The sequence below is a fragment of the Suillus paluster genome (genome assembly GCF_016628075.1).
Source record: "Suillus paluster strain FC165 chromosome Unknown EDB91scaffold_92, whole genome shotgun sequence".
NCBI classification, from domain to species: Eukaryota; Fungi; Basidiomycota; class Agaricomycetes; order Boletales; family Suillaceae; genus Suillus; species Suillus paluster.
Genome location: NW_024537652.1, coordinates 64,253 through 167,836, shown reverse-complemented (window position 1 = coordinate 167,836; position 103,584 = coordinate 64,253). Strand labels below are relative to the sequence as shown.

Below are 103,584 nucleotides of genomic sequence, written 5' to 3'. Positions count from 1 at the left end.
TAGCTATTGCAACTGGTTGTAACTTACCCTCTTGGGTATGTTGCACATGGTCGCAACTACCCAATATGGTAGTTGCGCATGGATGCAACTACCTAATATGGTAGTTGCGCACGCTTACTATGGTTGCGCACGGTCGCAACTTCCTGATATGGTAGTTGCGCACGGTCGCAATCACCACTTTCAAATAATAAGCCGTCGACAGCTTATTTCACTCCTACTTTCCATCATCAATCAGTATAAGCAACATGTTGCGACCAGGTTGCGCATGAGTTGCGCACGGTCACAACTACCCCTTTGGGTGTTGCGCACGGTCGCAACTACCCGATATGGTAGTTGCGACCGGTAGTATGCCCCATACTACTCGGATTAGATTATTAGATCGATTTTTTCAGCCTTCATATGACTTGCCTGGCTTTAACTTGGAAGCTTTCTGAATGTTATTCAACCATACAAACACGATGGTCATGCCAGATTTGTCTCTAAAAATCACGTTCCAGAGTTGACTGCCACCCCTGTCATGATGCCCTATCCAAAGGTCGATTTACTAGCCCACGATATGTCATATTTGTTATTAGCTAGGACTCATTCTCGAGGTTATTTAACCTTTTGAATCAATTGGTGATATCAGTTTTGTCCCTAACATTCATGTTCCAAAGTTGAGTGCCACCCCTGTCATGGTGCCCTACTCAAAGATCGATTTTTTCAGCTTTCATATTCCTTGCCTGGCTTCAACAAGGAATCTTTATGAAAGTTATTAGACAATATAAACACGATGGTCATGCCAGATTTGTCTCTAAAAATCATATTCCACAGTTGACCACCCCTGTCATGCTGCTCTACCCAAAGATCAAATTACTAGCCCGTGATATGATACATTTGTTATTAACTAGGACTCATTATCGAGGTTATTGAACCATATTAAATGATTGGTGATACCAGTTTGGTCTCTAAAGATCATGTTCCAGGGTTGAGTACCACCCCTGTCATGGTGCCCTACCCAAAGATCGATTTACTAGCCCATGATATGTCACATTTGTTATTAGCTAGGACTCATTCTAGAGGTTATTGAACCATATCAATCGATTGGTGATACCAGTTTGGTCCCTAAAGATCATGTTCCAGAGTTGACTACCACCCCTGTCATGGTGCCCTATCCAAAGATCGATTTACTAGCGCACGATATGTCACATTTGTTATTAGCCAGGACTCATTCTCGAGGTTATTGAACCCTATAAATCGATTGGTGATATCAGTTTTGTCTCTAACAATCATGTTTCAAAGTTGAGTAAACCGCTCCTATCATGCTGCCCTACCCACAGATTGACCTACTAGCCCTTCATATGATACATCTGTCATTTACTAGGACTCATTATTGATATTATTGAACCATATTAATGCATTGGAGATGCCAGTTTGGTCTCTAAAGATCATGTTCCACAGTTGACCACCCCTGTCATGGTGCCCTATCCAAAGATCGATTCACTAGCCCTTGATATAACACATTTGTCATTAACTAGGACTCATGATCGAGGTGATTGAACCCTATGAATGCATTGGTGATACTATTTTTGTCTCTGACAATCATGTTCCAAAGTTGAGTACCAGCCCTATCATGATGCCCTATCCAAAGATCGATTTTTTCAGCCTTCACATGACTTGCCTGGCTTTCACTAGGAATCTTTCTGAATGTTATCAAACCATATAAACACGATGGTCATGCCAGATTTGTGTCTAAAAATCATATTCCACAGTTGGCCACCCCTGTCATAGTGCCCTACCCAATGATCGATTTTTTTAGCCTTCACATGACTTGCCTAGCTTTCACTAGGAACCTTTCTGAATGTTATCAAACCATATAAACAAGATGGTCATGCCAGATTTGTCTCTAAAAATCATATTCCACAGTTGACCACCCCTGTCATGGTGCCCTATCCCAAGATCGATTTTTTCAGCCTTCACATGACTTGCCTGGCTTTCACTAGGAACCTTTCTGAATGTTATTAAACCATACAAACACGATGGTCATGCCAGATTTGTCTCTAAAGATCATGTTCCACAGTTGACCACCCCTGTCATGGTGCCCCACCCAAAGATCGATTTTTTCAGCCCTCATATGACTTGCCTGGCTTTAGATAGGATTGATTCTAGAGGTTATTGGACCATATGAACACGATGGTCGAGCCAGACTTCGCTCTAAAAATCATGTTTCAAAGTTGACCACCCCTGCCATGCTGCCCCACCCAAAGATTGATTTTTTCAGCCTTCATATGACTTGCCTGGCTTTAGCTAGGATTCATTCTAGAGGTTATTTGACCATATGAACACGATGGTCGAGCCAGATTTCGCTCTAAAAATCATGTTCCAAAGTTGACCACCCCTGTCATGCTGCCCCACCCAAAGATCGATTTTTCTAGCCTTCATGTGACTTGCCTGTCCTTCAGAACTATTTTTCCTGGGGGTTCTTGAGCCCTCTGAACACGATGGTCATGCCAGATTTCCCTGGAAAAATCATATTCCTGAGATATACAAGGTCCTCCTCCCCCCCTGATCACCTTTATGTCACTATTCCGATATTGCACCTCAATAACGATATTGAAAACAATGTAACTGAGGTTATTGAGGCCTAGGAATCGATTGGTGATGGTCCCAGAGCATCCAGAGGTCGACAATGATGTGATATGTCAGGTGGGCTGAAAAGTCAGTATTTTGACAATATCTCCACAACCCAACCGCCGTTTTCTTTCATTGTTGGCTCATATCATTCCTAGAAGTGCCCTCCAAGATATGTACCAGCCCACAAGAAGGAATTTTTTTTCAAGTTTGAAATGTATTTCTGAAATGACCATATAAATGCTGGTTCGGAGGGGAGAACATCGCCGGACACATACCTTGGGGCTCGACCGGCGCATGAAGCGCGGTACCGATGGCTAATTGTATTGCGGGAGCAGGAGCAGAGTTCTGAGTCGTTTTCCGTAGGGTATCGAGGATGGAAGGCAGGACGTCCTGGGCGACGATATCACGAAGGAGCGGGACCAAGTTATCCTGGAGGTAAGTCTTTAATGCTGCGGCGGTGCTGGTCGAGACGGCCTCAGAAATGGCGGATATGTCGAGGGAAGAGGATCCACCGTGATTAGGGGATGATGCAGATGGCCTGTTCAACCTTCTCTGTCGAATGGGTTGCTGGGGCTCACCAGGACCGAGGCCGCAGAAGAGCTGCCATTCCTCGGACAGCAAGCGATGCTTCTCCATGACGTTGTTGGTGAGTTGAGGGATGGCTCCGTGGAGGTTGCCATAATGGATGTGGTCGATTTGGGTGGAGTGGTCCGCGCTCTCGGCCAGCAGGTCATCAGCGAGAGAGAAAGCATGGTTGAGAGAGATGAATTCCCTAGCCATGGCTATGGCGCCATGTCTGAAGTCACGTACGCCCCAGGCACACTGGAATTGCTCTCGGTTTACCTGCAAGAATATGGAATACCATTGGTCCGGGTTTATTCTACGACCGTCGTCCATCACGAGGAAGCTGGGATGAGGTGAGAATGCAGGGGGGACGAGAGGACGAGAAGAAAACGTACGTATTGTATTCATGATGGGCGGTGGCGCCGTATGCGACGTATGCGAGGAGAGATTCTGCATGCCTCAAGCCTCCTGCGAGGAACTCGACCATCCATCGTGCCAATTTTGAATGGACGAATGCAGGAGTGCAAGAATCTCTGTCGGAAATGTGGGAGGTCTTGCTGTAGCCAGACAAGATGATGAGTTCCTGACCCTGAAGGAAGATGTTTCGGTGTCGGTCGGCATTGGCGATTTGGTGTTGCAAAAATTGGACGCCTCTGGTGGATATCTGGGATGTGATGTAGAGAAGATGATAGAGGGGCTTCCATATGTCGCCGGTACGGCGAAGGATGTCTTTTACTGCGGGTATATCCCAGGCGAGACGGCCGTCCCGATCGAGCATGGCCAAGCGATGGATGTCGACGAGATGGAAGAAAAGCTGGAGCTTGAGGGGATCGAATTGGACGTCGTTGACGAAGGAATGGCCGCGGATGGAGTTGGTCATGTCATCTGCGACATGGTCAGGGAGGCCATGCATCATGATGCGACCGCGGGTGAGGAGGAGGTACCTGTCCTCGATCTGGTCGAGGAGAGATTGAATGCCATGACGAAATCTGGAGAGGTACAAGGTCTCTCGTCCGACGATTATCCACTGATAGTCTGGGTCGAAGAAGACCCTGGGCTCGCGTTGCTGGTTCCAAGCCAAGGAGGAGGCGTATTGCTGAAACTCAAAAAGCATATTAAAGGTGGTGGGGCGTCCGAGGGCCAAGACCTCGCGGTGAACGGCTATGACTCGTCTAAAATAGGAGGGATGAGAAGAGGATGAGGTAGGAGGAGAGGGAGAGGACTGACTCGAATTGAGGAACGAGAGAGTGCTTCTGGTACCAGAGAGCATGGACGATGCAAGCGTTGTTGACGAAGTACTTTAATTTTGCGAGGTCCGGGGCAAGGTCAGTGGACTCGTAGAAATTGGCGTCGCGGCGGAGAGCCTTGAACCATATGAAGCGCTGGATGACGTTGGCCCAGGTCTGTTCTGGATGAACGCTGGCGGCATCGATCAAAGACCATAAAAACTCATGCAACTTCTTCATGGGATCGCCATCGGGGCCCAAGTCGGGGACGGGAGGGGGGTCAGGGCGATTTATGGTGGAGGCGAAGGCGTGGAGGGCCTGTGTCTGGTTGGGGTGGAGGCCGAAGGAGAAGTTGGAAGGGTTGTGTTGGGAGAGATAAAGCCTGAGGATGGCGCGCAAAAACTGGAGGAGGAGATCGCTATATAGAGTATTTTTCTTTGAGACGGGACGCCAGTAATCTCTGGAGGGAGGGGATTACAAAGAGGAGGAGAAAGGAGGGGAGGGAAGAACTTACGAATCCTTTGTGACGTTGTCGCCATGCAAGATGAGTTTGCAGATGGTGAAACTGTGGGGGTTACCTTCGAGGAGGTCCGGAGCGATGGCGAAGTAAGCTTTTACGAGGGAGTCCAAGGCGACGAAAAAACCAAGAAATTCATCTTCTGTGTGGCGAGCCTTGAGGGCGTCCAAAAATTTGACGTCGGATCTGTTTGAACGGACGTCGGGCATGAAGCGATCCCAGGCCATGACTTTAATGAGGGACCTTCGCTCCTCGTCAGGGAGGGGAGAGGAGGGGACGAGGAGAAGATCGAGGGAAGGAAGGAAGGAATGGGAAAGGGCGTCTCTGATGGTGATGGGCTGGTGAGAAGGGGGGGGCTGGAGGACGACGAAGTAGACGCGGCCGACGGACTCGAAGAGCTGTTGAACGAGAGCATGGTCGTAGGTCATGGCGTTGGAGGATGCTTTGTGGACGAGCCTTCCATGGTTTATCATGGTGGTGATGGTGCAAGCAGCGTAATGGCAATCGAGGGACTGAGTGCAGAGGAAGCCTGGGCGGGGAGGGGCGATAAGCTGGACGGGAGGGCCGGCGTGAGCGGGGATGTTAACTTCTTCTTGGCGACGATAGACGTTGTATTGGAGGACGAATTGGTCGAGGGATTGGAGCTGAATTTTGTCGAGGGATTGGTTATGGTGAGCCTTGCGGTGACCAGAGACCATGGCAGCGGTGAGAGACTTTTTGCAGGCGATACAGATGAAAATGTTGAGGGCCGTGTGGAAAGAGAGGCCGAGCTGATCCAAAAGGGGGGTGGAGAGAAGATAATCTTGGCCAGGATTAAGGACGACGCGAGAGATAGCTTGAGGGAACGAAGGGTAAGGGAGTAGATATATGGAGGAGAGAGAGAAAGACGGACTGGGATCGAGTTGAAATTCATCGAGGGACGGCTGGAGAGAGGGGGGAGGAAGAGGGAGGGGGGCTTGAGGAAGAACTGGAAGAGAATATGAGAGGGATGAGAAAAGGATAGAGAAGAAGATGGAAAGAGAAAGGAGGGAGGATGAAGTAGATATATGAAAGGGGGGATGGAGAGAAAAAAGGGGAACGCACGAGGTTGAAGTTGGGGAGGAGAGGCGAGGAGTTGAGGGGGAGATAGATGATCTGGAAAGGAGGAAGGAAGATAAGAGAAAGAGATAAAGGGAGAGAAGGAGAGACGGACTAGTTTTCAAGTGGGTCTTGAAGGCGGACCTCCTGTTGAAGGTACCTGGGCAGGCAGGAACAGGACAGCAGATGGAGCCATCTGGGGCACGAGAGATGCGATACTGAATGCCAGAAATGGTGACGAGACCAGGTTGGGAGGTGTGCTCCCAATTGCGTCTTGAATTGGCATTATCTAAGGACATGAGTATGAAGGAGATGAGTAGGATGGAAGAGCAAAAAGCAGGGGGGGATGAAATAGCAGAATTTAAGTGGCGAGAGAGGCGAAGAAGTCAGGGATGGGATAGGCGAAGATTAGCGGCGGATGAAGGGCGACGGAGATGAAAGGCTGGGCACCGGAGTAACCAAATGGACGAAGGCTAACGGAGATGAAAGGCTAGGGGCCGAAGTGAGGAAAAGGACGAAAGGTGAGGGAGATTTGAAAGGCTGGGCAGGTAGTGGAGCAGCTACGCCCTGGTAGCACTTATTTTACATGAGACGGGGGAGAGCGGTTCACATAGTTGTATTGTTATAGATAGGGGTTGAGATTGAGAAAGTAGACTAGGTATGGGCTCTGGTGCGAGATGAGTAGCGAATGGAGATGAAGATGAAGAGGAAGTATTTTAGAGTATTAGTAGGGAAGGATTGAGTAAGAGATGAGAGGAGGAGTGCGAAGAGGATGGTTGAGATGTTGTTATGATAGGATTGTAGTGGAAGAAGGGAAAGATGAAGTGAGGAGGTGGAGTTGAGGGACGAGCGAGATGGAGTATTTTGCGGTGTTTGAGAGATCGGTGGATATGATGGAGTGTAAAGGATAGGGAGAGATAGATTAGGGGGGACTAGGAAAAATTAAGGAATGCCCAACCTTGTTGACGATTCATCTCTACACTCACCATATGCTCCTGATGCTCATTCTGGCCTAGTCAATCACTCAAAATTGTATATATACAATCATATTGTACACTGATTCCCCGGTCCAAGTACAACCGATGCCTCTCAGAAAGTGTCTTTTTCTAAGAACCTGTGTTTGTGTCATCAATTAGCACGTCTCAAAGCTATGATGTTTTGTTCACATTTTCCTGTTGAACTGATAGTCAACCTTACATGAGGGACGAGTGAGATAGAGTATTTTGCAGTGTTTGAGAGATCGGTGGATATGATGGAGTGTAAAGGATAGGGAGAGATAGATTAGGGGGGACGAGGAAAAATTAAGGAATACCTAACCTTTTGTTCGTCCTTTGCTCTTAGTGATGATTTTCCTAACCTTTCCTCTTAGTCATGCTTCCTTTCCTTTGCTCTTAGTCATGATTCCTTCCCTTCGTACCTTCTTTCCTTTCCTCTTAGTCATGATTCCTTCCCTTCGTACCTTCTTTCCTTTCCTTTATGTCACCATTCCTTTCCTTTGTGTCATCTTTCCTTTCCTTTGTGTCATCTTTCCTTGTTCTTGGCATTAAGTCTAACCATTTTAGACATAGTTCTTCCTCTGTAACCAAGTATGTAATGCTTCTTTCCTTCTGTAACCGATTATATAATTTCCTCTTTCCCTCTCTAACCATATTAGGACTTTCCTCGAAGGAAAAATCTATGCCCCCATAATTTTTCAACTCAAATAGATAGCCCTTGATATGTCACATTTGTCATTAACTAGGACTCATGATCGAGGTTATTGAACCCTATGAATGCATTGGTGATACTATTTTTGTCTCTGACAATCATGTTCCAAAGTTGAGTACCAGCCCTATCATGATGCCTTATCCAAAGATCGATTTTTTCAGCCTTCACATGACTTGCCTGGCTTTCACTAGGAATCTTTCTGAATGTTATCAAACCATATAAACACGATGGTCATGCCAGATTTGTGTCTAAAAATCATATTCCACAGTTGGCCACCCCTGTCATAGTGCCCTACCCAATGATCGATTTTTTTAGCCTTCACATGACTTGCCTAGCTTTCACTAGGAACCTTTCTGAATGTTATCAAACCATATAAACAAGATGGTCATGCCAGATTTGTCTCTAAAAATCATATTCCACAGTTGACCACCCCTGTCATGGTGCCCTATCCCAAGATCGATTTTTTCAGCCTTCACATGACTTGCCTGGCTTTCACTAGGAACCTTTCTGAATGTTATTAAACCATACAAACACGATGGTCATGCCAGATTTGTCTCTAAAGATCATGTTCCACAGTTGACCACCCCTGTCATGGTGCCCCACCCAAAGATCGATTTTTTCAGCCCTCATATGACTTGCCTGGCTTTAGATAGGATTGATTCTAGAGGTTATTGGACCATATGAACACGATGGTCGAGCCAGACTTCGCTCTAAAAATCATGTTTCAAAGTTGACCACCCCTGCCATGCTGCCCCACCCAAAGATTGATTTTTTCAGCCTTCATATGACTTGCCTGGCTTTAGCTAGGATTCATTCTAGAGGTTATTTGACCATATGAACACGATGGTCGAGCCAGATTTCGCTCTAAAAATCATGTTCCAAAGTTGACCACCCCTGTCATGCTGCCCCACCCAAAGATCGATTTTTCTAGCCTTCATGTGACTTGCCTGTCCTTCAGAACTATTTTTCCTGGGGGTTCTTGAGCCCTCTGAACACGATGGTCATGCCAGATTTCCCTGGAAAAATCATATTCCTGAGATATACAAGGTCCTCCTCCCCCCCTGATCACCTTTATGTCACTATTCCGATATTGCACCTCAATAACGATATTGAAAACAATGTAACTGAGGTTATTGAGGCCTAGGAATCGATTGGTGATGGTCCCAGAGCATCCAGAGGTCGACAATGATGTGATATGTCAGGTGGGCTGAAAAGTCAGTATTTTGACAATATCTCCACAACCCAACCGCCGTTTTCTTTCATTGTTGGCTCATATCATTCCTAGAAGTGCCCTCCAAGATATGTACCAGCCCACAAGAAGGAATTTTTTTTCAAGTTTGAAATGTATTTCTGAAATGACCATATAAATTACCGCTTCCGCTAAACTTGGATTGGTAATTTCCTTGAATACATTCGCCAAGCATTCATTAATTGTATGTTACAAGGTCATGGGCATCGCTGATGGCCTGAAATATCGTTCGTCAATTTTTATCATGCTGTTATCTTGATTATTGACGCCTATCCAGTTCACTCGCAGAATGTCGTTCACGGAGATCTTCATCCTGTATGTACGGTTGTCTCACTGTGGATGTTGCACTCACTTGTAAGCCTTAGGGAAATGTGCTCATAGATAGTTTAGGGAATCCACGACTCATAGATTTCGGTCTCGCAACGGTCACGGGGGACGCAGAATTGCAGTGGTCTACGACGACCGCGAACCGCAGCTTGGATGCTCGATGGCGTGCGCCTGAAGTTATCGGAGTCCATGGTGACCGTGAAAGGCCGACTTTCAAGAGCGATATCTATTCGTTTGGTGGTGTCATGTTCTTTGTGCGACCTCTGTGTTTTTCTACAGTTCTACCCTGATCTTTCTTCTCTCAGATCATCTCGGGGAATATGCCATGGAAAGAGAAGAACTCATTTCAAATCCCCATTGCGCTATTCAATAAAGACATACATGCGCGTCCCGACAATATCCTTGACTATCACTGGAACTTGATTCAAAGGTGTTGGTCTTGGAACCCGGGGGATCGCCCAGGGGCAGCGGAAGTCATTGGAGAGGAAGTAGCTCTCACTTTCTCTGATCAAACGAGGTGCGCTCCTGCACAGTACATCTCCCGCTGCACCGCCTGTCGCTGACTCCTGACTCATACGTCACCTCACGTAGGCTTGATGCTGACTTGTTTTTGTACGACATGTACAATGATGATCTGTCATCCATGTTTTCTTCTGTGCTCTTCTTTCCCGAAGGACGTAAGTCGATACATGCCATTTGTCTATGGTCAAGCTGAAGAGGTTCCCAGGCGAATCTTCAAATCTTATATTATCATTACCAGAGGATGTGAGCACCGAGGGCTTTTACCTTGGGGAACTTGAGACATCCCTTTTAGGCGGTACAACTCAGCAATCGCAAAACTTAGGGTACCTACGTGACCCTGAGCCGTTTGGATCATTTCCTCATGAGTCTCTTCACGTGATCCCACCTCCCCCACCACCACAGACGATACCACAGAATGCCGCTGACAACAGACAATTTATATCTCTATTTACATCGTCGTCATCGTCATCGTCCCCCTCATCCTACTTCACAGCGCTTTCCAGCCCCACTGGTCGTGATTCCCCGCAATCTCCGTGGTATCATGTTGCCTCCCCGTCTTTTGAGGGCAAATTGTCTCCCATGATTGCCCCTTCAGGTCTTTCGCGTCGAGAAAGCTCAGCTTCTCTCCGACATCACCATTCCCCAAGCGACTCCACATTTTTTTGGCATGCACCTTACCCCCCGGCGCACATTCGCGCACGTTCGAGGTCTAGCACGACTCGTCCTGCCGCCGTTCAAGCAATGCTTGAAGCCAACCAACGGCGTCGACGCCACGATGCCACCCACCGGTGCGATGAGTGTGGGCAGACCTTCACAGCTATATTTAATTTGAAGCGTAAGTAATGTCCGCCAAATCCCCTTTGCGCTGTCGCTAAGATGAATGCAATAGGTCATATGCAGTCTCACAATGGTGTGAGACCATTCGTCTGCCGCATTCCTGGCTGTGAGAATGCATTTTTTAATCAGAGTGACTGCAGACGCCACGAGAAAAGCAGGAAGCGTCACAAGGGTCTTCCCCATACCTTTCCCGACGACTTGCCTTGATCTTGGTATCATGTCACAATCCCTTCACTCGGGTCTGCAAGACATCTCAGTCATTGTACACGTCACCCGGGAACCGGACATTCCCTCATGCCTTCTTCTTTCTTGGACATTCCTGCACGCAGGCCACAACACGCTCCATCTTGTCCTGTTTCATTCACCTACTCATGTCAATCTTCAAACTCGATAATGGACATACCTAGCATAGAGACAATTGATCCTTCATATCCTATTTTCTATTGCCCTTTACTCTATTTTCACTTGCTCTAGTCTCTGACTGCAACAAACTTATCACGACTGTGCCATGATCGCTGTATTGATGCACCTCTGAGTAAGATGTAAACAATTTGAAATCCCACTGCGCATGGAACTATCCTCCTCGACTAAGCATGTATATATGTAATGTAACATCGACAGAAATCAAAGGGAAGAATGTAAAAGACCTGTTGACGAGCATGCGTATGTACTACTACATCGTACAATGAGATGATGCAAATGAAGTGGGGGTACAATGTGTGAACAGATTCTAAGCGCGACCGAAAAGAACACCCTATATTCTAATCAATATCAGATGCAGATGGGGGGAAAGCAACCGTCCCAACACCAGAACAACTCAATGATCAATCCAGCGGCACCAAAAAACTCGCCAACGCCCAGCCAACCTCTCCTCTCCCTCCATCAGCAAGCTCCCGCACAAGCAACAAACAATCCTCCCCATCATCTACATAAAGCGGTAAATCCGGATGAGTGCTCGGATGTCCATACTCCCTAAGTACATCAAACGTGTCTCCAGACCTTAACTCGAAGAACGGTAGACCGCGATACGACACTCCCTGAGGTGGTATACACATGTGTATCGCAGCGCACTGGTAGAGCGCGCGCAGCCCTTGCAAGTCGGTGGTGCGTCGAGTGGGGGTTTGTGGTGAATGAGTGCGGGTTGGCGTTGTGGGCATTGGGTATGCGGGTAATGCGCTATCTGTGGTGTGATAACTCGGCGCCAGCACGCTCGGAGCTCCAATGCTCTTGACAGAACTCGAGCGCCTCCTGTGTGACGGTCGGAATGTATCTGTGATCTTACTCTTTAAGCTTGATCGTCTCTGCGGGCCACGACCCCGGTCTCTATCTCTATCTATTTCTTCCTGCTCCTCGTCGAAGGTGCCGAACGACGACGGGCTTGGTGGGGGATCGATGCCGAAGGGTATAATGTTGTGCATAGGCCCAGGCATACTCTTCATCCGTGTGGGCTTGAGGCGCGGTGGAGAGACGCCGCTGCGAGACTGCGATGGGGGCTGTGGAGCAAAAGGCACAGGGGGCACATCCTCGATGCCCCTCCCAGGACCAGGACCGGGGCTATTCCTAAACGACTTGCCCGACTTTCCGGATTTCCCAGAACGCAGAGATTCATCAGAAGGTTTGCGTAGAATAGGACCAGTAGGGACATTATTTGTGCTCCCACTGCGTCGTCGACCAGAAATATCATAAGAGTTGGAGTGTGAGTGTGACGGGCGGTACGAGGAAGAAGATGATTGTGAGCTGCGGTGGTCGTAGGAGCTCTGGGAACTGCGAGGATCGTAAGAAGTTTGCGAGCTGCGGGGATCGTAAGAACCCTGTGAGCTGCGAGGGTCATGTAATCGGGGGTCGTATGTTCCAGAACCAGATGAAAGGCGCTCCCTCTCCCGCCCAGACTTCGGTTCTTCCCTCCTAGGCCGGCCCTCGTACGATTCCCTGGCAGCATATCGAGCATCGTAGGATCCCTGATGCTGATGGTGCTTTTGACGCGTTGGCGATGGCTGCGAATCGAGAGCGCTAAGCGTAGCAGCAACGTTTGCCGATCTTGCGCCTGGCTGTGATGCCCGTTGCGGCTGCGGTTGTTGCTGTTGACCATACTGCGCAACGTATTGCTGCGGATTCACAGCACGCGGCCGCTCGATCTTCCTAGGGTGACTGACAACCGCCAAGGTCCCAAGCACGCCCAACACATCACCCCATCGTTCGCGCCAGACGCGTACCGTCTCGCCTCCGCTCCCTGGTCGGTCCACATGGCCTATAATGTCTCTTGATACACCTGCATCTTCAGCCCTTCCAAGGCCCTCCCCCTCTACCCGCAGCGCATCCCACAGCTCTCCCCACCGCTCACCCACAACTCCCCAGAATGCTTCCATCCCTCTTGCTAGGTCTAGCACCACCCCGTCGATGCCGCGTTCCAGGAGCCTCACATACACAGGCAACTCCAGCGCAAGCTGCCCACGCAGTGCGACATAGCTCTGGCTTGCTTGTAGCAGCGTCTCAGGCGGACGATGCTTGCGCGTTATTGGGAGGTGCAGAAGGTGTAGATGTAGCGGTTGCAGAGCGTGCAGTGCGCTGAGGAGCTTAAGTGGTGCGACGGAGGTGTTTTTAAGAGATTGGAGGGATGGGAGGATGTGTGTGTGAAGTTCATGCTCGAGTTCCTGTGTGAGTTCGACGAGACCCGTACATAGTGCGAGGAACGCGTCGAAGGCTTCGCTTTGACCAGTCCCTGTGAGGTCTGGTGTACTAGCGTGAGATGTTGAAGTGGGATTGGAACTGGAAGTGTTGAGCTCAGGGCTCACGGTGACGCCAATAACGCCTGCGAACGCCCATCCCCACTTGACAAGTGCACCGAATAGTGCATGCAGAGTCCGAGCGTATGCTACTGCATCCCGAGCGAGATGAGAGAGGGTAGTGATGTGCGACTTGAGCTTGCTTTCGAGGGCAGCGACGAGGGCCGCTTCAGCGTGTTCAGGGTCAGGCTCTGTTTCTGGAAGGTAGTTGCCTTTCTGTTTCGTGGGTGCTTTTCCGGACGTTGCGAGGGGCTTTGGAGTGCGGAGAGAACGCATGCGTGAGACGGCGCCTACCTTGGGGATGCCGACACCCCCTGTTGTAGCGCCATCTTTTGCATGTCCAGACTCGAGGACCTCTCTAACGACTTCTACCCGTCTTCGTCCTTCGTTCACAGCACGAGCTACTTCTTCGACTTTCTGTTTAGCCTCTCTGAGTTTCTCCAGTCCTTCAGTCCCCTCCCTCAGTTTCCCCGAGGTATCACCCGTGCTCTCTGAAGTGACTACCACGAGCGGGTCTGGGGTAGCGTTGATCACAGCGCCCAATAATAACCCGTACTTGAGTAGTCTCTGCACGGGTTTGATTAGCAAACTGGGTAGGTCCCAAGCATGGGTGTGTGCCTCGACCAGTTCTTTGCTCTCCTTGAGCCACCGCGAGAATTGGGGGGTGAGCTGCGGAGGGGCGCTTAGGGCGTCGAGGTGTGCGAGTGCGCGAGGGTGTGCGGTGATGTAGGTCGTGTAAGGGGGTGCGAGGAGGGGGATCTGGGAAACGTTAGTGATCGCGCCAAATATGTCATTCGAGACAAAAAGGGACTCACCACCTCCAGAAAAACCTCGCCCACACCCTTGCCTTCTTCGACGACTCTCTCGAGCTTGGAGACGACCATTTCGGATAGAACAGCAAGGTCGGAAAGGTTACGAAAAATGATGCGTATGTCGGTGATAGACAGTGGAGGTTCACATATCGGGCGTGGAAGCTGTGTTAGAGGCTTGGAGGAATCAAGTGGAGAAACTACGAAAATGCGGTCAGTAAGTGAACGACGAACAGAGTATCAGAAGTACCTATTGGCGTTAGTGTAGGCACAGTCAGTTGGAGAGAAGGGACGTTGAGCTGTATCGTAGGTGGGCAATGCCCCGAGGTGGATGCGTCGGATGTAGAGATTGTGCTGACTGTGCGTGAAGACGAGGACGAGCGTGTGCCTGAGCTAGACTTTGTAGAATCGGAACCCGAACTGGATGTGTTAGAACCGGGATTTGATATTTCTGATCCTGAGACTGGTCGTGCTTTGGAGAAAGCGAATGGTGGAGGATGACCTGGAATGAAAGGTGTATTAGAATAGGAGAATAAAGTAAGAACAAAAAGCAAGTCACCAGACGCCAACCTCATATACACATCCCTGATGAGAGCGAGGTCATTCGCATAGGCACGTTCTGAGGTAAGCAGCTCGAGGAGAGCATGTCGACGTTTCGTGATTGCGGGAGTGGGTGGAGAGGGCGCCATCACCGGATCTTCCTGATGATTCTCCACAACTACATGAACCCGATCCTCTGAGACCTCAAGACGGTTGTCGGTACGTGTTCGTGATTTCATGGGTAGGGAGAGGGGTAGAGTAGAAGGTGGGAGTGGGAGATCCTTGTCTTGAGGGAAACGGGGAGAAGGTATAAGAGTATGTATTGATTCCACGGTAGGAGTATGACCGGCGTTAGTTGTATCGGTGGTATCAGAGTCGACGTAAACGGTATAAGCAGCGTCGGGACCGGTGTTGAGGGGAGTAGGGAGGTTATCACTAACGAGGCTCTCTGTTTCCCTTTCTCTATCAAAGTCGTCTTCAAATTCGTCAACGACACCAAGAACGGATTGAAGATCGGGTGTAGAGCCAAGAGCTTCAAGAAGTTGTGAAAGAGATGAAAAACTATGAGTACGAAGTACGGGAACCATCTCTGCAGACTCTGGCGCTAGTTGGAGTATTGGCAACATTCCTGGCTTGGTAGAAGGCGCTGCGATCCAATCTAGTGGCCGTGAAGATGGAAGATGTGATATCGATGATTCTAGATCTACTTCTAGCTTTCTTGATCGTCCAAGTTCTTCTACTAGACTGGGTCGAGGTCGTGATCTTGGTGGTACGGTGTCGACTTGTCCAGACCAACGTTGCGGCTATAATGAGGAGGTCGGTCTACTTTCACCTGAGTAGCACTAGTAATTTGATTGGTTCCGTTCCCGTTGCGTCCCCTCGCCTCGAGGCTCAAATACTCCGAGTCTCCGACTCTGTTTGAACTTGCAATGTCCGTCATCTGATTTCTCGCTCATACAGCAAAAAGACCTTGAGGCAGTTATAGTTTCGTGACACTTCCCCGCGCGTTAAGTATAGGCCTTGATCCCTCTGATATCTTCTAGTACTTCTTCGTGCCCACGAATCGCAGCCTAATCACAACTATCACATCACCGTTAGTACTATCAACCTCGACGCAAACCCACAAACTGACTCAGGCGCTTCACTTGCCTATCTCGGCCTGTCTTCCTCGTGTACTTCCTGTGGTTTCCTTGCCGATATATCCTGTCTTCGTGCGTGCCAGAACCTGCTAAAAAGAACAAACGAGATGCTGGTCAGTTTTTTCAACTTCCCTACCGCTTCCTTTACACCATTGCCAGCTCACCATTTGAAACTACCTTGGTGACCCAAAATTAACCGAGTCCGCGAGTCGCTTCTTGTGGTTAAACAGGATGGCACCGTATCAGATTAGGTTTCAAACTCCGGTTAGCCATGGTTTGGCACCGCCTGGTTGATACACGACATTGGCCATGGCCCATCATGGAAAGGCCTCCATGCTCTTACCTGCCTCTTCATGACATGGCGATGTGTTCAGGTGTACCGCAATTGTAGCAGTTACAGGTATGCACCTCGCTGCTCTGCGGGTTGTTCAAATGAATGCGTTGTATACATGCGCATCATAGGTGAAATACAGCTTGTGATGTTAAAGTACGTAGACATCAATATCGGAATCTTTGCCATACGCGGCCGGTTTGGTCGAGCGAGGCATTCTAGCTTTGTTGATTAACTTGGAATCCCTAACTCGGCTCGGACCAGCGTTCTTGAACCACTTCCTTGTTGTATCAGAAAGTTCTATTCTTACTGTTATATCTTGGCCTTGAGGGTGTGAGGAGTCAACGTCAATCTAGGGACGTACTGCAATGGCATGGAGATTCACGTCGCACGGCGGTCAATTCATATTCCGGCTGGGCTTTTTGACGAACATACGCTTACGATCTTGAGTCCTCCAAAACATCTCCAGCAGAGCCGCTGTGTTGCGCCACTCCATGGCGAATCATCTCCGGTTCGCAGTGTTAAATTGCGAGGAGTAGTATTAGCTGTGGCGCAGCTGTCGAGATTCTACCGGCATCCCGTCCACCCCAATAGACATATTTATCACGTGCGAGGCCTGCACCGGAAAACTGGCTCGGCCTAGTGGAAGACATTCGACACGTTCCTAGGAGAAGTTGGTCGGGGTTTTCCTGCGTTCCGCTACACGGTTACGAAGACTCCATGATTCACCGCTGCTAGTAGCATTGCCGGACTTGATAGGCTCGTTGTCTTATCGCAGAGTATTCATCGCGTTTGATTGAACTGTCATGTCGTAAGATTTGAAGTTCTTGGCCAGAAGAAAGTGCGTTCCCTCTGAGTAAGAGTTTCAACCTTAGGATCATACCCATCATTGCCAGGCTCCTAGCATACAATTCAGAAGTGAAAGATGTTTGGCGCCTCGTTCTCTACGAAATTTGCAGACCCCTACAATTGCGCAGAAAAAGTTGCGAGGGTTCTTGTTGTTAGATAGGGTGTGCGCGGTCTACTGAGGAAGTCGGTGTGTATACCATGGGCGTGTTTGACATTGTGAAAGCTGAACTGCCTATCGGAACGACCACAGGTCCACCAGTGCACGAGGGACAGCCCAACTCCATGACAAACGTTGAAGTGAATCCAAGACAGACCATCGAGTGAGTTGCCGGAGACTGATGATAAGCAAGGGGGCGTTGAGCAGTGCGAGCTACTAAGCGCATTGAGTTCAACGATTGGAAACGCCGGGCCTTCGTGTCTGCGAATCTGAAAATTAAGGTCTGCGTGGTTTGTACCGTGCTCCTAGTAGTGTCTAGGCGTACTCGTTCTCTAAAACTTTGCGCACCTCTCGAAAAATTTCGCAGAAAAAGGTGCGAGAGTTCTCATCTTCGATACGATGTTTGTGGGTTGCTGGGGAAGTCGGGTGTGTGTACCGCGGGCAAAGGGAAGTCGCTGACTTAGAGAGCGTTCGATATTTGATGTGTTTGAGGTGAACTGCTTGTCGACGACTAATCCAAGCAAAGCCACCGAGCCAGCTGTCGAAGACGATAAACAGGGGGGAAATTTTAGCAGAGTGGGCCCATCAAGTGCTTTGAGTCGGCCAGTCTGACCTGGATTTCTTTGTGTCTGCAAATTTTGAAAACAAGGGTCTACGTGATTTGTACCGTGCTCCCAGTATATAGTCCAGGCGTAAGTTGGGACACGTTCCCTACAAAATTTGCGCACCTCTCGACAATTGCGCAGAAAAAGCTGCGAGTGTTCTTATTTTCAGCACGATACTTGTGGGCTATTGGGGAAGTGAGAGCGTTTGATATTTGACGTGTTTGACATTGTGAAAGCTGAACTACTTACCGACGACCACAGGTCCACGTACACGGAGTTTTCGGAAAGCGATGAGATGCAGGGAAGGGGGGCGTTTAGCAGAGCGTGCCACTCAGTTTAGTGGAAGACATTCGGAGGTTGTGCAGAGTGTTCCTGTGTTAATACCACCATGCTACACGGGTACGAAGACTCCGTGGTTCGCCGCCGCTAGTAGCATCTATGGGCTTGATAGGCTTGAGTCCGCGCCAATAATCATCGTTCTTCCCCTGATCGCGGGGTGTCCTGTGTTCAGCATACGGCGAGATGGTTCATCGCATTTGATTGATCTGTTAATTTGAAGTCCATGCCTAGAAGAAACTGCCCTTTGTAGCGCATGAGCACCAGGAACCCATGCATGCGTCAGCAGGATGTTCCCTCTGAGTAAGATTTCCAGCCTTAGGATCATCCCCATCATTCCTGCCTCGAGTACCGTACTCCTATTATACAGTCTGGACGTAAGTTTGGCGCCTCGTTCTCTACGAAATTTGCGCACCTCACGACAATTGCACAGAAAACACTGCGAGTATTCTTATATTCAACGGCGTTTGCAGTCTGCTGAGGAAGTCGGGTATGTGTACCATGGGCAGAGTCAGTAACTTGAGGGCCTTTAATGTTTGACGTGTTTGACGTTGTGAAAGCTGAACTGTGTGTCGACGACGACAAGTCCACGTGCACGGAGTTGTCCGAGACCGATGATAAGCAGGGAGGGGGGCATTTAGCAGAGCGTGCTAAGTGCATTGAGTCATACAATTAATTGGAAAGGCCAGGCCTTCGGGTCTGCGAAATCTGAAACAAGGGTCTACGTGGTTTCCCACCTACATTGAAGGGTAGAAGCTTCAATTCAGCGGTAAAAGACATGAGGCTGAGCACCTTACCATGTGCTTGCGGTTTTCCGCGGGTTTTTCGTGATGCGCAGGGTGGTGAAGAGTCTGGTTGACGAAAGCTGTCGACCGATCCAAAATTGAAAAATCCCTGAAGGCTAATCTGCAGGAAAAGGGGTTCCGGGGTTCTGCAAACGCCTGATAATTGTGTCGCCACTCCCCGCCGCATGCCCTGAATTTTTTTCACGCGGCAGGAGTGTTGCTCGATAAATAAACCCAAATTCCCTAGGGTGCATCGTGCGTATCCCTGTCAGGCTCCCAGGCTAAACGCCAGCACGATGCAAGGCATAATCTTTTTCGCCCGTTCCAATTACCACACTGAGAAGCATGGCACCAAAGCTTACCTGGCAGACTGCTGTGCTACCGAACCGTTTGAATTACCATAAAAATCCTTCAGACGTCAAATCGGATGTCGCACGATGCGAAGTTCAGAAGCACACACAGACGGAGATACAACAGATCACGGCAAGGCAACCACATGCGGATGCTGTGCTAGCCGCCGCCGTCTTCTTGAGCGAAACGTCTTGATTACTGGAACAACCTGACCGTTTTTTTCGGTGTGCAATTTGCGGAAGGAAAATGCCAAGAGTACCTTTGAAAACCGAGGTTGGGGGACAATAGGGTGATCGGGCGCACTTGCTTAGATCATGGCATGAGACTCCAGATCCACGGTAACAGTCAATGATTAGGGTCCTCAGTCAATCCTGGGCAGTACGATATGTCAAGTGCGGCAACAACAACAACAACAACTAGAATACGATGAGATAGCAGTCAGTTAATCCTCCAGGCTCCCATAATAAGTCCGAAACAATACTATGCGAGAGATGTCAAGACAGCCGGCGGCCGACTGCATTCAGATAAAAACTTTGTATGCCCAACGTTAACGGCGCATCTATGAGCGCGTGAACTGTGCAGAAGTTCAGCCCCGTAACTTGCCGACGCTCACACCCTAGTAGCTTCGGTGCTATTCCTTGATGGTCAACGCCGAGACAAACGCGGAGTACCGACGGGAGCGGCTCCCCTGGAGAAGGACGAAGTGCCGCGGGCATTGCTGAACTAGCAGCATCCCATGTAATTGGGTAGGTGCAACCTTGGTGCTAGACCCATGTCAAACCGGCCGTTCCCGGTGCCCAGAGAAGGACGCGGAAGAGTTTGGAGTGGACGTGTAGGGGGACCTGGTGTAAGACCGTTGAGATAAGACCGAGGGCGCGACAATCGTTCCAGCTCCAGGACCTGAGCCAGTCAATCTAAAACCTGCGCGGGTGCCAGCAGTGCGCGTATCTGTAGGGATCCATCCTCGTGACTAACCGGTGGGCGCCATGGTAGACTAGACACCGTTGGTCACGGATGAGTTTCCGATCTGCAGGGGTCAACAATGAGGGCCTCGCGCTGGCGTGCATGATCTTACATTTTTAGCAAGCGTGAAGTTATATTATTGTAAAGAACCTGCTTACTAGTACTTTCAACATGGTGCTGTTCCACTGCGAAGGTTGTAACAAGAGAAATCGCCCTTCTCGCAGATGGCTCTAACTACTAATATACTAATACCTATTCCAATGCGAGATAAGTCGACGGTGACACGGTGTGCTTTGAATTTCCATACGACTCCAGCGCTTAAAATCGGAGTTTGAAGCTTATAGCCGATCTCACACAAGCAACTCTTCGTTTTTACCGACTCCCTTTCCCGGGCGCTTCACCTTCACAGTGAAGCGCCAAGGAACTGGACATTTTTACCCAAAGCCACAGTATGTCAGTACTAACACCACAAGTACTACACACGATCACTTTGGAATGAAATATACGACACCCTTTTCCCCGACCACTGGTTCGCTGGCTCATACATAGTAGTCATCGAAATAAATCGTCTGCTACAACGTGACGCGGGAAATGCTTCAGTAATTAATGTGTGATTTAGAATCTACGCTTTCTCTGTTACATGGGCAACGGAGGAAACAGGGGGTATCTCTGGTATTTCCAGAGTAAAATCTCCTTGAATCGCCCATGAATCATATGTCTATGAATGATTCAAGTAAATTTCCTATCATCTCTGTCCTGCATGCTACGCAAATCAACGAAGCATCGTGAAATATCAATCAGACCACTTACCACTGAATAACCCAGATTAGACTTCCTGTGAAACCCCTCTCCGTGACGTTGTAGTTGTATCTGTTGGAGTCGTACAGTTAGAAATTGTAATAAAATCTGTATGTCCTAAATTGGTCCTAAAGTATGTGATGCATATCATCCTAAGATATGGTGCCCGCTGTTTACAAGATGGGCAGCCCTTCAGATCTCCTCTGACCCTGGGGGTTTTTCGGTTTCCTCGAATGGCGGTTCACTGATGCTAAGCCTTGGTCTATTATATTTACGTCGCTTTGCAGGACTACGAATACCAGAAATTGCGCTGCAGAATGCCGGGTGCGTGTCATCCGCCCCTGACAGGCGACGTCGATATCCAGCCCGCTCATCCATGAGCACCAAGAATAAAAGTTTAATCGAGTCTACGGTCTTTCGCAAGGTAATGATGATCAACTTTGACCGCACACGCGTGAGCGACACGTTGACCCACCGCCAGCCTTGAGCAAGTCTCCAGATAGACTCCAATCTGGGCAAGGGGTATGAGCTCGCAATGCAACTGTATAGTCGTAACCTGTGGAACATACCTGCCACTGGTTGGATCTGATCATGGGGATGACGACACAGTTCTTATCACGTTCTTGATTCCTGTCAGCTGTGAGGATCCATATGTCTTGACTTGCCGCGATGAGTAGACCGAACAGACAAGCAAAGATCCATCGTACAGCACATTGGTGGCTCCAGATTGCCCATCATACAGCTGTTGAGAATCTGACGGGGGTATCGCCAGGCCACCTTTCCGTGCAGCAGAATCGCGGAGCTGGATATGCATGAAGTGGTGGCCGCGATATGCGATAAAAGCAACACGCCACTTAACTTGAACCACTTCCTTGTTCTGTCCGACCATGTACCATTTTTTACTCCGTCCTTGACCCGAGTGGCGATAAGGGCATGAGCAGTGAATTCCAATTGAGGGATACACCGCATGGGCGTATGGCAACATCCGACGTCGCACTTTGGCATAGACTTTTAGCTGGGCGTTCTAGAGATATCCGCTTATGTCAGTCACGGTGATGAGGACATACGCTTCACATGAATATACTCACGGCAGTCATCTCGACGCTGTCTTCCACTACTAGAGCCACCTGTTGCGCCACTGCATGTTGGTGTATCTGGTCTCGTTATAGTTTGCGGGGAGGGGGTAGCCCCGGTGCACCGGAAGCAGTCTTCATAGTCGCCCGTTCACTCCAGCTGACAAGCCGTTTTCTCACACCATCCGTAAGTAGCATGGACGTGTGTGTCGCGGGGGAGGTCTGGTTGTCAGCTGCTCCAGGAATTGGCAATCTTTCTGTGTATCGGGTATCCCCGTCTCCTAGTCTCGATATAAAGAGGGACGCTAGTCCTATCCGACGAGAGTTCAAGACGATAAGGAACGAAGCGAAATGGACTAGCCCATGGGACGGAGGGATGTTTGACGTTGTCGAAGCTGACCGCTTGTCGGAACGACCACGTTATGCTGTGTTCGTTGGGGAACAGCGCGCTGCGCGATCAAAAAAAATTGAATCCATGCCAAACCACCGAGCCAATTGTCCGAGGCTGATGATAAGAAGGGGGGAACGTTCAGTAGAGCGAGCTGAGTGGTCGAAGGAGTGCGATTTGCCCAAGAGGCGCCAAGACTCCAGTCAGCGACTTGATCCGAGTCTGAAATATTTCGTGGTCTTCGTATTACTCTGGATTGAAGGGTTAAATATTAAATACAATAGTCGAGACACAAGGCTGAACACCCTACCATGTGCTTGTGGTCCTCCGCGGATTGATGAAGTCTTGTTGACGAAAGTGGACAAGTGGTGCAAAAATTGAATAATACCGGCAACTTACATATAGTAATCACCCAGGCGGAAGGGATTCAGAGTTCCGGAGTTCTGTAAACGCCTGATAATTATGTGGCTCTACCGCATAGTACCCTGAATTTCGTATCATGCACGTTTCCAACAAAATTATTGTTCCAACGCATTTGTATCCCCTCCCAGACTAAAAGTTAGCACAATAGCAAGCCAGAAATATTTTCGCAATTACCACACTGAGAAGCGATGTGCTCCGTGGCTAGATATGACCGGCCACAAAACTGCTTGACTTGCTATAAACATCCTTCAGATACCAAACGAGATGACTCGCCATCAGTGGCATGCGAAACTCCGAACCACGTACAAATGGTATCACGGCAAGGCAACAGCATGCTGATGGGCCTGCCGTGTTACCGCCACAGCGCCTTCTTGCGTTTGCCAGCTTCTAATTCGTCTTGACTGGCTGGCGGGATGACCCAACAGAGTCTTCGGCGTGCACTTCGCAGGCAGAAAATTCCCCAAGGGTACCTTTGAAAATCGAGGCCGGGAAGAAAATTAGATTGGGCGCATTGCTTAGATCAATGGCACGAAACTAGAAATGCACGGCAATAAATGTTAGAGTCCTTAGCCAATTCTCAGCAGTACAAAATGACAACTGCAGCAACAACAAGAGCAATGCGGAAAGCGATCGAGGACTGGAATACGATAAAATTAAAAGAGTCTGTCGGTCCTCCTAAAACATGTCCAAAACAACATAGTGCGAGTAACATCAAAGAAGCCGGCGGCCCGACGGCGCTTGAATGAAGCGCTTGACTGCGAAGAAGTTGAACGTCGTAATGTCAGGCTTCGTGATGCGCAACCTAGTCGCTTCGGTGCCGTTTCTTGACGGTCAACGGCGTGCAGTAACGACAGGAGCGGCACCCGTAGAAGGACAAAGTGCCGTGGGCATTGCTGAACTGACAGCATCCCATGCATTCGGGTAGGTACAACCTTGTACTTGCGTTGGCGCCAAACCCGTATCTCCCGAATCAAACCAGCCGTTCCCAGTGCTGACCGACGGAGAAGGACTGGGAGAGAAGGTGGGAGGAGGAAGAGTTGGAACTGCGCTAGTGGACGTGTAGGTGGGAAGAAGGGATTGGATTGCTCCAGGTGTAAGACCGTTGATAGGCGTTGGCGGATAGTGGCCATAAGATGAGACCGAAGTGGCTACGATGGTGCCAGCTCCAGGACCTCCAGTCTGATAGGCTTCATAAACCCCATCGAATGGTGGGCCGGTCACTCCCAACGCTGCGCAGGTGCCCACAGCAGTGCGGGGATCAGTAGGGATCCATCCGTATTGGAGGCCCAACTGATAAGACCACATGGGAGACTGGACGCTATTGGTTGTAGAGGAGTTTCCGATCTGCAGGGGTCGACGACAAGTTTGATTGAGGGCCTCGTGTTGGCAAGCATAAATTCAAACTAACCTTCCAGGTCCAGAAAAACCAGTTCTGCAAAGCGTCCATACTAGCCAGCGTGAATTCATAAAAACCCGCTTTCATGGTGTCGTTCCATTGCGAAGAGTCTAAGAAGACAGAGCATGACTCTCCATAGCTCGCAGTATTCCCAACACCTGTGAGGTAAAGCCCACAATCATTGTAACCATTACTGAATTCGCCCGCGATGGTAACACCGAATGCGGTCTGACTATGGTAAAGTGAGAATGCTGTCACTCCGTGTGTAAAATGCATACCTGGTATTCATGCCAGCGGCCCATGCACTACACGCCTGTTGCGGCCAGACGCCTCCAGCGCTTAACCCAGTACCAGTAGCAATGGGCTGAAGGTTAGAGTTTCCGTCGAATGCGAAGTAAGGATGGGTGTCGAGTATGACTCGATCAGAACCTTGCAAGAAATTCGCCCAGGTCGCCGTCCCTAGGAATCCGTCATGAATCGCGATGTAAGGTCCATGCCCTTCCCCGTAACCGGTGATATTGCGGATCGTATCATGCACAAGGAGATAACTTAACCGATAGGATGGCTTTCAGGACACACTAACGCATGCAAGCAGATCAGGACGTACAATGTTGTGATTTGGTCTGTTCCGATAGTAGAAACCAGGGCCTCATTGACAATGGTGAACACAGGGACAACATTAACCCACTCAGGCTGGGATATGAACTCCGTGATTATTCTAATGTAATCAAGCGCCCGCTGAGCATTGGCAAGTCCCATAACTCCATTCAAGAAATTGACCGAACCAAGTTTACCGGAATGATTGTAACCTGCATAGTGATCTTAGGTTTGCATAACACGGACAATAGCCAGCTAACACGTACCGTTCTGAGATCCAGGGATGGTATGGAGATCGAGATTCACTCTAACCCCATACTTCCGTGCCCATTGAAGAACACGCAGGATGTAGCTAACGTCAGCACCAACAGACAATCAGAAGATGAAAAAACGTTCATGCAATGATTCAGAGGCACAGTACTCACGGCCAACAGACTTTCTCGAGGAAAGGCTCGAAGTCCCATGTTTCAATCGCCCAGAAAGGAATAGGCAAACGGATCCAATTCAGTCCAGCTCCAGCAATTTCCGCAATATCCTGCTCAGTCTACAAGCGTACTTAATCCGGGCGCCGCCAAAGCCAAGCGAAATCTACTCACAATAAAGGTACTGTAATGAGTCTCCAGCTGCTCGAGTCCGCCGTTGGCTGTATCCGCCGCCATAAGCGTGCTCAGGGTCCATTCATCAACTGAGCCCGGATACTTCTGGTAAAGGGCCGGTGTGATGAAGGGTTCTAGGACAAAAAGTCCGCCGAGGTTAACACTGTAGGTAGCCATCCGTTTTCCACCCATGAACTTGTGACAGATAAGTCACTAAAGGACACTGACCCGTAAATCTTGTCTACTCCCCAAGTCCAGCTGGCGTTAAGTGGGGGAGTCCATGAATTAGGGTAAGCGGCGTTGTTAAACGGGTCGTTTGGATTGTCCACCCCTGCAAAGAACCAGTGAGATTGAAATACTTAGTCGAGAGATAATTAGACGAGAGCATCATTAGTAACGCCACTTGGAGCGTGAATACATGAGACATGATTCTCAATTGTGTTTTTACAACAGAGCGCCTGGAACTGAGAGAGGAATCCCAGTGCAACTTTTGCCAAGCTGCAAACGAATGATCGAACTTACAGATGCCTCCAAAAGGGTTCAAGTAAGTAAATTTCGTGCCATCAGCCATTGTGATAACAGAGCCGTTTCCTCCGGTCATGCCTCCTCCAGCCGGAGAGGTAGGGTTCCCGCTACCTGACCCACCTGCAGGAGCCCCACCTGCAGAAGATGCATTGGAATTGGAATTGTGAGGTTTGACAACGACAAAGTATACTGGGAGAACGACAGCAAGGACGATAACAGTAACGACGGCGAGAGTGATGAGCCAAAATAGAGGCCGCCTGAGGATAGATCGTTTTTCCAACCCATGTTCTTCGCTTTCCTCCTGTCCATAAGCTTCGTTGGTGCGTTTCTCAGCCTCTGGCACCAACGGAGAAAGATTATCTGGGGAATCAGTGTAAGATTCGCGCGTGCTGCCGACAGTCTCTGGGTTTGACGACAGATAAGAGGCTCTAGGAGGTTCCAGGGTTGAACTGAGGTTTAAAGGAGTGTTGGGTGCCGTCGTGAATGGATCTGCAAGACTGTCGGGCCTTGAAGACGCCATTGTGAGCGGACAGTCACTGAAGAGAACGATGAAGACCTGTTTGACTAACTTTCTCAGAGACGTCTAGTATGTGCCACCATGTCCCACGCGCGGCCGCATCGCATCGTACCTCATCGCACACCCGGTTACACGTTGTCAGTTTTTTTATAGAGTCTAGACGCTCAGAGGTGTGATCCCTTCAAGTCGTCAACTTGATCGATTTCACCTTCTTGTCGCCTAGTTCTCTGTTGGTTTCTAAGGCTAGACCTCGTAGTATGACTCATCGCAGCCCAACGTTAATGAGTCTGGGCATTTTGTATCATGCGTTCACGCATTACGTACGTGACCATGGAACTTCGTGTGACTACACCGTGACTTTCCGTGACATTTATGTGACTGCACGAAATGTGGTGTGCACGAGCAAGTGGTAACCAATAGTACAATCAAGACGTTCAATTGAAGTTCAATTTGCGGCAGCCCATTCTAGAACGAACCTTTTTTTTCCCACTCATTGCAAACTGGGAGATCATGGTTATCTTGACCCTATAGTACGTAGGAAACGGCGGCCGCCCTAAGATGATTGCAAAATTCGAAATAAATATTAGTTTTAAGTTGTCGTAGTACTGTAGGACCTCACAACATAGCACTCTATTGATTAGCTTCTTCATGAAAGTCTTCTCGAAGCAGCAAATTAAAACTTCTGTTGGAGTCGCCGTCGAAGCTTCAATCTGAGCAGCTCTTCCGCCCTGGACGCGGTCAAGGGCTTCAGGTGAAGGGTATCACACACGTACCGATGCCGAAGTCACCGTGGTTCGTATTGCTTTCAGACTTACGTCGATCACTAACTGGAGTCAATAGGAGTATTACTATTATGTAGCCACTCCTACTGTATCGCTGGAGCCCGACGCCATGGCGAGAAATGCAGGCTCCTCCGGCAATGGACGCTTATACAAGCCGGAATGATGAGAAGCAGGACTCAGGCGCAAGTTTGATGATATGTATGATATGATCAGGGTACTGGGGAAGGCCATGATGTCGTCTTTAAGTATGGGCCCTTCAGTTTGGTTGAACAAAGAGCCACACAGGCAAAGTATGAACCCGAGCCTGACTCAGGTTCAGTCTGAAGCCTGAGAAACGGTTAGCAGTTAACCTCTTCCGGTGTCATTAGTGTCATTGTGGGCGCAAGGTACTTCCAAGGTACAGTGATCCTGGACTGTGGGAAGAGTTATAGATAATCTCGTTTGAAATATTTTTTGCCGCCCGTTTTGTTGGAAGACAAATGGACAAAACCCTGGTTTAATGACATACGTACTAGTATCCTGGCAAACCGGGGCGTGACAGATAATCTTTGCCTATACCTAATAAGCTAGGGATTACGAGAAATGTTATTCACAGCTTGTGACAATCCGATTAAAATTGGATCCATGCAAAGTCAAACCCAAGTTGGGAGAAATGAAAGGCATTCTCCGTGTTCGGGGTGTTTGCATCGCCGGAGGGTGAAGGAGATCTCTGATCAACTGACGAGTCTTAGCGCTTCCACCAAATCAGTGTGAGTGACAACGCGCCGTGTTGCTGGGACACTGAGCCCTACTAGTGTTCCCTGACAATATCAACGGCTTCTCGCGAGTGGGCTTACCGTCGAAATGTAATTGTGGAGTATATTTTACGCATGGTGGTGAGTCTTGATCTGAGTCTTTTTACGCATGAATGACGCGCGTACAGTATAGTTCGAGGAAATGCAACCGTTGTTGGTTGGATATTAATGGGGGTAGTTATTTGTGCGGCACCGCCGCGAACCAATACAGGCAATTGCAAGCCGGCACTTCTCAAGAGCATGTCACCGCGAAGCCTTGCGCGTGCTCTTGTAGTTTGATCAAAGGGGTTCCAGATTTATGTTCGTAACAAATCATCCCCTCAGGTCATACAAAAGCTGTTAATTGAAAATAGTATCGAATCATCCGGGAAACTCGCTGCCATGTTTGCCGATCCGTTACTAGTACCCCCCACCCCCACACTCTTTATATTAGCCTCCTCCGATTAATGTGCTTCACAATCTTTGACGCACAAATCACATCACTCTCATGTTACATTCTCCTGCACACATCATGCATTGCTCGCGCGACGTCACGCTTCACTCTCATGAGGCGCGTTCAGAACGCTCCTCATCGCCATCCACTAGCAGCATGACGAGTTCATGTAGTTCCGATCCTTCGTGGCTAATATCGCCGAGTCACAGTACAGAAGACATTTTTCAAACGATCACAAAGGTCAGAAAAAGCTGGAAAACTCTGAAGGGTAATACTGAGCCTGTATGGCCACCTTATCTCGAGGCCACGATGCTTAAAGGTGCGAATCACATTTGCTGATCACAGCTTGATCACAGCCTTAGCTCACTCATCTAGGCCTTCAAGAATATGAACCCGTTGCCTCGCGGGAAACCCAAATTTTGGGTCGATTCCCTATGCGCAATCGCTTCATATCGGAGTACATTTACCGCAAGACGGGAAAGCACAGGTCATCAAAGCAAATAGGCAGTCGTCTACAACAATTTAGGGACACATCCGAGGGACGGGAATGTGAGTAACCGCATCCCGTGGCCGTTTATGCGTTCATTGAGACGGCATCATTAATATTCTTCTATTTTGGTTTATTTTTGGTAGTGATCGATTCCCTCACCCGATGTTATCTTACGCGGAGTGAAGTCGGCTCGTCACGGAGGTTTTCTCCTCATAAACATGGGTTTGAGGGTGAATCCAAGCCTCCGCTTTCCTATTTATCCTCGGACTCTTCAACAAGCGACAGCTCATCAACCTCCTCATCCGCTGACTCGCCCATGTCCTCTGCACGTCATTACAGCCAAGCCATGCCATCATCTAAACAAAATAACCTTCCCGATACGCGTGCTCCAGTATACATTGACATTTTACCAGAGTCTAGCTCACTCTCGAGCTCTTCTTCATCACGTTCACGTGCACCATCCTCTTCCGCTACAACCCACCCCTCATCGAACACACCGCGTCGCATGAGGGACATTGATCCCACCGTAACCTTCGTCTCGCCCTCTGCCGTGGTTGGCAAATCATCCTATATAGTGTTATTAGATGGCGCACCCATACACAGCGAGGACACGAAACTCGAATGCGTTGGACCATATTTCACCGGTTCTTCCGGTGACGGTCCATTGCTATACAGCACAGCTCTAGCTCCCAAGTATTGGGAGACCTTGTGCAAATCTCCAGGTTCGTACCTTTTGACTTTGACGTGCAACAGGCGTTTGATTTTTCGCTCAAGACCCTACCATATACACCATCATTCAAGATGTGTACCGTGCTCCAGACCCAACAACTCCTACAAGGTCTTCGGGTCGCCCACGCCCTGTTCTTATCTTCTCTGCTATATACCACTTCAGATACCCAGTCTCTGCACGCACGCCCCCCTCTTCCATGTCATCACACTTTGCATATCAAGCCAATTCACCAGTTCTCGCAAACAATGCCTATGCTTATCCCGATTCAACCAACCCCATCCGTCCGCACCCATTCCAAAACTATCCTATGTCTCCGAACCCCTCGGGCCAAGGCTGGCCTCACGCGCACGAATACAACACGCCAAACCGGCTGGATGAGCCATTTATGTTGGACGTCAACCTGAATGGCTTCTCCTTCGATGACTTCATGACCAACATTCATGAATCGCCTGAGACGACACCAACACAATCGTCGTCGTCAAGCTTCCCGAAGGACATCCGTAATTATGTGAGTAATCGACTCGATGACGAGGTCTTGGCTTACATTTCTACCAGATCATGTAAAAATGTAGTGCGCATATAATCGTAATATTGGCATGTACTGTATGCTTGCTATATTGTAGTCCCCAGTGGGGCCAGCTACTTCCAGATCATTCGTCCGTCTGACGGCGATTAGACCGGACGTGACGTTGCATTTTGTGGCTTCTGCGGGCAACTCATTCCGCGTTGATTGTCACGATGGTCATCTGGTGTGGAGTAGGTCCGTCATTATGAGTATTACAGACAGATATGTATAACTGCGCCGACAGCTGGGAGCCCTTAATAGCTATTCTCGTTCCTCTTCTGATCGATGTCGCGATTCCGTAGTTGATTCCATCGTTAAGATGCTGAAGAAGGCATTCCGTCGGGCACTTGGCACCTTGTACTTAACCCCATTTAACCACTGCACGGAAACATTAATGGTTTATGGAGCATGAATTTGCAAGGTCAAATATGTCTGGCGTAAAAAAAAAAATCTACAACGAAGCGTGCTGACTGGGCAATTTTCCCATTGTTTAGAGGTGCAAATACGTTTCCCTCTCAAAGCATCATATGAACTTTGAGCTCCACAGTGCTTCTCCCTGTCTCGCCTCATCACTCCCTGCGCCATGGATCTTCGTGTTTACTGGATTTGTCGAAGTGGGCGTAAACGAACCAGCTCGAAAGAAATACTAGAAATTCAACTCACCGCTCTTTAACAGCGAGATGATTTGTATCCTCGCCGCAAACTCTCTTGTCATCAGGGTGACGTCGGTCAACTGATTAATGCCCCTGGTAATTCCTCGTCCAACTTGATCCTTCCGGGAAGCGCCTTTTGCTCCAGTAGACGCAGTGCTTATCTTGTTGTGCGCGTCACCAAGTGCGTCGACCCAGGTACGCATGGCCATGGCTCCCGCCATTCCGTCCCACTTGCTCATCTCAAGGATCATATTTGTGATGCCAGCAACGATAGCCGCCACTTCATGCTCTATGTTTCGTACTGCATCCAACCCCACTTTCGTATCAGGGAAGTGCTCGTGAATTCTGGCGATGATGGGCTGGTAGGCGACGCCATCGCCGGCTTGTCTGCCCACAGTACCCCCAATGAGCCAGGGCTTTGCCTGATCAATGGCGCTATAGATGTCTGCACGAAGTGTTGGAGACACGGACTTCTTGGCGTCTCCTTTGGCTCCGCTAGCGCTTGCGGCTGCTGCGAGGGTGCTAGAAAGGCTGCTGAACATGATAAGGTTATGGTTTTGGTTGATGCGCCGCGAATGTTCTGCTATTCTTGTGGTTAGCCTTTGCTAAAGGACTTGCGAGGGATCGATTGAAAAAGATGTGCGGAGGCTATGCTGCGCCTGATGCCGGGTAGTATGTAAACGACGTACGCCTCGTCTTGGGCTGTACACATGGGAAACACGAGGTAACGGAGGTAAGAGTCTCATGATGGTGATCAAAAGGGGAAGTCGGATGATTAAAAGTCGTAAAGACGTCCATTTTGGGACCATTGTTTCTTTCAACTGACTCGGACAAAGCTGCGATAAGTCTGCGATTGGATGCACGGCTTACATGAAAAAGTCAAGTCCAATCTCTTGACGTTAAATGCTAATTGTGATCAGGGGCACCTAGCCTCGGAAAATGAAATGATTGCTCGTGCATTCGTGCCAAGATCAGGGCGTTATCATGGCGCTCTTACAGTGGACGCGGTTATAGAGCAGTAGCCTAACCGTGCATCGTTACTGTTGGTCTAGGCCTAGGATATGGTTTGTTGCCGTTGCCGTTGCTATATCTTTTAACCACATCCATGGAGTCACCAAATCAGTGGCTGTGTACCTTGCACCTGTGATAGTGGACGTAATATGCGGGGAAACAAACGGTGAGGGCATCGCGATGACTTGCGATGATAGCCTACGTATATCGAACGCACGGCATCATTGCCAGGAAGACGTCTGGATGGGGCTTCTGCAAGCTCAAATTTTGCCATAGATCGTTCGCAGTACATCGAATTCGTGACTCACTGGGATCGCGCTGAACACGTGTAATAGTCACTTGTGTTGTCCGAGAAATGGAATGTGGTACTCTTGCTCACATCCCCTCCTTCGCGAACGCCTGCAAAGTTGTTTGAGAACGCTGCTGGCAATGTTCGCGGAGTTAAAACTCGTGACCACATAAATGTCAACAAACGCGTCGCGAAGGCTGGCGTTACGGCGCGTGCCATCAATTGTCGAAGCATTCAGTGCACCTTTCATCTTTCTAGTCCGTCATGCCTCAAGCGATACCGAACACTCCCGACGAGAATGCCTTCATGGAGAACCTACTTTCAGGGCTCGATTCAGCACGCCAACCAGAACATCCACCAAAGCTTAAACGACCAGTTTCTTGCTCTTCCATTGCTCCACGAACGCCCTCGAAAAATGCGGGCAGTCGTCCTGGCACTCGCAGTAATGACCTCGACATCTCTATGCTTCTAGATGGCGCAGAAAACTGGGACTGGAATGACATGGAAGTAGACTTTCTTACACCACAGAAATTCAACTCCGGAAAGACGCCAATTAAGGTGAGTTTGCACTCGAAGCCACTTCTTGCTCTGACTCGTGGAAAGAAAACGCCCAGTCGTAGACCGCCTTCTGTAAAGGGCTCTCCTCCAGTAAGGAGATCCGTGTCTTTGTCTGCCACTGCTCCTCCCATCAATGAGACTGCTCTGGATGTGAAAGCACTTCTTGAAGGCGCTGAAAATTGGGACTGGGGAGACATGGAAGATGAATTTCTTACGCCAAAAAAGCCTCGAGTGAAGTCCAAGGTGAGTCCACCATCCTGCTAACCATGATACCCCTGTTAAAGCTCTGCAGACGGCAGTAATGCCTGCGAAGCGACACGCCAAAGAGACGTGCACACGATGTGTGGTAGAAGACATTCAAGAGGACAATTCAGCAGTGTTTCAAAAGGTTTGGAGACCCAAAACTGTGTGGATTGCACTTTGTCATAATATAGTACTACAGGTACTTTCTGTGCGTCTCCAGCCAACTGGAGATCGCCGAACAGTGATTCTCTGTGACGACTGGGCAGACACAGATATTCGCAAAGGTAAATAGTTTTTACATGCTTCGTGTTTACGCTGACGTATCTCAGGGAACATCATCAACGTCCTGGGCGATTTTGATTCCTTCGGGATGATTAAGATAACGTCTAAAACCAATTTTCTGATTAATCATCCAGACCTCTTGATCACAGCTACTGCGCTATCCAACGCACCACAGTGCAGGCGCAAACCGCTTCTCTCCGCGCTCGTCCGTTCGACCTTGGATGTCACCCCATCGCTCATATGGGGTAACATGCTTCACGAAGTTGTGCAAATATGCATGGCTGAACAGAGATGGGACGAACGTTTCGTTGAAGAGCATACTGAGGAGATCATCAAGAAGAATATTGCGGAGCTTGTCAAGATCAACGTCGGTGTCGACGAAGCGAAACGTGAAGTGAAGGCCCGTTCAAAGGGTCTTCGAGTATTCTCTGAACGCTATATTGCGGAGAATCCGAAGGTGATCGTTGCTGGCAACTACGCAGATTCAACCGTTAACAATGTTATTGTAGGCTGATGCAGTTCTCACCAACACCCGCGCGGCTGCGAATCAACATTCTCTTCTTGCCATATCCCAGCTCCATGATGTGGAAGAGGACATTTGGTCTCCGACTTATGGACTAAAAGGCAAGCTCGATGCCACCGTCCAGGCAGTCATTGCTGAGAGCACGCTCGACAAATATGTTAAGAAGGAACCTTTGCTGACCACACACATAATGCCATTTGAGATCAAGACTGGTAGAACAGTAGCAGGGATGGAACATCGTGCCCAGACGATGCTTTACACCCTCTTGATAGCAGAACGGTACGGTGTCGAGGTTCCGAGCGGGCTCCTGTACTACACCCAGAGCGAGGAGGTCGTCCGTGTCCCGCAAAGCCGGAACGAGCTCCGAGCACTGATAGGCGCAAGGAACGAAATGGCAGCATATACGATGCGAAGGAATACGCATGGCAAGGAAAAGGAGATCGAAGAGCCTTTTTTACCTCCTACGATTGACGACGAAAGACTATGCAACAAGTGCTATGCAGTGGATACCTGTATGCTATTTCGCAAGGTTTGATCATCACCATACACTATGGATTGTGCTGACGTCATGACTACAGGCTGTTGAGAACGTCGTTGATATATCTTCACCGATCGCAGACTTGTACGACCTCAAAACCTCGCATCTGAAGCCTTCTCATCTCACGTTTTTTAAACAATGGGAAGAGCTCATTTCGCTTGAGGAGCAGGACGCCATTCGGTTCAAAAAGGAGCTATGGTGCATGACCGCTCAAGAACGCGAGGAGAAAGGGAGATGTTTCAGCTCGATGGTCATAGACGCATCCTTCCGGTCGGAAAAAGTTCCAAACAGTGGCAAGATACACCAGCACACCTATTGTTTTGTTCGTGCTTCTGTTGCTCAGGACGTCTCATTCTTGAATGGGCACATGAGTCGTGGAGATGCTATCACGGTCTCCGTTGAGCCTGATCTTCTTGCTCTCGCACGCGGGTTCATTGTAGAGCTAACACCAGAGACAGTCGTCGTTGGTGTGGACCACGAGTTGAGTGTGGACAAGATAGAAGCCAGACTCGAGACACTTCGAGGAGCGAAGACACCTGCAGTCTTCCGAGTTGACAAGGATGAGCTATCGGGCGGTATGGCGCGGATCAGAGATAATTTAGCCCAACTATTCTATACCGAGGGAGATGCGAGACGTCTAGAGCTCGTCGTGGACCTGCGACGCCCGTTATTTGATAACGAAGAGACGATCACTGACAACCTGCAACGCGTCCCGGAGTATGTCATCGCTAGCTCGGGTATGAACCCTAGTCAACTTGCTGCGATGAAGCGGGCCTTGAGTGCACGCGATTACGCGCTCATCCTCGGCATGCCTGGCACAGGCAAGACGACCGTAATTGCTGCGCTCATCCGGACTATTGTGGCCATGGGTAAGACGGTCCTTTTGACGTCGTACACGCACTCGGCTGTAGACACAATATTGCTCAAGCTGCAGGATGCAGACTTCGGCATTTTAAGACTTGGTAATGTCGATAAGGTATGTCTCTCCGAAACCACGAGTCTTCGTATGTTGGCTCATTATTCCGTATTTTTATGTCTAGGTGCATCCCAGTGTTCGCAAATTTACGCTATCTGGGCGTAGGTTGCCTACGACGGTCGAGGAATTGGAGAACCAAGTCATCACTCCACCTGTTGTAGCTACTACATGCTTGACAATTGATCAGTACGTCTGTCTCTCGATGTGTTTCCTTATGCTCATTTTCCATTTCCCACCAGTGCCCTCTTTTCACGCAGAATATTCGACTTTTGCATCGTCGATGAAGCTTCTCAGATTACCCTGCCCACATGTCTAGGTCCCCTTCGATTTACCGAGAAATTCGTTTTGGTCGGAGATCATTTCCAGCTTCCCCCCCTAGTGAGTCTCTTTGTCGCGTATCATGGTCTCCCTTTTATGGATTTCCAGGTCCGTAATCCTGCTGCGCGAAAAGGCGGCCTGGAAACATCTCTCTTCCGACGCCTCTCTGAAGCGCATCCACACGCAGTGGTTGATCTCACATATCAATATCGCATGAACGAGGACATTATGCAGTTGTCGAACAAGCTCATATACGGAGACCGTCTGCGATGTGGATCAGAGGAAGTAGCCAAGCGCACTCTGGTTCTTCCCAACGAGTGTATGGTCGGCAAACTGGAGCCGGGAATGTGCCTGTGCGAGGAATCTTGCTGGTTGCGGTATCTCTTATCAGAAAGGTCAGTTCGCTACATGTGTTGCGGCAAGCTGACTTACCACCTTTTCCACCAGCTGCAAAGTCGTATTCCTTGATACAGATCAGTTACCTGCCCACGATTCAAGAGTCGGGGATCTCGTCCAGAATGATGTTGAGGCCCAGCTTGTGTACCAGATTACCGAAGCGTTCTTAAGATCAGGAATTCAGGAGGACCAGATCGGGATCATGTCTCTTTATCGCCAGCAGATAAAGCTTCTATCACATCTTCTTCAAGATAGGAAGGATTTAGAGATTCTCACAGCGGACAGAAGTCAAGGACGTGATAAGGACTGTATCATCATCTCCATGGTCAGATCCAACGACCACGGGAAGGTAAGTGCTATCAGTTCAGTTGCTGCGCCAGCTCACGCTCCTCGGCAGATTGGAGACTTGCTCAAGGACTGGCGGCGGGTCAATGTGTCGTTCACACGTGCGCGGTCGAAATTGATCATCATTGGCTCCCGGAAGACCTTGAATTCAACTGAACTTTTGTCGGTCTTCTTGGAGCTCATGGATGAGCGGGGCTGGATATTGACGCTGCCTGTCGGCGCAGAAGACAAGCACCCGGCGTTCCAAAGCGCAAGGTGTGGTATTCGCAGTCCTGCGAAGCGAAGTCAGGAGCATAGATCAGCAGTTAGTCTCAGCGAACCGCCCTCAAAGAAACCGAGAACTCCGAGGGTCGAAGAGGGGATTCTCAAGGGCCGGCCCATCTTGCAGGACGTCGTGAACGGTGGGAAGTGATCACACATCTTAGGTTGATACTATCACATACTTTAGGACATACATATTTTATTGTTAATCGTGCAACCACGTCTACACCGGACATATGTTTAAATATTTCTCCTACACCTCCCGAAGGTGTACTAAACGAAGGAGACTACCTGAAAGCGTTGTAAATAACTAACCCTTCTTGTTCCCCCGCCCGAGTTCAAGTCCGATCAATCCTAGCCAGACCTACTATGTATAGAAGGAAGACAGTCCGGGTCGTAGCAGACAAAATTTGCGATTCTTCAAGGACCATAAACTTCAACACTATTCAGATCTATTGCAAAGGACTAGCTCGAACTCGAGTTTGCTGTCAAGGCAGCAACACTATGCACGAGAACTACTAGGGTCATAACTGGTTTGATACTAGGGATTTCGATTAGTCAGCACTCTAGCTTCAGGAGTCAGGACAGCCTCAGGAACTTTCGATGTGTGCTACATAGAGTTCGGTGTCTTGCATCGTCTGCTTGCAAACGTTCCTTCTCTCGCTGGTATCAGCGGTGGCACCCTCCCGAGTCACGTCGGATGATGTCTGGTCGCTGCTCCAAGTTCTACAATTCCAAAGCAGACCTACCATTTACCCCATTACTCATGCTACTTCTCGACTTGGTATTCCAGTACAGCGAGTGTACTTCAAGGGCCGAATCGCAACAGAAGACATTTAAATTATAGAGTACGAAACTGTTCCCCGAAGGAGTGAATTCAATTGAGTAAGTATGCGCGTTGTTATTATGTTCGACGTAACCACCGTTTGCCGGCATGGGACCGAACAACAAAATGCCTTTAGGCCGCTAGCCTTCTGAGTTTCAAGGTCACGCTCTTGCTTGTCCCCATCACAGTCTTTACTACACAACCGAGATGTCATCGAGACCTGACAGCTTCGCAGAGGTCTCTTTGGCTGCTCCTGACACTCCTTCGTTGAAAACCAGCCAGCCTCTTTGGATTTCAACCCCCGAGGCAGCAACTACTCCCCGCCACTCCTTCATTTACACCTCAAGCAGTTCTTCTCCATTATCACCAGCTCAAGAGAAGGGAAACCCAGGTCCCTCTGGGGAAGAAATAAAACCTTCTCATTCAAAGAAGGGTGCTAAATACGTACGCCCCATTCTATTGTCTCTCTCTGTTGTTCTGGTAGCGGTTGCGGTGGTGGTACCAGTCTACTTTTTTGTGATCAAACATCACAATCATGAGTCGGACATGACCAACGGAACAAGTTCTTCGGAGCCTTCGTCCGTCGGCTCTCACGCCAGTCCAACTCGCGGGGAAAATGGTTCTACGGTCACTACCTCGGACGGATCGACTTTCACATATAATAACCCTTTTGGTGGATATTGTGAGTACATTCCTTGTATCGCAGGACCCTAAAAGATTACCTGTGTTCCGTATCTCGCATTCTTCGTTGTCCGGTGCTAGTTGCTGATACAATGCTCACAGGGGTAGATGATCCTAATGATCCATTCAATAATGACGCGCGTCCTAACTCATGGACACCACCGCTGAACCAAAGTTGGGTGTGGGGCCAAAACAAGGTTAATGGGTAAGGATACCAGTCACCTTCTATGTACATCTGACATTTATGAGTCCGTAGCGTAAATATCGGTGGCCTCTTTGTTCTCGAGCCGTTCATTTCACCAGCTCTATTCGAGAGTTATCCAGAAGCTATCGATGAATGGTCACTAAGTACACTCATGGCCGCGGACACTGTCAACGGAGGACTGAATCAGATTGAGGAGCATTACAAGACGTTCATCGTGAGCTTATAATTGTCTACTTACGTGGCATTAACGAGTTAATAAAATTGATTGTCGCAGACCGAGCAGGACATAGCGGAAATTGCTGGCGCTGGGTTGAATTGGATACGTTTGCCCATCCCTTTTTGGGCTATCGAGAAGTGGGATTTTGAGCCTTTCCTCGAGCAGGTTTGCTGGCCGTAAGTGATGGGATGAGCATTCGGGTTCACGCCCTAACAGGTGCTACTGTGATTCTTTCCAGATATATCTTACGAGTTCTTCAATGGGCACGGAAGTATGGCCTTCGGGTCAACCTTGATCTTCACACAATTCCTGGCTCTCAGAACGGTACGCTGTTTCCTGAAAAATTGCGGTAGGACGATCTAACATGACGGCTAGGTTTCAATCACTCCGGAAAGTTTGGGAAGATCAATTTTCTCAATGGAGTCATGGGTGTTGCGAACGCGCAGCGCGCTCTCGGTTACATCAGGATCATCGCCGAATTCATTTCGCAGCCTGAGTGGAGGGATGTTGTGCCGGTCTTTAGCATCATGAATGAAGCTAGGGTTGCTGTCATTGGTATGGATCAGATGACGTCTTTGTAAGTTCTTGCTGTGTTGTCCTCTGGTGCAGTGCTTACAAAAGCTTTATTAGTTACCTGCAGGCCCACGATATGATTCGCGATATCACAGGGTACGGGGAAGGAAATGGGCCGTATATTGCAATCCATGATGGCTTCCAAGGTCTTTCATCATGGGCAGGGTTCTTGGAGGGATCAGATCGTATCATCCTGGACACTCACCCTTATTTGGCTTTCGATGGTAGTCCCAACACAGAGCCCATAGCGACAGGAACTGGGTTGGATGCTGGGGGTATCTGGCCAACTCTAGCCTGCTCGAGATGGGCGACTTCGATGAATACTAGGTAATCTTCAAGCTTGTGTCTCACCAACAGCTAACATATGAATGACAGTCAAACGGCGTTTGGCGTCACCTTCGCTGGCGAATTTAGCAACGGCTTCAACGATTGCGGACTGTACCTCAATGGGGTGGGCAATGCACAGGACGTGGCGCCGTCGTGCTCGCTCTTTTTAGACTCGTCGCAGTGGAATGATACAATGAAGGCCGGGCTTCAGCAATTCGCATTGGCGAGTATGGACGCGCTTCAGGACTGGTTTTTCTGGACCTGGAAGGTATGCATCACACCTTGTAACTTTTGATTGAGCACAAGAAGCTGAGTCTGTTTCGACATTTTTTTCACTAGATTGGGCCAACATCAAACAATACGATTGCGTCTCCACTATGGTCTTACCAGCTAGGATTGCAACAAGGATGGGTGCCCACTGACCCTCGCATGGCTACCGGGACCTGCGCTGCACTCGGAGTCGCTGCTCAACAGTTTGACGGTGTTTATCAACCTTATCAGACTGGCGGGCCTGGTGCGGGGACAATTAATCCTGTCTTGACATCTTCGTACGGTCAATATCCGCCCAAGTCCATTAGTGGGCTTACCGCAGGAGCTACACAATCCTTACTTCCTACTTACACGTCAACAAGCGCCATCCCGACGCTACCGCCGCCTACCTTTACACCAAATCCTCCGAGTTCGGTCGCCATCGGTAACGGATGGTTTGATTCGTCTGATACTGGTCTCGCTGCCACAGAAGTCGCTGGGTGTACATACCCTAATGCATGGGATGCCGTCAGTGCCGCAATGCCGACTGCCCTCTGTCCTCCCACCGCAAGTGCTAGTGCCAGTGCAGTTGTCACTTCTGCGCCTGCAGTCACGACTTCATCTTGATTCCCGACTCGGGGACTTCAAGCATTTTCTCACTTGGGCATATAATTAGAGACTAACGAACAACCCCCGAAACTCCCTAATGAGATGAGTACACTACCTTTAATACGTCTAGTTCGAGATCCAAAAGGCACATATCCTACTATTCCTTGTTCAAAGCGATTGGATTGACAGTATCAGGTTTTCACGCAGTTTAGGCTTGACCACCCTCGTGTAAAACTTTTATCGACATCCGCGTGTTCTTCTAAATTCCGCCACCCTTCTCGGAGGATTGAGCAGAAAGCCACCGACCATTAAACCTACAGTAAAATCCAATCATGACAACTGGTGACCGGAGAAACACGAAATTGTGAAGTCACATTGCAAATCAACCATACAAACTATAGTAATAATACACAGCATCAGCACATCCGTCCTCTACCGTTACCATGTGATGTCGCCTGGCTTTGAAGATCCATTTGGTATATTTGTCTTTAATTTTGAAGCAAGGTTCATCGTTCTACCAGAATCTGTGGTTCATCTCCTCGGACCTCGGGACACCCGTTGTTGAAATCCTGAAATACATGAAAAAAGGGGGGAAAAAGTGTGCGGAAAGGCATATGATGGCGACAATAGCTCCCTTCTCGACTACATTGTACAATTGCGTTTCTTATTTTTGTGGGGAGCTCATCTCCGAGAAATAGTGCTATGCCAGCCAGCTCTCTGGTCCGTACAAATATGGCGGAGAGGCGAGTGATTTCCCCCCTTCGAAGCAACGTTCCGATCCCGCCTACAACAGTTTTCTGCTCCGAATCCATCTAGGTCCATCTACCCAGTTGCATCTACCCACAGAATCTTCCTTCCCAAAAGTTCCTTTCATACCAGCAGCTAAGCGACTCAGTCGCCTGTTCGCCGATCAGTCACTTTCTCGACCATTAAATCATTTAATGCGTAGGCCGCTTCATATTCGTGATCCTTCTCGGAATTCCTCGAGCTTGAAGAGGCCATCTTTTGATGCTTCTTTTCCTTGTTGTGTTCGCAGTGCGAAGCCTGAGAAGGTTCTGTACGGCCACTAAAAAGTACGAACCCTCGTCGGTTACAAAGATCGCGCTAAGTATACCTCTTGTTTGTTCCCACCGCCTTACTGAGTTCTGCAGGTCTGTCTGATTGTGCCCTTTGTCATATGGGACTTGCACCCTCAGGGTTTGATAAACAGTCCCCTTGCCTAGTAAATCGACACCTTTGAATGCAAGGTTTCCACGATACGGTCCCTCGAGAACCAATTTGCTACAGAAATTCCGAGTCCGCAGGCACCTTACTGAACGACCTTTTTAAAGTCGAGAGCTACCTTCGCTCGACCCCTGCGGAGCTTGTACATTTTTCTCTACTCCGAGTACGAATACACAAGAGCTGTCGTCTCAGGAGTCAGGACTAGCAGGATTAAAATCCATCATCTGGCAGTAATCGCGCCCACCACAAGAACCCTAGTACACGCTGCTGCACTATACTGGGTCGCCATCCTCTGCGGTCATGTAGTCGAGAGCCGTCTCGCTAGCTTCAATATGGTCTGCACACTCGCAGCGCTCCTCCGGCCGTCCAGCAGTGTACTTCAATGATGAGTTGCCTGCCATGTTCTTCTGTTCAGCCAGCCATATTATCGGCAGGTAAGTATATAATGCGAGACCAATGGTAGCAAGTTAGTCTGATCTGCAACCTGTCTGTGCTTGACAGGCAATGCGTCGGAGGAGGGGGCGTTTTCTAGTAGAAAGTTAGGGACTGCTGGCATGTTAGGATCTTGTTGTTATACGAGGAGCGTGAAAAGCTGTCAAGGACATTCCCCACATACCCCGTGGTCTCTTGAGGGAAGTCTGTTGTCATCTTAGGATATTCCCTTCACCAAATTGCATCCGGAAAATGCTTGCAACTTGAGGGTTGGAGCTTCGTTGTGTAGGGGAAGCCGTGTGAATATTCAGAAGTGAGGTAAACAATCTGACCTGCCTAGAAACCAACGAGGTCTAGATGAGTGATCGAGAACAAACAAGTCCTGCTCTTCCGTCCTGCTAGCGCATATGTATCGTGAAAACGGGATTTATAGCTCGGTCGCAATCTGGAATACAGCATTAGGAGTTCATGATAAGCTTTGGGCTTGGCATACCGCTCCACTACTTTTTCTTCCCTCCTTTGCCTTTCCCACCAGCCTTCCCTCCGTGCGAGGCGCCGGCAGGAACAGGCCCGCTTTCAGCGCCAACGGCTGCACCCTGGGTCGCACCACCTCCTGCACCCCTCCGCTTTTTTCCTTGGGTATAAGTAGTTCGTTCCGACTTTTTCAGCCATCTTTCAGGATCCGGCGGGGGCGAGACGCCTGGTGTGACTCCCTTCGGCACACGTTTTGTCCGCACTTTCTTCTTTGTCTCCCCAGCCTCGGGCTTTTTTGTGGGCTCTTCCACAAAAGTGGGGATTGAAGCTGGTTGGGAGAGAACAGGAGGTGGCGCCGATTCTAACGTCGAGGCGATAGAGCTGGGGAGTTGAGACAAACATTGCATGAATGTAGTCGTGATGAAATCTTGGTGTGACTGGGAGGCTGATAGATTGGTGAGAACATCTGCATGTTCGTCCGAAGACTACAGCACAGATGCATAAGTGAGTTGCTAGCTATACTGCAAACGGCACAACATACAGGATCAGCTGTTTCAAGAAGTTCATTATAGATGTCCAAGGATGACTGGTACGATCCTTGGCGATAGCTCTGTTACATTATTTCGATACCAATATTGAAATGAAACAATTATATGCTTACCAGCTGAGCCTCCAAGTGCATCGCGCCCCTCTGATCTACCTCTTTTCCGTCGTTCTTAATTTCCTTCAGCACCTGAGCAGCATCTTCTTCCCGCTGAATACGGTATAATGCATATGCTCGCTCAAATGAACATTGCTCATTTATTTCAGCGATAAGCCCAAGGGCAGTGTCATACTGCTCAGTTTGGAGAAGCAGGAAAAGCTTCGTCCGTATTGCATCGCGATCACTTGGATCCAGACGCATGACTGGGGAATTTGTCAATATCGGACCATAATTCTTTTAACTAATCACTGACTCTTGTTGCAAGTACGAATCGCATTTGCGAAGTGCCCACCATCGACTTGGGCGCAGAGGGAAGTGAACAGACGTTTCAGTCTGTCTGTCAACGGAGCAGGCTGCTGCTTTTGTGAACGTCGTTGTTTTGAAGGAGTCTTGGAAGACGCGTGGCCTGCCTTTGCGGCTGGCGCAGCTTTGGGCGGCATCTTTGGTCGTCGTTGGCCGCGATGGACAGTGTCGTTAACCACGTGTCACGTTTCCTTTCCGGAATTAAAGTTGACATAAGCAACCCAGTTTCCGTCACTGAACAAGTGAAGGTACTTCGTTCACCACGCTACCGTCAGACCAATGTCGATGAAATCGTGAGCCGTTATCTTATATTTCACCTTTCTGGCTTTAAAGAATGACATACAGTAAACCAGCAACTGAAGCGAAACTTGATACTGACAAACGGGACAAGATGGACACAGAACAAGAACCAGACTCTCAGCCTGCAAGAAAGCGGCCTCGCATTGACCTTGGTGTCAGCGAGCGCAAGCGAGGCAAGAGCATGTTTGGTATTGTTCTTGGCACGCTGAACAAGGCGAAGATTGAGGATAAAGAAAGGAATGCCAGTGAAGCGGTAAGCATCACCCACCCATGTGTTTACTCAATGATATATAATTTCCCGCAGGCAAAAAAACGCCAGATGATAGACCAGCGGTTGCAAGCCAAACTTCGAAAGGAAACCGACTCGGTTCGACGCACTGAAGAAGCCAAGAAAGACAGGAACGCCGCAAATCGCAAAGAAGAAGAACTTCAGCTCAAAGATTCCATCGTGAGTGTCACTTTGATATCCTCCATCTTCCAAGAGCCAATGACCTTGTCTTGCAGAACAAGCTACGAAGAACGCATTTACCACTCTATTCTCACTTCCTATGTACATCTGACGACGTCCAATCCATTGATTCCATGGAAGACCAGACGTCATCCATGAATCCTCTAGCTCTCCCCACACGATCACACCCTCCACCTCTCTTTTATTTGCCTGCGATACTCACACCAGCCCAGGAAGCATTTGTAGAAAAACGCAAATTCAAGGTGAGCTTAGCATTTGTAGAAAAAAATACAATGCAGTAGATGCATATCTACTTCGCCTCGCTATATCGACAAATCCGGTGCTAATCCACATGGCCTAGGTCAAGGAAGCAGCCGAATCCGAATGGTCCACTTTCCACGAGGAGCGTGCTGCCGGTATCGACGAAATCAAACAGCTCCGACTACGTGTCGCCGACGAGGACGCGAGAAGGAAGAAGGAAAAGAAAGAGGAGGCCGACGCCGATGAAAAAGCTCAGGTCAACAAAGACGAGGAAATGACCTCCGAGGAGCCCAAGCTTTCTGACTCGAAGGTGGAGGAGCGTGACTCTAAGACAGAAGAAAAGACGGAGGAACGCGACTCAAAGGTGGAAGAAATGGAGGTGGATGTTGGCGCTAAGGAGGAATTAGGCATGCGTGCAGACGATGAAGATGCAGTTGAGTACTGATTTAGGTGAGTGAGCTTAAGATGCCTTTGAGATTTGTGGGTATTGATGATGGACCTTAGATTGAATAGTACAGGTGTGCGTGATCAATTTGAAGGTGGTACAGTATAATTTTTTTCTGTTCTAGGACACTGCTCTTGTGTGCTCAACTTGTTGTTCTAGTTGTCACCTGTAGTGTGCTGAATATAGTCAGGTATCGGATTTGCTCGTGATGACCGACGAACCAATGGCGTTTCCAATTTTAGGAGATACAGATAACTATAATCAAGTTCGAAGTCGTTAATCCTTGATCTTTGTTCCGGGCTTAATGGAACAATTCGTGATGAGATACTGTTGGTGTTAGCTTGGCAGCATAATACAGCATGGTTGGCACCATAGTTGCTGTATCGGCGGCAGCCTGATCATTTATCTTGGCTGTCCCGAGCTCTGGACCCTAAGCACGTAGCTACTCATTTGTTATGGTCATTGTGCTCACCCGAATGCAGGAAAAGAAACCTAGGAACTTTACGGACATCTGCCACTGGTGCCTGAGTGCCATCAACCGCCCACCGCAGGTGAGATCACACATACTAAGTCTTACAGGAGACGGTGGGAAGGTGAAGCATACCAAGTGGCAGGCCGCAACGTTCTTCCCTCTTAACGTTAGACGCTTCTCTGACAGCCTCGGCGTTAATCAAGAGACATGATGTATAAAGAACATGATGTATAAGATTGATGTATCTCCTGCAGGACGCTTCGCCCAAAATTTTGCCAGGTTATTTCGGCGCCGTACATTTGAGTATGAGGAAATCAGAAGCGAGCCAAAAGGTGAGTTGCTTAATCCCGATTACCCTTTCTGTCCCGCAGCCAAGCTTGGCAGCTAATTGATAATGGCTCCGCCGGGCACGTATACGCCAGGTCATATTTTGGCTGCCTTGCACTGCCGCATTTCAAGTTGATAACATCCTTCGGTATGTTGCCCTGCGCGAGATTACCTATCCATACTTGCATCTTCGTTGCAGCATCCTCGTCAGGACCGTCGTTCCGTGGGCAATAGAGAGTCCAAGATCCTCTACTCTAGCACGTATTAGGTGCTGGAAGGGACTGCACATCAACCCTTAGATCTGCTCGATCGATGGATCTCGGTCCAATTATTGAAACCTGTGGGCATCCGAGGATTCTTCAGCCAACTGGTAGTTCCCGACGCCACGAATGACTTTGGCTGGCCTGCCGGTAAGCGATACAGCTTACTTCACTTCCGTATGACAGCCAGCCATGCCGTGGTTTAATGACTTTTGGCTTGAGCCATTAAGCGATACAGCTTACTTTACTTTCGTATGATGGCTAGCCATGCCGGTGGTTTTAGAACCCTGGACAGCAACCTCCTTTGCTGGTATCCGGTGTAAATTCCATGGCCAACGGGAACCTTGATGGCAATTCCCCAAAGACGGTTCGAGAGAAGTTTCGGAAGTCCTCGTGATGCATTGTAGCAGGATACTCGCAGCCCGTTGCATGGATACGTGTGGGCGCTATTCCCTTCGAACGACCAGTCACCGTCTTCGGATTCAAGGAGGCGATGACACGAACGAATGGAGGTCACTTTGAAGCAACACCATTGGTCAGTCGTAGCGGTGAATTGAGGATATCGAGGTATCTGGTCATTCTATGTTAGGCGGAGATTCCTTAACGTGTGATAGCTTTCAGGAGGACTGTTGTCGTCACTTGCCAAGAATTGGCTGGAAATACGAAGGTTCCTGACAGACTAAATACAAAGTACAGGCATAACCGCCTTGAGCGATTGTCTTCCTTCTATTGATCTAAGTACCTAGGGCAGACTACAATTGAGCGAACTAGCGCGAAATATGAATTGGGCCTGTACTGTATCATGATGTAGCAACAAAAAAGAGCGAACGATAGCAAGTGTAACAGCGAACAAGCGGGTATTGGGATTCGGGCTAAACAGGATGCATAATGACGAACATAGGATGATCAAGCACCCCTCTTCACCTTCAGATGGGTCTCCTGAACGTGACGCCGCAGACAGTCGCGCCGCATGACGCGGACGCCTGGTTTGCCACGTTTACGATAGTGGCAATTTTGCCAATTGCATTCGCTTAGCGAATTTTGAGCCCCGGACAGATGATTGGACGTGAAATGGATCTTGAATGCATCTCGAGACCCTTGGAACCCGCAGGACTCGCCGTTCCCGAGAATCCAACCGCAAGAGAACACAGCGGATGCTCGGTGGGCTTCTTGAGTATGTGATTCAGGAGGGCGTGGGGGACTCTGGCGAGATTGTGAATTACTGGATGGTACCCAATATGACGGATCAGGTGCCATAGGAGGGGCTGGCTGTCTGGGTAAACTAGGACCAGGTAGTTGCGGGTCATAGGCCTGCTGCCGCGGGCCGTGGTATGCCTCAGGGTCATAGGCGAGTGGCTCAGGGTGGGAGCGGTAGGAGGATAGTTCACGGTGAGGGTGGTAGGTGGATGGTTCACGGTGGGAGCTGGAGGGTGCATCTGTGTTGGGCATTGCATTTTGAGGGGAATAAGGACTGTAGCCATTTGGATACTGCCTGTATATGGGTACTTGTAAGCAAAGTAACTACTCGTAGATGGTGGCGAGGGCATACATTGGCGGCAGATAGGATGGTTGGAGATTGGTGCCTGCCGCCGGAGTGAGCCCGACGCCGATGCTTCCTTGTGCAGAGTTGTAGTAATGGCCACCACGAAAATTTTGTGGGTTATAGAAGGGCTCGCTATAACCCCTATATTGACCCACATTGGGCGCCGGAGTATGCGTATAGCTATTTTGTGGCCGAACAATAACGTTGACCTGGGTGTGACTGTTGGGAATTGTATTGGTGGTTGGGGGGTAGTTTTGTGGTACTGTATTGTCAAATATCGCGGCAGCGTCGACCTGAATGTGGTTATTATGCGTGGAGAAAGAGGGGGATGGGTATTGCCGCTGGGTGCTAGCTGCCTGTCCGTGGTAAGAAAAATGTCCTGTCGATGGACTGCTCGAATCCACGTAGCCATTGGCAGCGTAGTTGGACGAGTTGGCGGGAGTACTGACGTTCCGTAAGTTGGAAGCGTTCATTCTGCCGGGAGAGGCAAAGCGCCTGACACTGAGGCCGCCCAATGTTGGCGATTCAGAAAAGTTAGTCCGAACTGGACAACTAGTCACGGTGTGAGATATCTGTTATGAAGATGAAGCAGTAGACTAACTTGAGGCTTGAGATCATATTCAGATGATCGTGATCTTCAAAGAATGTGAGCTCATCGTCAGGGTGTGTCATCGAGCTCTGTAGCGTTGGGTGAGATAATGATCAATGTGATGTGAAAGGATAGTATGGGAAGTCCTACCATGTCGACTACTTGGCCCACCGAAGAGGGCGCACTAAACATCGGGGTGGAGTATTGCCCGGTCGGCTCCTGAATGGCCTGGAGTGCTTGTCCCGTGGAAGAGCGACGAGGACATGCAACGAAAAATGGCGTAGATCTCATCGATTCCAGGGGGGAGTGAATAAACAAAGAAGGGAGGAAGTGGAAAAGGTCCCCGCCCTAATAAATGCATTTCCTGATACTCGCACAGGAACGCAGACCTCCGAATTGAAGTACGAGTGAAGGACCGGCCATGACCAACGCGGCCACCAGCCAACAGAATGAATCGACGCTAGAAGATATGGCCTACTGGACCAGGCCAACGTCAAATTTTTCAAGGCTGTGACGTTGTCCCAAGGATGGGGGCATCTTGGACAAAGGAGGAAATGGGCATCGCGCAGCCGTGCCATGAAAAACGGCGGGTTTTCAAAGGAATGCGTTTGGCATAGTTAATCAGGCCACCAAAAGATAGCCAATACAGGGCTGATACTAGAAATTAGGTCCCTCAACGATTGAATACTACATTGAGGAACAGCCGAAGTTGAAGTGAATGCGGCATGCCAACGCTTGATGTAGATGAATCTACTATGGCAAACTAGAGGTAACGGGAGAGTGGGAGAAAAAAAGGGATTAAAGACGCTGAGCTTTGATTATTATATACGATAAGGGCAACCGAAATGAAACGTCCGAGTGCCTTGGGCATGGGACAGGACCTCAGGCTGTCACTGAACGGTGACTGAAGTCCATCATGCATGATGTAAATAGTTGTCTGATCAGCCAATCGCTCGGATTAGCCGCCGATCAGAATAGCATAGCGGTTAGGCCCAAGGTATCCATCGATTCGTGAGGCGGGCGGGCAACTAGCACACTATGCATATGCTCAAGCTTCAAGGATCCTGAATGAAAAGATTTTAGAAGAGTTATGGGCTTTGGACCGGCAGCGTACCATTTATGGTAAAACCGTTATTATTTGTCCCGCGAATAAGGTTATTACCAACCCAGCGTCTATACTCAGTACTCGCCTGCTTCGCCGCGGCAAGCAAACGACAATGTCTATGACCTGTTTCGGTTAGCAACGACCGATGATTTGTTCCTGGTGCCAGTGCGTTTATCCTTTCCTATGGAGAGGACAAACCGACATAACGATTATTTCTTGATTTAGGACTCATGGGCGACAACTCGACGAACAGTCGATAACAGTCAATCAAGAAGCGTCGATCATTGGCAAATCATTTAATAATACTGTTCATAGATCTCCAGCGCACAGACGTCGTGACTCGTCATTGCCCATCAACTTCGCTGATTCTATGTCACGTTGTTAAATCGGTTGATCGGGAAGAACAGAGTCAATAATGTTGGAAAAATGTTCAAATACATTTGTGTCTGCAGTCTAGCTACTTACATAAGTGAATGGTTGAGTGGAGGGATGTGCGAAATGTGTGTACATACATTGCAAATTTGAGGTCAATAGGTACAGGCAATTCGCAGAGGTTGTGATCGATTGATCGTGTTATCGATGACCTCTGTTGATGGTTGTCAAAGTCCAACCTAGGAGCAATAAGGCAAAGCCTCAAGAGAGCAACCTACTGGAAGCCGCAGTAGCAGCGACCAACAGCGATGCCCGTACGCGTCATGTCAAGATTGGAAGTTTACACGACGAAAGCCTAAGCCACTACCTTTCTAGCAACAGATGGGCTCAGCCTAGAACATGTAGAGCCTCAAGAAGTCGTGGAAAAAGCCACGGTCAGGGAAGCGTCATATGAGAGCACGGGCCGCAGTTTGAACTATACAAGACAGGCCTGAGCCAAAGGAAAGGAAAGTTTTATGTCGTGTCTTCGACGAAGCTGGAGACCCGAGATCTACGCAGAGAGAGGTCATGAAGAGGTAACAACATAGATCGGTACCTAAATGTGAGCTGTCTGCCCCTCGATGTCCATTCGGTCACCCGGTGGCCTGCGGTTACAGTGGCGATGGCTAAACTTACCTTCTTGCCAGTGAAGGCCAACGTTCAAATGAGCTATTGAGATTTTTCATAGGCCTCAGTCCTGGCAAGGAGAAAGTTAGTACTACGCGCTTTATCCATCTTAGATTGACCTGAAGAGCGTTGGCTGTTGTTCTATAAGTACCGCAGTGGACTTGAAATTACATTATTAAACCATGTATTACATAATATGTATTCTTACATAAGCTCTAAGTACCTGCATGTTGTTAACACTGGACTGTCGACATCGATACATGATGGCGCGTATGATTCATGTATACCTCGCTGGTGCTCACCCTGCTTCAATTATACGGGGTTATTAGGTTCATTGGTTTTCTAACATTCACCCAGTTCCTGTTCATCGATTATATTTCCGTCCCTCACTGCTTGGACTAGTGGGATATTTTCCTGGCTCACCGGCTCGCCAGTGATATCGATGCTCGAGACCCGCTGTTGGTCCGATGTCCATATGCCCCGTAAAACAATTTCCGACCTTGTTTGGTACCCAGCGCCCACGATTCTGTCGTTCATGAAGTTCGGCGAAACAGACAACTTTGGAGGGTCTCAAGTTAGACATTATTCACTCTCGAAACGACCCTGTTTAAGGTTGATAGCCCACGAGACTCCTTCGAAAGGAGGAGTTCGGTGTCTTGCTGAGAGCACATGAAAAAGACTGCCGCACAGCGCTAGCGCTCATCGTCCTTGCCCATACGGTTCCAGTTCATGCGTGATCACTCATTCACTCACTCACGATAGAACCGAAATGAAACCATACCGCGGTCTTACCGGGACTTCGATATTATTTCGAGAGGTGAGGCGAGACATTCGAGTTTATCTTCGAATGTGACTTTGGTTTCATGTAGGGAAGTAGCCCAGCTCGCGATGACTATGCTAACGTTCAGTGACGGTGCGTCTTCGCGTTCATCCTGTATCGTGATGGGTCGGTTCTCGATTTCCCGTATGATCATGGGCGATACATACGCAACTTGTGCTGCGTCTTTCAACGTGGCACTTTTTCATGCACGCGGCGAAGTGGCCCTCCCTCGCGATCGCCTTCTTATCATGATATATCTTCGTGATTGACTCTGCTTTCTCCTATGGGCGTGAGCAAGAATACATGTCCATTGTCCTAGACTAACCATGAGGCTGCCATTGATTGGACATTGTCTTTTGCACGTAAAAAGGATATTAATGTTACGCGTGTCCAGCTGCATGCCTACAATATTAATGGTTTCAAGTTATCTAATCCTTTGGTGTGGGCAGCATGCTTTTCATTTCTGGGGTGTTGCCTAGCATATGTTCATGACTTCTCCGGTGATTGATATCTACCCTGTACTAGGTTTGGCCAATTTAAGATCCCCTGTTCAGCGCTAGCGCTCATTAACGATATTTGCCTCTATTCTGCTGTGTAAACCCTTCTACCTAAGGACTCTTCTTTGTACTGCTTTGCAACTGGGTGAACCTTTCGTGATCGCCTATATCAGTGTTTGCAGTGTGCGAACGACCGATGGAAAGCACTCCGTGGTCTTAAGGGGGCTCAGCCTGACTCGTGGTAGTGGCGAGGCCGGATCAGGCTGTCCATCTTGAAGCTTGAAGCTCGGAGTCGACCCAGAACGTGTACACTGTACAGAAAAATGGAGTTTCATCCCCATCACAATCAATCACCCGTAGGTTGACCTCTTCATGATCCCCCCTGACTATCTTATTGCCCCCAAAGAGCATAATATCTACGTTAAGGCCACGATGTTGGCATCATGGCATTCCGGCAGAACGGCGACCTCTTTATCCGCACAGAAGGCTCAACTTGTTCGAGCTTTGAGCTTGCCCACTTGCAGTCAGAAGCTAATGTATGCATGCACTTTTCAATTTACAATCATGGCCATGCTCACCGTGAGCTTCTGTGCATTGGCTCCGTGCTGTTCCCTCCTTGCGTTTTCCAGGCCTCCACCTTGATGTGATCTACATCGCTTAAGCATGTGCAAGGCCGCTGGCAAGCGCAGGGGCTGCTATGCTACCAGGATTTAAGGACGAGGACGCTAACAGTCTCAACACTGCAGCACTCCTCTCCAATTCCTCAGCTCTTACCGACTACCTACTCCCAAACCAACATGACCGACGTTCTTGGTGTTCTTGTTATCGCCCGCAACGGTGACCGCACGGAGTACTACCAAGACCCCAAGACCTATGAGGGCTCCTACACCGAAAGCACTGCCCTCGGTGCTGTAAGTCACTAGTATGCGGCTCGCAAGTTCCCTAGTTGATGTTGCCTGCATTACAGGCCGAGTCCCACCAGCTTGGCGCCTTCCTTCGCTCGGTCTACATGACCTCGTCTTCTCCTTCATACATCGCGGACATGAAGACCGACCTCGTGGACACCCATGAGGTCCACGTCCATGCCAAGGCCGGCGGTGAGGGTACCGTCATCTTTGACTCTGCTATCGCCCTCCTCCAGGGTCTTTTCCCTCCCAACCCTGCCAACAAGATCGTCCTTGCAAATGAGACCACCGTCGTTGCTCCTCTTGGCGGGTACCAGTACGTTCCCATCGAGACCGTTGAGCCCGGTAACGACAGGTCCCTTGAGCCTTGGACTGACTGTCCGGTAAGCAGTACAAGGCTTCCAACCCGGGAAACTGTGATCTCACTATGACCTGCAGGCTTTCGAGCAGCACATCTCCAGCGTCTACTCGTCCTCTGAGTTCAAGGAGACCGCAAAGGCCGCTGGTCCTTTCTTCGGTGCTGTCAGGGACTACGTTTTCGGCCGACCTACTACTCTCGAGAATGCGGTAGGTTACACCTCTTGTTCTTTGATGCAACTGCTGATCACCTCTATGATTTAGTGGAACGTGTGTAACTCTCTAATATAGATTGCTGATGTCGGGCTGAACTTCATCTAGATCTGGGACTATGTCTCGACTGAGCTCTCCCACAACAAGACCTACGCTCACCGCCTTCCCCCCACCTTGGTTGAGCAAGCTCGTGGTTTCGCCAACTACCACGAAAACGCCGTCTTCTCGGACAAGGATGTCGGTGGCATTGGTAACCGTGAGTCGATTTCGATTCGCGCACGCTGCTCACCACTAATCCTATCGTCATTCAGTGGCTGGCCGCACGATTCTCCACACGATCTTGAGCTCCCTCCAACGAATTGCGTTCAACGGTGACCCTCTGGCGTTCCTCCTCGTCGAGACCTCGTACCAGCCTTTTATCTCCCTGTTCCACATGCTCGAGATGACCAAGGAGAACCCCGAGCTTGCCGGTATCCGTGCGTATGATCTCACTTCAATGTATGTAGTCAATTGACGCAACGACTGAAGCCGACTACGCTTCTGCTCTTGCCTTCGAGCTCCGTCGCGGACCTGCCCCTGAAGACCGTGACTTCATCAGGATCAAGTTCAAGAACGGCACCAATGGCGATTTCGAGACCCATCACGCTTTCGGCCACAAGTCTGACATTGCTGCAACTGAATTCATCTACAGGATCGAGGTACGCAGTATGCTAGTTTCTATTGAACGCCCTAATTTAATGCTACTATTCCAGAACTATGCCATTTCCAGCCAGAAGCAATGGGCCGCTGCTTGCAGCTCAGGTCTTGAGGATGACTGGCTCCACATTGGCTCCCAGAACGCGATCTCCAGCACCGTCTTTTCTATCCTGGCTGCTGTCTTCCTCCTTGGCATGTTCATCCTCTCCAAGTTCGTCAAGAGCGCCCGTGCCAAGGTCCAGAAAAGCCGCCTCCGCCTTGCTGACGATGAGGTGAGTCAGTCGCACCTACCTCAGAGCCAGTACCCCAATTATGGAACCCTTTCCAACGTCGGTCCTGGTATCGTGCCTTTCTGAATCGTGCTAACAAATTGTCATTTCCTCTTTCTTCAGAACATCATTGCTCAACCCGCTCCCATGAGTGAGAAGCAGCGCCTTCCCTTGTAAGCGCTGGTCTAGTAGCAGTCGGAGAGGTTGAACAATATCTTCACTACTGAATCTACGCATCAGTTTCTTCTTTTGTTGGCAATTTGGCTCGTATCGCATTGCTTCACGGATTCTTATCACATTTCTTTCTTGTTTGCATTATGACTGCTATGTAGTTTATTGTGTAAGACAGGCCCTGGCCCTGTTCCTGTTCGAATACGTTTTCTCGATTTGTGCGATCTTCTTTTATGTCTGAGAGCAAAGCTTAGGGCAAGCCAAAGGTACATTGGATCTGTGTATCACAGGCAATTCTGCAACATAAAACACTGTTCTCACCGGTCCAGGCATCACCGGCACTAGGAGCTCAACCTCCGAGTCGCAAGATTTCCTGTATGAACACAGGCTTTTCGACGCCAATCAGTGGGTTCTCTCTGTTATTGTCCAAGCATCCGAAAGTCATACATCTCATATTATTATAATTTATTATAAGTGCTGCTCGATTCTAAAAAGTGCGATGACAAACGAGGACAACTTCGAAATTTCAAATTCGGTTCTGAGTTCTGGTGGCTGTGCTAATAGCCATGTAGGTTGTTTTGTTCGCAAATTTCGCATCTCACACTTCCCGCCGCCATCAGCATGACCGACACTGAGCGCGTCTCTCAGAGTCTCTGTCGCAGGGGAGCATGTATGATAAATTTCAACGTCCGTAAGTGGTTTCCCAAGCATTCAGTTTTTCATGTTCTTTCACTTTGTCTGATGAAACCGGTGTATCCATTTCTCACTTGACGCGAGGTCATTGGACGCTCGTGTATGATCGAATTTCTTGCTCACCAGCAAGATCGATGATCTTCTCTCTGAATTATGTTCATTCTCTTACATCTATGTGTTGATGAGTTGATACTGACGAGCCTTCGTTAGCCTAGTGATCACAGGTCCGGATCATGATCATCTCAGTGACAGTGACTCAGGGCAAACGTGCCTATCGTCCCAGCATATACGTACAAATATATCTGGTTGTGGTGCGGGTGTGGCAGTGATTCAGAGTTTATGGTGTCCTTCTTCTCCGCGGCACTGTATGCTTGTTCTGGCATCTGCTGGATTTTAGCTTGCTATAGATGTGTACACTATAGTTGATTTTTCGCATTCACTGTAATTTGCACCACTTGAGCCCTGCCGTGGCCAGTGCCAGTACACCTCGGCTACCCTTCGAAGCAACTCTCTCGCCTGCATGTTTGCCTGTCGGCCATGAGGGTTCTGGCTCAGATTTCTTGCCCTACACCACGTTGTTTCCCCACATTTGGCAAGCTAACCAATAAACGGAGGTCCATTCTTATCCTTGCCTGATACACGAGGCAGGGTAACCGGTTCCGCGTGCCCTCGAAGACCGGCTACATATAGCTATTAGCGACTATATGTGCGATCCATTCTATCGAGTCATCTATTCCCTACACCCAGCACCGGTTTTCTGTGCTCATATCTCCTACATTTACGCTCGTGTCTTCTGGCATTTTACAACAACTACACGATGGATATCGACATGGACTCTCCAGTCGGTCCGGTGATCGTGACGGACTACAATGAATCGCACAGCCACGGAATTGCAGTGAGATAACGTTTACGCCATCAGTCCTCAGAAGCAGGTTCTAACGCTCGTTATGTTGCAGGTATATGGCGCTGAGTTCGACCTTTGTGAGCTCCTACAAACACTGACCCTGTCGAAAGGCAAGACCAAGGTAAGAAATGTTCCTCCCGTCACACATAAGCTTGACTCCGCAATGGAGATAGGCTCCCGAAAACGATCCAACAGTCCCTGTTGTCCCCTATGCCTTGCAAAGGGGAAGCGAGGACGCTGCAAACACAGAGGATCCGGCGTACCACGTGAGTGCAACCTAGATCATTCTGATTCCCGCCACTGAATTACGACTCATCTAGTCCGACGCGGAATCATCAAGTTCAAAGTCCAGCTCATGCGACCTCACCACCACCACCACCACCACCCACCTGCCCACCTCCTCTATGATAGTCCCACCCTCCCCACTCCCCGCATGCCACTTCCTCCAGTCCATACTCGCTTCACTCGCCCCAGAATCCCACGTCCTCTCTCCATCCCCTTACCCCTACCCCATGTCATCGCAGTTCCGCACGACGGGAGGCGAATATCTGGACATGATTCTCACCCATCGCGCCCTGCTCAGCGCATTTCCCCCTGCACACAGAGGCTGTGCAGTGGCCTTGCAGGAAATAGCAAGAGCAGTAGAGGTGAGGGCGTGGCGGGCCGATCGTGAATCAGACGCCGAGGCAGTGGCAACCCTGAGGCAGGAAGCCTATCTGACTTCCGCATGGCTCTAAAGAGTCAGTATCATTATGCGCTGCAGGGCAGCGCGTCTGTACACTTTAAGTGCTATATATAGCACGTGTCCAGAGTACTTACTTCATGTATTGGATTAAAGACACCACATGTAATTATGTGCACATCAAACAAGTTTCCAATCCTCCTCCCTATGTAGTGCAACCGGGCACACATCGATAATTTACTAGGAAACTCCTTTGGTGTCGTGTCTCGTAACAAGATGGATAGAAAATTCTCATTGATCCACGAAAGACTCCTTCACCACCGTCACCAAAATCTGGGGTGGCTAAAGCGTGTTATTTAGTGCTCTCCTACCATCAATAACGCAATGGCAAGCACCTGTTCAACATGTTTATCGACTAAACTCCTCCGATATGCCAGGAGTGTCTCGTCTTGCGATGCCTTGCACAGCCCAATGCTGAGGGAGCTGGAGTCGGGAGAATTGATAGTGGCCGCGTTAGACTGCGTGTAGTATCGCGCATTCAGGAGTGCGATGTACGAGTTGACATATACTTGAAACGGTACCGCAGGTCAGCACGATCCTTGGAGAATGCTTTGTTCATACATTTAGCCACTATAAATTCAACACCCAAGAAGATGAAGCTGTACGGAATCAAAGTGTACTGTAGGTTTCACTCAGAAACGAGACGGACGGTACAACAAGGTAACCTCACCGTAATGATAACTGCTATTGAACATATACTGCACAACATATAAGTCGATATATAGAGCGAGCTGAGAGGAGGCATACCTTGTTAAACAACCAGTATCAATAGTGTAATGTATGAGCTTTGTGATGAAGGAATCAATTCTAAGTAGCCATGGTAGTATGTCAAATCCTGACAGTGAATGGACTGCTCCTTACCTGGGGAACTCAGTGCAGGAGGTAGCGAGCAGACAACATAGCGAGGATGCGATAAGCGCATCGAGAGCAGCAGCCGTGCAAAAAGCCATGAATATTGCCCACTTCGTTTCAGCCAAATCCGCGAAGGAAGAGTGCTGATATCTACTTCTCGTTAGCACTTCCTGATGTTAGGGAGAACGTCGTTTCACTCGCATCATACCAACGAGGGCTGTCAGTAGGTTAAATGATGAGCCAACAATGGAAGTACTATCAAACTCTCACATATGCTAACGCCTGAAGAGATTTTCAACGATCAAGCGTACAGTGTTTCCAGGTGACAGACTCGCCTAAACTTGCGACAATGACTATGCTCTAATAGCAGATCAACAGAATGAAATGCCAAGGCTAGGATATAGATGTCGATGGAAAACCCACCACTATTATAAGGAAAGGGCTTGCTCGGTCTTTGCTAACTAGGTTCATCGCATGAGTCATAGAAAATCCATTGACAGAGGACGACATACTTGTCCATATGCGATGACAATACAGACTATGGACCAAGAAAGCATTATTTGAGTATTGCAGATAGCTATGCACATCGAACTCACAGATGTACTCCAGAAATGATGAGAACCTGTGAAGTGCGTGATTGAGGCGAACCACAAAGCTTAGGAAATATAACTTACGTTTAATAGTGCCTGAAGCTGCACGGCTCCCTCAATATGATAGTAGATGTTGCACGAAGGGCCAAAGTAGGAACTCACTTTGAAACTCCATACAACTTCTGTGAGCGCAATGACGTTCGCGTAGTTACTTACCAAATAATAATAGACGTAATGGATGCTAAACGCCAGGTGCAGAGCATCAAGTGTCCTGAAAGTTCAGGGTACGGTATAATCTCGACGTGCTTGATAATTGCCACTTGAAGGGAAACCTACCAAAGCCAGATGACCTGACGTAGTATCAACAACAGAACCGACAAGAAGGCAGTATGGACGTACGACCCCTTTGCTCGTGTGCGTCTGAAAGTATATACAAGCTTGAACGTTGGTTAGACCGAATAGACTGTTCCGTGAGATATGTCACGACAGGAAGTGTTCAGCCTTGTCTGCATAGTAAGCAAATGTATCTTACTCACAGTGCTGAAAGGATGACCCCCCAAAAAAGTGCTCTATATGTGTCCCCGAGGTCAAGTCCTGATTGTGGGACAAGATCCTGCGTTGAAGCAGACATTTCAGTTATCGACTGAGCCAAAGCGCCAGTTGAAACATAGCAACTGTACTCCATATGTATACAATGAGAGCGAGTACCACATTGCCATCTGTTGCGTGATGAATTCTGGTGCTGGCAATCCTACTGCCAGCATATCCTCACCGGGAGATATCGTAAGGATTCTAAATGGAATGGATGACCTTATTGAGAATGCTTGTCAGTTCGACTGGATCGTACACGGCCCGAAAGGTCGAAGAGATGAAGCTACTGGATATTCGCACCCGAACCAACCGTGATTTATACCTAATGTGACCTTCGCAAGCTAATGTAATACGGCACTTACCCGGACCGGCCATTTCAAAGATGTCGCTCAGAAAGTAGGGTCTTACACCTCTCTGCGGACACTTGCACAATGTTGTAGATCGCTGAGTTGAAATTCTGTGCCCACATTGAAAGCCCAGTCATTCCCGTGAAGGATGTCTCAGGCACTTTCTGCACCTGTGAAGTGCCACCTTGTGTCGGCGGAATGTCATAACCTAGTCGAGATTCTGAATGCACAGGTCAGCCTGGTGTATAGGTACTCTGGTTTGGACACTCCCTCGTCTTTATCAGTAATTCAACGACAGGGAGTAGAAGCGTACAGCAAAGAGATTGCCTTCTGCAAATCAGAGACCCTTGTCGACAGAACAAGCATCAGCATGTCTGAGTAGTGCGATCAAATCAAAACAGGGGCCTGGAGGTTGTGCTGGCTCCGAATTCTTATCCCACCCTCCAAGGTCATGGATAGCATCCGCAACCTTGGACCCACCCGACTTGTGTAATCGTAGTGTTCGGGAACCTCAAGTTGAGCTTGGCGATCGAACTATCATCGAATACCAGGCCAGAAGGTGAGCAACATGCGTACTAATTGTAAAAGAGAACATTCGGCGAAAGGAATTACTCAAGAATTACCGGTGACCTAGACTTGACAAACAACATTTGAATTGTGCTCGCCCAGTCCCCGATCGCTGTCGTCAGTACTTTTCTCGCTGGTAACCATATTGTGCTTACTGTCGAGTTCCCCGTTGTTCTCCGGTTGTTCGACTCGTAGGGTACGTGATGTCGCCGAGAGCTTTCATGTTGCTCTCCCTATGTCAGCGCTATAAATTTTCTAGCACAATATCATGAAGAGAAATGCCATGTTGACCAATTCGTTAGGCGACAAGACTCGAAAGTAGTCACCTTATTTCACCCATTTCCCTCAGGGATTTGTCCCGGCATGGTTATTTCTCTCCCAACCCGGCTGAGGACAACTTCTTGCCCTGTCGCGTCCGGGAACTGTGTGGCGAGATGAATTTGTCCCTTGTGCATCGTTCTGTTGATCCTACCAACATTCGAGTGATAATGTAGCACCGATGCGCACCGGGAACGTTCCTCGTGCTGCCGACCTGCCTGTTATTCGATTGAATGCAGAATTGAACCAAGAAAAACAAGAGAAAAAGTTCAGTGTCGACGGCGAGAGAATCGTCATACTTTCATACTTTGCTGCCAGGGGTTGATCCAGAAGGACGGAGTAGTTGGAGGACCCAACGTCGGAAGACCTGTTCCAGATATGAAAACATTTACTACTTGCAACTCAAGAATGAATAAACAAGGTCGTCCTCCCCAAGTCCTCCCAAGTTACTGTCCTTAGTAGTTCTGTATCCCATTCGTGTTACTGACTGTAGCAAGTTCAACGAGCAAACTAAATAGTAAGCATGTGCTTGATTAGTACCGAGCCGCTCACATAGTATCATATTGGAAGGTTGTCTTCGCTGTAGCGGGTGGCCTCAGCCTAAACATGTGTACCCGGCGGGGCCTCTGCAGAAAGAAAACTGACGACTAGCAGTTGGTAGACTTGAGAGACCCCAACAATCAGACGGTCGTTCCTTTGTTAATGAGCTCAGAAGAGGTTCATGTAATAAATACTAGTGTGAATTCGGAAAACCGTCATGATCGTCTCACGACGTGACGAAGAAATTCGGAAGAATACATGTGATTATTTTTACCCGCACTGTTATGTAAAACGCTTGTGCGGATTACAGGTTCTCTCTTCCCAACATCCCAAACTCGACTATCTTAGGACCTTCGTCTAAATATAGGGCTGGCTTGGGGAGACTAAAACTCCACTATCATGAGCAGCGTTCTACAGACTACCGCCTTTCGTTCAGGCAGCATCAGGCTCGCTAAGCACAGCGAATGCCAATGTGCTAACCTGGTACCCTCTCGATCTGATCACCACCCATATACAGGCAACGGAAAAGGGTAAGCACGTCCATACGCAAGCAGATCCACACCCACGGACCCGGGACTGGTATCGTTGTTTTGCGACGTCATTGGGGCGGACGCTGGTGCTACCCTGCTTTCAAGGTCAGTAGCTTCTACACCCTGCACTCAACAGTAGTTCATAATCATTTCAGCTTTCCGTGTTATATGTATATTCCTTCCTACGAGGATTTGTTGTTCGTGAAAATGGAAAATGGAAAGCAGCCATGTTATCTCTTCCTTGCAATTGGTTACGTATCAGGCGTTGCAAGCGGATTCATCACGACACCTCAAATTTCAATGTTATCTCGCAACCAGATGGACAGACAATGTCACAATTCCCACTAATCCAAAAAAGATTCCCTCTCCACCGTCACCAAAATCGACTGCCGGGGTAACTAAAGGGTGTCATTTAGTCCTCTCCCACCAATAATAACGCAACAACCGACCCTTGCAGCCCGAACAGGTCGAGTGGGAAGTACCTGCTCCACTTCACCTTCAACATGTCTACTAACCACACTCTTCCGATATGCCAGGAGTTTCTCGTCTGGCGACGCGGTGTGCCTCGTGCCGATGGATTCGCCGTGGCAGATTTGGAAGTCGGAAGAATCGATAGTATCTGCGTTAGACTGCATGTAGTATCGCGCGTTCAGGAGTGCGATGTACGAGTTGACATATACTTGAAACGGTACCGCAGGTCAGCACGATCCTCGGAGAATGCTTCGTCCATACATTTAGCCACTATAAATTCAATACACAAGAAGATGAAGCTGTACGGCATGAAAGTATACTGTAGGTGATACTCAGAGACGAGGCGGACAGCACGACAATGGTAACCTCACCGTAGCGACAGCTGCCAATGAACATATACTGCACGACATATAAGTTGATACATGGGGCGAGCTGAAAGGAGGCATACCATGTTAGACAGCCAGTATCAATGGCGTAATGTGAGAACTTTGTTATGACGGAATCAGTTCTACGTAGCCATGGAAGTATATCAGATCCTGACAGTGAATAGACTGCTCCTTACCTACGGAACCCAGGGCGGGAGGTAGCGAGCAGATAACACAGCGAGGATGCGATAAGCGCATCGAGAGCAGCAGCCGTGCCAAGAGCCATGAATATTAACCACTTCGTTTCAGCCAAATCCACGAAGGAAGAGTACTGATATCTACTTCCCGTCAGCACTTCGTTATGTTTGAGAGAACGCTATTCCACTTGCACTATAAAAACAGTGGCTTTCAGTGGGTTAAATATTGTGCCAACGATGAGAGTACTATTGGACTCTCACCTATGCCAACGCCTGAAGAGATTTTTCAACGATCCAGCGAACATTTCCAAGCGAGAGACTCACCTAACCCTGCGACACTGGCAATGCCCTAATAGCGGATCAACAGGATGAAATGCCAAGGTTAGAACATAGAGTTAGAACATAGATGCCAATGAAAAACCCACCACTATCATGAGGAAGGGTCTTGCTCGGTCTTTGCTAACTAGGTTCATCATATGCGTCATAGCAAATCCATTGATAGAGGAAGACATACTTGTCCATATGCGATGGGAATACAAACTATGGACAAAGAAACTATAACTTGAGTGTTGCAGATAACAGTTGCACACCGAACTCACAGATGTATCCCAGAAACGATGAAAACCTGTGGAGCGCGTGGTTGAGGCGAGTCACAGAGCTTAGGAAATACTTACGTTTAATAGTGCCTGAAGCTGCACGGCTCCGTTAACATGATAGTAGATGTTGCACAAAGGGTCAAAGTAGAAACTCACTTTGAAACTCCATACAATTTCTGTGAGCGCAATGACATTCGCGTAGTCGATGACCAAATAATAATAGACGTAATGGACGCTGAACGCCAGGTGCAGAGCATCAAGTGTCCTAAAAATTCAGGGATACGGTATAATTTTGACGTGCTCGATAATTGCAATTCTAAGGGATACCTACCAAAGCCAGATCACCTGACGTAGGATCAACAACAGAACTGACGAGAAGGCGATATAGACGTACGACCAGCTTAAAGAATGTTACCCTTCCGCTCGTATGCGTCTGAAAGTAGATAAAAGCTTGAACGTTGGTTAGACCGAATAGACTGTTCCGTGAGATAAGTCACGATGACAGAAAGTGCTCAGATTTATCTGCATAGTAAGCAAATGCATCTTACTCACAGTGCTGAAAGGATAGCCCCAATAAAAAGTACTCCATATGTGTCCCCGAGGTCAAGTCCTGGTCGTGGGACGAGGCCTTGCGTTAAAGAAGACATCTTAGTTGTCGACTGAGCCAAACCGCCAGTTAAAAACGTACCAACTGTACTCTATAAATATACAATGAGCGAGTACCACATTGCCATCTGTTGCGTGATGCATTCTGGTGCTGGCAGTGGGACTGCCAGCATATCCTCGCCGGGAAATATTTCAAGAAGGATTCTAAATGAAATGGATGAACTTATCGGGAATGCTTTTTCAGTCCGATGCAATCGTACACGCCACGAAAGGTCAAAGAGACTGGATGTTCAAACCTAAGCTAATTCAAACGGAATGCAGCCTTCGCAAGCAAATGTGATCTGGCAATTACGTCACACATCTCTCTGTGGACACATGCATGATGTTGTAGATCGCCGGGTTGAAATTATGTGCCTGCATTCGTCGCATTGAAAGCCCACTTATTCCTGCGACGCATGTCCCAGATATTATGGAGCGCTTTCGCATCCTGTGAAGTGCCACCCTGCGCCGGTAGAAATGGCAGAGGATGGCGCATGGTGATTCTTGCTGAGATACTGAAGCACATGTCAGCCAGTGGTATAGGCACTCTTATTTGGACAACTCCCTCGCCTTTATCAGTAATCCGAGGACAGGGAGTAAAAGTCGTGTAGCGAAGAGATTGCCCTCTGCAAACAAAAGACCCTTGTCAACAGAACAAGCATGCCTGAGTAGCACGATCAAATCAAAGCAGGAGTGGTTTGGAAGTCATACTGACACCCAATCTTTATCTCACCCCCAAAGTCGTGGATATCATCTGCAACCTTGGGCTCGAAAATGTTCTTGACTGTAATTGTGGTATTTGAGAACCTCCGAGTCGAGCTGGGCTTGGCGATCAGACTGATAGGTCGTTGGAGGACGTACCCAGTTGCGAAGATGACAAGGTCGGCTTCCACTCGCGAACCATCATCGAATACGAAACCAGAAGTGAGCAACATGCATAATTGCAAAGAGTCTGAGGACAACTGTCTCGTCGTGACTCGGAGGCGAGATGAGTTTGTCCCTTGTGCATCGTTCTGTTTTCTCACCAGCATGAGTTCAGTTACAAGGTAGCACCAATATGCACCGACGTTCCGCGTGCTGGCCACCTGCCACCGTAGCAAGTTATTCGCTCGAAGGGAGAATTGCTGGGGTCGCTCCACGGGGAACCCAGCAGGAACGTCGTGTATGTGGATAAATATTTACTACTTGGACTCAAAAATGAAAGAACGCGGCTGTCCTCTCAATGTCCTCAGTAGTTCTGTGTACTACTGAGGGTATTCGTGCCTGAAAGAAAACTGACGACCGGCAGCTGGTCACTAGTCGGGGGACTTTGGGAGGCCCCAAAGTTAGACTGGATAAGATGTTCTCCATGGCCCATAGTCATACCGAGTAGAAGAAAGACGATTGTTCTTTCTTGAATGAGAATTCGAGGTTGATGCAACGTCGAAACGAAGTTGATGTATGGTAGTTCCATACAGCGTTAGCGTCGTCTCACGATATGCGCTGGCGCTGGCATGTGATTACCACCTTGTTCGCCTGCACTACTGCTAAAGCGCTTGTGTGGTTCGCAGGTTCTGTCTTGATCAGCTGCTCCCAAACTCGACTATCATGACCAGCGTTCTACCACCTTTCGTTCAGGCAGCATCAGGCTCGCTAGGTGCAGCGAGCGCCAATGCGCTGACCTACCCTCTCGATCTCATTACAACCCGTATACAGGCCACGGAAAAGGGTACATCCATACGCAAGCAGATTCACACCTATGGACTATCATCGTTCTACGACGGCATTTGGGCGGACACCGGTGCTACCCTGCTTTCAAGGTCAGTAGCTTCTACAACTTGCGTTTAAGAATCAAGAGTAGTTCATAATCGTTTTAGCTTTCTGTATTACTACGTGTATTCCTTCCTGCGAGAATTCGTCGTTCGTGGAAATGGAAAATCGAAGGCAGCCATGTTGTCTCTTCCACAGGAGCTTGCAATTGGTTACGCAGCAGGCATTGCAAGCAGATCCATCACGACACCTCTCAATCTCGTTACGGTGCGCTTACAGACTGCTCGAATGAGCGAGGACTCCTCAGCACAAGGAGAAGCGTCGCGATTCACGGGGGTTTGTCAACAAATCCTTCGGGAAGAAGGGTTGCGTGGATTCTGGAAAGGTTTGGTTTTCATGAAGCGCTCACTCGGCTATCAGCACTTATGATAATGGCCATAGGATTCTCATCCAATTTTATCCTCTCACTCAACCCCGCGGTCACGCTCTATCTGTTCCAGCAATATAGACGAGTGATGCTCAAGGGTAAAGAACGCGCTGCGCCGCCCCCAGGCCATTCCTTCCTAGGAGGCGCGCTTGCAAATTCCGTAGGCGAGTCGCGTCTCCAATGCTGTTGTCAAACAAGTACTAACACGCGACTCACAAAGCCGTCATTATGTTATACCCACTGCTTCTCGCAAAGACTGTGGTACAAGCTTCTCGTATATCTAATTCCGCCAACAATTCATCACAGTACATTTCAATTCGATCGTCACTCCTAGGAATTTATACCGCTGGCGGATTCTTCGCCCTATACCGTGGCCTCGGGGCGCAGTTATTCAAGGGCGTACTCAGGCAAGGAACAGCTATGATGGTGAAGCAAAGGTTACTTACTTGTCCCCCTTCTATCAATACGTGTACTGAATCTATCACTCGACCAGGATTGAACAACTGGTCGTACAAGCTTACCTCAAACAGAGAGCACTGCGTCGCGTCCAATACAAGGGTTAGAGAGGCACGTATAGGTATTCCAATAAGTAGTCATTCACGTCAGCGAGGGAGGGTATGGATATAATCCGAGTCCGAGTACAGTTGAAAGTCCTCTGCGTAGAAACAGCTTACTTGAGAGCCAGCCATTTGGCAAGCAGTGAAGGAAAGTAGGGCGTCCCGAGGCCAGTGACAGGATCCCAACCTTTGGTCGCATTGAATCCCACAGTGCCACACCCCGGATTCGTTCCGTTGGTGACATCCTTAAAACCCCCTGCGAAATCAACAGAGTAGATCTTCATAAGTGTGCAATGTCAGCAGCAATTTGAAAAACAAAGGGGTGATGTGACCCACAGTAGGGTTGATGAACCCGAGCGTTGATTTACCGAGCGCGAGGCGAGCGTCGTTCACCATGGTCAAGATAGCACCGACGACAGGTGTAGATGCAGACGTTCCGTAGACGAGAGTGAAGTTACCATCAACAGCAACGGCGTAGTTCGCTCCATTGGCAGAAAGATCGGGATATGCGCGAGACTGCGACAACTCTCAGGACTGTCCTTAAGTACACTGCTAAGAAACGTACCGTTCCGGTGGAGTTGTAAATATTCTTCGAATACGAGATCGGATTAGCTACTAGGTAGTAGGTACCCTTCGACCGCTCCCTTCTGATAGTCGGGCATACCAAAGTAGTTGCTGAATCCACCGCCAGAGTAGATGATCTGCTCACACGCATTTTCGGGGGCCCATACAGACTAGCCGGGGCTGACTTGAGTGGCACCAACCGAAGTGACATATGGACATGTAGCAGGGAAGGAGGGATTGAAGATTGCACCATCTGCGGTCTGAGTACCTGCGACAACAAAATAAGTCCGGGGTTTAATGATACTATGCAAGATAATCTGCGTTACCATCGGGATTCAAACAGTACCCGTTACTGCCTGCAACACCCGAATCTCCCGAACTGTAGAGGACGGTGACGCCCAAGAGGCCGAGTTTTGCGTACTCATTGCATTGGCGAATAGCATAGGCGGCAGAGAGGTCAGCCTCGTTGTATCCGGAGGACGTGGAGATGACGTTGGCGGGCTTGACAGTTCCGCAATCCTCAGTGCCTACATTGTGCCGCGAAATATAATTAAAATATGGTAAAATATATAAAATCTTACCCGTGTATCCACCATCGGCGGTGTCAGGATAAACAGGATCCTGAGAGGGGTCATCGCCGCCGTCGTAAGTGCAATAGTCTCCATCAAGGGCATCAAGGAAGGTATTGAAAGAAGCACCTAAATGTCAGCGCAGTCAGCCTCGCATGTTGGACCTACCGGTCATCTTCATACCTTCAACTGCATCTCCAACTTGGTAAAGAGTGACGTCTTGTCCCTTTGTGACCAGGGTCATCCCATACTGGAGGTCGAGGTTAGATTCCCCATTGTAGTCAAAAGACATGTTTGTAGTCTGGAGGTAGCCTAACACGACCTACTTAGTCAGTCGCTTTCTGCGGCGAATAATTTGCAACAGTACCTCCATCTATTGAAACCATCGTAGGGGAAACACCTTCGAGACCAGTTGAAAAGTTCTTTGCGAACATATCGAGATCAGACTGGAGATAGGCCTGTGGGGTATACTCCACTTCGTGGTCGTCAGCCCCTCGCATAATTGCACGACTAGTGCACATACCAATTCCGTAACTGTTGTTTTTACCGGAGACTGGCTGATACCAAAGTCCATATAGCGTCCTCAAGCAAATTGGCGTGGTCTGCTTATCACAATCCTTGAGTTGACTGATGATGTCTTGGACTGCACCGGTCGTCTTGGGACCGCTACCCTGACCAGGTTGACCGATCGGGACTCTATTGTGTTGATTACGCTTTCGAATCTTGACATCAAAATGAATGGTCGGTGTCACAAAGTCGACATGCGGGCCGACATGCTCTGGCAAATGGTAACTGTCGCAGGCTGTAGTTAAAATTTGAAATTAGGTCGTATGGACATGAATCTAACTTGAAACTAACCGATATGTTTTGTACCCGTTTAATGATTGTAAACATGGTATTCAGCAAGCAAGAGATTTTCAGCCTCTTCGACAGTAGAAGTGACTTCGAGCCACCCCTTCGTAGGTGAGATTTTTACGCGGTGGGGTTCCACACCGCTCTCGATCAACCATGTGCGCACGGTCTCGATAGATTCGGTACTTGGCGCAAACTTGGCTGCAACCTGACCTGGAGACCAATGGTTCCCGTAATTGGGTGAGTCAGGATGCGAAACTTCGTAGAGCTGCGCTTCGATATGCTCGATATTTGGCTGGGCAAGCGCAAATCGTAAAGGAATCGAGGCAGACGGATCGAGCGTTCGCTCGCGGGTCCATCCTGCGGGTATATGTGAACGTTTTTCGTGAAGCTGCCAACGAGAGATTATGGGGTCGGCAATGGCACTAGCGGCGAGGCCAAGTGTAAATGAAAGGACTGGTAGAAGGAAAGAACGCATTGGCTGTAAGAGCAAAGGATGGTAACAAAGTAGAACTTGGTAACAGACTTAGTGATAGAAGGAGGTCATTGTTTTTATATCGGGGCCCAAGAGTGGACCAACACTAGTACTAGTTTCGGTTACATTGTGAGGGGGGGTCAATAGGCTACAATGAGTAAACGGCGTACTTATAGCTACCTTCATATCGATAGACCAGATTTCATTTTATTCCCCTTACCGCTTCTGTTTACTTGTGGAGCTCAACAAACAAAAGAGTCCCGCTCGTTACGATATTTGGGCGCGCGAAGTACCCCAAAATGGTCACTCATCCGACGCTCTGATCGGTCGGATCATCCTGACATCACTGAGCCAGTCATTCGAAGAGAAAGCCATCGCGCTAATGACCAGTTGCTAGCCCTGAGTGGAGCATGCTGAAACCTCCGAGTAACACTGAACTCGTGTCACTACGAGGAATCAGCATGGTCAATCATAAAGACAATGGTCTAGTCTAGCGGTACATCATGGCACCACAATATTGTCAATCAATATAGTCGTGCACTGTGAGAGGTGACAGACACACGTTGTCGCAGCTCAGTGACCAATATAAAGCGGACTCCGAGCTTACCATTCTGGGGTACTTCGCGCGCCCAAATATCGTAACGAGCGGGACCCTTTTGTTTGTCGAGCTGCACCGTGACAAGTAAACAGAAGTGGTAAGGGGAATAAAATGAAATCTGGTCTTATCGATATGAAGGTAGCTGTAAATTATTTGCTTGATGGTCGGGATTACGAGATATTAATTGCCGCTGTTGGGATATCATATAAATGAGGGATACGAGCGAGAGGTTCGAGACGATGCTTTATAGATAGCAATAGGAGGATTGTTTCACTTGTACTTTCGGATTTCTCCATTGTACCTATTTATACTACGTTACACGTACATCACTGAATGGAAGGTAACTCGCTATGACCTGATGTTGATTACATAACAGCGTCTATCAAGGCATGGGTGTACATAGCTCGACATCGCATTGTAAAGCTGAGGGACTTCCAGTAAATTATGTTTTACATTATAGAATGCAAACTCTTGGACTGCACTTTTCTCATTCTATATCCATGACTTATAAAGAACAGTCATTTTGTCGCAATCGAACCATGCACTAGCTAATGGCATAAACATTAAGTAATATGACCAGAGCCACCTGCTCCTGGCAGTATTATGGATAACCATGGCTAACTGGAGACATGTGATTATACTTCCTTGTCATGGACCCTTGAGGATATCCTTCATTATCCATTATCTATTACCTTGCTCCTGCTGCTCTGTACCTGTTGTCCCGCTTATATAATAGTTGATATTCTTGATCTCGATTGTGATCTCCTATGAGATCTGAACTATGGAAAGTCAGACAACCGTGCTCACATTTGTAAGCATTTTTCGTCACGTGCATCAAAAAGACTCCGAACACCTTGGTGGGGCATAATTAAAGTTTATGACAGCGGAGCGCACAAAGAATCTCGAAATTCACAAACTAAGTACGAGACAAGAAACCAGATACATCTATAGTGCCAAGATAGTAGATACACAACAAACTAATGCCAGGAAAAATATAACACAGAGCAAGGGTCACCATTCATCTGCAGCTTCAATGCTTTCATTGTCTGAGAAATCCCAGATTACCAACCCTGTATGATCGAAATCTGGTTGTTCGATGGGATGTGAGACGTCGGGTTCATCTGCATCAGCTAGAGTGTCCAGCTCACTGTGATGGGCAGTATCTTCACGGACATCAGTGGGTAGCCAAATTGAACAGAATTATACCCCATACCTAAGCCTAACCCACCACCCACTCCGCCCATATAGTAAGGGCCATTTGGCTCCTCACAGAATGGTAAATCGGAGCAGCCCTCAAGTAAAGGCAATACACTATCTTCCTCAGCCTCGTTTGGTAATAAAGTGGGTGGTACGTTATCCGCAAGTTGCAGGATGGAGAGTAAGTTCCTATAAACTATCCAAACATTCGTGCGTGTGACTTCAGGGCAACCCATTTCATCATAACAGTGCTGAATAAAGTCCCCAAGTGTGGGTGGCACGATGTCGAACACGGGATGAGCAGAATTGATGTAAAGTTCACGGACATGATCCACGCCATCACGGTCTATGGTAACCTAGAGCACATGTCATCCAATCATCCACATCCAACATGACTCATGAGACTTACCTTGAAATCTAAAGCATTGAAGTCTTTGGGGGAGTCGTAAATGAGGCTTGGGACACCGTGTGGGAGTATCTGATAGAAGGTCAGATGATGCCACTGATGTTGAATGTACCTGCCTTATTTCGATCACACCTCCTGGCTGTATTATTGATGCGGTCCCAATACACATCTAATTCTTGCTGAAGCCAAGGGATAAATACCCAGCAAAATACCATACTAAGATGCACGAAATTATATTTATCACATAGTGAGACTAAGATGAAAGATACAAACTTTTGAAGAGTGTTTCTGACGTCATACCAACCCTCGTTGACACCGTGATCAAGAAGTGTCTCAAAGGCCGGTGTGAAACATCGTCGTAACTGGGACCAGGTAATTTCGGGCATGACATTTTTTTTGGAACGCATCCAGCGGTGCTGCAGCATTCCTCGAAGGTCGGGATCATAGCACTGACGAAGGAGAGTTTGAGCATTGGCAATCCTGAAGTTTTCAGTGCCTAGATCACTCTGTGTGATCAACAGCATATCTACAGTGGTATAACATTAGTATTACAGCAAATTTGCATGAGATAAAGAATGAGAGAACGAACAACCAAGTTCCTCGATTGTATTGAGGTAGTAGGATAAAATGAGCTGCGGATTTCGGTTAGAATGCCATACGCAAATCCACATAATTCGCCCAGAAAATGGTTCGATCCCGGTATGGAGACCAAGACCAAACCTCAACCATTTGTCATGTTGGTCTACTGCGAATAGATCATTCACGCCTGCTGCCCAGAAGCGCCTCCTCTTGAGGCACCTGGATTTACGTTCACGTACGAGTTCAGGCTCATAGACAGCGAAATACGAGGATACTACACTCCTTCAACTATCAGTCAGTTTTTAAACAAATGCGGAAGGAGTAGACTGGTACATGACCTTGCAACACTCATATCCCTTTCATGGAACAGGAGACTGATCACCTCGCGGATTCCAGCTTTCAGATACATCTGACGGAGATCGATCATAGCATCACGGATAGACTCTATGGTATGACCTTGCTGGCGTGTCCGTCGGAGGCCCATGCCCTCCCGAATTTCTCTCAACTTGGTGAGCCTTAAGAGATGAGTTAGACGGTAATGATATTCTAACACGAGTGTACACACCCAATACCATAATGTTCTGTGTCGATATGCTTTTGCCGCAGAATGTGGACCATGTTCCTGTCGGTCTGACATGTCTTCCACAGCCGGAGAATGTGAGGCGCGATCTCATCTAGCAGCGCTAGAAAAACTGTCGTCAGACTTGGACGCATGTTGAATGTAGACATACGGGTGGGTTTATACTGATTAGGCATATCGAATGGGCTGCAGAGGTTGAGCGTCGTTAAATACTGTTCCAGCATACTTACAAATGATCCGCACGAGGACTGCCACAGTCGCAATGCCACAGAAGTGTGTATGAAGCCCTAGGAGTCCAAGGATTTCTGCAGAATCAAGAAGGCTGCAGGTGAGTCACTATATTACTGATTCTCCACGAGCATGGCGCTGGATTGCCAGAAATACAGACCACTCACCAATACCACAGGCTGAAACGGAACCTCGATCACCATCGGAAGTCTCTCCTGTTCCTGCTGCGGTCATCCCTGCAGATGAGGATCGACTCAGATTTGGGTGCGTTGTTGAAATGTGTCTCCCGATTAGCGCAACACGAAGAGAAGGCAAGTGTTCTGGATCCGAGATAGGGATGCAATGCATTGCTTATTACAAACATCGGATACAGTAACAGGAATGAGCCGGCCTTACATTAAGTCACGACTCACCACTTTCAATAGCGAAAAGAGTGTAAAGTCGAGAGTCGAGTCCCTTAGGCTTGGAGGTGGAACTACGGTGGTGCGTACGGTGTCATGTTCAGAACACAAAATACATATTAATGTGTCTATTAATGTGTCAGGTATCGCCTATCCCTATCACCTCTTAGATCCAGTGAGTTACAATCAACACTAAATGAGTATCGCCCATCTCTAACATAAGGTATCATGGTGTCCAGTCTTGCAGCATCAGTCTGATTTGACATGGGACTCACCAGTCTTATGGTGTCCGGACTCACACCATGATCAGTAGAACCATCAGTAGATGCAGTATAGCGAGTATTGGTCGCCTCTTGGATCCAGTGAGTTACAATCAACACCAAATGAGTATCGCCCATCTCTAACATAAGGTATCGCGGTGTCCGGTCTTGCAGCATCAGTCTGATTTGACATGGGACTCACCGGTCTTATGGTGTCCAGACTCACACCGTGATCAATAGAACCATCAGTAGATGCAGTATAGTGAGTATTTAAGCTGTCTGGTATCTGTTAAATCTCAGTATCTTCTCCCCATTCTCCATGGTGTCTCTCGAGGTATTTATGCAATTCACTGAAGACGCTAATGCGCAAGGAGACAGTGTATGCCAACGCCCCTCATGTGCCGCCAAAATCCATAAGGGAGAACCTTGCCACTATATTGCCACAGTAGTCCATGGGCAACCTGGACGGTTTGTTTGTGGGGCATGTTACCAACGCTACCAGCGCAAGGCTGCCACCGGAGTATGACCCAGTGGAGTAAGACTCGCAGGCAGACATTCTCCTGACCTGCAGGATATTCGGCAGTCCGTAAATGCTGCACAACAATCTTGTCAGTAGTTTCTCCCCCTTTCCCTCTTCATCATTACCAGCTGAGCAATTTAAATGTCTCAGTGTCCATACAACCGCCTCCTGTGGTTGCAATGTCCTATGAACGCAATCCACTTGCAGGGCCCATGGTAGTTATCCCGTCCAGCTCGCATCAGAATTCCCATCCTCAGCAATCTCACTCTGCCATCTATGCTGCTCCAGTTCCCGGCTACTCTGTGAATCATGCACAGTATGATGCGCAACGAGATCACTGGGCCAAGAAAGCGTACTCTACGCCTCCCGCAGAAACCATCAGCTTAGAGCTTTTGGCAGTTCGAGAGGGTGGCAACAAGAGGAAGGGTGGTCGTGGAATTGGGTTTGGGGTACGTCATATTTAACTAGGACTAGCAGATCTTTGACTTATATCCTTTCAGAACATCTGTGAGGGCAAGAAGGATGTTGATGCCCGAATCGACGCACCTGGCCTTGTTGCGCTTGTGCTTGATACTATCGGACTGAAGATCAAGGCTTTTGCACCAGGATTTCTGTGGCGCCAAGACAAATTCATAGTTCGTGATGGAGGCTGGGTTGATTTGGCGACACACCCTGAAAATGTGCCATACTTTTACTCACAATGCTTGCATCCTTCTCGCAAAGGTTCACGTGCTATGGTATTCAAAACAAGACATTTTACAGTATCCATTGTCATGCCCATGGCTCAGTGGAACGACTATGAATCATGGCTCAATAAGATTGAAGAGGTTCGTGCTTTGCCGTCTAATACAATATATTATGTTTACATATAACTCTCATATTTAGGAAGATATCAATCGCCGCCGCCATCCTGCTTCACCAGTCGTTACCTCACTATTTCACAGCACAGTCGCTCCATCATCTGAAGTGTCTTCAAAGAGGCCATCTCGATCTGAGACTCAGAGTAGCAGTAGCAGTCTCTCTCCCTCACCTCCTCACAAGAAACCTGCGCCAAACTTTTGCTCTCCTGATCGCAATCATTTGAGGGATGTTTTACAGTCAGGGGGTACCGCGGACTTAGACGTCCGCCAAGGTAGGAGAAACCATCATCTATCATATGTAATCTAATGTGTGTGCTAGTTCTTAATTTACAGAACGAAAACATACATTTCTTTCCTATCCCGAAGTGCCCCTTGTCTGAGATTTTGGATAAGCCGCAGTACCACGCATTTTGCTTGGATCCTGAGGCGTGCTATAACGGCCAACTTACCATCGACATCTCCTCAGACAACATGCTGGGTGCTGGTGGATTCAAGACGGCACATCCCAGTTGGCTAACGCTCTTTGCAGCTCCAGAGTCTGGACTTGGTTCATGCCCCCGTCAGAAAGTGGCAGTCAAGCGGCCTTTTCACAAGATTTACCCTCCAGGAAGCAGCAAGGCCCCTGGAAGATATGTTATTGGGCGGTATGCAGTAGCTGATGAAATTCCGAAACTCTTTCGAGAAGCAAATGTGCTATACTGGGCAGGCCCACTTCTAGAGTTCGCCTATAACTACATCGATCACTGCATTGCCCGCTCAACCGACCCTCCACCCTTTACAATCCCTCGGTTGTGTTTCATTGAAGCAGGCCTCGCACTGTCATACAGTCAGGCACCGCAGTCTGATCTTAACCAGAAGTCAAAAGGATGTTCCCCTCGGGCCGGGTTTCTGCTTGAGGAACTGATCGGTGATGATGACAGTAGGAACTTCATCAAGTATATCCACAATATGGATTGTAATCCATTGCTTGATGTGGATGAGTTCAGCTATGACATAGCCGCTTTTTTGGCTTGTACCCAGCACATCCAGTATGCCAAGACTGGCAGTTTGGCTTTTATATCAGACTATCAGGGTGCATACTTTTTGATATTGTACGTTGATTTTAGCATGAAAATTTTATATTCAAGGTGATGCTGAGATTCTTACAGACCCTCAAGTCCTGACGCACCCGTACGTGATCTCCATTTCAGACAAGCACACACTATGATACTGAAGAACTTCAGTTCAGTCAGCCAAGGCAAGGACATATTTGGCGACGGCAACTTAGAGATCAAAGTCAGTATGTTCGAGAAAAAACATTTTTGTAATGACTATTGTACATGGAGTGGCTTTGGACTTGAACGGTTACCATCAGTGTTGGCGGAGGAGCTAGTATTGGTTACCATCAGTGTCAGCAGAGGAGCTAGTATCAGCAGTGTCAGTGGGGGAGCTAGCACCAGCAGTGTCAGTGGGGGAGCTAGAGGCTAGCTAGTGAATGACTATGTAGACGCGTTTGATTGGGAAATGTTGTGCACAATATATAGATGTGGTTTCTTGCCTTGTACTTAGTTTGTGAATTTCGAGATTCTTTGTGTGCTCCGCAGCACTGTCATAAACTTTAATTATGTCTCACTAAGGTGTTCGGAGTCTTTGTGATGCATGTGACAAAAAATGCTTACAAATGTGAGCACGGTTGTCTGACTTTCCATACTGAACAATATACACAGCCACATTTTTCGCATTTTTAAAACTCAGCTATTCTTCTCATGTCAGGCCTCCCCACATTATTCCCACACATCACATGTTCGCATTTTTCAGCCACACAGTGTGGGAATTACCCCACAACACCAAAAACATCGCCCATTTTGGGAATCTCCACAATATCAATTATTCTCACACCCTCCCCACCTCAGTGCAGCTTCACCACCACACCACAATAGGTCTCCCTTCATATATAAGTAGTAGTTTGATATATATATGTATATTATAATATAATAGTCCGCTTTTTTTGTTTATTTCTGTGCCTGCTCCTCCTCCAGGGCCCTTTCAAAATAGCCTAGGGTACAGAACACTTACACACTTTTGCCCCTTTGATAGGGAAGTGTTCTATTGTATTCAGGACATATTTGGGAGTGTATATGAAGAGATTCCCCCACTTTTTTGACCCCCTGAAGCGCCCTACATCAATAGATATAGCTTATATACAGGAAAATACAAAATATGTTCCCATGTTACAATGTATTTCTAGATAGATATACTTGGAAAAATTATCCCCAGCATTTATTAAACAGCAGGAATAATGTATAAGGAGCCCAGGACCATAGGAGAATCCCCTGTTCCATAGTGCACCCTCCCTCTCCTGGTGGTTCACCCCCTGTGAAAATTTTTCCTGTAGGGTCGGACCTTCAGAGTGGTGGGGAGTCTATTCCTATGCATATTCAGAGTATATCTATCATCTAGCTACCATAGGAAACCTATAGGGTCGTTCAACAGGAACAAAATATGTAAAATCACATTTTCGACATTTTTGATGTTTTCAATATCTCACCCTTGCACACATGGTCCAACCTGCTCATATATATATCATTAGTTGTATATATATATGCTTTGTATACCAAAGATCAGTTTAAAATGGGCCGGAGTTTTGAGCTAGTGTGTATACTTGCTATTTCTACTGATAAGGGGCCCATACTTTTGATTCATCGAAATTTAATAATCAGACACCTGGAGTACATTTCACATATATTCCATATCATGGACTCAAAAATACAGAAAGATCCACCCAGAATAGAGAGCTGGGGAAGTGAAATAGATAAGAAATCAAGTGTGGGAAACTTTAAATGTCCTGAAGTTCAAAACATCGAAAATGATCAGTTGGTGTATACTTTGCTATGGGCCACCAATTCAAACACTTCTACACCACATCCCCCCCATCAACATTCTGCCCTCAGGGCAGTATGTAGTATAGGTTCCTTAGGTAGTCTATCATGTATCTTACACATTTTTAATGAAATCTTCGACCTGTATCATATATAAATGTGACTTTGTGTGAACAGATGTCAATTGTCATTTTTCACATATATGTTATTTTGCTTGTAATTCACTCAATCCTTGATGGATCTTTCTAAAACGTTAAAGCTATAATCAGGGATATGTATTAGAGGTATCCCAGGTGTCCGATTAATAAACATCGATGAATCAAAAGTATGGGCCCCTTATCAGTAGAAATAGCAAGTATACACACTAGCTCAAAACTCCGGCCCATTTTAAACTGATCTTTGGTATACAAAGCATATATATATATACAACTAATGATATATATATGAGCAGGTTGGACCATGTGTGCAAGGGTGAGATATTGAAAACATCAAAAATGTCGAAAATGTGATTTTACATATTTTGTTCCTGTTGAACGACCCTATAGGTTTCCTATGGTAGCTAGATGATAGATATACTCTGAATATGCATAGGAATAGACTCCCCACCACTCTGAAGGTCCGACCCTACAGGAAAAATTTTCACAGGGGGTGAACCACCAGGAGAGGGAGGGTGCACTATGGAACAGGGGATTCTCCTATGGTCCTGGGCTCCTTATACATTATTCCTGCTGTTTAATAAATGCTGGGGATAATTTTTCCAAGTATATCTATCTAGAAATACATTGTAACATGGGAACATATTTTGTATTTTCCTGTATATAAGCTATATCTATTGATGTAGGGCGCTTCAGGGGGTCAAAAAAGTGGGGGAATCTCTTCATATACACTCCCAAATATGTCCTGAATACAATAGAACACTTCCCTATCAAAGGGGCAAAAGTGTGTAAGTGTTCTGTACCCTAGGCTATTTTGAAAGGGCCCTGGAGGAGGAGCAGGCACAGAAATAAACAAAAAAAGCGGACTATTATATTATAATATACATATATATATCAAACTACTACTTATATATGAAGGGAGACCTATTGTGGTGTGGTGGTGAAGCTGCACTGAGGTGGGGAGGGTGTGAGAATAATTGATATTGTGGAGATTCCCAAAATGGGCGATGTTTTTGGTGTTGTGGGGTAATTCCCACACTGTGTGGCTGAAAAATGCGAACATGTGATGTGTGGGAATAATGTGGGGAGCCTGACATAAGGACTCATGTTGGTTCTTTTGATGGAATGATCAGATCTAGATTGCAGAGAAGCAGGGAGAGGGGCAGGATAAATTCAAAGCAGACACAAGAGGGTGATGCAGCCCAGGAAGGGTAGGAACACACTAAATAGTATTGGCTGTCCCATTATCCATCACGGACAGCCCCCAGAATGAGTAGAATCATGCCAAATTGAGTGTCTGGCAAATTATCCATCGTGGGAGCTGTAATGGATAATCTATCAAAGCATCAGTAGTCTGTGACAAGGAAGTATAACAAGTTGTCTCTAATTAGAGTCGGTTATCTATAATAATGACAGTATAGTCTGCCAGAGCATTGGCTGATCTCAGCAATGGACGAAAAATATTTGATGAGGATTACATGTTTCTATCTGTTGAGATGTATGTTTGGATAGCTTGACATTGCAGGAGTAAAATTTTGTCAACATGCCAAAAGGTACCAATCAGAATGTGTATTATCACAGCCTGAGTGAACAGTTCTCATTTGCTAAAAGTTTGGTGGCCTCTGCCAAACTTTTGCATGCATGCATGCAGCACCCCAAAGGTACAAAGGGAGCGGGAAGATTGCAGGCAACACCCTTGATCAAACTTGGGACACAATGGCAGGTCCTAGTGCTGAGTCTGTTGACCGGGCCCTGGTGCACTGCTGCTTGCAGGTCTTCACACGAAAGTGGGAGCAGGAATCGCAAGAACACTCGAAAATCACGTATCTCAATTACCACAGCTTCCCATTGCCTTGTAAGTCTCCTACACTCCGTTGCTGCCCGATCAGCCACAGCTCTATCAATGATGGTTGTAGAACTCTGTGCGGCATTCCCCCTTGCACTTGTCCCCCTTGCACTTGTCCTCCTTGCACTCATCCTCCTCACCAGATTTGTTGTCACTTGGACCATCTGCTTGCCAAGGTCCGTGACCAACACCAGCACCAGTAAACCAGATAAACATATCATGATCCACAAACCTGTATGTCAAATGAGACTATGAATAAAAAATGGAGATGATAATTTACATGTTGACATAGTATGCAGTCCATGTAGCATCCTCCCTCCATGTGCATTGGGCTGAGTTTTGCTGTGGTGCAGACTGGTGCATCCATCCATCCGCAAAAGCAGGGATCAGATGTACCCCGTGAATCACTAATGCAGGATCAATGAAACTGAAAGCAGAGTTGTCCATCTCAGGCACAAAAGCAACTTTTGGAAGACAAGCTGTCTTGATCCCTGACTGGTACCGCTGCACTGGATCAAACCATCTGACAAATAATATCTCCATCTGATTTTTCTGTGGGTTAGCTCCACTCAATCGTAAATCAAGTATGTTAACATGGAATATGCACAGTACTCAAGTGAACCAATATGGATGAGTGGAGTGAGATTCAGAATCACCTGATAATACCATGATATCAGCGTGATTGTGAGGGTTAATCAAATCTTGCTGGCATTGCAGATCATATGAAGTGTAATTGACCCGTAGTGTGTTGACAGAGAACAGAACATTGTCGCATATGACAATGTGATTTTGGTCGTCACCCGAGAATTTGATGAGGCCATCTTGCGCCTGGAAGCAATGCAGTATGTGGTCCTTGAGTTTTGGAATAAATTTCTTGTGAGAGCGGCTGAGTAACTAATGTACACAGACTCGAGAATACACACCTCAAATGCTGGGTTATTTTTGTTGTCTTGCAATAGTTTGTGTATATACACAGGAGAATTGCAATGGTGGGATAGTTGATGATGAAGGCGGGGATCCGGGGGTGGAAGATTTTCAGTGCAGACTGGGTGTTATGATCAACATTCACCAAATGGTAAAGGTTTCACACGACCACTAGGACTTATCAAGTATAGAGAAAGAGATGATATTGAGAGTGAACATCTGAGTCTACATTGGGTAGGAACGAAGAGGTTAAGTCTAAGGAGTACTGACTACGACTACCCTAACTATATACATAACATTGAGTCAGAGATAACTGAGTCTAAAAGAAATCAGCCAATGAAAAAGAATCGTACAATACTGCGGATGACATAGCCTGATGTCATGATATATAAGCAATGACGTCATAGCAGAGATTAAATGATTGGTAATGGAATAGTTCTAGCCCTGGGCGTAGGGGAACCGATCGGAGATGTGATAGGTGAAATGTGAAGGGGTGACAATGTGACATGTGAAGGTGTGAAAGGATGAGGAGTCACGTGACCGGTTTGGGTACTGGAAGTAGCCAAAGGAAAACCGAGAAATGAAAAATGGTTTGTATTAGGAATTTGTGACACTGGGCCAGGAGATGCTTTCTCTGACTCTTGCATCTTCCAAAGTTGTTGTCATTGTCATTCATGTTTTGAAAGCTGCTTGATGGTATTCTGTTTGTTGGTGAATGGGTAAAATGCCTTGATGGCCCGATGAGCAAGTTCACCCTACAATCATATTGAATTTAGAAGCTCAAACTGATAGCTAACCAGCACCTACTATTTGTGTTGTGAAAGAATTGGTTGTTTCAAAGAATTTGATCGACTGGATGTAATCTCCAAGAGCATGGAACTTGTATGTTTTCATATTAAATGTTTTCTTCTTAGGAGAGGATGGCGGTGCAGCAGTAGTTCGGTTTTCTTTAAGTGCTTCACATTGATGTCATGCAGCCTTTTCTTTCGGAAGTTCAGTAGTATCGTAGTTATCGCAGACCTGACGACGGAACCTTCGTAGCTGCCAAGTGAGAAAAGTAAATACTTGTGACATAGAATTCAGGGTTAATTCAGTGTGCAGCCGCAATTTTGCATAAGTATGCCATTCAGCAAACCTGAACAGTAGGGTCTGCACCATTGTGTTGTGTGGGGTTGGCAGGAGTCCCTCAAAAATGGGCATAGCACACTGCAATGACATCAGTAATGATCTCTGGAAAGAAACAACAATGACCTGTAGATTATCTTCGAAGTCTCTTGCAGCCAGCCTTTTCATGCTTGACGTATCATCAGTGAACCTTCAGATAACACCTCGGCCAAAAGTGGGCACATGTCTGAACCTGGAGGTACCATAAGCCTTTCTGCGAGTTTTGGATAACAAGGTCTTACCTTTGGTTGAGTGTGATCATGACTTCAGTGCCTTTGGGGAGCACATATAAAAGACAGATCAAATGACTGAAGAGACTCTTCCAAGTCCCTAATTCGCACTTGTGCATAAGATCAGCAACCAGCATTTGAAATGGGTTGAGTTCAAAACTGCCAAGCTTCTGCGCGAAGACATTCTGCACACTGTATCTCAGTCAAAGTAAATAGGACAAGCAAAATACTCACAATAGTCAGAACCCATGACTCACTGGATAGAACCCTCTCTACCGCAATACTATCAACTGCATACCCAGACTTGTATACAATGTCCCGAGCAGCCTGTATCTTCTGCAGGCAGTAGACCCTTAAATCTTTGATTCACCCATGCATATCTTTCACAAATCCAACAAGATCGGCCTTCGATTTTATCACCAGGCAGCGTGGACAAAGACAAGACCCCATGTCTTTGATAGTTGCGATGAGAACCCTAATATTCACATTACAGCAACATGCAATTGGCATCCCTGAGCTCACTTACTTCTCTGGATAGTCAGCCACATATGTAAATATTCAGGGAAATATGTGGCAAAGTACACCATCAGCGCATCTCATTACAATACCATGGCAGTGTGCATGGAGAAATTCTTCATCCAAAAGAACATCCCAACATCCCTGGAAAAGTTCTCTCCAGCAGTGTGTAGAGAGTGGTTATCCCACTTTTCATAAAGACCCTGAGGTTTCAGAAAGTATCTTTGATTTGACCTGGAAGCTACACAGATGTGAAATCACTTTGAATGATGCACGTAAATGAGACTCACAGATGGCAAGAATCTGATTAAGTGACAAGCCCCAGAGCCAGGTTTTGTGCGAGCGTACTTCAACAGATTGCCAAAAAAACAAAGTACAATGGCCATGCCGTTGCATTTCCAAAGTTGGTAAGTTGTGTTGCATCTGAGGAAAACATCAAACCAGCAATTACTTGCTCAAGGGTACAGTTGGGCTCCTTGGGCTTCTTCTGTAGGTCGTTGTGGGCCTGTATCCATGCATCTGATGTGTAAAGTTCATCATAAACATGATATGTGCACCCATTGTTTGGGTTGGTCCAAAGACAGCGAAATGGCCATAGATGGAATGCTTTCGCTTGAGCATCTGAAAATGCTTCACGAATGGTGCTGACCAACGGCCAATAGTGAAACCCTGGGACTTTGAAGGGATGGCCACCGGAAGCATCGACCTTTCGACCTGGGACTTTTATCATCACATCTGCCTCCACCCAACCTTCTGGAAACACCACAGATGCAGAGGGTGCATCGCTGTTCTGTGGATTTTGATCTGGAATGTCGAGGAGGTTCAGGTACTTCCTCATACTGAAGCCTTGCAGATTGATAGCATTGAAATCCTCTGCAAGCAACACGTCATGGACCAGACATGAAACCTCCACCTCAGACTTCCTGGTACTTCCGCTCGACATCCAGTTAAGCATCCGATAGATGGTCATGTTTGGAAAGGGATGTGGAGGCAGAGGAATTGATGTAGGAGGCTGTAGCATTGGGCATTTTTTGGCCAGTAAACGTGAATGAATGAAGACATCGGGTTCATAAGATGGGCATTGTGGGTAATTGTGAGATAGACCAAATGTGTCATATCCCGTACCTCCAGATCCGGAACTCCAGAACCCCTCCACTAAAGTCTGGTTCTCCGTTCTGTTATTTTGCCCAGTGCTCCACCTTCATCTCCATACTCACCCCTATCTCCTTTTAGAATAGTTATTGCTCCAGCTACCAGTTATGTCCTTTCCGCTATGCTTACTGATCTGTTCGTTCTTACTTCATTTCCGACCTCACTGCTTTGATCCGTTATGCACTTACTAATAGACTTTCCACATGCTTCGTACATAGCCCTTGCTTTGCTGACTGATTTACTTACATGATACCTACAGTATATAAGCTCCTGTAATACTCCGGAACTCCTCAGTTTGAATATCATCTTAGTTCTGCTCATTCCTGCAATCTCTGGACTTGAGTCTCATCTCTTGTCCACCTCTGAGTCTTAGGGGTTAAACCTTAGGACTAAATCTCTGGCTCTACCTTAGGGTAGTCTAACCTCTGTTCTGTTTCTACTCTGGACTTGTCCACAGTAGCCTTACTCTGTTCCCTCATAGTCTTCCGGAATTCTGCCAAACTCCCCCCGACATCTGACCTCCGGACTTCCTGGACTTCTGTCAGACTTCCCTTCTGCCCCTTGGAAATTAAGGGCACATACTCGGGTAAGGGGCACAGTGCATGAGCTGAAGCCGAAGCCCTTTGAGTAACCTCCCCCTTGAGCACGACCTTAACAGACTTACAACAATGTCCTTGCCCATGAACGCACAAGGGTAAGGAATGCTGCTTTTCACGTGGGTACCATGAGGGACCTTGTCGTGCAAGCGGATGGCCAGGTGTGATAGCAAGCTGAAGTTAACAAACCTATCTGGATCTGGATCATCACTCTCAGAGTCAAAGTAATCGTCATCATATTCTTCTTCCTGGTCTCCAAGTGGTGGACCAGGTGGACCACTGTACACGCTTGGACAGGCACACGCTAACAAGTTCATGCTTTCACCTTGGAAACTGCCACTGCCAGAAACTGAGATGCTGACACATCCACTGACCGGTTTCGGCTCCTCAAGTGCAGATCCAGCATCCTGGAAAGCACGAAAGATGCAGGAGAGCTTGGTCCACTAATCCTGAATGAGGATGCCAGCAACTGGCTGTTAATGAGAAGCTTGTTTAGGGCAGTGTTTGTCAGATTGGCCTACTCCCTGGAAGTAATGTATGACTTACCCAGTGTGATCACAAACACATTTGCTTGCACCATAGTCAAGGCCTTCTGCGACACCCGAGTGGTACTGTACTTCTTCTGGGAAAGGCCCTTTCGCTTTGTTCCAGCTTTGGAGAGTGGAGACAGAAGATGTGAGTGTGAAACATGGCTTTTGTTACAGTAACATGAGCATTACGTATCATTTCATTCTTCGGACTCGTCTAGACCTGGACCATAGTTACGATTCTATTCTCGTCTCTTTCTCTTTGATCCCGTCATTCTGAAACACGAGAAGCTCTCGCTTCTACCCCTAGATCACAGAAGCCATGGCTTCTTCCGAACCCTATGCCTTACCCACTGTATCGGTTCCCTCATTGATGGGGATTCCCCATGCCCTTTACCCTTACCATTCAACCGGTACTTCTTACCTCCTTTTACTTATGACTCACACAACCCTTGACCCTTACCACTGACTCAGTATTGCCTCTGCTTACCCTGTACCCTTACCATTCCACCGGTATATCACCTTTACGTATATATATCTCACTTGTACAGTAGATAGATTCTCTAACTTGAATCTATTCGGTTCTCATCTGATCTTGTCGTTGGGTCTGAACTTCTCTTACCTAAGAGAGCTCCCTCTGTACAAAGAACCATCTTCTCTTGAGATGATACCCTTGAGTTGAACTCCGTCTCTTGGATCATATCCTCAAGAAACTCCAATCGACTCTATGCAAGTAAGGGCTTCAACCCTTACTCAGACTTAGTGCAGGCAAGCTCCTTGCTAGGCTAGCGCCGAAGGCCACGCTTCGAATGCCCCTTGCAGGTTTAGCGCTGCCAGATCCCATCCGAGAGGTTTTGCGTAACAGCTTTGGGTGATATGGAGAAGACAATGTCAGGTCCATAAGGTTGTGTGTTCCCTGAACATGGGGTTCGAAGGACAGCAGCACCAGGTTAAAGTCGAGTCACCAAGCATTGTGAATGATGACAGTGACAGACATGCAGATCTGAGTTGTATTTTATTAGGAGACTATTTTACAGAGTCAGACTGGAAGTGAGACAAACCTTCTGATACAACTTCATATCCAAATCCAGGTCAGCACCAGGGGGATCTGCTTCTATGTACAGCAGTTTTTCTAACTGGAGGAGGGTGACATCCAATCCATGGTCTTCAAATCCACCAGGTACCACTGACACATCCTCACGCTGACTGCGTCCATTAACAAGAGTGGCAGAGGAATCTCTGACAGAGTCCCCCAACCCAACTGAATAGTTGCTCTTGATCTCATCCTGGACATCAACTGAACTTGGACTGTTCTCATGCCGTACTGCATGGATGATGCTTCTCATGAGTTGGCGAATTGAAGGACTTAAAAGTATGATATTTTGGTCAACTGGTGGTGCTGATGCCTGGATATCACAAGCTGGTGGCGACCTGAAGGAGGAGATGATTTGGTTCCTGACAAATGTTGCAGAGAGATTAAAGAGATGAAGTCAGTAGAGCACAAGTCTTGATTGGCCATTAAATCACCTGTTGAAGCCCTGAGTAAAAAAGCCTGCATGAGGTTGTCCCATGAGCAAGTTTTTGATATCCAGTTTGTAGGTAAAGGCACACCATTGCCCATTTTGCTCCTTCCACCTTGTGGCATTTGATACCCACATCAGGAAAATGTGGTAAGGCTATATAGCCACCCATAGCACTATAGACTGCTATACAGACTCCATAGCCCTATAGCTCGTATAGCCAAGTGCCCAATTGTGCAGGCTTACTACACCAGTGTATAGTGCTATATAGCTCTATTAAAGTTGCTATAGCTGGGTGGAACATACCATAACTATTGTAGCTATTATAGCTCAAAACACAAAGCAAAAATTTCTCTTAATAGCTGTTTGTTGCCATGATAGTGTTCTCAAAATTAAAAAAAAGCGAAAATTCCAAATTATATTTCAACTACTACAATACATGTAAACTAATAACTACAAAACAGGCAAAAATGCGAAAATTACAGGAGGAAGAGGCAAGAGAACTAGAAGGAAGAATCAGAGAGGAAAGATGAATACAAAAAAAAGAAAGACTTACCAAATAGTGAAAATTGCGAAAATTCTTGAGGGAAGAGGAGGGAAGGGAGCTAGAAGGAGAGGATCAGACAGGAGGAAGTGAGAGTCAGAGAAAAGACTTGCCAAATGGTCAAAAATGCGAAAATAGTTGGGGGGAGGAGGAGCAGGAGGGAAGAGAGCTAGAAGGAGAGGGTTAGAAAAAAGATTAGTCAAATAGTCAAAAATGCGAAAATTATGGAGGGAGACTTACCAGAGTTCAAAGCACCAGCACCAGTACCAGCACCAACAACATCAACACCAAGAGAAGGATAGAGAAGCAAGAAGAAGAGAAGAGAGGCAAAAACTCGAAAATTGTAAGAAAAATATGGAAGATAATCTAATGAGGGGGCAGTGGGGGGGGAAGGAAAGAATGGGAAAAGACTTGTTGGTTGACCGCATTTTTGCTTACATAAGCAGTGCCAAACAAAGCCACAACACAAGACTTGGTGAATTTTCGAGTTTTTGGTTAATAGGACTAGTATTATGACAGTAAGAAAAAGACAATGAAATTGACTGTTAGCATTAGGATTTTGAATACACATAAGGTGAATTTTCGCATTTTTGCTTACATAAATAAGGTGTACCTTAACACTTTTGAACCCTTCAATTCCAAGTATTTTCCTTATAACTCACTAAGATCTTGACCTATTGAAGTCATTAGACTATGGATAGACTTCCCTTGACAAGGACTACAACTTTGATTTAATCGAAAAAAGTTCCCATGGTCAAGTTGCTTTCTTGAACCCTTCAATTTCGAGTATTTTCCTTATAACTCACTAGGATCTTAACCTATTGAAGTCATAAGACTATGGATAGACTTCCCTAGACAAGGACTACAACTTTGGTTTTCATCGAAAAAAGTTCCCACAGTCTACTGGGGTCTATAGTTGTTGAAATGTTTTACTTCTAAATACACTTACCAAACTTTATGGTAATATATAGACTTTCATGATGTCTATACTGGTCTATAGTGCTGTGATAGCTTGCCATAGACTGTATAGAGCTGTGGTGTGCTATCGGGGCTATATAGAGGATGGTCCTCTATATAGAGATATAGTTTTTCCTGATGCATCAACGTCGACTTCGGGCATTGGTAAAACTACCTGCTAAAAGACCATTGATCTCCTTGTGCAGTTTGCTAATGGCTTTCTTGGTGATGGTGCCTTGTCCAGCTCAAGGCATGCCCTTCTCCCTATGTGTCAGAAGAACCTAATGGACCTAAATTCTGTAGCACCATGCATAGGCATGAGTGTGAGTCCTGCATCCATTAGCGACCAGACCGGACTGTCAAAAGAACAAGTTGGACTGATGACGGCCATGAAAATGGCATGCTAACACCCAGACTGATTTGAAAATGAAAAGAAAGGACCAGCATCACCTGCTTCCCAGCCATTTGAACCAAGGAAAGTTTGTGCCTATTAGTCAAGTGACTACAAGAACCCTTCCTTGGCACTGGAAAACTGGCAATGACTGCTGACCAAGCTCCTGACTGTCGCAGCATTAGTGCTGTTGAAAGGATAACACATGGGGCAGCATGTGAGGATCTGTAAGGATCCAATGATCTGTGAGGATCCAAGCATGAAGCAAACCTGCAGTGAAACCACTCAGCACACAAGACTGACTAGGCGCTTCCAGGCACCCTTCACTGTCAACTCCTTTGTGACACAGGGTAAGGCTGCAACACATTGGAAATTCAGATGCATTAGTGATTGGACTGTACCATAAAAAGAGTGAGTTGGACTTACAAGATCATGGTGAATGAAAATAGCGTGCTGATGCCACGTCTAATTTGAAAATGCTAAAAAAAGAAAGATGGGTCTGTATCACCCGCTTCCCAGCCATTTGAACCAAGGAAATTTTGTGCCCACTAGTCAAGCGACTACAAGAATCACCCCTTGGCACCGGGAAACTGGCAGTGACCACCATGACCAAGGAAAAAAGAGGTGAGCACACCAGTAAATCAACACATCACGCTTACATAATCTGACCTGGGACTGCACCTGCTTCTGATCTAGAGTCCAGGGGTCTCAGTGTGCTACACCTGGTTTCTCCTCAAGATGAGACTTGCACTTGTCAGGCAGTAGATAGAGAGTTTGCCAGGGTGCTCATGATATTTTGAAATTGATAGCTAATGTCCTGTTCTTTAGTCCTGTCACCATTAACTCCCACATATGAAAGTTAGTGACATACAAACAGAGATAGCTGCTTGCATGTCTGCAAACCTGTTGGTGGCTGAGTTGAACACATTCAAGAGTTGGACCAAGCATAGGAATCCCTGATAAGGCTTCTAGTAGCTTGGTCACAGTACTAGTAGGCTGATACAAAAACTACAAAATTCTAACTGATCTAAAATAGAGCTTAAATTGACCATGGCGCAGAATATTGCTATCTGAAAAGCAGGTCAATATAATCCTGTGCCCCTTGGTAACTGGGGTTGTACAATGAACCAATATGCGGGCCTTGAGGCTAAACACATCTCCTGGGTGGATAGGGATGCACCATTCCAGGCCCTCCTGCAGAAGCACCAAATAAGCACCCTCCCAGTCTCCTAAGGCTATCAATCATGTAATGGAGTTGATGTAATCACTCCAATCAAGATGGGTGATCTCACTCATACCCTCCTTGATGGTAAATGCAAAAAAGCTCCAAAAAAATCCAAAGCCGGCCTCTTGATAAGCTCATCCTTGAGAAGGGTGAAATTCTTAATGAATTGATATGCCCTACAGCATAAATGTTAGTACTGTAGGGGAGTTCTAAGCATAATATGCACCTGCACTGATGCTCCAGTTGCTTGGGAGCATGTCTGCCAAGAAGAGCAGTTATCTTGGGCATCACATGGGCCTGAACTGCAGTCAGCAGCTTGTCAATGGCCTTCAACACCTCCAGGTTTTGCTTCCTGGTTGCACAAGTGACCATAGGTTGGGCTTGTTGCACCTGCCATAAACCAAAATGGTAGGTAGGCGTGGATGACAGGTTGGCCTCACTGGGGCTGGTATAATGCTCAAGTGATAGAGCATGGTCCTGCAGACCACCCCAGGCTGTAATGAGTGCTTTCTGACCTTGCTTGATAATGACATGACAAAACCTGGCTGCAAGAAATGGAGGGTGCCATGCATGCAAGGCCTCCTCATGTTCTTCAGGGGGGGTGATGGAAAAGGAGTTTTGGGGATCAAAAATTGGGAACTGGGATGCAGTGAAACCATCAGGGTATTGCTCCTGCATGGCACGCTTAATGTGTTTCTTGTCCTTCATGGTGTGGACAAAAGTACTAGGGTAGACACTGATTTGTTCCACTTCTGAATAACCAATAATTTAGCCTCTGGGAGTCACTGAGGCCCAAACCCACCGTGCAAGGAGTCAATCCACTCAAGTTGGTCCTCTCTCAGCCCACTATCTAGGTAAGTCTATAACTTTTCGAACCACTTGTTGACACCATGGCATCCTCTTTGGGTTTTGGGACCATTAGGATAGGATACTGGAAGGGCCATTGCCTTTTTCTTATTCTTTGTATGGGCCATGAGCTTGAGGAAATTTTTTGGGTGGTAGGTGGTGACTAGGCGCGACTGATCTCTCAAGCTCTTATAACTGATTCCCACAATGAGCATGCAACTTCCTCGCGGCAAGGGGTACCAATTTTCCTACACCTTGAGTACTAGGCCCTTCCAGATAAACTGTACAGTGTGGAGGATGACTTGCCACAGTCTGCCGGCAAGTACTCTGAACTTCAACCAACATCTGAGTCCATGGGTCTGGTTTGGACTAATTACCAGAAGACCTTGGAGGATATCATTGTTAACGTTGACCTACCAAGCACCTCTGAGATTCACCAGCAGGAGGAAAGTGCACTTGTAAGTTGCTGTTATTCTTTTGTTATTACCCATGTTCTTCATTTTTTTCAGGCCACAGCAGGTAGATACTCCGGCAAGGTCATCGCCCCTGTGAAGTTGATCAAGACCATCAAGACCTCAAACAACAGCTTTCCGTCTCTCAAGCCACCTCCAGGAATTCTCTTTCCCCTCACAGCTACTCTACCAACTGCACTAATGACCTGCAATGCCTGATGTTCATAATATGTTGTCATCGCCCGCAACAGCAACCACACAGAGTTCTATCAAGATCTGTATACATACGAGCCCTCTTTCACTGATTCCACTCCTCTCGGTGCTGTATGTCTACCCCATTCTCTGCACACCCCACCTAATGTATGACTCTAGGTAGAATCATACCAGCTTGGCAGCTATCAGCACTCGACATACCTGAACCCCTCTTCCCCATCACACATCAGTGGCATCCATGCTGACCTCATGCAAAATGGTCAAGTGATTGTGCATGCCAAGGCTGGTGAGGAAGGCACTGCAGTCTTTGATAGTGCCATAGCCATCCTGCAAGGCCTCTTCCTGCCAAATCCAAACAATGTGATTGAGCTTGCCAATGGGATGAAGCATTCCAGTCAAAATGACTCCAAGCAGCGTTGATTGTGCACTCGAGCCCTGGACTGAGTGTCCGATGAGTTACATGCCTCTAGGTGTCTATGCAAGGCTGATTTGGGTGGTCTATAGGCGTTTGAGCAGCACATCAAGAGTGTGTATGTGTTATGCTTGTCATTGATTAGACATCATTAGCAGAAACAAGAGTCGAAAGTTCTAGCGATACCCTAGTATCGAGTTGTGTGAGTTAAGCAGTAGTATTGCAGGCCCTGGGCTGTGTAGGTCGAGTTAAAGAGTACAAGTATGAGACAATGGTTTAAATAGAAGAGTTAAAGATGAGTTTAAATAAGTAAAGAGAAACGAAAGTTGTATGATGATACAACAGTCAATGAGAAAAGGGAAGTGAGGATCATACAATAGAATGAGATGGAATGTCATAGAGGGCTTGGTAAGCAAGTGAGATAGGGGAAAAGAGAACTGTAACATTACCCCTGTTTTAAGGGTAGTAGTCCATGAATACTACAAAAGAAAAAGGAAAATCAAAGACAATGTGCGTTTTTATAGGAAAGGAGAATATTGGAAGTGTTACCCATTTGTCTCTCTGTCATCCATTCGTTCTCGGAACTTGGGAACCCCTTCCATTTGATGTTATAATATCTGCGCGAGGTTGAACCTCTATGGCCGATGATGACCTCTATTTCTTGTTCCTCTTCACCGTCTACAAGATCAGGTGGTGGTGTGACGAAGTTAGGACCATGAGTATTGTTCTCTTTGAACAGCGATAGGAGTGCGGTGTGGAATATGGGATGGATACACCATTGCATGGGAAGTGAGAGTCGGTAAGTGACGGGGGATAAGACGTCGGTGATGGTGAATGGTCCTTCTCGTTTAGGTGCGAGTATATGATTAGGATATCCAAGATGAAGGTTTTTGGACTCGAGCTAAACCTTATCACCTTTATTGAACGGTACAAACTTGGACATGATTTGTTGTCTCATGGTATTGTGCGCTAGTTCATGTGCGGCTAAAGCTTCATCACAAGCTTTGTTAAGGATGATGAGTCTTTGTTCGACGTTAGGGATGTCGCTCTTAGGATGGAGGTTGGGTAGATGTTTGGGGTGGTAACCCATCATGAGATAGAATGGTGACGTGCCGCGAGTGGAATGATGACGGGAGTTGTGAACGAATTCTGCAACAGGGAGCATGGATGCCCAGCCTGTTGCATCATTAGTGCAGAAGATCCGGAGGTAGACTTCGAGTTCTTGGTTAACTCATTCGGTCTCTCCATCACTCTGGGGATGGAACGCAGTGGAAAGGGAGTTCTTGTATCCGAGGAGTTTTCCAAGTTCAATCTGGAATCTAGAGGCAAATTGGGATCCGCAGTCAGAGATAATCTTATCATAAAGTCTGTATCTAGAGAATACTTTGGAAAAGAAAACGTTTGCTACCCCTTCAGCATCTATCGTTTTGTTACATGGAGTGAGAATTACCCCCTTCAAAAGGCCATGGTCTACCACGACCATGATGCTATTGTAGCTGTTAGAAGGTGGGAGGTCTGTGATGAGATCAGTTGAGCAATGAGCGAAGGGTCGGTTGGATATAGGGGCAAGAATAGGACATAGAGGGGGAGAAGATGGGTGCGTGTTGACTTTGTTCTGTTGGCAGATACTGCAACCATCAATGAAGTTCTTCACGAACGTGGAGAGCCAGGCCACCAGTATTCTCGAGAGAGAAGTTCCTGGGTTTTATAGCGTCCTGGATGGCCAGCAGTAGGAGAGTCGTGATGGAGGGAAGTGATACTGCGACGAAGGTCACCTGGTGGTACATAAGTAAGTCCTTTGTAGGTAAGAATACCATTGGAGAGTTTCCAGTCAGATAAAGCAGAGCGAAGAGGAGGGGGAATGGAAGGGTTCTGAAGCGCATCAAGCGCTATTTGTACTACTGGGTCAACGGAAGATGATATATGTAATTGTTCAGAAAGGGATGCAGAATTGATGAACATAAAATCAGGGAGAAGTTGGATGCTAGTATTGTCCTTTTCGACACTATCGTCTGGAAGGTGATCCGATCTACGGGAGAGGGCGTCTGGAATAGTTAGGTCTTTGCCTGGTGCAAACTTGAAATGGATATCAAACTGAGAAAGAAAGGTTTGCCAGTGTGCTTGGCGTCTATTGAGATCTTGCACGTCATGGAAATAGGTGAGGTTTTTGTGGTCAGTTCGGACTTCGACCGGGAAGGGGGATCCTAACAAGTAATGGTGCCATGCTTTGAGCGCATGGATGACGGCGAGGAGTTCTCAGTCATAGATCTGGTAGTTTCATTCGGTGGGGGCGAAGGATTGGGAAAGATATGAGCAGGGGAGCCATTCACCATTAGAGTCTTTCTGGAGGAGTACTGCACCGGTAGCATATAAGGAGGTGTCAGTGGCAATGGCGAAGGGGGAAAGGCGGTCAGGAATCTGAAGGATGGGAGCTGAAGTAAAGATTGATTTCAGTCTCCGAAATGCGGAGTCGCATTCTTCATTCCATTTGAACAGCATATCTTTCTTCGTGAGATCTATCAAGGGACGTGCGATCGTGGAATAATCGGTGATAAAGTGGTGATAGAAGTTAGTGAATCCGAGGAATGAGCAAACTTCCTTGACTTCCTTCGGGGTTTCCCACTTGGAGATTCCCTTCAGTTTAGCTGGGTCCATAGCTACCAATCCTGGCTTAATGATCATGGCAAGATATTCGATTTCTTCTACATTGAATGTGCATTTCTCTGGTTTGAGGTATAGGCGGTGTTTGCGGAGTCTTTCTAGGACGTGGTGGGTTCGTTTCTGATGGGTGTCGAAGTCGTCTGAGAAGATCAGTATATTGTCCATGTAGATGATAAGCCATCCTTCCTGGATCATATCTCCAAATGTATTGTTCATCATAGATTGGAAGGTGGCGGGTGAATTACACATGCCAAAGAACATTACCGTGGGTTCAAAGAGTCCTCTTGCCGTGGCGAACTTGGCTTTCCATTGATCGGTCCTCTTGAGTCGGACGTTGTTGTATCCCCACCAGATGTCCATCTTGGTAAAGATCTTCGCGTTCTTTAGCTTATCTATGAGATCTGAGATTAGCGGAAGCGGATAGTTATTCTTAACTGTGTGTTCGTTGAGATAACAATAATCTTGGCAGGGACGTAGGGAACCGTCTTTCTTACCGACGAAGAAGAATGGAGATGATTGCGGTGATTCGGAGGGGATGATGGTTCCTTTGGCTAAGTTCTCGTCTATGAAGTTGTTCATGGCCTTCTCTTCCGCGGGATTAAGAGGGTAAATTTTGCATTTACGCGGTTCGAAGGTATCCTTGAGATCGATCTTATGATCAAATTTGCGTTCTGGTGGGAGAGTTCCATTAGCTACTTCTCCAAATACGTACTTATACTTCTGGAAGATCTCAGGTACGAGTTCTTCGAACGTCTTCTTCAGTTTGGTGGCTTCTTGGGCGAGGGTTTGAGAGATGTTGTTGGCTTTCCTGACTAAGGTTCCAAGGGTTGAGAAGTATCTGTGGTCGGCAGGGATATGTTCGTTAGTAAGGGGGGATTCAAAACTTTCGTAAGTCCCTATGACGTGATCGCCTTTGCAGTATGCAATCAGGAATTCGTCAGGGTCTAGTTCTTCTTCTGTTTCATCAGCAGGTTCAGGGTCAAGGAGTTTGGGGATTTCAGAGGAATACGGAATACTTTCCACGGCAGGGTCCCATTCGTCTTCAAGGGACTCCTGTGCGTCGAAGAAGGAGTCTTCTTCTTTGACGTCTTCAATATATGCGCTTCGTTCTCTAAGGGTCACTTCTTCTTTCATCCAATTAATCTGTGGGTTTCTTTCTTTAGCCAGGATATTCCCAGAATTACGTCTTCGCCTCCTAGAGAGGTGATAAGGAAGCGTGTTTTCATGGGAATTCCTTTGATATAAAAGGATAAATTGCAAGCATGTGTGATCTGACCTTGCTTATTAAGTGTCCTGTCTACATTTCAGACTTTGGGAGTCGTTCGGTAGGGATGGAATTTCGACGGACGAACATCCAGTCAATAAATTCTCCCTCTGCTCCACAGTCTATAAGAGCTGCAGCTTCGGCGATTTCAGGGCTAGAGTCAAATGTTAATGGCAAACACATAGAATTCGAGTCACCAATTGATTGTACTACTAGTCTGATTCTACGAGAGTCTGACACCGGTTCAGTCTCCTCTATGCAAAATCCTTATCCTCAGTCTTCTTAGCCTGGCGTGCTTTGAACGCCTTCCACTCTAGGAACTCCTTATAGTTGTCTTCATTGTCCTTGCTCGCCTTCTTGGCGGTGGTCTGTGGCGGCCTTGGTGTAAAGGCAGGATGGTTCGGGCAGTCTTTGATAAGACCCTTCTTGCCGCACTTGAAGCAGAGGCCGTTCTTGCGCCTGCGTTCCCGTTCTTGGGGAGATAGGTAAGTCTTCTTTACCTGCCTTTCTTCGTCTACTCCTTCTTCTATCTCAGTACGGTCAATATCCATTGTGTTAGATTGTGAGTGATGGTTGGAGGAGGGGTTCATGATGAAACAGCGCGACTCTACCTCAAGGGCATTGGTGAGCCAGCTTTCAAGTGTGGTAGGGAGCATCTGGAATGCCATGATGGCATTAATGATTTCCTGCTGGAGACCATTTTTAAAGAACATGATCTTGATCGACTCTTGGTTGATATCGGTGTCGGCGATGATGGTATGGAAGATGGAGGCATAAGCGGATACACTGCTGGTTTGCTTAAGGGAGGAGAGTCGGCAGAGAGCTGATTCATTAACATTTTTAGGGAAGAAAGTGGTTTTCAGTTCGTCTATGAATGCGGTGTACATGCCATAGTTGTTCTCAGCAATGACCGCTTTCTTAAAGATTCCTTCCACCCATTTAGCAGCTTCCCCTTTAGTCATTAAAGAAAGTATGAAGACGATCTTCTGCTTGTGGGTCATGTAGACTCCATCATTGATATCTAAGTAGGCTCCGACTTGGAGGAGCCAGCCTTGGGCGATACGAGTGTCGCCGGTGAATGCAGGAGGTGTGTTTCCGATGATTTTCGGCATGTCGTCATCATCGTCTGATTCTGGGTCTAGGTCTATGTCCTCGTTTTCTGGGGTAGGAGGTGAGGGAAGTTGGACGGGTGGTAAGGGGTTGTGTACGCCTCCTGGAGGTGAGAGGGGGATTTCGTTCAGAACGTAAGTTTCTGTGCTAAAGTCGTAATGGTAATCTGGGGCACAGTGAGCTGGGTCTTCGATGAAGGTTCTCCACTCTTCGATAGTAGCAAGGCTACCGTTCTGGACAGGTTTGACATAGGTCTGTCGTGTTTTGTCCCAGGTAAAACCTGGGTAGTTCCTATGGGGGTCCGTGGTGTTCTGGTTGGGCACCTACTCTAGGAGCGGCAGTTCTGTTGAGTAACTTGACCTTTTGTTACGCTCGGCGTCGATTAGACGTCTTTAGCAGAAACAAGAGTTGAAAGTTCTAGCGATACCCTAGTATCGAGTTGTGCGAGTTAAGCAGTAGTATTGCAGGCCCTGGTCTGCGTAGGTCAAGTTAAAGAGTACAAGTATGAGACAATGGTTTAAATAGAAGAGTTAAAGCTGAGTTTGAATAAGTAAAGAGAAAAGAAAGTTGTACGATGATACAACAGCCAATAAGAAAAGGGAAGTGAGGATCGTACAATAGAATGAGATGGAATGTCATAGAGGGCTTAGTAAGCAAGTGAGATAGGGGAAAAGAGAACCATAACAGTATACATCTCACGGATCCAAGGAGGTTGTGGGATCTGCAGGACACTTCTTTGGTGCCATTCACGATTACATATTTGGGAGGCCTATGACCTTTGAAAACACTGTGCATATTCTTCTGTTTTGTTGTTGCTCATGCTGATCAACCTATGACAGTGGAATGTATGTATCACGCAGCAGCTCCATGATCATCTTAATGATATGATGTCTTATGCAGATCTATGACTTCATGAATTCACAACTTATGCAAAATCAAACCTACACACACTGACTTTCATTGAGCAGGCCCGCAGATATGTTAACTATCATGAAAACACGATATTCTCTGACAAGGAAACAGGTGGAATTGGAAACAGTACATTTCATTCCTTCGTTTGGTTTGCATCTAATCTCCTGCCTAGTTGCTGGCTGTACTATCCTTCATACCATTCTTCACTCGCTACAATGCATCACATTTGACAAGGACCCCCTCAGGTTAATTCTGCTTGAGATGACTTACCAGCCATTCATCTCACTATTCCACATGATGGAGATGGTCAACAAGCATCCTCAGCTCACTGCCATCTGCAAGTATTCCACTTCAGGCATTCATATAGCTGCTCGATATTGGCATCACACAGCTAACCATGCATCTGCCCTTGCATTTGAGCTTCTTTGTGGACCTCCACCTGAACTGCATGAATTCCTCCGCATCAAGTTCAAGAACAGGACCAATGAAGATTTCCAGACTTATCCCATCTTCGGTCACAAAGGAGACATTGTGGTAACAGAATTCTTGTATCGCCTTGAGGTAAGTTTCATGCATGTCATGTTTAGCTCGCACTCATACATTTTCCAGAACTTTGCTATCCTGAGTCAAAAACAATGGGAATCTGCATATGGAATCAATCATGGCTACTTTGGTATCATGTCTGGTGCTGAGAACATGAACATGCTGCTTGCTGCCTTTTCAGCATTCATGCTCGTTGGGGTGTTTGCTCTATCGTGGTTCAAGTGCAGGCGGAGCACATCTGTTCCTGTTCCTGTTATGGTGAGTTGCATTAGTTCATGCCATGCTCTGTTGACTTACAGATACAGTCTCCAGCATGTTGTTAACAGCGAGAAGGGGTGACTTTTGCCCCAGTGAGCTTGGTGTGATGCGGATAGGTGATATGGGTGTCATTTTTCAATTTTCTGCATTTGTTTAGATCAACGGTCTCTGTTTTACTTGGACTATGTTTTCTTTACAATTTTGAATTCCTGCAAGATATTGCAGGCCTGCTTGTTGCTACGCATAAGCAACTGAAAGGGGATATGATATCCCTAGATCTGCGTTATCCTCCAGTGTTGACCAAGATCATTGTACTCAATGCCATGCTGTTCATACAGAACACACCAAAGTGATAGTCGAGCTTGAGCAAGTGCAAGAGATGGGATTGATAGAGTATTATCTAGGATTCTATATAAATATCTAGCTAGTTATACCATCATCACCAACAATCTAATCCACATGTCGAAAAACATCCTCACAGCAGGGACATAGATTGTGCTCCTCTTCATGGGTATACATTGCACTTACTCGAGGATGCAGGTCTTACGCGAATCGCCAACTCCAAGTCCGAATCTACACAGAAGGAATAAGGTGAATGAATACAAGACACAGTTTTCATAACATACCGGGTATATCCATCGAAGAGATATAAGACCACACAAATGAACTAGTGCCGAGAGAGCCTTCGTCTGTGATGTTGGCATCAGAAATGATGAAAAGTGTCTTCAGGAACGTTTCTGCACATAATGCCTTTCAGTTGCTGTGGGAAAATGGGAAGACTGAACTGCCTACCTTCATGTTCAATCAACTGGAGAAAATATGGCTACACAGAAATATCATTGGGCAAGACAATATCAACCTCAGCTTCGAGAGAGCTCTTCAGATGCCTACACTGAAACACACTCAGACAATATGAACACAAAAAGAATTGAGCACTTACTTGTCCCCTTGAGCCTTTTCCAAAAGAGATAGCACGACACTATGCACCCTCAACAAACTAGCCATGTCTTGTTCAGCTTGCAGATCATTCCACTCCGCACTCTATGTAGTTCAAGAGAATATCAGAGAAAGTACATGCAGCTGTGACGTTGATACTCACGACAGGAGTCCACTTCTTCACAAAGACGGATAGCTGGGACACAGCATCATCACCTTCGTGAAGAGTACTGTGGGTTTCTTCTGCCAGATAAGGGAGCACTGGGGCCATTATGGAGATCATAGAGTTGAGACCTGGTAGGAACATAAGTCAACCATATATTCTTACTGAATAACACGCACTTTGGCAAGGGTAGTCACAACCGCCCATCTTTCGACACTTTGAATGTCATTGGCATAGAGGCAGTCCTTCATGATGTCAAAGTAGAGTGATGATAATGTGATTCCCGCCTCCCTCCTGTCGGGCAGAACAACCCCTGCCTGACTTTCCCGCACTCACCTAGTAGTCCATCAGTCCTCCTTCAGAGGACCCCTGTTCCGACGTCCTGTCGGAACTCATAGAACTCGTGTCGGACTACATTCTGAAATTAGGGGCACATACTCAGGTAAGGGGTGCAGCGTACGAGCTGAAGCCAAGCCCCTCAGACTCCGCTTTACCCCTGAGCACAGTCTTAACAATATCCTCAGGCTCCCAGTCATACAGCAGCATTTCTGACTTGAATATCCTCCGCCCAAGATGTCAATCAGCTTATCAAGGCCCTCGAGGAACTAAGAGAGCACACAACTGAGAAGTGCTCTAATTGCTGCTGCTGCTTTTTGATTTCTAATCACTTCTTCATGTTAAGGTTGTCGTCAAGAACCTCGAGGATCTCGCGTCCTGCTCTGGCTGCGCTGCTGTGAGTGAGCAGTCCTGACAATGGCAGCATGGCACATTGTTCAGGGCTCCAGTGTTTCAGCCTCATCCTACTAATAGTATAAGCAGATTTATATATCGTTGGATAGCGCTTGTACAATGTGTAGATCATTTACTTATTGCAGGAAGGCAATTCAGACTGGCCGTACAATCATCAATGTATGGATGATTTATATGTCTGATGCATGTGACAACATTTTACAGCATTGCCTTTCATCATATGATTTATGCCTTGACCCAACACTTTACATTCTCAATCTGATTGTCTGCTTTACACACAACACTTTTATATATTTATTCAGAAAAGATAACCTTGTAATCACACACAGGGCACACATGGAGCATGTGCCAGTCAGGACTGTCTTGTTTCAATGCTATGTTAACTTTTTCTTGAACATGCCATAAAATATTAAGATACACATCAAATGCAATTGCAAATTGGTCATGCAGAGCTTGAAAGTATGAGTGCTGAATCATAGAATTACAATTACAATAAATTAAGGTACCAAAAGAAATTATGTGTGTTATGAAGTGCACATGGAACCTTGACCATAGCCTGTACACTAAATGATGGTTTCCATCGGCAAATCTGATGATACAATTCAAGGCACTTGAGAGAAATGGCTATGGTGGGCTGGATGGGAGAGCAACCAGTGAGTCCCACATTGATAAGCAAAACATTGGCTGGTTCCTCAGCAGCTTGAGGGATGGAGATTGAAGACATGGACACTATAATTAGTGAGACACACAGTTCAGTTATGTAGGAATCAAATATGCACCAAAAATACCAATGGTACTGACCTGGAACTCACATGACCCAGGATCAACTGGGGGAATGTCTGAAGCCTCATGAAGCTTCCAGCAGAGGTAGGCAGCAACAAGATCTTGCATCTGCCTACTCCATGCAGCATGAAGTTCTCAGTTATGGTGCAGTTGACTGCATGGCATCTAACAACAATGATGTTTGCCTCGAAAACTGCATGAACCGTTAATTGTCATACCCCACAGTTTTCAGAACTCACCAATAGATGACTTGTGCCCATACAGTGCCGACTGCTGAGCCCTCACACCCACCTACTGGGTTGCCTTCTGATTCCCCCTTGTCTCCTTCCTCCTCCTCATGCTCGTCCTGTTCCTCCATGTTGTCCTGGTTGCTATCCATGTCAAAATCTCCAAAATAGTGAGCATCTGTATTTGTGGTACCTGCCTCAAGTGCTGCCTCAGCAAGAAGCTGACATGCAGTAGGATTGGCTGCTATTTTTCAGTAAAATAAGTTTGAATGGAGACAGTACAACAACTTGCTCACCGGTGTGACTCTGAAGCTGCTCCCTCTCATAAATGATGTGATCCACTTGCAACCTCATAAGATTGGAGTGCAAAGTCCTGAGATCACCCATAGATTGTACAACAGACTCTTTGACATGGCAGATAGTTGACAGTTTAGTCTGCTTGCAACCCATGTTGATTGCTGGACATGGGAATGAGCAAACATTCACATTAATGTCCCAGAGAACCCTGAGGACCTCTGGCACCACCCTACCATGTCAACATCACATCAGAATACATCGCACAGAACATTGTATAAACACATACACACCTGCAGATGATAGCATACACATAAGATACACAGTATATAGCATAAAAATGAAAAAAATTGCTTACTATTGCCAGTGAGAGTGTCTATAGTGCAATGCACAGGTCAACGCCAAGCAGAATGATGAGGACTGATCCTACTATGATGAAAACAATGTAGATAGATGAAAAATGTTGTCTTCTGTCCAACACACATGATGCAACAAGGGTCCAGTGGGAAATGATGGTGGGAGAGGGAAAACATCAAGCTCACTGTTGATGTTGAGGAGCACAGCAAGGAGTGGTCCTACAGCAGGTAGATAGGTGATTAATATCTATCCCTGTCCAATGCACAAGGTGTGACAATGGTCCAGTAAGAAATAGTGGCAGGAGAGGAAAAACATCAAACTCACTGTTGATGTTGAGGAGCACAATGAGGAGTGGTCCTATAGCAGGGAGAATAATGTATATAGGCAAAGAATGTCTATCCCTGTCTACTGCACAAGGTGCAACAAGGATCTGGTAAGAAACAATGAGCAAACTGTGAGGTAACATTTAGCAATGTTAGGGTGCAAATGTTGACAGTATCAAAAGCCTAATTTAGCCACCAGCATCAGTTGCCAAGGATCAGACTTACTAGGTATACTTCTATTTTGGGCAGGCTGTTCAGCTTGCCCAAGTCACTGCTGATGTGCTGGGAATACTGCTGGTAGGGTGGTTTGTGGCTATTCTTTACAAATTAGTAACGGAAATAGGTACATGGTACTATTACTAACTAGATAAAGGCTGAGCTTTGCCGGCAACAACCTTGTCCCACAAGTGTCATGTACTTATCAATTTCTGAGGGGAACAAATGAAATGCGTGTGATATACTAATTGTGTATCAGTGCCTAGTGGTATACTCAAGTTACAACAAAACTTTGGAGAGCAACAAGTTAGAGTTATGACCAAGAAAGCTGTGCAAAAATTACTATTGTACAATGTGTTACTACAAGAGTGCATTTAGACAGTTTCCAAGTCTAACAAATTGTTGTGGTGAATTGTTGCACAGCTCTGGTTGAAAAAAAGTAAAATTTACCTTTATGGGTCCATTTCTTTCCATTGAAAGGCATGTCAGATGCAGGGCTGGCACCAAGTTTGTGTTGTTTCAGTGGACTGGAAGGCATGTTTGACAGAGGCCGCAACATGGTCATATCACAAAGAACAGCATTGAAGATGTGATGCTTAGACCTTCTGATGTGATGATGAAAAATGCAAAATGGACTTCAATGACAGCACCACATAATTTACTCTTGTATTGGGCTGGTGGCATGAGTTTGCGGTCAAGGCTGTATGCTGGGAGAGGATTGATGGTGTGTGTTTGCACAAGGTCTGCAAGTTGGGATTTGCAGCATTCTGCAACTGGCCAGTTCGTCATCTCAAAATCAGATGTAAGGTCTGCAGTGGTGTCTGGTAGTGCGTACTATCAGTTGTATGTTAATGTCTGGGACAGGGATGTTTAGCTTACTGGTCAAAGTGTCATCATCTTCTGGATCAACAGCAACTTGATCTTCTGAGCCCTCAGTTGATTTCAACTAGTGGTGAATTTTTGAGTGTGTTAATTGAGAAATGAGAATAGTAGCTTACTGGCGTGAATAAATGGTGAACAAGTTTGATGGAATCAAGACCTAAGGTCATATGAATGGTGCTTAAGGATTCAGCATCATGTTCTCGTCAAATCAATTTCTCAAACCCCCAAGTTGTCAATAACAGCAGAAAAATCATCTGAGGAGAAGCCAAAGTCACTGTGACAAGTAGCAGTCAGATGGCACAATAATTTGACATCTGAGAATCTTCCATTGAACATGTTTGCAGGATCAAGCTTTGCGTCGGGGGTGAAGTAAAAGTCCACATGACTTATTTGAAATACTCCCTGCAGAGTAAGTTCATCAACACCGGATGTGTGTTTGGTATCAAAACATCACCTTCATGCCCTCCTTGAAAATATTCGACTCGACGAGCAAGGTTCTGTGTACCAACATAAAAGCCCCCATCTTGGAATTGGAGCTTTTCAAGGACAGTTTTGGCAGATACGAGTTTAGGTGTAACAGGTTTTGATGGAGCACAAAAGTCAGAGGGGGAAGATGTATTTTTGGATGTGGACACCTTTGGTTTATCCTGGACCATGATGGGGGATCTGGGGTAACAAGCAGAGAACAATTCTGTCTGTGCTTATATGTCAATTGATGTCAACCAGAAAGGATCTAGTTCTATATCACCTGAGAACAAAATTTAGGATCTCTGAGCATCAGTGAGGACACTGAGGAGTTCTGAAGAATAATCTATACTTAAAAAAGATCCACTCAAATCCCTCAATATGATCCAGTGCCCTTGTCTAATCCTGAAAAGTATTTCGTTAGGGAACTTAAGGTTTTGATCCGTGTCAATCAGCATCCATTATGAATTGACAAGTGGAAGGATGAGGTGATACAATAAAATTTGAACAACAGGAATGGAGGTGGGACAGTAATAGGTTTAGTTACTTATCATTGAAGGCATGTGACAGTCTTGCAGGGAATCAGAAGTTGGAAAAGGCTAACATGAAACCACATACCTTGGAATGGAGATGTAAAATACAATCTGTCATTGATGGAGGTCAGCAAGATAAAAGATCCGAGCAAGGGAGCTAGAGACATGACAAGGCATTTTATTCTTGAAAATATCTTCACTGTGGTGCAATGGGGCATCACAACAACACTGAAATTGTTGGTGATTTAACAAAGGCAGAACTGGTTGCTGTAGTTCCTGGAAA

The 103,584-nt window shown here is 47.3% G+C and overlaps 26 protein-coding genes across 26 annotated transcripts; 11 read left to right on the top strand and 15 right to left on the bottom strand.

Moving 5' to 3' along the window:
* Positions 1-2,443: 2,443 nt before the first annotated feature.
* On the bottom strand, positions 2,444-6,296 carry EDB91DRAFT_1315794 (uncharacterized protein; the record flags this gene model as incomplete). Its single annotated transcript, XM_041325169.1, has 5 exons — positions 2,444-2,499; positions 2,889-3,520; positions 3,573-4,349; positions 4,405-4,863; positions 4,918-6,296. The coding sequence occupies 5 exons, from the start codon at positions 6,294-6,296 to the stop codon at positions 2,444-2,446; spliced, it is 3,303 nt and encodes a 1,100-aa protein (XP_041171923.1).
* Positions 6,297-10,540: 4,244 nt separating this feature from the next.
* Positions 10,541-10,792, top strand: EDB91DRAFT_1038767 (uncharacterized protein; the record flags this gene model as incomplete). The annotated part of the gene is made up of 2 exons (XM_041312851.1): positions 10,541-10,637; positions 10,692-10,792. Coding segments are annotated over 2 exons (198 nt in total), but the record flags the coding sequence as incomplete, so codon positions are not given.
* A 671-nt stretch (positions 10,793-11,463) lies between these two features.
* EDB91DRAFT_1061026 (uncharacterized protein) lies at positions 11,464-14,920 on the bottom strand (the record flags this gene model as incomplete). The annotated part of the gene is made up of 8 exons (XM_041314396.1): positions 11,464-12,403; positions 12,731-12,860; positions 12,909-13,358; positions 13,407-13,878; positions 13,930-14,181; positions 14,238-14,396; positions 14,591-14,703; positions 14,791-14,920. 8 exons carry the CDS (start codon positions 14,918-14,920, stop codon positions 11,464-11,466), a joined length of 2,646 nt encoding a protein of 881 aa, XP_041171921.1.
* Positions 14,921-20,871: 5,951 nt separating this feature from the next.
* Positions 20,872-22,569, bottom strand: EDB91DRAFT_1163472 (uncharacterized protein). The gene is made up of 6 exons (XM_041319903.1): positions 22,174-22,569; positions 21,793-22,109; positions 21,655-21,745; positions 21,561-21,596; positions 21,098-21,499; positions 20,872-21,050 (listed from the first exon to the last, which is right to left on the bottom strand). The coding sequence occupies exons 1-5, from the start codon at positions 22,180-22,182 to the stop codon at positions 21,278-21,280; spliced, it is 675 nt and encodes a 224-aa protein (XP_041171920.1). The 5' UTR covers positions 22,183-22,569; the 3' UTR covers positions 20,872-21,050; positions 21,098-21,277.
* A 1,188-nt stretch (positions 22,570-23,757) lies between these two features.
* Positions 23,758-26,756, bottom strand: EDB91DRAFT_889133 (glycoside hydrolase family 5 protein). Its single transcript, XM_041328734.1, has 9 exons — positions 26,081-26,756; positions 25,787-25,889; positions 25,559-25,721; positions 25,388-25,506; positions 25,229-25,314; positions 24,973-25,174; positions 24,644-24,913; positions 24,378-24,597; positions 23,758-24,313 (listed from the first exon to the last, which is right to left on the bottom strand). Exons 1-9 carry the CDS (start codon positions 26,601-26,603, stop codon positions 23,801-23,803), a joined length of 2,199 nt encoding a protein of 732 aa, XP_041171919.1. The 5' UTR covers positions 26,604-26,756; the 3' UTR covers positions 23,758-23,800.
* Positions 26,757-28,578: 1,822 nt separating this feature from the next.
* EDB91DRAFT_889101 (uncharacterized protein) lies at positions 28,579-30,480 on the top strand. The gene is made up of 5 exons (XM_041328733.1): positions 28,579-28,928; positions 28,972-29,158; positions 29,243-29,821; positions 29,874-30,337; positions 30,385-30,480. The coding sequence occupies exons 2-5, from the start codon at positions 29,044-29,046 to the stop codon at positions 30,391-30,393; spliced, it is 1,167 nt and encodes a 388-aa protein (XP_041171918.1). The 5' UTR covers positions 28,579-28,928; positions 28,972-29,043; the 3' UTR covers positions 30,394-30,480.
* Positions 30,481-30,796: 316 nt separating this feature from the next.
* On the bottom strand, positions 30,797-32,051 carry EDB91DRAFT_1163460 (uncharacterized protein). The gene is made up of 2 exons (XM_041319902.1): positions 31,058-32,051; positions 30,797-30,994 (listed from the first exon to the last, which is right to left on the bottom strand). Exons 1-2 carry the CDS (start codon positions 31,587-31,589, stop codon positions 30,918-30,920), a joined length of 609 nt encoding a protein of 202 aa, XP_041171917.1. The 5' UTR covers positions 31,590-32,051; the 3' UTR covers positions 30,797-30,917.
* Positions 32,052-33,518: 1,467 nt separating this feature from the next.
* On the top strand, positions 33,519-36,938 carry EDB91DRAFT_1239510 (Dna2-domain-containing protein; the record flags this gene model as incomplete). The annotated part of the gene is made up of 7 exons (XM_041321863.1): positions 33,519-33,887; positions 33,940-34,482; positions 34,532-35,467; positions 35,532-35,657; positions 35,894-36,180; positions 36,233-36,530; positions 36,579-36,938. The coding sequence occupies 7 exons, from the start codon at positions 33,519-33,521 to the stop codon at positions 36,936-36,938; spliced, it is 2,919 nt and encodes a 972-aa protein (XP_041171916.1).
* A 445-nt stretch (positions 36,939-37,383) lies between these two features.
* On the top strand, positions 37,384-40,757 carry EDB91DRAFT_888998 (glycoside hydrolase family 5 protein). Its single transcript, XM_041328732.1, has 9 exons — positions 37,384-38,295; positions 38,397-38,499; positions 38,551-38,713; positions 38,774-38,892; positions 38,955-39,040; positions 39,092-39,293; positions 39,347-39,616; positions 39,665-39,884; positions 39,956-40,757. The coding sequence occupies exons 1-9, from the start codon at positions 37,821-37,823 to the stop codon at positions 40,490-40,492; spliced, it is 2,175 nt and encodes a 724-aa protein (XP_041171915.1). The 5' UTR covers positions 37,384-37,820; the 3' UTR covers positions 40,493-40,757.
* Positions 40,758-42,630: 1,873 nt separating this feature from the next.
* On the bottom strand, positions 42,631-43,747 carry EDB91DRAFT_1061031 (uncharacterized protein; the record flags this gene model as incomplete). The annotated part of the gene is made up of 4 exons (XM_041314399.1): positions 42,631-43,089; positions 43,146-43,214; positions 43,266-43,510; positions 43,561-43,747. The coding sequence occupies 4 exons, from the start codon at positions 43,745-43,747 to the stop codon at positions 42,631-42,633; spliced, it is 960 nt and encodes a 319-aa protein (XP_041171914.1).
* A 92-nt stretch (positions 43,748-43,839) lies between these two features.
* Positions 43,840-45,461, top strand: EDB91DRAFT_1163439 (uncharacterized protein). Its single transcript, XM_041319901.1, has 7 exons — positions 43,840-43,903; positions 43,956-44,163; positions 44,215-44,358; positions 44,415-44,621; positions 44,720-45,069; positions 45,124-45,158; positions 45,224-45,461. The coding sequence occupies exons 1-5, from the start codon at positions 43,890-43,892 to the stop codon at positions 45,062-45,064; spliced, it is 918 nt and encodes a 305-aa protein (XP_041171913.1). The 5' UTR covers positions 43,840-43,889; the 3' UTR covers positions 45,065-45,069; positions 45,124-45,158; positions 45,224-45,461.
* Positions 45,462-46,791: 1,330 nt separating this feature from the next.
* On the bottom strand, positions 46,792-48,824 carry EDB91DRAFT_888872 (uncharacterized protein). Its single transcript, XM_041328731.1, has 4 exons — positions 48,406-48,824; positions 48,268-48,344; positions 47,673-48,218; positions 46,792-47,615 (listed from the first exon to the last, which is right to left on the bottom strand). The coding sequence occupies exons 1-4, from the start codon at positions 48,544-48,546 to the stop codon at positions 47,030-47,032; spliced, it is 1,350 nt and encodes a 449-aa protein (XP_041171912.1). The 5' UTR covers positions 48,547-48,824; the 3' UTR covers positions 46,792-47,029.
* Positions 48,825-50,327: 1,503 nt separating this feature from the next.
* EDB91DRAFT_1086337 (uncharacterized protein) lies at positions 50,328-52,126 on the bottom strand (the record flags this gene model as incomplete). Its single annotated transcript, XM_041316030.1, has 11 exons — positions 50,328-50,376; positions 50,408-50,440; positions 50,518-50,558; positions 50,622-50,642; positions 50,822-50,924; positions 51,191-51,330; positions 51,386-51,499; positions 51,544-51,620; positions 51,827-51,879; positions 51,923-52,026; positions 52,070-52,126. 11 exons carry the CDS (start codon positions 52,124-52,126, stop codon positions 50,328-50,330), a joined length of 792 nt encoding a protein of 263 aa, XP_041171911.1.
* Positions 52,127-52,512: 386 nt separating this feature from the next.
* Positions 52,513-54,666, top strand: EDB91DRAFT_1315772 (histidine phosphatase superfamily; the record flags this gene model as incomplete). Its single annotated transcript, XM_041325168.1, has 7 exons — positions 52,513-52,626; positions 52,683-53,003; positions 53,059-53,187; positions 53,299-53,446; positions 53,502-53,666; positions 53,719-53,888; positions 53,943-54,666. The coding sequence occupies 7 exons, from the start codon at positions 52,513-52,515 to the stop codon at positions 54,240-54,242; spliced, it is 1,347 nt and encodes a 448-aa protein (XP_041171910.1). The 3' UTR covers positions 54,243-54,666.
* An 866-nt stretch (positions 54,667-55,532) lies between these two features.
* On the top strand, positions 55,533-56,955 carry EDB91DRAFT_888614 (uncharacterized protein). Its single transcript, XM_041328729.1, has 3 exons — positions 55,533-56,044; positions 56,097-56,189; positions 56,244-56,955. The coding sequence occupies exons 1-3, from the start codon at positions 55,967-55,969 to the stop codon at positions 56,658-56,660; spliced, it is 588 nt and encodes a 195-aa protein (XP_041171909.1). The 5' UTR covers positions 55,533-55,966; the 3' UTR covers positions 56,661-56,955.
* EDB91DRAFT_888586 (uncharacterized protein) lies at positions 56,779-57,850 on the bottom strand. Its single transcript, XM_041328728.1, has 7 exons — positions 57,788-57,850; positions 57,527-57,734; positions 57,413-57,472; positions 57,336-57,363; positions 57,227-57,284; positions 57,001-57,173; positions 56,779-56,947 (listed from the first exon to the last, which is right to left on the bottom strand). Exons 2-7 carry the CDS (start codon positions 57,613-57,615, stop codon positions 56,897-56,899), a joined length of 459 nt encoding a protein of 152 aa, XP_041171908.1. The 5' UTR covers positions 57,616-57,734; positions 57,788-57,850; the 3' UTR covers positions 56,779-56,896.
* EDB91DRAFT_888722 (uncharacterized protein) lies at positions 57,714-59,159 on the bottom strand. The gene is made up of 12 exons (XM_041328730.1): positions 59,061-59,159; positions 58,880-58,917; positions 58,788-58,826; positions 58,644-58,720; positions 58,507-58,570; positions 58,444-58,457; positions 58,270-58,378; positions 58,192-58,209; positions 58,114-58,139; positions 58,030-58,055; positions 57,941-57,978; positions 57,714-57,877 (listed from the first exon to the last, which is right to left on the bottom strand). The coding sequence occupies exons 1-12, from the start codon at positions 59,071-59,073 to the stop codon at positions 57,812-57,814; spliced, it is 528 nt and encodes a 175-aa protein (XP_041171907.1). The 5' UTR covers positions 59,074-59,159; the 3' UTR covers positions 57,714-57,811.
* Positions 59,160-61,067: 1,908 nt separating this feature from the next.
* Positions 61,068-63,276, bottom strand: EDB91DRAFT_1350272 (uncharacterized protein; the record flags this gene model as incomplete). Its single annotated transcript, XM_041326053.1, has 17 exons — positions 61,068-61,105; positions 61,156-61,398; positions 61,450-61,679; positions 61,733-61,790; positions 61,843-61,870; positions 61,920-61,979; positions 62,034-62,174; positions 62,226-62,241; positions 62,295-62,306; positions 62,358-62,382; positions 62,459-62,573; positions 62,633-62,658; positions 62,708-62,725; positions 62,786-62,894; positions 62,961-62,974; positions 63,024-63,105; positions 63,182-63,276. 16 exons carry the CDS (start codon positions 63,274-63,276, stop codon positions 61,345-61,347), a joined length of 1,083 nt encoding a protein of 360 aa, XP_041171906.1. The 3' UTR covers positions 61,068-61,105; positions 61,156-61,344.
* A 1,414-nt stretch (positions 63,277-64,690) lies between these two features.
* EDB91DRAFT_888463 (mitochondrial carrier domain-containing protein) lies at positions 64,691-66,142 on the top strand. Its single transcript, XM_041328727.1, has 5 exons — positions 64,691-65,073; positions 65,131-65,408; positions 65,465-65,614; positions 65,671-65,887; positions 65,944-66,142. The coding sequence occupies exons 1-5, from the start codon at positions 64,862-64,864 to the stop codon at positions 66,011-66,013; spliced, it is 927 nt and encodes a 308-aa protein (XP_041171905.1). The 5' UTR covers positions 64,691-64,861; the 3' UTR covers positions 66,014-66,142.
* Positions 65,638-68,470, bottom strand: EDB91DRAFT_1315760 (peptidase S8/S53 domain-containing protein; the record flags this gene model as incomplete). The annotated part of the gene is made up of 11 exons (XM_041325167.1): positions 65,638-66,285; positions 66,344-66,523; positions 66,573-66,596; positions 66,646-66,708; positions 66,757-66,839; positions 66,898-67,098; positions 67,153-67,269; positions 67,324-67,452; positions 67,508-67,615; positions 67,664-67,916; positions 68,033-68,470. 11 exons carry the CDS (start codon positions 68,468-68,470, stop codon positions 66,121-66,123), a joined length of 1,761 nt encoding a protein of 586 aa, XP_041171904.1. The 3' UTR covers positions 65,638-66,120.
* Positions 68,471-70,195: 1,725 nt separating this feature from the next.
* EDB91DRAFT_1060983 (uncharacterized protein) lies at positions 70,196-71,961 on the bottom strand (the record flags this gene model as incomplete). Its single annotated transcript, XM_041314392.1, has 7 exons — positions 70,196-70,618; positions 70,672-70,780; positions 70,834-70,884; positions 70,942-71,194; positions 71,258-71,529; positions 71,586-71,762; positions 71,813-71,961. The coding sequence occupies 7 exons, from the start codon at positions 71,959-71,961 to the stop codon at positions 70,196-70,198; spliced, it is 1,434 nt and encodes a 477-aa protein (XP_041171903.1).
* Positions 71,962-74,567: 2,606 nt separating this feature from the next.
* EDB91DRAFT_1061027 (uncharacterized protein) lies at positions 74,568-75,227 on the top strand (the record flags this gene model as incomplete). Its single annotated transcript, XM_041314397.1, has 1 exon — positions 74,568-75,227. One exon carries the CDS (start codon positions 74,568-74,570, stop codon positions 75,225-75,227), a length of 660 nt encoding a protein of 219 aa, XP_041171902.1.
* Positions 75,228-89,754: 14,527 nt separating this feature from the next.
* EDB91DRAFT_1253789 (uncharacterized protein) lies at positions 89,755-90,632 on the top strand (the record flags this gene model as incomplete). The annotated part of the gene is made up of 5 exons (XM_041323707.1): positions 89,755-89,783; positions 89,837-90,005; positions 90,057-90,139; positions 90,251-90,323; positions 90,372-90,632. The coding sequence occupies 5 exons, from the start codon at positions 89,755-89,757 to the stop codon at positions 90,630-90,632; spliced, it is 615 nt and encodes a 204-aa protein (XP_041171901.1).
* Positions 90,633-96,832: 6,200 nt separating this feature from the next.
* EDB91DRAFT_1253786 (uncharacterized protein) lies at positions 96,833-97,453 on the top strand (the record flags this gene model as incomplete). The annotated part of the gene is made up of 3 exons (XM_041323706.1): positions 96,833-97,132; positions 97,181-97,372; positions 97,427-97,453. 3 exons carry the CDS (start codon positions 96,833-96,835, stop codon positions 97,451-97,453), a joined length of 519 nt encoding a protein of 172 aa, XP_041171900.1.
* Positions 97,454-97,877: 424 nt separating this feature from the next.
* On the bottom strand, positions 97,878-98,722 carry EDB91DRAFT_1086325 (uncharacterized protein; the record flags this gene model as incomplete). Its single annotated transcript, XM_041316029.1, has 7 exons — positions 97,878-97,945; positions 97,999-98,109; positions 98,165-98,195; positions 98,232-98,259; positions 98,313-98,413; positions 98,472-98,504; positions 98,651-98,722. The coding sequence occupies 7 exons, from the start codon at positions 98,720-98,722 to the stop codon at positions 97,878-97,880; spliced, it is 444 nt and encodes a 147-aa protein (XP_041171899.1).
* Positions 98,723-99,708: 986 nt separating this feature from the next.
* EDB91DRAFT_1086324 (uncharacterized protein) lies at positions 99,709-102,959 on the bottom strand (the record flags this gene model as incomplete). Its single annotated transcript, XM_041316028.1, has 15 exons — positions 99,709-99,950; positions 100,034-100,116; positions 100,244-100,475; positions 100,528-100,757; positions 100,815-100,818; positions 100,884-100,901; positions 101,068-101,100; positions 101,207-101,312; positions 101,431-101,518; positions 101,570-101,633; positions 101,872-101,948; positions 101,999-102,242; positions 102,301-102,367; positions 102,420-102,460; positions 102,758-102,959. 15 exons carry the CDS (start codon positions 102,957-102,959, stop codon positions 99,709-99,711), a joined length of 1,731 nt encoding a protein of 576 aa, XP_041171898.1.
* Positions 102,960-103,584: the final 625 nt, after the last annotated feature.

Excerpts from the sequence above, each read along its gene's own strand:
- EDB91DRAFT_888614 (XM_041328729.1), top strand. The coding sequence starts at position 55,967 with ATGTTGCAGGTATATGGCGCTGAGTTCGACCTTTGTGAGCTCCTACAA. Across the intron at positions 56,045-56,096 it reads TGTCGAAAGGCAAGACCAAG|GCTCCCGAAAACGATCCAAC; the intron begins GTAAGAAATGTT and ends CAATGGAGATAG. Across the intron at positions 56,190-56,243 it reads CAGAGGATCCGGCGTACCAC|TCCGACGCGGAATCATCAAG; the intron begins GTGAGTGCAACC and ends CGACTCATCTAG.
- EDB91DRAFT_889133 (XM_041328734.1), bottom strand. The coding sequence starts at position 26,603 with ATGGCGTCTTCAAGGCCCGACAGTCTTGCAGATCCATTCACGACGGCA. Across the intron at positions 25,507-25,558 it reads CTCATTACAGTACCTTTATT|ACTGAGCAGGATATTGCGGA; the intron begins GTGAGTAGATTT and ends GTACGCTTGTAG. Across the intron at positions 24,314-24,377 it reads GGTTTTTCTGGACCTGGAAG|ATCGGAAACTCCTCTACAAC; the intron begins GTTAGTTTGAAT and ends CGACCCCTGCAG.
- EDB91DRAFT_888872 (XM_041328731.1), bottom strand. The coding sequence starts at position 48,546 with ATGAGATCTACGCCATTTTTCGTTGCATGTCCTCGTCGCTCTTCCACG. Across the intron at positions 48,345-48,405 it reads TGGGCCAAGTAGTCGACATG|AGCTCGATGACACACCCTGA; the intron begins GTAGGACTTCCC and ends CCAACGCTACAG. Across the intron at positions 47,616-47,672 it reads CCATCCTATCTGCCGCCAAT|GCAGTATCCAAATGGCTACA; the intron begins GTATGCCCTCGC and ends ACCCATATACAG.
- EDB91DRAFT_888722 (XM_041328730.1), bottom strand. Across the intron at positions 58,571-58,643 it reads GGGGTCATCCTTTCAGCACT|TCTATTCGGTCTAACCAACG; the intron begins GTGAGTAAGATA and ends CTCACGGAACAG. Across the intron at positions 58,056-58,113 it reads ATCATTTCTGGAGTACATCT|TCTGTATTGTCATCGCATAT; the intron begins GTGAGTTCGATG and ends CTTGGTCCATAG.
- EDB91DRAFT_1163472 (XM_041319903.1), bottom strand. Across the intron at positions 21,597-21,654 it reads TCAGATCCAACCAGTGGCAG|ATTGGAGTCTATCTGGAGAC; the intron begins GTATGTTCCACA and ends CCCCTTGCCCAG. Across the intron at positions 21,500-21,560 it reads AGACTTGCTCAAGGCTGGCG|ACCGTAGACTCGATTAAACT; the intron begins GTGGGTCAACGT and ends ACCTTGCGAAAG.
- EDB91DRAFT_888586 (XM_041328728.1), bottom strand. The coding sequence starts at position 57,615 with ATGGCTTTTTGCACGGCTGCTGCTCTCGATGCGCTTATCGCATCCTCG. Across the intron at positions 57,364-57,412 it reads GATACTGGTTGTTTAACAAG|TATATGTTCAATAGCAGTTA; the intron begins GTATGCCTCCTC and ends TATGTTGTGCAG. Across the intron at positions 56,948-57,000 it reads TCGATAAACATGTTGAACAG|CCACCCCAGATTTTGGTGAC; the intron begins GTGCTTGCCATT and ends AACACGCTTTAG.
- EDB91DRAFT_1163439 (XM_041319901.1), top strand. Across the intron at positions 44,164-44,214 it reads AAAGGAATGCCAGTGAAGCG|GCAAAAAAACGCCAGATGAT; the intron begins GTAAGCATCACC and ends AATTTCCCGCAG. Across the intron at positions 44,359-44,414 it reads TTCAGCTCAAAGATTCCATC|AACAAGCTACGAAGAACGCA; the intron begins GTGAGTGTCACT and ends CTTGTCTTGCAG.
- EDB91DRAFT_1163460 (XM_041319902.1), bottom strand. The coding sequence starts at position 31,589 with ATGTTCAGCAGCCTTTCTAGCACCCTCGCAGCAGCCGCAAGCGCTAGC. Across the intron at positions 30,995-31,057 it reads CATCTCGCTGTTAAAGAGCG|TAAACACGAAGATCCATGGC; the intron begins GTGAGTTGAATT and ends CGACAAATCCAG.
- EDB91DRAFT_888463 (XM_041328727.1), top strand. The coding sequence starts at position 64,862 with ATGACCAGCGTTCTACCACCTTTCGTTCAGGCAGCATCAGGCTCGCTA. Across the intron at positions 65,409-65,464 it reads GTTGCGTGGATTCTGGAAAG|GATTCTCATCCAATTTTATC; the intron begins GTTTGGTTTTCA and ends TAATGGCCATAG. Across the intron at positions 65,888-65,943 it reads GCTATGATGGTGAAGCAAAG|GATTGAACAACTGGTCGTAC; the intron begins GTTACTTACTTG and ends TCACTCGACCAG.
- EDB91DRAFT_889101 (XM_041328733.1), top strand. The coding sequence starts at position 29,044 with ATGCGCAATCGCTTCATATCGGAGTACATTTACCGCAAGACGGGAAAG. Across the intron at positions 29,159-29,242 it reads CACATCCGAGGGACGGGAAT|TGATCGATTCCCTCACCCGA; the intron begins GTGAGTAACCGC and ends TATTTTTGGTAG. Across the intron at positions 29,822-29,873 it reads GACCTTGTGCAAATCTCCAG|ACCCTACCATATACACCATC; the intron begins GTTCGTACCTTT and ends TTTTCGCTCAAG.
- EDB91DRAFT_888998 (XM_041328732.1), top strand. The coding sequence starts at position 37,821 with ATGTCATCGAGACCTGACAGCTTCGCAGAGGTCTCTTTGGCTGCTCCT. Across the intron at positions 38,296-38,396 it reads TAACCCTTTTGGTGGATATT|GGGTAGATGATCCTAATGAT; the intron begins GTGAGTACATTC and ends CAATGCTCACAG. Across the intron at positions 39,617-39,664 it reads GCGACTTCGATGAATACTAG|TCAAACGGCGTTTGGCGTCA; the intron begins GTAATCTTCAAG and ends TATGAATGACAG.